A 123,967-nucleotide genomic window follows, 5' to 3' on the forward strand; every position below is an offset into this window, starting at 1 on the left:
GGCTTCTATTGTCTCAGCAATCTTATTCCATAAAAAAGCTTAATTGCTTTTTCACTTGTATCCTGAATAAAGGGCAGCTAGCATGCTCACCATCTTCAACATGGTTTCACCCAACCCCAGCAAAACAATTCCATACAGTTTTTGGATCAGATATAGTACATTATATTTTTATACAAATCTAATAACCATTTCTAACAAAGATGAGCACATCGTATAAATTTTTAACATAAGTTTGGAAATGTTTAGATCTAGAATTTTGGGTTGGCTCATTCTAGAGGTTGGATCCAACTGCAAAATTCTGGATTCAGCGCCATACCACTCATCCACAAAATTTCAGGTTGTTAAGATGTAGAATTCTGCTCAAAGCAGCTCTAATTTTTCAATTCAAGGACAGAAAAATAAATGCTATTTTAAGGCTTTGTCTAACTTTTGAATGTTCTTCCATGCTTCTAAAACTAAAAATAAGCTTTTAAACAAAAATTTTCAAGATATTAATCCATAATGATTAATGTTTTGTAGGTTTTAAAATCATAAGGTCCAGGTTATTAAAGTTGGAATATGGTCTGCTTGTACATATGCTGTATAATACTCTTATTTGTTTAATATGCATCTGAATTTCAGAACAGTTTCTATATATGGATTGACATGAAAAATCATATTGGCCTCCGAACAGCCCCTTCATGGCATACCATGTCAAAATACTCATTTGAAAGCATCTCTGTACCACCAAACACAATTTTTTAAATGCTGTCAGAAACCTTTAGTACAAAATTAACTCTGGTCTAATGCTAGCACTTCTAGGGACAATGCCAGGAGACATTATTTATTCACGTTACTACAATAATTGCTAACCTGTGAAAAGCTGTCTGTTGTACTCATTTAGATGGACGATGTCAACATACCCCAGTCCAGGGGTTCTCAGAACCAATTATTTGGTGGCCTCAGAGTGCAGCCACCAACTCTTGCTGGTGGCCGCTCTGACAATTTTTTGTGAAATTCTTAATTAACTTTGGGAAAAACAAATAAATATGCACATATACACGTCCAAAGCATTGTCATTTGTTTATTGGTGGCTAGTAAGTCTGCTGTGAAAAGTGATACTAACAAACATACAAGTATCATACACAAACATACACTTTTCACACCAGACTTACTCAGCTCTGGCAAGCCTGGGGACAAATTAAACCCTGGATGGGTTGTCAGGGGAGGTAGCAGGGGCCCGGGGGGGGGGGGGGGGTTAGAGCCCGAAGCCCCATAGCCCAAGGACAGAGCCCAAAGCCACACAGCCGGAGCCTGGGGCCTGCCGCAGTGCAGCCGGAGCCCAGGGCTGGAGCCTGAAGCCCTGCAGCCAGAGCCTGCTACCCCAGGACTGAAACCCAAAGCCTGAGTCCCACTGCCCCTGGGAAGGTACGGTTGTGCCCCAGGTGTCTCCAGAAGGGGGCAGGGCCCAACCCCTGCTGGCGGCCCCAGAAACCAACACCAAGGTGGTATATCTAGGAGCACCAGAGAAGGGGAGTGGCCACTACTTTCCCCTCCCTCCCATCACAGCTCAGGAGGCCGTGGCTGCAAGAAAAGCTCCTGATGGCCAGTCACTGTCAAACATTAAAGAGTGTTAAACAGGTTCAGGGCTTGGTTATAGACAGGCCCCAATCTGCTTAGACCAGTGGTTCCCAAACTTGTTCCGCCGCTTGTGCAGGGAAAGCCCCTGGTGGGCCGGGCCGGTTTGTTTACCTGCCACGTCCGCAGGTTCGGCCGATCGCGGCTCCCAGTGGCCGCAGTTCGCTGCTCCAGGCCAATGAGAGCTGCTGGAAGCGGGGGCCAGCACGTCCCTCGGCCTGTGCCACTTCCAGCAGCTCCCATTGGCCTGGAGCAGTGAACCACGGCCACTGGGAGCCACGATCGGCCGAACCTGCAGACATGGCAGGTAAATAAACCGGCCCGGCCCGCCAGGGGCTTTCCCTGCACAAGCAGCGGAACAAGTTTGGGAACCACTGGCTTAGACCCATTGCAAACACACCATTAAAAATCCTTTTAACCTTTTATTAAAGTGATAGCCTTTGAAATGTAAAGTATTAAGTAAACCTCTTGTTTTAACAGTCTCCCTTGTTCCCTTCCTCTTTAGCTGGACAGAGTTTTTAGAAGGAAAAAAACCCCTTGTTTGACAGCCAGCTGGTATTGTTTCTATTGTATTATCATGTTGCACTTCAGTAGGGATTTGTTCTCCTGTCTGTGCAATATACTGTAAATGCAAATGTAACAGTATCCGAGATGGTAATAACTGTCCCTGTGGGGAAAAGAGAAAAAGTTAGTTGAGATGGGGCTGGTGCTGCTATTGTCACTACTGTTGTTAAAGTCTGATCCCGTTTCATCTCAAATGCTGTTTGGGATTCCACTGGAGCTGGTAGGGTTGGTGATCTCAGCTGGATCCCTCTCTCTGGTCTGATCTGGTCAGCACATCCCATAGGATTAGGACAAAGAAGGTTTGGGGTCCCAGGAGGGCAGGAGTGCCAGCCATGATGGTGAAGCTCACTCCAGTAGCCTCCGTCTGTTCTTCTATATACTTCCCTTCCCCCGACCCCAGCATCTTTTCTTTTAAGGACCCAAAAAGGGAGTTGTGGGCGGAATAGTTCATCCCTCATTATTTTGTCTACCAAGTTGGCCAAATAGATAACACACTAATTTTGGTTCATTAATTTCTGGTTCTACATCTTCTATTTTTAACCAAGCATTATTTCAGCATAGTCCTTGAATTATATCAACATGGCCTTATTTATTTATTTATTTTGTTTGGGCTAATTTAAACTGTCTGATTCTCTTATAGCATCCATTATTAAATGCATCTTGACTTATTTTCCATCAACATTTACTATCGGTTATTGTAACATCTTATATACCTTTACGCACTTTTTACAGTTGACCTCAGCCCAATTTTGTCTCTCTAGCAAATAGAAGGGGAAATAAGGATGGACAAGTGGGATGAAACAAAAAGCACTTTAGGCCAAAATGATGAATGGTTCATTTACTGTAAGAAAGCAGCATATGAACGGGTATATAGAAATTAACAAGCATGGCCAGAAAAACCCCACGTTGTTTCCTCTCAGAATCACCAATTAATAAAGATAACATTGATAAACAAATGGAGAGTGAAGGCTAAATTTTCATAAATGGGCTGTTCCAAATCAGGCTTAACACACAAAAATAGGGTACATTGAAAACTCTACATTTTCATACAAAAAACATCCAGCCATTATTTGAACTGTTTGAAAATATACTGTCGGTTTTTTAGGCTTGCCTGTGTGCTCTTCCCGCTCCAGCATCTCCAGTGTTGCCAGCTCTAGTGATACCTGCTGTTTGCAAAGAGTTATAGATTCCAAGGCCAGAAGGGACCAATGTGAGATCATCTTCTAACCTCCTAGTCTAACACAGGCCACAGGACTTCCCCCAAAATAAATCCTAGAGCATATTTTAGAAAAACATCCAGCCTTGATTTAAAAATTGTCCATGGTGGAGAATCCATCACAATTCTTGGTAAATTGTTCCAATGGTTAATTACTCTTACCATTAAAAATTTTACACCTTATTTCCAGTATGAATTTGTCTAGCTCACGGGTAGGCAAACTTTTTGGCCTGAGGGCCACATTGCAGAATAGAAATTGTATGGCGGGCCATGAATGCTCACAAAATTGGGGTTGGGGTGAGGGAAGGGGTGCGGGTTCTGGCTGGGGGTGCGGGCTCTGTGGTGGGGCTGGGGATGAGAGATTTGGGGTGCAGGAGGGTGCTCAGTGCTGGGATTGAGGGGATCGGACAGTGGGAGCGGGATCAGGGCTGGGGAAGAGGGGTGAGGTGTGGGGAGAGGCTCAGGAGTGCAGGCTCCGAGCAGCGCTTACCTCAAGTGGCTCCTGGAAACAGTGGCATGTCCCTTCTTCAGCTCCCAGTCTGGGAACAGCCCCTGACCCTCAAGGCAGGGCCATGCCATGGTTTCCAGGAGCCACATGGTGTGACCCCCCGACCCAGCGCCCCGGCTGGAGAACCAGAGTGGGGCCAAGCTGTGTGGTGTGTCCTTGACCCGGCACCGCAGCGGAAGCTCGCAGGCTGGCATAAAACGGCTCTCAGGCCAGATCTGGCCTACAGGCCGTAGTTTGCCCACCCCTGCTCTAGCTTCAACTTTTAGTCATTGGATTCTGTTATATCTTTCCCTGCTAGATTGAAGCCCATTATTAAATATTGTTCCCCAGGTAGCTACTTATAGGCTGTAATCAAATCACCCCTTAAACTTCTCTTTGTTAAGATAAATAGAGTGAACGCTTTGAGTCTCTTGTTATACAGCATGTTTCTAATCCTTTAGTCATTTTCGTGGCTCGTCTCTGAACTCTCTCCAATTTATCAACATCCTTCTTGAATTGTGGGTACCAGAATTAGACACAGTATTCCAGCAGCAATTTCACCAGTGCTAAATAGAGGGAAAGTAACCTCTCTACCCAGGTATCTGTCAGGGAAAAAAATACAACCACCCCATGCTCCGAGTATCCCTAGCTTGACTGCCAGAAGCTAGGAGTGGATGACAGGAAATGACTCACTCAGTGATTGCCTGTTCTGCTCATTTCCTCTGAAGCACCAGTCGGAAAACAGGATACTGGGCTAGATGGATTACTAATCTGACACAGTATGGCTGTTCTTATGTTCATCATCCAAGGAGTTCCTCAGGTACAAAGAAAACAACCTTAATGATTCTAAAAGTAGAAGCTTCAGCTAGAGAAGATGTGCTGAATCTACTTCTTAGTAGATGATCCATCTTGAAAAGAGAAAAAGCAAACCAATTCATCTGGAGAAAAATAATGGAAATAGAGGTAGTTGTTGGGAAGGAGAAACCTGGAAAGTGGTAATTAGCATGAGTTTGAATGTGGTATGACACAAAGGTAATAAAACAGAACAATATGGTTGATTTTCCCACAGCCTATTACGGTATGTCTACACTGGAACAAAATTCCCGAATGGGCAAAATGAACCCAGGTCAGCTCACTTGGACTCCTGAGTCTTGGGTTTCAGGGCTAAAAATTGCAGTGTAAATGTTAAGGCTCAGGATTGAGGCAAAATAACAGTTGAGAAAGGCAATCCTTACCTGAGCTTCATTGGAGGATCAAAGGCAACTGAAAAAAGAGTAAATTTGTGGTATTGGCGAGGGGGGAGGGAGGGAATTAAAACTTTAGAAATAAATTAGTAAATTACAAACTTACAGTGACAAACAAGTGCTATACTGTACTACAAAACACAGAGATGTGATTGCTTAAGCTACTACAGTGGTTCCTAAACTTTTTACCTCACATCCCCGACTCCAGACAAGGCCAGGGTCCGGGCCATGGCTCTGGGAAGGGGGCTGAGGCCAGGGGTAAGAAAGCCGAGGCTGGGGCCACAGCTGGGGGCAGGGACAGGAGCAGAGTGGAGTGGGGTGGCGCCAGTATTCGTATTTTCCATTCGTATTTTCAGGGCTTGCTTGCTATTAAAAATGTAAATTAAATAGCACAATGACAAAACCTGCACAAACCAGGGTAAATGTTAGCGTGCACAGAACACTAGGAGAAGAATTTTTTTTTTAATGGTAAGGAAGGGAGGTCCAGTTGGCGCGAGTTACAGAAGAAAGGGAAGGCCGAGGGCGGCAAAGGAGAAGAGAAGCCAAATGGATGCCGGGCCCGTGGGTTCCCCGCCTGACGCCGGGGGAGACCGACAAGCGCGGCTGCGCGGCACGGCCACCCCGCCACCGGGTGGATCTGGGCGCTAGGCTCTAGGCGCTCGAGAGTCAAATACTTCACTGACGGAGTCCCCCTCGAGCCGCCCCCCTGCCTCAAACGTCTTGGGCCTTTAACCCCACGGCCCAGCCGGCGGGGAACACGCGCCCCGCGGCCACCCACACGCCGCCCCCTTTCCGGCAGTTTTTCTCCCTGCCGGCCCCCTCGCCCCGGGGCGCACTTCGGCCCCGGCACACGGGGAGGCCCGCCCCGGCGGAGCCCAGGCGGCCGGGAAGGGAGCGCGGTGCCGCGGCTGGCTGCTGCCTCGGACGCTGCGGCGCCTTCCTAGGGGCTGCCCGCCACCCCCTTCTTCAGGGCCGGGGGCACCAGGCTGGGGGGGCCCGGTCTCTCCCCGCACTGCAGCAGAGAAATGCCCCTTCCCCGGCCACGGGGAGTGCTGCTCCCCCAGCCGCTCTGCGCCTATAGGCGGGGCGCAACAGAGCCCCCTGCGGCATGGGGCCGGAGCTGAGGTGGCGGCGGGAAGACGAGCGGGGAGATGGCCATTCACTTCGCATTAAGCACGCAAAAGACAAAAAAAAAACATCTGCCGAAACCCGGGATCGAACCAGGGACCTTTAGATCTTCAGTCTAACGCTCTCCCAACTGAGCTATTTCGGCTCATGTTCAAATGGCTTCAGGGACTAAGTAAAAAGTCATTTCACTGTGATCCTCCTCCCCTTTTTGTTGTTTTATATTCATTGTGCATTGTTATTTGCTGAATATTAAAGTGATGTATGGGGAAAATATAGGGAAATATACATTCTCTGCCCTTCAGCAGCTCATAAACTAGTTAGTGTTTCCCATTGTGCTTGTATTAAATTATATAATGAAACATTTATGTTGGCACCCCCCTCTCCACCATCAGCGTGACACACATGCAAGACAACCTGAGGGAATACTTGTTTTGCACATGCTCATTGTTTTTGAGGTACATGTAAATAAAACAAATCAACCCTTGAAATAAAAAAGCCAGTTGCTGCTAAACACATCTATTACCTACTGCATAGAATATAGCAAAGACAGATCCCGGCAAATACATTTTGCCTACTATATATAGATAATTATGATTAATAATAAGATAAAATCCTTTCATTGTACCCCTCTATTTCCAGATGCATATAACTTTCTGGAGGGAAAAAAAATGATCTTTAGCAATAAAATTTCTTGTATTGCTCCTGAGTCCCAAAATATTTGCTTTGATTTTTGGTGCTGTTTAAAGGCTGATCAGGTCTGTATGGCCATTTTGGAGTTATCAAAACATGAATGAAGTGTGATGTTTTTTCATAGCACAACACTTTGAATGCCTTTATTTTGCTCCCTGATAACTCATAAACAGTAGCAGGTGTGGAGAGAGTTGTCCAGCTTGACAGTGCCCAGCCCTCCACCCTCTGGTCTTAGGAACATATAGAGTAGTTTTTCCCTCAACCTCTCGAAGGGTTTGTTTATCACCTAGTGCTCCAGCTACATGTTCTGTATGTGGAGCTCTGCATAAATTCCTAGGTTTATTTGAGTGTCTAACTCCACATCCTTGCAAAAACACAGCTTATTCTCAGTGTATACATTTATTTCAATATATACAATCACTTTAATAATATAAAGCTTTGGGGGTTACAGGGCTTTATGTACATGCATGTGGGAGTAGGTAGAGTTGGAGCAACTCATATTTGGCTCTCACACCTCTGTGCATTTATTTGCAACTCACAGCATTCCAGAAGGATCAGACTGGAAGAGGTTGCACTGTTTATATTTCCGTTGGGTAGAGGGGAAAGATCACCCTCTCACTCTACTCCACCTTCTGTTTGGTAGCTTAGGTTGTTAATGGGCCCATCACTTTCTTCTTTCCAGGGGTGGGTGGAACGAAAGAGGCCACTCCCAGACATGCCAGCTTGGATGGAGATTGTCCAATGACGTTGTCCACATGGAGGTGGACGCTATCACAGGAAACCCACATAAGAGACGACTAAGTACCAAGCAAGAAGAACCTGCATTGAAGATGGGATACTTCATGGATACAGGTTTGAAAAGTGGAATTGAACATGGGAGCAATTTTTTTCTACTAATCTTTAAAAAAACAAATATATTGTTCCATCAGTCTGAGCCCTAGGCAGCACTAGGAACCCAAATAATTTTGAGGGTTGTCCTGGTCTCTTCTGCCACACTCCTCCACATTGCCCTGTTACTCCCCTCATTGCATCTGCAGTTAGCCTGTAAGCTCCTTAGGGGACAGGAGATTGCTTTGATTTGTACTAGAAGACAGCACCCTAGGCTTGGTTACAGATGACTTAAGTCAGCGGTTCTCAAACTGGGGGTCAGGACCCCTCAGGGGGGCACGAGGTTATTACACGGGGGGTTGCGAGCTGTCAACCTTCACCCCAAGCCCCGCTTTGCCTCCAGCATTTATAATGGCATTAAATATATAAAAAAGTGTTTTTAATTTATAAGGGGAGTCACACTCAGAGATTTATGTGAAAGGGGTCACCAGTAAAAAAAAGTTTGAGAGCTATTGACTTAAGTTCTAGTCTTGTCTTTGCCATTAGTCTGGGCAAGTCATGTCATTTCTCTGTGGCTCAGTTTCCCTCTCTGTAAAAAAGATGATACTAACCCCTCTGTAAAGTGCTATGGGATCTACTGCTGAAAACCAGTATGAAGCACAAGGTATGAGTATTATTATTACTGGACTGTGCCAAGCACATTGTTGAGGCATCAATGACATAATAAAAAAGAATTAATATTTGTCTTACCAAGGGGGAGGGAATGTGTGCATTTAAGGATAGCTCTTGCACAGAGTGTAATTGTGCCTCAGAAAGTGCACCTACTGGTGACTAGTTATTTACTGAGATTTGAATAGAACTTGGTGAAGGTACCTGAGAGATTTCTCTCTTTCTGAGGGCTAACCCTCAAAAGCCTTACCATCATGATCCTGCTGTCTGCTGCAGGATACAGGAAGCAATGCACCACCTTGGGAGTTCTTTTGCTATCCACTGCTTTCCCTAGTATTCTGCATGTAGCAGCGCTAGACGTGACATACACTTTCAGAACTAGAAATGCTGAGGATATGATCAGTGGTTGCTCATGAAGACATCTCAAGAACAAAGCGAACAAAAGAAAAAACAGGTGGAAGATTTCAATTGCAGAGAGCGGAAAAAACCCTCATTTTGCTTAGTGGAAAGGTGCTCTAAAGCAGCAATCATTTATGACAAAATGAAAATCTTGGCATCTCATATTCTTTTCATAATTTTCCATTGCTCTGGTTATGACCAGCGTGTTCAAAAATGATGCATGTAATCAATTAGTAAGCACATCTTCCAGTGAACGAGCTCGCCTAATCTTGTAATCTTTAGAATCTTTTTAAACTCTACAGTATGTGTGACCATATTCATAAAATTTGAAACACTAGTTCCAGGAGAGTTTTCACAGCCATTACACCCAGAGCAGCAAGGGCCTTTCGACTGGCCCTGACCTCTCTAAAACGTTTGTATTTGTTCCAGTTGATGGCAGCTACATCAGCATTCTCTTTGCAGCCAACATCAGCAGTGTAGAAGTGCAGGTCAAGAAACACCAACTCCGTACGTATACCTGACACTTGCCTCCCGAAGCAAGTACTCTTCTCTCCCTTAAGTCAGGGACGAATGGCTTGCAGAGTGCAGCGAAAGTGCTTCAAAGACATACTGAAAGTACACCTTAAAAAGGGAGGCCTCAACCCAACAAACTGGCAGGACTTGGCGTGGAACAGAACACACCAACCCACAGCTCATTTTCAGGAGAACAGATGTGCTCATGAGACAGAGAAGCAACAAAGGAGGAGAGAAAGGGCACAACAGTCCAGCTGTCTATGTCTCCTCCAAGATTACATCTGTCACTTCTGTGGGAAAATCTGCAGGGCACGAATTGGGCTCCTCAGCCACCTAAAAACTCAGCAATGAACCCCCTCGGCGGACATCATCCCCGTATCAAGGGATAGCCGAAGGAGGAGGCTGCTGACTTTGGGTAGTGTGTATGCAAAACTCACTTGGAAAGGTAAACTCAGTTTATAGTATAATTGTGATGGGTACCCCAGACTGAGTACCTTGTTACCCCCAGCCTCAGTAAGAGGGAGTCTTACTTGTGCTAAACTGGGAGTCAGCTCCCTAATAACACCAACCTGTTATAGTAACCCAAGCACTCTCCTCTGGGCTATGCCAGCCCTTACTTTCCCTTGCAGATTAACAATAAGTGCATAGAAATAGAAATACAGGTCTGTCGTGCACACACCACGCTTGTAAGATTCAGCAATTTGCTTAACACTACAGCACTGAGAAACTTATTCTTGTTTTCATTAAAAACATATTAAAAACTAGAGTTTCAGAAGATAACGAGGAAGACTATTGGAAACAAATGGTTACATGTAAAACATACAATCGTAACATGCTTTCTAGAGACTAAACTAACAGGTTAAGCTTCTTTAGATGGGAGCTTCTCATATCCCAAGTCCTTTGCAGTGTTTTCAACCAAGCTTGGCTGAAATCCCATGTTCCTGAATGTAATTGCACTGTCCATTTATTGTTTAGGTGCAGGAAGAGGGGGTCTCTTCTTTCTTTCCTAAATATACAACTAATGTTCATTGTTTGTACTCAGACAGGATAACCACCCATGGCTTGTTATTCCTATGTGTTGCTTCCCTATTGATTTCACATTGCTTTGTTAACATTTGACTTCATATGTGTGTTAAGTGTTACATCCTGACAGACAGGTATGCATTTCTTACCTCTTGTCTGATGGAAAACCTGTCTTTCACCTTTGCTTGAGACTGATACCTTGATACAGACTTTAAAAAACATATTTTCAGTATAAATACACAACCCCTTACATAGCATCTGTACATATATTTTACAACAGTATTAACAACCAGCATGACCTTGGCTTTCATTTAAGACCTCACAGATATTCTCTGGGGAACCAGAATGTACACACCAGAATCAGGATATGCCAGTAAGCCAGTTGGCATTAAAATTTTCTTGGGTCACAATAATATATTTTACAGTTTATAGTGCAGGGTAATTAAGGTGGGCAAAGACATTCCTGCTACTGTTTATTTGCATTATGATAGCATGCAGAGGCCCCAGCCAAGAATAGGGTCCCCTCACACTAGGTATTGTACAAACAGAGAGAGAATCCCTACTCCCAAAGTGCATACAATCTAAATAAACAAGACAGACAAAGCATGGGAGAAAGGAAGAGTTATTATCCCCATCTTACAGATGGGAAACAGAGGTAGAGAGACACCTGGCAATGGAACCAACATCCCTCAAATCACACTCCATTTCTTTCATCACAAGGCCAGCCTTTTGCTCCATGGAGCCACCATCGATTGAACTGTTGTGCATAATTCCCTTGCTGTGTTCAATATTTATTGCTATGATTTCAACTTGTCATGTAACGTTACACTTCTCTATATCAGCAGGACACTAGAGGACCATTTATCCTCCTCCTTCCACAGTAGAAGCAGGTGTGATAAAGGTAAAAAAATATTCCTCCCGGGACATTTCCCTGACAGGGCAATCTGACCTGCTGAATCTAACCAGCAGGTGATAGGGGAAAAGAAATGGGGAAACTGCTGCTTGAGAACATTGGGTCAAGGAGAGCAGGAAGTGGTTGAAATGTGGGATTTTCAAAAGCACAACTTGGGCTAGGATTTTCAGATGTGACTAAGTGACATAGACTCACAAGTCCCACTGATCCTCAATAAGTCCTAAGTCACTTAGTCACATCTGAAAATCCTATCCAACCTCATTTCAGTAATATTACTCACATGACAGTTATACCACTGTTAGCTAAGTCAGTGGTTCTCAGGCTTTGTAGATTACTATAAACCCTTTCACGCATCTGATTGGTCTTGCATACCCCAACTTTCACCTCACTTAAAAACTACTTGCTTACAAAATCAGACATAAAAAACACAAAAGTGTCACAGCACATTATTACCGAAAAATTGCTTACTTCCTCATTTTTACCATATAATTTTCAAATATATTGATTGGAATATAAATATTGTACTTATGTTTCTGTGATACTTGAGCCTGTTTTTCACTTGTGAACCTTGTGTGAAGCCTGAACCCAGGCAGCAGGGCTGAAGCATGTAACTTAGCTCCACGGAGCACCCTATAGCGTGGAACCCTGCGCATTTATCCTGCTTGCCATCCCCTAATGCCAGCCCTGCACTTGCTACCCTCTCGAAACCCATCCCCTGAGGGCTGCAATCCCCAGGTTGAGAAACACTGTCTAGATGAGTGGAGTACCCCCTGGGGTACATGTACCACAGGGCTAGTTAATAGCTCAAGATCAAATATCTTTGTTTAGGACACCTTTCAACAGTGATAGAGATGAGTGGGATTTCTCCAACACATCCTCCCTCCTGCTGCAGTGAGAACAAATGCAGAAGAAATACAATTTTACAGGGCAGTTTACAAAAGCAGCCATTTGAAATATCTAAACTACCTAAAATATATGGCTCCTGAACAAGAAGAAGATAAAGTAATTCTTCTGCTTGTTAAAGAGACTATATCTGGGGACAGCTTGTGATTAAGTGTGTATTCAGACAATATTCAAATTCTACTTGAAATAAACCTGTTTGCTAGACTGAAATTTTAAAAAATCCTTTTTTTAAAGGATGAGATTTAAAATGATTGTTTAGTTCTATTTTTAGTCTAATGTATTTAGCCCCATCTGCCTGCAAGAACTTTATTAATTAGGTGTTCGGTTACTGGCACTGAATCCAGTGCTTCTTGTGTCCTTCCAGAATATGAGCTTAATTTCCAAAACACAAATATGGAAAAGCCATGAAATGCACAGTTAAGGTGATACTTCTCACACAGCACAGCCATGCAACTTTAAATCTACCTCCTTGAATTCCTACCCTATGGAGTCAGGGGGGTGTGGGTGGGGTGTATATTTGATTGCCAATTTTTTCAAGTTAGCTACAATGCTAGCCTGGACACTCCACAAACACTTGTACTTCATCCTAGGCTGAGCCACAATCATATGTCCTGGAACAAATGTTTGCAAAGTGACCTGACTAGCATGCACAAATACGTTTGCTTACTCCAATTAATTGGCAATTAACTCACATTAAAAGCTCCACTGTATACATACCCTCAGGGAACTTGTCTTGTAACTCGAGGTAAAATCCAAGTGAATACTAGACTTTAAGCCTACCTGCTAACTCCCATGTCTTCCCTAGGATTAAGAACACACCTTTTTCCATCGTGAAAACAATGCCATGGGAATCAGAGCATGTCATCCCTTCCTCAACCTTTCTGCACAGGCAAAGCACTGCCAACCAGCAGCAAGTACTCCCAAGATCAATGGTGTATACAAACTGAAAGGACAGTGGGAGTGCATGAAATGGCGTGCTTAAGAGGAGCTGCAGGCACAGAAAAAAACAGCAACCTACTGTTACAGTGCCAGTTCCTATTGCCAGCACCACAGGGACTCTGACTGCATTTTTGTCTGGAAAGTGTGACCATAGCTCCATATTTCCTGATTACCCACCATTTGCCTTTTGGGAATTAAATGCTCACATTTTGGAGGGGTCTACGATACCCTTGGAATAACCATAACTCCACATTAATGACACTTTTGCACGTGAATTTCCCTTGTTTGAGTAAGTGGGCATGACTCAGAGGCAATTGCAAAAGGAACAGAGCTGTGAGAAGGTTTCCTGAGCACTCCTCAGCTACCAGATGGAGGCAGTGCCAGAACGTGAGGGACTGCCTCACGGACGCCCAGACTGCATACTTTCCCATCAGGGCCCATACTCCTTTCTGCATGTTGGGAACTTCAGGAGGTTCATGTCTGTGCACCAGAGGTAGGTCATGGCTAAGCACTCCAGGAGGTCACCTGTTCACAGCTCCCCACCCCAGTCTCGGCTCTCTGGACTGGTTCCACAAAGGAATGAATGGCTAAACTTTTAGGTGCCCAGAAAATCCCTGGAACAACATTGGGATCCACAAAACCTAAGTTAGGCACCTAGGCTCCCTATACAATGAACACCTCAGAATGCAATCAACAAAGCCACCACACTAGGTAGGGAGCTGCTTAAGCATCATCATGCTAGTGTCCACCTTATAACTTTTACTCCAGGGGTTAGAACACTCATTTGTGATGTGGGAGACTCAGGTTCAATTCCTCACCCCCTCTGCCTGACAGAGAGAAAAGATTTAAACAGTGGTTTCCTACTACTCAGGAGCTTTAGAATATTATGATTTGAGCTTCCACCATCTTTCCCGTTTCACTATGGATTAAATAATTAGTCTTTGGAGCAGGTGGACTGGAGCCTAAGGATATGTCTACACTGCAGTTAGACACCCAGGGCTGGCCTATACCAGCTAACCCAGGCTCAGAGAAGAGGCTGTCTAATTGGGGTATAGATATTCGGGCTCAGGTTACAGCCTGAGCTCTGGGACCTACCTCGCTGGGTCCTAGAGCCCAGACTTCAGCCCAAGCCCAAATGTCCACACTGCAATTAAATAGCCCCTTAGTCCAAGTCAGCTGGCACAGGCCAGCTGCAGGTTTTTATCTGTAGTATAGAAATACCCTAAGTCTCCTCACCACAAGGTGGGTTTCCTAACCAGGCTAGAGTCATTCTTGCACACTCTCTTGAGCCCATCTCCCTCCCCATATAAGCATTGCGAGGTTCTAACAGAGGGGCAGGATCATGTGGTACTCCTCCTTGCCTGGGTTCAAAGATACAATCTAAAAGTGTTATGTCAAGCACAACACTGGCTGGCAGACCTGCAGCCTCCCCAGATATCTCCCATAAGTCTCCTTCTAAACCCCCATCCCCTGAAGTACCTTAACCTTAGAACACTCCACATCCCCCAAATCAACCAAAACCGTCCCCTAAACAGATTAAAAACTGGCTGACAGGTTTCACAGGGTAATTATAAGTGATCCTTGACTAAGGGACTCTAGTAGGGTCCCACAGGGACCAATTCTTGGCCCTATGCTATTTAACATTTTTATCAATGACCTGGAAACAAAAATAACTGATGAAGTTTGCACATGACAAAGACTGGGGGAGTGGTAAATAATAAGAGGACAGGTTATTGATACTGAGAAATCTAGATTGCCTGGTAAGCCTAGTGCAAGCAAACTGTGTATGCTTTAATATGGTGAAGTGTAAAGCTATATAACTAGGAACAAAGAAGGTCAGTCATACTTACAGGATGAGGGGACTCTATCCTAAGAAGCAGTAATGCTGAAAAAGACTTGGAAGTCATGGTGGATAATCACCCAAACATGAGCTGGCAGTGTCACACTGTGGTCAAAAGGGCTAATGTGATCCTTGGATGTATAAACAGGGGAACCTTGAGTAAGAGTTGAGAGGCTGTATTACATCTGTATTTGGTACTGATGCGACAACTACTGGAACACCACATCCAGTGCTGGTGTTCACAACTCAAGAAGGATGTGGATAAATTGAAGAGAGTTTGGCGAAGAGCCATGACAATGATTAAAAGACTGGAATATCCACCTTATGGTGATTGAGCTCCTTGAATCTATCTATTTAGCTTATGAAAGGGAAGCTGAAAGGGTGACTTGATTACAGTTTATAACTATGTGAGGAACAAAAATTTAAAGCTAGATAAATTCAGACCAAAAATAAGGCATAATTTTTAACAGAGAGTAATTAACCACAAACAATTTACTAACAGAGGTGGTGGATTTCCCATCACTTGCATTTTTTCAATCAAGATTGGATGTTTTTCTAAAAGAGATGCTCTAGTTCAAAGAGGAATTAACTGAAGGAAGTCCTTTGGCCCATGTTTTACAGGTCAGACTAGATCAGCAGATGAACACATTTTTGGGGTCAGAACCCATTTGTAAATCTTGTAGCCTGCTGTGATTCAGAGGCCTCCAAAAATCCAATGTCCCCCTCACCTGAAAGGGTCTGGCAGGGGACAATAGGTTTCAAAGCGAAGATTCCAGATGCAACTGGGGGAGGGGCAGTGAGCCAAGACTACCCCCCTCCCCCAAATATACACATCCCATAAGGGGCAAAGGGAAAGTGGAAGTTGGGGGCCCGGAGGGAAAGTGGAGAGAGTGGGGGTCTCAGGGTGCACTGAGGAAGGAGCTGGGGATTCTGGGGAAAGGATATGGAGACTGGTGACCAAACAGCACCCCAGAAAACAGCCCCCACATGTAAAGGGATGGGGGAAGATCTGAGAGGCTGGGGTCCAGGATGGGCAGTGTGACAGAGGGAGAGTTGCCCAGCCGCAGAGGAGGGATATATTGGTGGGCCCAGGCTGAGAGGCCAGATAGGGGTTTGGAACACAGGGTGTCATCCAGCTGCAGGGTGGTACAACAAAGGGCCAGGACTGGAGAATGGGATAGAGACTACTTTCTCCCAGCTCCTGTCCCAGAGGGGTCTGGGCTTGGCTCCCCGCTCTGGGCATTGCAGCAAGCTGGGTTCCATTGCTGCTCAGGTTTGGCCTAGCCTTCTTGACAGGAGGCTGGCCAAGCTCAATTTGTGAGAATGGTGTTGCAACCTAGTACATGGGGTTGAAGTGCCAGTCACTCAGATTTGGCCCAGTAGGCCCCCTGTCACCATTTATGCCATCTATTGCACTGGGTGCTTATGCTGTAAGCCAACCCTGAGTGACTGTAACCTTGTGCAGCGGATGGCAAGGTCTGGAGCGGAGTGCTGAGCCCAGCCTATCCCGCAACCCTTTAACACATTCTGATGACCCAATTTTGAGTCATGACCCAAAGATAGAGAAACCCTGAACTAGATGATCACAGTGGTCACATCCAGCCTTAAAAAAAATTATGACAGCCACCTCTGCCTTAAAAGAAAGGAGATTTAATCCACTCCTGTTTCCAAGACTGAACTGCTTTTTAAGGACAAATCATTTTAGAAACTCCCTCCTGGAAAAACATGGGAGCTACCTGCAACAATCCCAGAGAGGAAGACCAGAAGCCAGCTACATCAAGCTTGTAATGTTCAACATGTACCAGGCAATTTAACTGCCAAGGAAGTGTACCACAGAAAAATGGCAATGGCAATATCAAGGGAAAGGAGACTAGGCGAGCCCCTTCTCCTTGATGTTCTACCCTTCAGATAGGTGGGATGACTCCAATAACTATGTGGAAAAAAAAAAGATAAAATTATCTGATGCCCCATCACAGCCTGAAAACCAAGGTAGAACCACCAGGAAACCTTGTTTAGTAAAAGGGAGAAGCCTCCAGTGATACAAACTGATCTGCAGGGGTGAACCTCTATTTGTTCACACAAGCCCAAGTGGGTGACTGGAGATGCAGATCAACATCCAGCTGAAACTACAGGAGAATATAAAGAGAATTACAAATACCAAGCCAAATTCAATCAAGCCACAAGATCTCTACTCTTGCAAAAGTAATAGTTCTTTCACACAAAAAGTGGCCATGTACTCAGTAACATCTCCTCTGCATTACAGTACCAAGACCTGCAGCATTATGAGATCAATACTAAACCAGTGCCCCAGCAGAAGGAAGAATATCACCTACTTAATCAACATTAGGACTTTCCCTGGAGGGCTCTAGTCCAAAATCTGACCCAGGTAGATGCTGCTAAGCTTGCGAGACGTCACAGAATCACAGCACAAACTGGTAGGCCTATTTGCCAAGGCAAAAAATTTTGAATTGGATCTTGAAGTGATTAAAGAGGCAGTTAAGCTGTTTGAGGACAAGTTGATGCGATCATAAGTCTTGGTACAGATAAGTAAGTGCAGAATAGCAGCATACGACAGAGGTGAGGGATCCAGGATTTATGGAGACTACAGATTAGGGAGCTGCAGTTTTCAAGATCAGAGATAATGAACTGACATTACTATGAAAAACGAGATTGCAGTGTTGTTGTAGCAGTGTTGGTCCCTTGATATGAGAGAGACAAGGTAGGCGAGTTAATATCCTTTATTGGCCAAACTGCTGGTAGCGGAAGGGACAAGTTTTTGAGCTTCACAGAGCTCTTCCTCAGGTCTAGACATGGTAACCAAAGTGTCCAAGCTAAATGCAAGTTGAGACAGACTATTAAGCATGAGGGGTTCACACATGTTGTAGGGACCATTTAAAATGAAGTGGACAATTAATACCTCTGCAGTTTTTGCCAAACAAGGACATTCCACTCGAGAAGTAGACTGTATCATGGAATGGCCACCCAAATACCTCAGGAGAGCCTGCTTCAATACAGAGGGAAAAAACCCACTGCCTGCACATCTCTAGTAGTCACCCCTCAACTCAAAACAGAACCTATTTGGGGCAGCAAACACTTACAACCGATATTTGATGGGGACTACATCCTGAAAGAAATCTTTCCCAAACCCCCTCTTCTGGCCTTCAAACGACCCAACCTCATCACGAGAAGCAAGCTCCTTACTGACCAGGACACACCGACCAAAGCAGCACAAGACCCTGCCAGAACAGATGCAAAACCTGCAGTCAGCTCCACTACTATGACCACCAATACCCCCCGCCCCAAAACACATCTTTTAAAATCCATAGGTCCTACATACACCTGTTACAAAATAGGGTGTACCTCACCCAATATATCAAATGCCCCAACAACTATGTGGATGAAATCAGACAATCACTGTGCTCTCTAATGAACTCAGGCAGCACAATGATAAGACAAAAATATCGTATCACCCATGGGTGAACACTTCACAAAGCAATCACTCCATATCCAGCCTCAGTCCTCATCCTCAAAGGAACCTCAAAAGACAAGCCTGAGACCTTAAATTCATAACTCTGCTCGACACTACAAACCATGGACTTAGCAAATACACTGGTCTTATGGCTCATTAGAACAATCCATAACACACCCTGCTGCTTAACATTCCATCGTCCTACGACTGCAGAGCTATTCATTGCCTACTTAATTTTAAGTCGTCTCCTACAAAACGTGCAAACCCTTATGCTTAACAATATGTCCCACCTTGCATTTAGATCTGCCACTGTGGTTACCTTCTCTAGACCAGAGGAATAACTCTGCGAAGCTCAAAAGCTTGTCCCTTCCACCAACAGCAGTTGGTCAAATAAAAGATATTATCTCACTATCTTGTTCTCTACAAAAACCTTGGCTTTTTCCATTCCTTATGTGTTTAGTGTTACAAGCATGAGCTTATATTAAAATAGTTTATGAAACACAATTTCCCTGGTGACCATTTAATGCTCTCTCTACTTATTCACATCCTTGTCATCTCCAAGAGAGGGTAATGTCTTGTTCTCGACTTAGGGCTACTCTTCAAAGCCCCTGGAAGATTCAATTAATATAGAATGCCATCATTTAACTTTTTACCAAGAGAGGCACAAATTGAATCAACTCATGCATACCAGAAGATAATCAAGTTAGACAAAAAGAAAAGGAATACTTGTGGCACCTTAGAGACTGACCAATTTATTTGAGCATAAGCTTTTGTTAGCTACAGCTCACTTCATCGGATGCATTCAGTGGAAAAAGTCAGACAAGCACTTTATATTCAAAAATCAACATTGAAAAATCCATATTAGCAGCTTTTCCATAATTATAGTTTTCTACAGAATTTTGTGAAAATTCGGGATATTTCTCCCTTAAAAAAAAACAAAAAAAACATTTTACAAGGAAGTTTTACTAACAAGCAATGTTTCATTGATAAGATGATCTAAACTCTGATAATGCAAACCATCCCACAACTCAGTGAAACAAAAAACTATTTAGCTTTTATCCCTCCGGCAAAAAATATTCTTCATATCACAGGACATTATAACATTTGAAATACTGTAACAAATTTAGCATTCAAGTTTTTCCAAACATTCCAATTGTAAACATGAAGGAGAAAAATTATTTGGGGTAATACAAGAGGTAATAACTGGATAATGATCACAGTGACAAAATCCTTTGAAAATAATGGAGACAGATAATGGAATGAAAATTAAATATAAGCTTCATGAAAGATCTATTAGGGTGAGAACAATTTCCCAAGAAAGGTGATACATACTATTTAGGATATTTAAAATTAGACCAGACAATGTTCTAGAAATGTGATCTATAGAGAACAATACTGCAGTGGCAGAGAAATAGACTGTAACCATTTAGGTCTCATCTCTACCTTTTGTGATTCTGTATACCTTTGGTAGAGTATAGAACATTTGGCTCCTTAATGTTTAAACAGCTGAACAGAAAATATAATTTTGCAGCTAACATGATGGAACAAGTATAAGAAGTGATGACCTCTCTAGTACATATGATACATTTCTGAACTTAAACATACCAATAACTTATTTTCATCAAAAATACCAAGAGTTGTATTCAAAATGTTTTTTAATCAAAGTGAACAAAACAGGTTTAAAATCAAGCGTATCAATGTATAGTGTTATAAAAATCCTTCATATAGTTATTTAAAATAAATTTCGATAAAAATTTAAGGATATTGCACTGAAAACTGATGTTAACAGATTTACATCTATAAAATCAAGTATTAAAAAGCTCTGAAAATCTTTCCCATTTTGTTCCTTATATACAACTGTGAATTCATAATTGTCCATGTATCTTGAAATATGAGAAGACTTCAGCTTGGTCACTTGACTGCAAGTTTCTATAAAGAAGACATGGTCACGAGGAGAGAGGATGAATTTCCTTTATGTTCTCTCTTCCTCCCTACAGTACATCAAGCTGTGCAAATAGTTCTCTCACAGGAAAGGGTTCCAAAGCTTTCTCCACATTCTTCCAGTTGCGAAAATTGTCTCTGTACCAGTCAACTAGCATAAACGAGAAGGTTGAATTTAAGAAATAGATCAAATTAAACAGAGAAACAGATAGTTAGGTATATTTGTACCCTTTTCCAGATACCACAAGGAAGCTAACACAGCAGTAGTATAGTTATACATAAATTGCATTCTGTGAAATATATAGCTAATAATATTTAGAATCTTCAGTGAAGTCCTTAACCAAGATACTATTGTACCATATCAAAATGTCTACTTTATTTTTGCCTGTTTTTAAATGATAATAATAATGTTAAGGTGACTTAATGGGTTTCTTTTTAAAAAAATACTAATAGGAACATAAGCTACTTAAAGAGGAATCAGTTCTACTGGCTAGTTTGAAGAAGTAAGCTCGGCAGCATTCTAACTTTAGCTACTCGTAAGATAACACTAAATTTCAAAACCAAAATAGTCTCTACTTCTTTACTCCCAAATAGCCACCCCCAAGTGAGTTACAGATATTAAATGTAGCATACTTGTTTTCTTTATTCCTTCCTTCCAAGGAACTTTAGGTTTCCATCCTAAATTGTGCATTTTTTCTGAATTCATTGGATATCTTAGGTCATTGGTAGGTCTTAAAAAACAAATACAAAAATACAAGTTTAAAGAAAAATACAGTTAAAGCATGTACAATATTTTTCAAAACAATTCAGTGTATAGCACTTTGCCTAATATGAGTGCTTGAGGGCACTGCAGAGCATTCTTTAATTAAAAATGATTTCCCCATTCAAACAGATCTACTTTGTCACATTTTCAAAACATTTCTATCATGCATGTGATCATGCACAAAACTCATCATGTGCAGCTGCCCAGGGAGAAAAATGAGGAGTTCGGCCCCTACAGTAACTTAAACCCCACTGTGTTAGTGTGTTTATATTTCCACCCATCCACCCACTCTGGAGGGCTTTAGAATCCAGATGGTGCTTTCCACCAACCCATGTGGCCTTTGGAGAAAATTGCAGAGAAGCTACCAGAGACTCCAGCTGATAGCGGCAGAAGCACCCAAAGCTGAGACCTCTGGCCTTTGGGCATTCGGAGAATCTTGTACAGTTTTCACTGGACTTTCTCTGCCCGCTGCTGGTTTGCTGTTTGATCCTCCCCTTCCCCCACCCCCAAGTCTTTTCACCTTAGTTTCACTCCACATCTGTCCCTCTTACCCTCTTCTCCCCTACCTTTTCTTTCTCCCTTCACCCCGTTTCCTTCCCTTTGCGTTCCGTTTAACTTATTCCTTCCTAACTAACTGTGTGTGTCCCCCAAGTTATGGAATTAACTTGATCATGGAAATTTATGTCCAGAAGGAACCTCAAGAGGTCATCAGTACATCTGGCTGTGCTCAGACAGGACTAAATATACCTCCCAGACCATTCTTAAAGATGTTTGTCTAGCCCATTCCTAAAAAACTCCAATAACTGGGATACCACAAGCTCCCTAGGCAACCCATTCTAATGCTTATCTATCTCTCTGAACTGATTAATTCTTGTCTTACCATCAGAGAACATGAAAAACAAGTGATCACCATGCTCTTTATAACAGCCTTTTACATATTTGAAACCTTCAGCCTTTGCACCTTGAGAGTCAACAGGCCCAATTATTTCAGCTTTCCTCAGAGGTCATATTTTCCAAACAACCTCTTATTTTGTTCTCCTCTGGGCTCTCTCTAATTTATTCACTTCTTAAAGCTGAAGCCTCACCAGCGCTGGGTAGGGCAGAATAATTACTTTCCATGTTTTACATAACATGCCTGTTAAGACACTGCAGAATTATATTTGCCTTTTTCGCAACGGCACCACATTGATGACTCATTCAATTTGTAATTCACTATAACCTCCAGATCCTTTTCTGGAGGACCACTGCCTAGCCAGTTATTCCCCATTTTGCAGTTGTGCATTAGATTTTTTTTTCCTTCTTAAGTGCAATACTTTGCACTTGTCTTTATTGAATTTCATCCTGTGGATTTCAGATCAATTCTCCAATGTTTCAAGAAACCTAATTCTGTCCTCCAAAGTGCTTGCAACCTCTCCCAGGGTGGTGGTATCTGCAAATTTTACAAGCATACTACCTCACTCCATCATCCAAGTTTTTAATGAAAACAACAATAGTACTGGACCCTGAACAGACCCCTGCAAGACCTCACTGGATATGTCTTCCAAGTTTGACAGCAAACCACTGATAAATATTCTTGAGTAGTTTTTCAACAAGTTATGCACCCACCTTATAGTAATTTCATCTAAACCACATTTCCCCAGTTTGCTTACAAGAATATCATATCTGGACTTTTTACATTATCCTACATATTATGTCTATTGCTTCCCCCCCAACCACTAGACCAGTTACCTTGTGAAAGAAAGCAATTAGATTTGACATCATTTGTTCTTGCGAAATCCATGCTGGCTATTAATTATCACCTTATTTTTCTGTAGGTATGAGCAAATTGATTATTTAATAATTTATTTCAGAATCTTTACAGATATCAGGCTGAGTGGTCTATAATTCCCCAGGTCCTGTTTTTTCCTCTTTTTGAAGAGAGGTACTATGTTTACTTTTTTATAGTCCTCTGGGAGGTCATTCATCCTCCATGAATTGTTGAAGACAACAGTTAATGATTCAGAGATTGCTTCAACTAGTTCCTTAAAAATAGTAGGGTGAATTTCGTCATTGTCTGCTGTCACCACACAGTTTCTTCTGCTTAAGTGTTCTACCCTTCTAGCACTCTGTGTCTGTTTTATCTATTTATATTTTAAGCTCTTTGGGACTGGGACCATATACTACCCTTTGTACAATGCGTAGCACAGTGGGGGTCCGTTTGGAGTTGGCTCTTCGGCACAACCACACTAAACATTATTAGTAACAGATACTAATAATACACAGTTAGGAAGCTTCAAATATTCACCTTGTTTGAAGCTCTGAAGATATGGTAGTACTCTAGAAATCTAGAACAGCAACATCACTATTAGTGAGAGCTCAGTGCTGCTCAATACTTGGAACCTAAATGTACCAATATCCACTGATGGAAAGTGAATGAGGAGAATCCTACTTATGTATTTCACCTTTTATCGAAAGTGCTGCTTACTTGAGGAGAAAAGCTGCTATATCACTGCATCTAGGAGCTCAGGCACCTAGGCAGTAAGCCATAGCTACGTTCCAGGAGTTGACATAAGACACAGATGCTGCTGAACCGTTTGGGTGCCAGTGGAAATATGGATAAACTATTTTCAACACTGTTCCAGTAACTGTAGTGATTTCTGTCACATAGACACAAAAGTCTTGTCTGTTAGTCTCCTCAACCACATACCTTCCAGACATTGAATAACCGTTACTTAAATCAACTAGAATATAAAGTGTCTTGTGCTACATTTTAAGATGTTATACTACTGTCACCATAATTATTTTCCAAGATGCAGCCTGCAGAGCTAGTCTTTCCAATTTCCCTGCTTTATGTTTGTTCACAGCAAGTGAGGCAGGGTTCATATTTTATAGAAAACTTAGTTTTCATAGGACAATGTCCTATTCTTCTTCAACACTTCAGGGCTCATATGTTCCCATCTCTAAAGTTCATAAGTCTCTTGATCTTATCAAGAGTACAATGACAGCTTGTGTATTTAATGCTCTAGGAATTATTCTGGGGAAGTTCTATGGCTTGTGTTATACAGGTCACACTAGATGATCACAATGGTCCCCTCTGGCCTTGGACACATCCATCAGTCTAAATTACAGTCAAAGGGCTGCATTTGGCCCATCTGACGTATTTATGCAGCCCATGTAATTACATTCAGATTGTCCACAATCTAAGGTTTAATCTTTTTAAGTTAATAAATTTAAAGGCCTCCTAGCTGCCAAGATAACCTTCCAAATATGAACAGAATAACTGATAGTTATGGATAAGATTCTATGCCAGAGGTCACAGATTCCATGACTTTCCGGGACCTCTCTGACTTCTGGGGCAGGGCCGAAGCAGCGGCCGGCCCCTGGAAGGTCAAAGCAGCTGCCGGCTCCCTGGAGCTGGAGCAGCAGTGGTCATCAGGGCTGGAGCAGCTGCAAGCCGCAGCAGCGCTCTGACAATGTGTTGTCCTCCCCACCCCCCAGTGTATTTTAAATAAAAGTCAGAGACAGGACATGGGCAATATATCCATGACAGAATCTTAACCTGATAGTCTTTCTGAGCCTGCAGATCAACTGAAACAATGGCTCAGAGGTGTGACCCTCCTGCTCCATACTAATCTCACTGGGGTGTCAATTCTAAAGCCTGTTGATGCCATGTTAATGGTGATATTAACTATTCCATTACTGATCATTTCAGAATAGAGAATGGGGGCGCAAGTGAAGCCTGCAGAAAGGTGGGAAATTGGGAGTTGCTTCAAGGAAGGAAATGCAGATGGAGAACAGAGACGACACACAAAAACAGGAAGTTAAACAAATGACAGAAATAAGACTGGTTGTAAAGGTCAGAGTTTCTTCCATCCTGCATGATGGTGAATGTAACAAGGTACTGAACAAACAAAGTAAGACAGTTTAGTTACGACATAAAGGCCATATTTCTACACATTATCTTTGTGCAAATCTCCTACTGACAGTAGGCATTCCTCTGTGGATTAAGGGGAGGAAGTACCACTGTACACACACACCTTGGCCTATGACTAAAAATGGAATATGCCCTTCAGGGTGAGCCTGACATCACTGATCTATGCAGGAACAGACTAGTGTCACAAAAGGAGATAATCAGATTTTTTTTTTGGTTTTTTTTTGCGCAGTGGTACAAAGAAAGTACAAAACAAAAAAAGATAGAACACATCTTTAAGATAAAAAATCCCCCAACAGACTGTTAACCAATTCCTCACCTGTCTTTGACATAATCCACCCAATGTTCCATTTCAGATTCTGAATTGGTCTTTTTTATCTGTCAACCAGAAAAGAATAAATCGTTTTCTATATTACAAACCTAGTTACAATGCACAGAAATAAATCAATATTAAGGTTTGAATTTAACACTGGATTAAGAACCACCATTTCTGTATGCTTTTTGGTTTAAATTTTATGACCTGTGGCTGGTGAAATTATTGCAAGTTAACTAGTTTTGACCATTTATAGTGATTCCAATGGCCACTCTTCTCCAGATACCTTCCAATACTTGTTTAATAACTGGATTTTTGTATAATTCTAAACTATAGCAAGTTTTTACTTATGGCAATTCCACATTCCCTGACCAAAATGAAATACAGTATCAAGAAGTAGTTGTCAATTGATGACTGGTCATTAGCCTGCATGAAAAGCAGGTGGAGAGCTCTCAATGCTGCCCCCTTTAAAAAAAGCCTTGCAACAGTGAGAAACAATAATAATATCACCACCTATTTCTTATACAGCACTTTTCATCACTAGATCTCAAAATCCTTCTAAGTCTTTAAATGTATTTATCCTCACACCATCCCATTTTACAGATGAGGAATTGAAGCACTAAGAGGCTACATTACATGCCCAAGGTCACACAGGAAGTTTATGGCATAGCAGGAAATTGAACCCAGGTCTCCCAAGACCTAGGAAGATAGCATTAGTATGGAGACGGAGCTATCTTCAGACTTCTAGATAATTTCTTCCAGGTCAGGATCCCAGGAGGAATGACAAAAAAGTCTGTAGTGTGGGGTAGCTTGCACAGCTGTTTTGTGCACTATACCTGTGCTACCTGTTCTGTGGATCTATGGCACTTCTGTCTCTCTAGGGGATTGTCAAACTTCATCTTTTCTACCCTTTGAACATTAAACTCACATAAGCCCAAAGTAATTCAAATCCTCTGCAGTTCAATTGCAGATGTACCATTAAGAAGAAAAGAAACCACAAATACTCTGAACTGTCTACATTGTTTACTTACTAGATGGATTAATTCTTTAGCAAGCTGTACAATGGACATTTCAAAATTGGTTCCAATGTTATAAATTTCACCTGGCTTCCCCTTCTTTAGAACAGTAAGGAATGCTTCTACTACATCAGTGGCGTAAAGAAAATTCCTTCTTTGAAGCCCAGAACCATGAACGCAGCTAAACAGGAAAAAAGAGAGACTTGTGTGGTATAAAAAATTCTTTTAAAAACAGAAGTATCCAGTTATTCTATCAACATTTAGACGTGTGTTTTTAAGTGGATAAAACTATTAAAAATCAAATATGCTTTTTGGTTGAAAGAAGATTCTGTTGAGTTAATTTTAAAAATAGCCTTTTTTGGTTCCTGACTGCAATGTAACTAAAACGCAAGTAAGTTATGAACATACTCAGATTACTAATTACTAATGGGACTAATTTTAAAAACATTAAATTTATGAAGAACACTGTATTGATTACAATTATAACCAAAGCTTTTCCACCACATACTCCCTGCCACAAACCAAAAAAACACTGTAGAAAACAAGTTACATACCATTTCCTGTTCTGATGCAACAAAGATATAAACTTTGGAATAACCTAAACAGCAATAAAAATAAATAAATAAAGTCTTTTCATTTTAGAAAAAGCTGAAGCTCTACAAGGACTTGCAAGGTGAAATCATGGCCTCACTGAAGTAAATGGGCCCACGATTTCACCCATAAAGAAGATCTATTTAAAAACAGAGCAAAACAAAATTGAAAGTTAGATGGAAGAACTGATATAATATATCCATTTGAATTTTAAAAGCTGTTTAATAGAAAAAAGTTTAGGTTTTTTTTAAAAGCGTATTTGTGAGAATGCATGCCTTGCAACATTCATCCTAACACCCAAGCTAAAAGTTCCTTGAGCATGGAAGTTACATGCATATTTATTTTCTTGTTCAAAGTGAACATTTATATACATATCAGAAGTCTGTTCAAAGGATTTTACTCGAGACAGGAAATATGATCTCCGATTCTATGATACAAACCAGTGTAATAGTAGATAAGCAGAATGGGGAACTAGAATTCATAATCTTCTGCTCTAAAAATCACTGGAGATCACAGGATCAGTAGTTTTAAATCTTACTCTCTTTAGGGAGCCAGTGAGGTCCTGATCCTATGAATATGCTTAACTTTATGCATATGAGGAGTCCCACGGACATCAGTGGGGTTACTCAACTGCATAAAGTTAAGCACATATGAAAGCATTTGCAGGATCAAGGCAAATGGGGCTAACCACTTGAGCAAGTATGAGCCTACCTTGCAAAGAGCTGTCACACCCAAACATCCACATGTAGGCAAAAAATTACTCAAACATCTGTGAGCATGAGTTAAAATCCGGTGGTCTGGTACCTACCTGTAACAAATCAATAGCTACAAACAATGGTTACTACAGTTGCCAGCTAAACAGCACAAACATGGCACAAAGATAGAAAGACTGAGGTATTAATTTTTGAGCAAGAGTCCCAGGCTACCTGTAAGTACTTAAGTTGGCAATCATGGTATACAGCTGTGGCCAAGTATTCATCAAAAACATATAGCTTCCTACAGAACTTTAAAATGGTTGTTCCAGGAGTTATTTTTCTCTAACTATAAACAGCTATAGATTGTAGTTCATTTTGACTCTTCATTAGTCAGTCCATTAAGTCCCTAAATATTTTTTCTTTATTCTTCTATGAGTTACCTCCAATTTGTCTAAATTTTTTCAAGATGGTCAGAACTAAAAGCAGTGCAGAGAGGCACAACCTCACAAAAATAGCACAAATATGCCTTTGCAAAATGCTGCATTTCTTCATCAAAATGTGCATTAACTTTCATTGCCATTTATCCACTATCACCCACATGTATCCCATGTTGGATAGTAGCAATACAAAACACAACTCCCTCCTATTTAATATCTATTTTGAATTATTCCTTTCCACAAGATAAACCTAGACAAATGCAATCCACTTCAATTTCATTTCTGACCAGATTTCTGACTTTTTTAGGTTTATTTTTGTCTTTACTGATGCAACTCCACCTTCTTTCATATCTGAGGTATTTTTTAAAAAAACATACTGTTCACTTCACTTTCATATCATCAATGGAGTTGTTAATTAAGACTGGAATTAACCCCAATCCCTGTGGCACCCTAATATTCTCTGAAAATCTAGAAGCATTGTAAAAAATTCTGACAATGCTCAAATAGGTATTTGAGACACACTAGCAAATGCTTTATTGGAAAAATGTAGTTCCTGTTTTCCCCTACATCAACCAACATGAGTCATCTATTCTAGGTGGTTAGTTTGGTAGGTTATTAGTATCAGACTAGGCCAGATGGTGCTAATTGAGCTTGACCCATTTTGCCTGCAATACAAATTATTTTCTTTGGAAAACATTGTAAGTATATTCTGACCAAAAAAAACAAAAGAAAACCCCCCCAAAACAAAAAAAAACTAGTGGTAAAACATCTAAACCACCTTTTTACAATGGATTAGAGAGTTAAGATAGAAACAAGCATCTAACTTACTTACTTTTTCTGGATACTGATGTGGTCCATAAACATTGCTGCTTCGTGTGATAACAACTGGGAACTTTAAAATATTAAGCACATGAGTATTATCTGTCAAGGACTGTAGACCCAAACTGCCTTAGCTTCTTCACCAACCAATTAATAGTAGCAATTCACAATTTTGTAGTGCCTATCCAAATATCTGGAAGCACTTTATGAATAAATGAACCCCCAAGACACACTTGCCAGTAGACAAGTACCTCCAGTTTAGAGATGGAGACATGCAGTCAGCAACAGAAGTTTCTGATCCCCATTCTCATTTGCATTCCTGTCTAGAGGACACTACAAACATGTCTACAGTAGACTCTATAAAGAGCCTTTATGTGACATTTCTTATTCAAAAGAAATGTTTCACTGTCACTAACAGACATCTTTTCCTGAGTTTTCCCCATCCCAAGACAACAAACTTATGAAGAACCTTCAAAAGGCCTGAAAAAAATATGATGAAGAATGAAGCAAGACAGTTTACAATTGAAATGTTTAAACAAACAAGGATCTGCATAGCAATTTAAAGCTTCAAATAAAAATAAATAAGGGAAGATGGAAGGTTGCTTTCCCCATGGGAGCAGACAATGCAATTTGGTTACCGTAACTTCGCACACCCCTACTTTGGAATATATGATTTCTTTTACGTTTAGCTGTAGTTTAGAAACTAGGGCATTTAGAGTTATTTTTGATAGACTGGTAGAAGAAAGAGGAAAATTCAGAAGTTTAAAATTACAATGAAAAAAGAATCTTTGCAAGGGGCAGATGTGCCTGACTGAATGGGAGAGGCTAGGGGTCAGCCAGTCTGCATGGGGGAAGCTCCCTAACAATCCCTTTCCGCCCCCACAAATAACCTGTTCCATATTTTTCCCACCCATACCCAACACAACTCCCTCCTATTTAATATCTATCCAAGTTCACACCCAGGCTCCTTCCCAGCAATTTACTTCCCTCCCCCTCAGCTCCTCCACTACCCCTGAGTCCCCCAAGCCTTTGCACTGCTTCTGAGGGATGTGGGAAATAAGATTCTGTATTGTAGTTTAAATGAATTATTACTCAGAGTTCTGTATTAATATGCCTAGTAAGGAATATATTGGTCAAAAAACATTTCCTGAACCTTTTTTGTTGTCTGTATTGTTACAGACGTATTTGCTGACAGGCATTTTGAAATAAATGACCAAAAATAATTGAAGCTGGTGTGATTATATTGTGTTATTTTGACAAATAAAATATGCAGAATTTTAAAATATTGTGCACAGAACTTTTTATTTTTCGGCATGGAATTCCCCCAGGAGTACAATATCAATGTAAGCATATACTTCCTTATATTCTATACCCCTAGCAATGATACATTTTGGCTATTGCTTATAATTGTAACAGATTCAGGCCCAGAAGGTACCTTTCTATCATGGCATGATTCCAAAAGGGTCAATGCTTTTCTGTACCAAGAACTCCTAAAAAAAATAATGTCATTACTGGTTATTGGACCTTAATGAAAGTTAGCTGAAGCAGTTTAGGGCTACACTTTGCTCTCTTCTGGGTTTCCCTATCTTATTTTGCTGTGTTTTCCCCTAGCCACTGTACTCCACATGTCTTTCTAAACAAACTTACATAACTAATCATTTACTGCATCTAGTATCCAATCTATCATGTTTTCCTTATTTCTAGTATTCAGCCCAAATCTTAAATATTTCTAGGGTCACTATAAGTTTAACAAACAATCCCTCTTTCTCATAATCTCATTATTTTTGGTCATGTGCTTCATGCCTATTACTTATGTCAAAATCCAAACTCAATTTAAAACTATAATTCATTCAGATCTAATGCGGGCTTACATTCCTACACACAGTGTTTACACATTGTGGGACATTTTCCTTTGACATATATGGAAGGGATGCTATTGCAATGAACCTTATAGCTTCTGAAACCTGAATAAGCTTACCTGATACCTTTCCCAGTAAGACTGAACAAAGCATTCTGCAGCTGCTTTAGATGAGGCATAAGGATTTGTTGGTCGTTTGGGTGAAGCTTCATCAAATTCCTGAAATAAAAAGAATGATAACTTTCATTACATAACAGCTTTCACCCCAAAGAATCCTACAATGATTTTAAAGCCTCGTACTGAAGCTATGGACAGACCATTTCTACTAGAACTGGGGAAAAATACAGTAGTTGTTTGACAGTACTGGAAGTGAAGAATACATCATTCAGCTGAGAACAAAGGAGAAATTTAAGGCAGAGTATAAATGCCTATACTGAAAATGGGCCAGAACAGCAGGGCTAACATTCTTACACTTTCAGAAATACCTCACCCTTTGTGAAAGAGCCTCAAAGGATAAGGATCTCTGTTTTCCGTCTTGTGTAAACCAGTATCTCCAGAAAAGTGCCTTAACACCATAAACATTATTCATACCTCAACACTGGTGGGACAATTAGTTCAATTCTTATTTAGACCTCAATCCTCCAGAGTTCCACATGGGCAGATCCCATTGACATCAATGGAATCAGCCCATACAGAGTTCAGTGCAGAACAGATGCCTTGGATCAACACCACATCATGCAGCAGCTGGTTCCTCAAATGTCTCCCATCCACTTACAACACATGTCCAACTCTGCTTAGTTTAAAAGATCAGTCTGTCTCAGGTGGCACGGCTACAAGCCATAAAGATGTACGAGTTTTGTGTTTTTAATCACGGATGATGCCAAGAAAATGCTAGTTTAGACACTACCTTAAATTCACATTGAAGTCAAAATCTCCTTTTCATAAGAAATATTCTTGATGTATTTAGTGTACAAGTAATGAAAAAGGTCACATTAACTGAATGCATCCGATGAAGTGAGCTGTAGCTCATGAAAGCTTATGCTCAAATAAATTTGTTAGTCTCTAAGGTGCCACAAGTACTCCTTTTCTATTAACATACTAGAAGGCAATAAGCAAAAACCCGAACCCTACAAAACAAATGTATCTTCCCACCATACTGCAAAGGCTTACTAGGCCAACTCATCAGTATTCACTTCTCTCTAGTCAAAAATTATCTGAATCCTCTTTACCAGTCAAACAGTATTTTGAATGGACTCCCCCAGACAGTTATATCAAGCCCAGGGCAATCAGCAGCCAGCCACCTACCTCATGAGGCCAAAGCAGAAACACTGAGACCTTCACCTCATGGTGATCAGCACATCAGTGGTCAACTAATCCTTCACTATCTATGAGCTTTTCATCAAAAAGTCACCTGCTCTTTTATGCATCACAAACATTTGGCTGACACTGCAGGCCCAGTGTCGGTTCACCTCACCCCTTGAGGCTACTCTAACAACACAGGCCTAAGGAGAACAAATCCACAAGCATTGTAGCCATTCTATTCCCTTGTGGGCTCAGGTGCAAGAAGAGTTCACTCAAAATAGAATCAGAGCTAGTCCACTTAACCTACAACTGGCATTTTATTAATCTATAGACCTTCAGATGTCCAAATTTTAGGCTATGCCTACACTGCACTTTCGTCGGTAAAACTTTTGTTGGTCGGGGGTGTGAAAAAACACATCCGACGGACAAAAGTTTTACAGACGAAAACTGCTGATGTGGAGCGCTCTCCCGCGGACAAAGAGTGGCTACACTGTGTACCTTACAGTGGCACTGCTGTTGTGGCACAGCTGTGCTCCTGTAAAGTGTGCAGTGTAAACATAGCCTTAGTAAAGGAACTGACTGAGGTTCTGTCTGATATGGTGATGAAATTCACACCACTTATCTTGGGGAAACTTTAAAATCCACACGATCACTGGCACAAAACCTCCTACCCAATCTCTCTACTTTCTTGAAGGCAATCTCCAGACCCACACACAGCTATACCCCAGACTGGATGAGTTCTTTAGAGCAACATACCCCTGCGATCCCAGTGGGGTCTGCCGCAATTTAGAAGCAATTGGTACTGAAAAAGACTCTCTTATCACTAATTTGCTACGATCCGTAACCTTACAAATTGGTAGATCTGAGATGAGAACCTCTTAGTTAAATGGATATAGATCCAAAGTAGGCCATATAAAATTCTTTAGTGCAAGAACATAACAGCAGCCATACTGGGTCAGACCAAAGGTCCATCTAGCCCAGTATCCTGTCTTCCGACATTGACCAATGCCAGGTGCCCCAAGAACAGAACAGGTAATCATCAAGTGATCCATCCCGTCGCTCATTCCTAGCTTCTGGCAAACAGGGACACCATCCGTGACTATCCTGGCTAATAGCCATTGATGAACCTATCCTTCATGAACTTATCTAGTTCTTTTTTTAACCCTGTTATAGTTTTGGCCTTCACAACATCCTCTGGCAAAGAGTTCCACAGACTGACTGAGCGTTGTGTGGAAAAACTACTTCCTTTTGTTTTAAACCTGCTGCCTATTAATTTCATTTGGTGACCCCTTCGTTCTTGTGTTATGAGTAGGAGTAAATAACACTTCCTTATTTACTTTCTCTGTACCACTCATGATTGTATAGACCTCAATCATATCCCCCCTTAGTCGTCTCTTTTCCAAACTGAAAAGTCCCAGTCTTATTAATCTCGCCTCATATGGATGCCATTCAATACCCTAATCATTTTTGTTGTCCTTTTCTGTACCTTTTCCAATCCCAGTAAATCTTTTTTGAAATGGGGCAACCACATCTGCACGCAGTATTCAAGATGTGGGCGTACATGGATTTATATAGCAGCAATATGATATTTTCTTATTATCTATCTCTTTCTTAATGATTCCCAACATTCTGCTTGCTTTTTTGATTGCCTCTGCACATTGTGATGTTTTCAGAGAACTATCCATAATGACTCCAAGATCTCTTTCTTGAGTGGTAACAGCTAATTCATACCCCATCATTTTATATGTGTAGTTGGGATTATGTTTTCCAATGTGCATTACTTTGTGTTTATCAACAATGAATTTCATCTGCCATTTTGTTGTCCAGTCACCCAGTTTTGTGAGATCCTTTTGTAGCTCTTTGCAGTCTGCCTGGGACTTAAACTATCTTGTTAAGTTTTGTATCATCTGCAAATTTTTACCACTTTTATCAAAATTTTGTATCATCTGCAAATCACCTCACTATTTACCCCTTTTTCCAGATCATTTATGAGAGGACCTTCCCTCTTATCCCATGACAGCTTACTTTGCTTAGGAGCCTTTGGTGAGGGACCTTGTTAAAGGCTTTTTGAAAATCTAAGTACACTATATCCACTGGATCCCCCTTGTCCACATGCTTGTCGATCCCCTCAAAGAGTTCTAGTAGATTGGTGAGGCATGATTTCCCTTTACTAAACCATGTTGACCCTCCCCCAACAAATTATGTTTATCTATGTGTCTTAATTTTGGGATTAATCTATGAGAAATAGTATTCCTTTTCTCTTTCTTTTAATCAAAGTGGGCTTAAGTTGTACAATTCTCCCTGCTGATTAAAAAAAGAAGTTGTGAATGGGTAGTAATCAGTAAGGTTTCCCCGCAATACTGAGAAGTAGTTATCGCCATTACTTTTTGCACTGATGAAGGAATCACTGCCACAAACTGTCAAACAAGGCTATGTCTTTCCTTATTTACAAAATGCCCAAAAGTGTGTTCGGTATTTTAGGGCTTTTCTACATGGCAAGTTATTGTGCTGCAACCCAGGGTGTGAATCTACAGTGCACTAGATTGCTGCACAGTAACATCCTCTGTTGTCACTGCTACAGCTCAGTGAATGTCCAGGGGTGCAGCTTGACATACTACTACTTGAAAGTGTAGTTCGCCAAACCAGGCAGATTTACACCCGGGCTTGCCACACAGTAACTTACCATGTACACAAGCCCTTAAATATATAGCAAAACAAGTTCCTGCCACATAAAGCTTACATTCTAAGTAGACAACACACAAAGAATGGCAGAAAGAATAAAATGTTCTTTAAATAAAGACAGGCTCAAAAGCTCCCTGGGCAGAATTTGTGACAGGACGTTCTTTCCATACCACTTAAAATTTATTTCTTCAAATGCATTTTTGTTTGTTATTTTTTTTTTACTGTCTACTCATTGTTCTAGGCATTTTGCATTAACTGTAATGCACAAATGATAAAAGATGATGAATAAGAGACTGTTACTAAACTATGTTTTAGTAACCATCAGTACTTGTTTATAAGTTTCATCATCTTCAGGAACAGCACAGACAGTATACGATAGTTCATTCACAGAAGTCATGGGAAGTTATTAAAATCTTATTTTGTTCTGTTTGAAATCTTTAAAAATATGCATAAAACATATTGCAGAGGTACAAAAAATACAGCTGTGTTTTCAAGCTCACCTCATCAATGCTACCTCCATATACTTCATCTGTGCTGACATAAATGAACTTCTCCACACTGGCTTCATATGCAGCAGTGACCAGAACATGAGTGCCATAAACATTCACATAGGTGAATTCCAGGGAACGCCAAAATGAAAGATCTACAAGGAATGAGTTTATTTTAAAATTTAATCTCACTAGGGTAGAGAATGAAAAAAAGTTTAATTCAGGCACTGAAGACTTTAAAAAGATGACTTGGCATAAAGAGATTAACAGTGAACCATATCATGAGGCACTGTAGAGATGAAAGTTTTTGGTGGTGTTTTAACTTGAGTTACTTGATTATAATCATGTTAATTGGCAAAGACAAATATAGACACTCCCAATATCTGCTCCAAGACAAACATTTGTACCTGGTAACAAACCATGACCAATTCCAGGGTGAACTACAACCAGGAATAAAACGTTTGCCGAATACTTATATTTGCCTTTACAGTAGTGTTAGTTAACTACTGTATATACTCGTTCATAAGCCAAATTTTTTTTAGTAAAAAAAGGGAAGCATCAGAGAAGGGGGTCAATTTATGAACGGCTATAGAGAAGGGGAGAGGTGACACTTTTCACATCTGACCTGAGAGCAAAAAGGGCATCACCCAGTCCAAAGTCTCACAAATGACTTACAATCCAAATGTCTTGGTTTGTGAAAAGGAGTTCAGAATCCAGAAAGCCAGGTTTTCCTAATACAAGTACTACAGATGTTCAAGGTATTGTGCATGGGGGTGGGGTGGGGGAGAGGAGGGCACTGAAGTAACCTTTTAAGGCCCAGTCTCATGAACTGACAGTGCAAGAAACAAATTTGAAGGAAATTTTCTGTCTAATGGTACAAAGGTCCCATTCTAGTCAGGATGGTCCTGTGATGCTAAACTTTAAACCTATCCCTGGACCAAAAATGAACCATGCCCGGCACCTAATACCAGTATAATTTCTCGGGGGAGAGGGAGAATGGTGTGGGGGAATGGTAAGAGGGGAAAAAAAAAAAAAAAGTAAAGGAATATTTTCTCTAGCTGGTAGCTTTTAAGAAAACAGGAGCTGACTGAAACTGCTCACAGTCTGGAATGTTGGTAGCAGTACCACTGGAGATGAATTACGGTGCGGAGAGCAGATAATGGTGGTCAAAAGGCATGTGAATAGTGGACTTTACCATATTGATACCTTCTCTTGACAGTTCCATTGAATAATGTTAGTTCGTATTTAGGCACTTAAGTGTAGGGTTTTTTTAAAATCCTTTGGCGTCCTGCACTTTCCTGGATGTTTACATGACTCATTGATTATAAACCTCTGAAAATACGTTTGTAATGGAAATGCTGATAGAAAGGGCCGGATTATGACATTTTGATAAGCTATGTCAAGTGTAAGATGCCCCATACCATAAAAAAAAAAAAGTTATTTTCACAGAAAGGACACTGAATATATAAACACGAAAGCTTTATATATGCATATATACAAAAACAGAATAATAATCTAACTAAAACATATGTCTTGCAATATGCCTGTTTGCATTATAAAATAGCTTCAAATTAACATTTTCATCTATGATTTCTTAATTCGTAGATACGAAAACTTTATATCTACAACACAAAATCAGCTATACAGACCAGTTTACTTAAAGGAAGCTGTACAGCCTGCCGTATGTCTGTTTGCACATCACATTAATTTTAACACTGAAATTTAAAACATTTTCCTTTGTGATTTTTGGAGAGCAAAGTCACTGATGGTGTCCTCAAATTATAAGCTATGGAGTTTGTCACTTTCGATGCACAGAATGCTTGGGTGGATAGATGTCTGCCTAGAAAATGCTGCAAGAAAAGCTCTCTGTGTTCACTTCTCTAGCCTCGGTCTCCTCCAGGACAATTAATTAATCTCGAGTAAACACCTCGGACACACAGTGATAACAAGCTATATGCGTGAAAGAAAAAGAATTTACCAGAAAAGAGAGACTGGTAATCTCTAGACAGGCACTGAGAAAGTGAGAAAAGCTAGCCTAAATTCAAGCAAATATAATGAATATCATAGCCTATTAAAGCCTATAAATCATATATGCACATAGTTTGAAATAACTTGCTCAGCAAGTACTCAGAATATTTTGATATATAAGTATATCTTCCTTCACTTCTCTCAAAACCCTCTATCTATCCTTTTGTCAGCACTCTGATATTTACTGTGAGGGTTCTTGAAACTGACGGAGGGAAGCCAACACAAATTTATCCTCAAGAGCCACTCAACCCAAGTCCATAAGAGATCACCTGCAAATTCAATCACGTGAAGCATGAATAGTGCATAAAGCAGAAAGCGGTGTGCCCTAAAATACACAACAGTATGTATGAAAAGATCAAAAGAAGAAAAAACACACTAACTCTTAAGAAAAAAGAGGAATGAAGGCACTATATGACTGAGCGTGCTGGACCGTAAACAAAAGATGGAGGCCTTCCAGCTATTACCAGCCAAGGGGGACAGTATACGAGAAGCAGCTGGCCAACAAAATGCTGCCTTAGGAGATTGACAGCAGACTTACTCATAGAAATACTAATTTTATAAGTGCAATTATTGTTTTTCTTCCCCTCAGCCTGGCCTCCCACCTGTCAATAACAAACAATTAGTGAAGGGTAACAGAGGTCAAGGGTATTTGTATAGCCAGATGTGTATATTTGTCATATTTGAACGAAAGTGTCTATATTTAGAGAGAATTTCCTTTTTCCCCCCCATCTCCTTTATTTATCAGCCAATTTTGATAACATTTGAAATGGAGTCAGTTTTTTCTTTTTTAGAGGCCCCTCATATTGTGAGGCCCTAAGCTGTATCTTAGTTATCTTATGCCTTAATCTGGCCTTGCTGACAGACCCTGAGCCTTAACGGTGCTACTTGGTGTTGCTATAATAAATAGACAATTATCGTCCTTTAGTTTAATATGAAGTGACAGGAATGAAAACAGCATCAATATGAATAGGTTACTTATTTCAAACAAAACACCTAGAAGATTTATTACAATAACCACATGCAACAAGGCTCACCTACGTGGGTTTGTGCTGCAAAATGTAGTACTATATCAATTTTCTCAGTTTCAAAAAGTAGTTTTATAAAACGGGGTTCACAGATGTCACCCTAAAGAGAAAAACAATTAGATGAAAAACAAAGATAGCAATCCAAGTCAGCTTTTAATAATGGAGTCACGACTCTTAACTCTACCAAGTTTTATCTATAGTGTGAAAACAGCATGTAGTCTGTTTTGTTCATTTTATCCATGACTTGATGCAGGACTGCATTCCTGCTGATTACTCGTAATACTACCACGTCAGTCCCTATTTACTGAATAGCTTATTTTTAAAAAAACATAGTACACAAGAATCAAAAAGAGCTAAGCACTTACATACAAGTGGGACTACCTCAATGAGTAAATGCTCACCAGCATGAGTAAGGGCTTTACAAATTTGGCTCAGAGTTATGAAGAATGTACCCTTTGGCATTGCCGTCTATCACTGTAAAATATACTAGAAGTCTTCTCCCCCTCCAGACTCTCTGCCTGCACTGAATTAACGCTCTTAAATTATAGTTGGAAATTTTTAACTCAAAAACTTCCTTTTTCATGAGATAGAAATATGTATTTTTTCTGAAGAGGGTGAAGGGAATGGGGAGCCGTGAGATGAACAATTCCATTTCAGCTAGTACGGTTTCTCTTCCCTCACACCAAATTCTCATTTTGGATGCAAACATATTCTACTGGCAGTTGCACCAACATACTCCTAACCAACTCTTCAAATAGCAAGGCAAATAATCAGTAGTCAGTCGCCTAATTAGGTCAGCAAGGTATACAAATTGGGCAGTGTGTAATACCCTATAACACAACTGTTAATCTGTAAACATAAAATCATAGGGGAAGTACTCTGTTGATACTTACAATAAGCTATTACATAAAATAAATTACCAAATCATGTCCAAGTGTCATTCAGTTGTTCCCTCAACACATTTTATAGTTAAAGAAATAAAATACTGTGTAACCCTCATACTTGCAGTCAAACTAGCCATACTCTTAAAATAGCAGAAATGTTACTTTAAATATAAAATGACCAGTTAATTTAACCTATACTCATTAATTGAATAAAGTTCATATTAAAAAGCCACGATCTCATGAGGGGAGGGGGGAATTCAAACCAACAGCCTCCTTGTCAGAACCTGTTGGTGATGATAAAAGAAGGATATTCTTAAATTTTAGAACTAGCCACAGTCAATGTTAAAATAGTTTTTAAATTACACAGAATAAATATTAAGTGAATTAGCAATGGCAAGAGACACTACGTTTATTAGAGAAAACTGCAAAAGTTACATCTTTGAAATTATCTAATTAGTTTACTTCAGCACTTGCACATTAACTTCGGAGTGTATTTTCATGAATTGGAATGTGAACTATCACAAAAACAGCAAGTGAAAAAACTCTCCCCTAAAACAATCTTCGTGAAGCCAGAATTCATAGGCTAAGCCACAGGGTCAAAAGTTCTGTTATTTGAAAGAATAAGTCAGTTAACAGAAAATTAAAACAGCCCATAGGAAAAAAAGTAAAAAGTCTTCAAAGAGCAAGCAAAAGCACTGCTAAAAACAAAGAAAAGAATCACATATCTAATTTTTTAAAAAAGTAATTCAAAAACTATGCTTTCCTGTAGTTTATGCATTAATAGAGAACAAACTATAGCTACCTCTAAAAATGAGGAAATAGAAATGTACTTCATGCTTTTCAAGCAAGGTTCTCCAATATATTCAGAATCATATTTGATTTTTAAATCTCAGGATTAATCTATGTACATTACCCATTAAATATGAAGCTAAATTTATCACCACTAGAAATTTTATAAACATCTCCAATACTAATATTCAAGCTACTTACAAGTTTTAGCTATACTATACATAAACCATAAAGATGTTATGAATAATTAGTGAATGAACAGCGACACCTACTGGCTTTAAAAAAAACGAAGATGAACTGAACTGAAGATCATTCTAGGATCCAGTTCATAGTTTTCAGAACTGGCTGGCAATAGTTCCAATAATGTAACTATTCTGTATAACTACACAGGCAAAGGTGTTAGTTTACCTTTGATCAAAATGCTACACACCAAAACACACACTAGGGCAACATTAGGTTGACATTTTCCCATTTCTCCACCTCAAAGCTAACACACACTAGTAAATGTTCTTTAAACAGCATCAGCATTACTTAGCCTTTGCTACTGAAGGTTCACAGATTTTGACAACTCTACTGTAGGTTGCTGAGTTCCCATTTTTACGGAAACCAGTGCGTTTGCAAAAAGTCGGTGAAGGATTTAAAATAATGTGTGTTCCTTATTCTACCTCCAGAGAAATACACCCTTGAGTCATCAAAATTCCAGTAATTTTCAGTGGGGAATGCTGAACAATGCTAATACTCTTAAAATTATACACATATATTAGAACCTGCTGGCTTTTGGTTTTGGCCCTTGCAACGAATAGCACATAATACTTGGTATAACTACATACTTTGTAGTATGGTCTCATAATCTTAAAATATATCACCAGCTCAATTATTTTTTACATTAACATTCTTCCCAGTTTCAGAAGCACGTTACAAACATCAGCTAACTAATCCGCACAACACCCTTGTGAGGTGTGTAATGAAGTATTATCCCCATTTTACAAAAGAGGAAGCTGAGGCATGTAAGATTTAAGTAACTTGCAGAACAATCCCCCTCATCTGTCAGGGAAAAGAAGCTCTTTACTACACCAGTATATTGTTTTTAAAAGAAGAGGGGACACCATCTAACCTAATTTTATCTGAAGAAACAGCAGGAGAAACCCTAATGGTAGGGCTTGTCTATATATAGGAAAGTTATTAGGTATAAATTGCCTTGTGTCCACACACACTGGGTTTTTTTAACCTTATCTGGCATCTTATCCCACTTTAATTAATCCTCTTTGGAAGATACACAACTATTTTGGAGTGAGTTATACTGGAATATGGTTTGTATGGACCCTTCCCTATTCCAGATTAACCATACCACTTCTGGAAGTCCTTCCACTGCCATCCCACAGTGCACTGTTTCACATTTAGGTCAGCCTGTCTACCTGTATGCTCGCTACTGCTCTGGGATCATCTTGATTGGATGTCACCATCCTGTTTAAATACTAGCATGTTCCCAGGTACACCCCTTTGTGATTCCACCTCATGGCAAGCTCATACACATGAAGTTACATACCTATTACATCAGCAGCCATGCCACATTCACATCCTCGACTTTGGCTCCCTGACCAGTTGGAACATTTTGCAGAGGCACCGTCTCTTGCTGTTCACAATGTTAACAAAGTAGCTCCTTTCTCCTATCCAAGCCCCCAGTAAGCCGTCATAAACCAGGTAAGCTGAGTCTCCCAGAATGACAGGGGAATCACACCAACATTCACGTTCATAGTGGTCTTGGGAGCAAGTGTCCCATTTTTCCTTGCATAAAACAATGCTGAGTTTCTGAAGTTCCTAGCATCACAGATTCCCACACTATCCCATATTAACCCTGGTTGCCCTTCCATAGTGATCAGCCAGGTCTTGCAGCATCCTGGTGAAATACACTTTTCTCCGAATGAACTCGGAGGTCTGGTTTTGGGGACAAAGACTGGACACCTGGGTCCCATCAATGACCCCAATACAATTCGAAACGCCACTGTGCAAATCCACCATCAATAACTTTCTATGGTGCTTCCAGGTTCTATGATCAGCCAGCAGCACCTGCTCAACAGCAGCATAGACCTCCATGACAACAGCCCAACCACCTGATCTACCAACACCAAACTAGTTATAGCAAAAAACAGCATACCAAAGAAACTCCCCCATTCAGAAAAGCCCCTAGTCACAGAAGCTCAGGATTCAGGTCTGTGTTCTCATCTTGAATTTCCGCTTCAATACTCATAACTAATGCACATACAAGGTCATTCTGCTGTCTACACTTGCACTCATTCCCTGGAATCTATATCATGCCATCCTATAACCAGGCATTGTATCAGTCTGACTAGGGCAGCGGTATGAAATTGGGTTTAAACTGGTAACCTTTATAAAAGCTGTAAATACCACTTCTTCAGCAATGCCACATGCCTCCTTAGCCGTCATGCCTCTCAACTCATAGCATTTCACGTGTTTACACTTATGTTACTAAACTGAATATCTGAACAGTGGGAAAGAGGAAGCCAGAGGATAAACAGGCATTTAAGGCTTCTAAACGGGCAGGCTATGTTTAAACACACATTTGTGAAATCTTCCAAGCACAGTTGAGACTTTGAGTCATGGAACAGATAACATTACCAGCAGCTCAACAAGCGCACAGGAATTGACATAATAGAATATACTAGCAGCCCATATAATACAGATCACTGCCAGAGCAGAATACTGAATTTGATACTCCAAAGTACAGTTATTCATAAAGTTAGCCCAAAAGTTAGGAGAGTAAAACAAAGATCACTCCATTATGATGCAGAGGCTTGATTAAATTCTAACCTTTAGTCTATAGTTATGTCTTTCAGTTTTTGAGGGGTTACGCCATGCGTTGGTGGCATATACTTTTAGATTACAGCAACTGTATCAGAAGTATGCAGTAATATGCCATGTTCACACCCATATACACATGGCGAAAAGTGGAAGTTATATAGTGTAACCAAAAGCAGAAGCCATAGTTCCATGAGAAGAAAATGACGGAGATTCCCAAATCAGGTCTCAGTTCTGCAGAAGCCCAGATATAAAAGCCTGTCCAACCTCAGATTTTACAACCATAACTTGCTAGTTTGCTACTAAAAAGTCTGCCATACCTGGATAAACTTGTAGTTTTGCTTCTCAGAAATGGTTTCAAGATTCTTCAAGCTTGCACAATAGTCCAGCTTAAGAAAAAAACCAAAACAGAATATTACTATGAAGAGGAGTTTTCTTTAAAGATTCTATATTAGATTCTGCTTATTTACTAACTGAGCAAGTCTCTAATTAACAGTCTTGAGGAGAAGGTGCTAAACTATTGTTTAAAATAAATCTGCAGAGAGGTCAACTTCTCTGTTTAAAAGGTGTATTGTGTGTCATTATGTGGTGATTTACAATCTAGCAATAATCAATTAAATAAAATCTGAGAATCCTAGTCCCCCAGAATTGATCCATCTGCCCACACTTACTTTGTTGACAACATAACTCTCGGATATCATTTGGTAGCCAAAACAGATGATTATAAGATGGGGAAATAAAAATGAGAAACAGTTAAGTCTTCCAAAACAGAGCCATTTTCATATGAATGCTCTGTAATAGAGAGTGTGTGGAAGGAATTTATGGAAGTTGTCAGCTGTGCTTTCTCTAAATGAGATTTTTCCCTCACAATCTTTCAGACATAATCTGCTTTCAAAAAGTTGCTGAAAACTAGATTAATTCACTGAAGATTTCAAAAGACCTTGTCATTATTCCATGGATACATCATTAACAAGTCAAGTTGTGTACTCAACTCTCTGCACAATTCTTTGTGGTATAAAAACAGGTTTATAATGTAACTGCATAATATCATAACTCCAAGGCCAATTATTGTATTTTTAGGCAAAGGAGCACAGAAAGTATTGTGACCAGCCAAAACACTCAACTCTTTGTGCTTTATATAAGAACCACTTGGGTGCACTGGGACACAAAAAGGTTTAAATATTTTAAAAATGCTATTTTGTCTAGTATTTATTAATGAACTGCCCTTAAATCTTCTGGAGGGACTGCTCGATCCCCATACTCTCAGGGCACAAACCAGTGGCATTACTTAGTTACATTGGGATTTTCACATAAAGCAGGACTAAAACACTTCTGTTTTATGCTTCAATTGAAAACAGTCTAAAAGTTTAGATACAATCTCTCATGGGTCCTTTAATTTTCAATAATTTGGGGGTAAAATATTAAATTTTGGCAGAGGAAACATTTGAAAGTGATCCTCTTTTTAAAAATTCCCAGACTCTTTTTTTCACCCTGTAGAGATAACATTATAGATTCTGATTCTAAGAATACATATATGATTAAGCATTTGCTACAGTGGGATTACTCACATGAGTAAAGTTAAGCTTCTGTACCAGTATTTTCAGGATTGGGCCAGACTTTGCTAGGACACATGCTGTTGTGGTTGGTTATATTATGAAGTGCAAAAGAGTTTGTTGTAAAGGTGAAGAGTCTTTGAAACTTTTGCTCTGAGGATTACCTTACCTGGAGATTTTCAGTGATTGTGTTTTATGAGATCTGCAGTTGAGCAATCGCTACTCTAATCCAATGACTCTCAGCCTTTCCAGAATACTGTACCCCTTTCTTGAGTCTGATTTGTCTTGCATACCTCCAATTACACCTCACTTAAAAAAACACTTGCTTACAAAATAAAACATAAAAATACAAGCACACTATTACTGAAAAATTGATTACTTTCCCATTTTTACCATATAATTATAAAATAAATGAATTTCCACATAAATATTGTACTTACATTTTAGTGTATACTATATCGAGTAATTAAACAAGTCTCTAAGAAATTTTAGTTTGTACTGACTTCGCTAGTGCTTTTTATGTAGCCTGTTGTAAAACTAGGCAAACATCTAGATGAGTTGATGTACCCCTGGAAGGCCTCTGCATACCCCTGATTGAGAACCACTGTCTAACCAAATAAGTTGTCTGGAGTAGGAGTTTCAAACCCACTGTAGAAAGCATGACATGGCTGAGAAGCGGATTTGAAACTCATGGCTACTCCAAATAAAAACACTTTGTTTGTTAGAGTTAATGTATGTGAAACAAAGAACATGTTAGCAGAATTGAGGTGGGCTTTGGATCAGGCCCTAAATTAGCACATAAAACGTGCCAACTCTGAATTTTAAGAAATTCAAGGTCTAATGTAAAACTTTCCATATCAAGCAAACTTTCAACATATTGTATATTAACTGATGCATATTATTTCACATTTCTTTAGAGAGAAAAAAAAAGAACACAAAAACGTACCTTATCTAGATTTATAATCAGATAGTTTGGATAGTTTTCTACAAGAGACACAACCACATGTGATGCACTGCAGGTTTAAAAAAAGAATAATTCTGTTTTAAATTACGATTATAGAGAGAACTTTAGGATATCAGATGCCTACAGACAAAACCCTAATTGACACAAAAATACACTGATTTTTTTTTAATTTGCTAATTTTTCTTTTTTTAATCTGTTTAATAAGCATGTAATGTTAGTGAATTAAAAGCTAGAGAAATAATTTTATTCTATAATTAAAGTTCCGATTTTCTAGCCACTTCCCCTTTCCCCCCCCCAAAAATCAATAAAATCATCTCATTTGTTCAATTTCAGAGTTTTCTAACAAACTGTATAAACCACATATCAGCATATCTTTGACCTCAATTGTGCATATACTTATACATGGCTTTAAAATTTACAGGTGTGTGGTTCCACTGCACAGATAAAAAAATGACTGTTTGCAAGACTGGCATCTGTGTAACCTTAAACCAGCTCAAACATTTTTTTTTTTTTTAAGAGCTGATCCATCCTGGGCCACACCAATAGTCCCAATGATCTGTGCTTCAATACTGAGCTGTGAACCCCCACATTTGTTTTCACTTACCATGGTTCTGTTCATACATTACATTTGTTTCTACACCTAAGCATATTTCAGAATTTGTTTTTGTGCATTTCTCTCTGCACCTTAATTGACCAATTAAGGTAGAGAGAGAAATGCATCACACATGGAGCTCCATTCACCTGGTTAGCAAATCTAGGAGCTTCAGACACTTCTGGGAAGAGGGCAGAATGGAGGTGGGGGGCACAAAGAGCCCCAACATGGAGAGAAGGGGGAAATGGCAACTTGCATACCATTTCTCCCCCCAAGCTCCCTGTGGACCATCCTCACAGCCCATCTATTTCAGGGATTCTTGTCAACTCTGCCCACCCACCCCCATCAAGGGGCTCTGTATGCCACTCCCATATCCCCCTCCACCATACTATTGTCCTTCATTCTCCCTCCAAGCCAGGGGCCGTGTGTCCCTCCTTCCCCTCTGTGCTCATACTACAGTACTCCATTCTCTACCCAATCCCCTATGCCGGGGGTCCATGTGCCTCCCATGCAAGGGTCCCTCACTCTTTTTGCCATGCCCTTTCTTCTCCATGGCTCCCCAACATTCTTATTTCTTTTATTTCTGTCTTGAAAATAAGTAATTGAGGTTGTCAACACTTTTAAAATATTAGGAGGATGAACAGAGCTGAGATGGGGCATATTATGCTGGAAGGTGTTCACGGCTTTGATTAACCAGTTCTATGATCTACAGATCATATCTCTGAGGTTCTATTGTACCTAAAACTTCAGGAATGGAGGTTCTTAATAACTCTGAACAAACATCATGGTGGTTCTTTCAAAAGTTTACAACTGAACATTGACTTAATACAACTTTGAAACTTTACTATGCAAAAGAAAAAAGCTGCTTTTAACCATCTTAATTTAAATGAAACAAGCACAGAAAGTTTCCTTACCTTGTCCAATTTTTTTTAAACTTTCCTTTTTTAAAATAATTTACGTTTAACACAGTACTATACTGCATTTGCATTTTTTTTAATTTTTTTTTTTTTTTTTTGGTCTCTGCTGCTGCCTGATTGTGTAGTTCTGATTCCAAATGAGGTGTGTACGGGGCCGGTCAGTTCGTAACTCTGAACTGTAGCCACTGTACTGAAATTGCTAATTTTGCTATCCAGACACAAGGAGTGCTTACGTGTCCTCCATTTCTCCCTTCCAGTTTTCTGATTTTCACCAAAAAGCAAAGGATTCTGCCCACTGATACTTGAAACATTCCTTGAAATTTTGGAATTGATTGAATACAGCATTTAAAAGTATCACCTATGTGGCAGGCTGGAACTTACTAGCTTCTAAGAGCCCTGTGTACGAGGATTCAAAACCCAGGGTCCCTGACACTCAGTTCTTACTCATGTGTGCAAGGGAACGATGAGGAATAAACTCCATCGCCTCTCTTTTATGAGGCAAGATTAAAAAGACTGGGACTTTTCAGTTTGGAAGACACAACTAAGGAGGGGATACAACAGAGATCTATAAAATCATGAATGGTGCCAAGAAAGTGAATAAGGAAGCGTTATTTGCTCCTTCACATACACAACACATTTAAAACAAAATTAACTTCTTCACTTAATGCACAGCCTGTGGAACTCGTTGCCAGGTGTGGTTGTGATGGCCAAAACTATAACTGGGTTCAAAACAGAATTAGATAAGTTCATGGAGGATAGGTTCATCAATGGCTATTAGTCAAGATGGTCAGGGATGCAACCCATGCGCTAGATGTCCCTAAGCTTCTGAATGCTAGAAGCTGGGAGTGGATGACAGGCAATGGATCACTTGGTAACTGCCCTGTTCTGTTAATTCCCTCTGAAATACCTAGTATCAGGCACTATCAGAAGACAGTATACTGGGCTAGATGGACCATTGATTTGACCCAGTATGCCTATTCCTATACACAAACAGAAATGTCATGGAATATACCTCGCTTTGCTTGGCTAATCAACCTAGCTTAGCAGATAGAATCATAGAATATCAGGGTTGGAAGGGATCTCAGGAGGTCATCTAGTCCAACCCCCTGCTCAAACCAGGGCCTAATCCCCAACTACATCATGCCAGCCAGGGCTTTGTCAGGCCTGACTTTAAAAACCTCCAAGAAAGGAGATTCCACCACCTCCCCAGGAACCCATTCCAGTGCTTCACCACCCTCCTAGTGAAAAACTTTTTCCTAATATCCAACCTAAACTTCCCCCACTGCAACTTGAGACCATTACTCCTTGTTCTGTCATCTGTTACCACTGAGAACAGTCTAGATACATCCTCTTTGGAACCCCCTTTCAGGTAGTTGAAAGCAGCTATCAAATCCCCCCTCATTCTTCTCTTCTGCAGACTAAACAATCCCAGTTCCCTCAGCCTCTCCGCATAAGGCATGTGCTCCAGCCCCCAATCATTTTTGTTGCCCTCCGCTGGACTCTCTCCAATTTTTCCACATCCTTCTTGTGGTGTGGGGCCCAAAACTGGACACAGTACTCCAGAGGATCCTCACCAATGCCGAATAGAGGGGAATGATCACATCCCTCGATCTGCTGGCAATGCCCCTACTTATACAGCCCAAAACGTTGTTAGCCTTCTTGGCAACAAGGGCACACTGTTGACTCATATCCAGCTTCTCATCCACCGTAACCCCTAGGTCCTTTTCTGTCGGACTAGTGCCTACCCACTCAATCCCTAGTCTGTAGCAGTGCATGGGATTCTTCCATCCTAAGTGAAGGACTCTGCACTTGTCCTTGTTGAACCTCATCAGATTTCTTTTGGCCCAATCCTCCAATTTGTCTAGGTCTCTCTGTATCCTATCCCTTACCCTCCAGCGTACCTACCACTCCTCCCAGTTTAGTGTCATCTGCAAACTTGCTGAGGGTGCAATCCTCCAGATCATTAAGATATTGAACAAAACCAGCCCCAGGACTGACCCTTCGGGCACTCCACTTGATACCGGCTGCCAACTAGACATGGAGCCATTGATCACTAACCATTGAGCCCAATGATCTAGCCAGCTTTCTATCCACCTTATAGTCCATTCATCCAGCCCATACTACTTTAACTTGCTGGCAAGAATACTGTGGGAGACCATGTGACGATGTGACGCAGCAGGGAGGGGGGAGTGTTGACCTGGGAATGTGCCCTGGGGGTGGGAGACCTGAGAACCTGTCACCTGAGCCTGGAGGGGGAGGGGGAGGTAACACCTCTGCCCAGGAATGTGGACAGAGGCTGCAGAAGGGAACCTGCTGGGTGGGTTTAATTTCAGTTTGGGGCTGGGTGGAGGAACACAGGGAACCCCAGGGCTGGGGTCTAAGCTCCCTGCTCCCCCAGAAGGACTTGACTGAGGGGTCCTGGGTGTCCCCACAAGCTCTGTTTTGGACTGTGTTCCTGTTGTCCAATAAACCTTCGGTTTTACTGGCTGGCTGAGAGTCTCAGTGAATCCCAGGAAGAGGGGTGCAGGGCCTGGACTCCCCCACACTCCGTGACAGACCATATCAAAAGCTTTGCTAAAGTCAAGGAATAAGACGTCCACTGCTTTCTCCTCATCCACAGACCCAGTTATCCCATCATAGGTTAGTCAGGCATGACTTGCCCTTGGTGAATCCATGCTGACTGTTCCTGATCACTTTCTTCATTTCAAAGTACTTGAAAATTGATTCCTTGAGGACCTGCTCCATGATTTTTCCATGGACTGAGGTGAGGCTCACTGGCCTGTAGTTCCCCGGATCCTCCTTGTTCTCTTTTTTAAAGATGGGCACTATATTAGCCTTTTTCCAGTCATCTGGGACCTCGCCCGATCGCCATGAGTTTTCAAAGGTAATGGCCAATGGCTCTATCATCATATCCGCCAACTCTTTTAGCACTCTCGGATGCAGTGCACCCAGCCCCATGGACTTGTGCTCGTCCAGCTTTTCTAAATAGTCCCAAACCACTTCTTTCTCCACAGAGGGCTGGTCACCTCCTCCCCATACTGTGCTGCCCAGTGCAGTAGTCTGGGAGCTGACCCTGTTCTTGAAGACAGAGGCAAAAAAAGCACTGAGTACATTAGCTTTTTCCACATCCTCTGTCACTAGGTTGCCTCCCCCATTCAATAAGGGGCCCACGCTTTCCCTGACCCTCCTCTTGTTGCTAACATACCTGAAGAAACCCTTCTTGTTACTCTTAACATGTCTCACTAGCTGCAACTCCAAGTGTTGATTTGGCCTTCCTGATTTCACTCCTGTATGCCTGAGCAATATTTTTATTCTCCTCCCTGGTCATTTGTCCAATCTTCCACTTCTTGTAAGCTTCTTTTTTGTGTTTAAGATCAGCAAAGATTTCACTGTTAAGCCAAGCTGGTCGCCTGCCATATTTACTATTCTTTCTACACATCGGGATGGTTTGTTCCTGCAACCTCAATAAGGATTCTTTAAAAAACTGTGAGCTCTCCTGGACTCCTTTCCCCCTCATGTTATTCTCCCAGGGGCTCCTGCCCATCAGTTCCCTGAGGGAGTCAAAGTTTGCTTTTCTGAAGTCCAGGGCTAATGTTCTGCTGCTCTCCTTTCTACCTTGTGTCAGGATCCTGAACTCAACCATCTCATGATCACTGCCTTCCAGGTTCCCATCCACTTTTGCTTCCCCTCCTAGTTCTTCCCTGTTTGTGAGCAGCAGGTCGAGAAGTACAAAACACTAAGTATGCACATTCTTACATTGATTTAGCTGAAGTCAGTCCGGAAGACGTTTAAGCTCAATCAGTATAAATTAGCCTTTTGCCCTGCTTTAACTAATCAATTTTCAAACCAATTTAAGTTATCCTGATGCAATTTCTGTATTTAAGACAAGGCTATTATAATAAATAATAATAATAATAATAATAAACAAACAAATAAAAATTCCTAGAGATTTACTTTGTCTATACTAGGCTTTGCCAGTACAGCTCTACCGGCAAACCCTCCTAGTGGACACGCCACTTTCCCCAACAATATTTTTGCTAGTGTAACTGCATCTACATTAGGGCTTTTGGCACCATTGTTATGTAGTTTTGAGATGTGATTTCCCCCCTTCCCCAGTTGAAACTGACATAACTATGCCAGCAAAACTTTTAAGTGAAGACCACACCTCAGTCTTTCACAGACAACTAACTTGATGGATCATCCTCTCCGATCTCCATTATGTGATAACTTGCATGTGAGAAATATTTAATTTATAAGATAATTAATATAAACGGTTATCCCTCCAACTTGGTAAAGAAAGCAGAATGAGGTTTTTGCCATAAAGGGCCACTGAACTGAATAGATAACTACTTCTGTCTGAAATTGTTTGCTTACTGCTGCTAACTAAGGCTAAGATTATGTCATGCAGGATCACAGAAGTCACAGATTGCATGACTTCCAGACACCTCCGTAACATTTTCCATTTCACCCCCATGGCAGCAACCCCGAAACTCCAAGCCGCAGCACGGGGCAACCCCAGAGCTATGAGCCACCATGGGCAGTAGATGCCGGACAACCCTCCCCTCTCTTTCCCTCCCCAGCAGGGCTTAGGCAAGCATCCCCTTGTCAGCCCCATTGTGTCATAGTTATTTTTAGCAAAGTCAGGGACAGGTCACAGGCTTCTGTGAATTTCTGTTTATTGCTCGTGACCTGTCCCTGACTTTTACTAAACAGTGACAAAATCTTAACCTTACTGATCACATCCAGGAGCACTATAATGGGAAACTTCCGGTTTCTTTCTACCGACCAGTTACTTACTTCATTTGACATGCTCTCTCTCTATATCCCGTGTATAACCACCGCAGCCCATTTCTGAGCAGCTATCCGCCAGGGCAGAGCTGCCAGTTTCCAGGGTCAGGGCCATCACCAGCTCCCCAGCTTCAGGCGCAAGTCTTTCACAAAGCAACCAGCGAAAGGAGGGCAACGCTGAGCGTGGGAACGTGCGGGCCCGCGGAAGCTGGCGCGGGGACTCAGCGGCAGGCGCAGTCTCTGAAGCGGCTGTTCGCGTTGGGCTGGTGCGAGCTGCCCAAGCCTGCGGTCACCTGCCCCGCTGCCAACCCGCGACTCCAGCGCTCCGGGCAGGAGCAGGGCTAGGACCCCCCGGCGGTCCCGGAGGAGCAGGGGAGGCGCTCGCCCCGCCCCCGCCCGGCTCCGGACGGCCGCACAGACAGCGAGGGGGACCCCAGCCGCTGCAGGGGGATCCGGGTCGGCAGCCCGGTGCCACCGCGGCCCAGCCCCAGGAGGCGGAGCCAGGAGCCCGGACGGCAGCGGCGGGACAGCCTCGCCCCACCCCCAAGCGCCGCCGCCGCCACGGGCCCGTAGGCTGCGGGGAGAGGCAGCGCGCCCGCGCCCCCGCTACTCACATGAACCCGGCGCCGCCCGTCACCAGCAGCCGCTTGGCAAAGCCCGAAGGCCCCGCGGCAGCCCCAGGAACCCCAGCACCCGACATCATCCGCACTTTACGGCACCACCGCGGCTCGCCGTCACTTCCTGGCGTTCTGTCTCATGCCCCCCCCCGTTATCCGCCACTGCGCATGGGCGACGCGGCCCCTCTTTCCCCGCGCGTGCACAGTGAAACCCAATACTCCTGCCCTCTTCCGCCTCCGTCGGGAGCGCGGGGGTGGAGGGATGCGCCTCCAGCGGCCTGGTCCCATGCATTGGGCCGGAGCCGCCCCCCGCCAGCAGAGGGCGGACGGAAGCTCGCTCTGTGGTGTCCCGCAAAACGTGTCCACCCCCTCCGTGGCAGCCGTAAAATACGGTTTCACGACACTTGGCCGCCGTAGGGCCAAGCTAAGCAACGGACACGTCGCGGCCGGGCTCTCGCTGCAGGAGGGAGGGGGAAATAACAATGGGGGAGGCGAGGCAGGCCCTGGCTCCGCCCCGTGGCTCGTGCTCTCTTCCCATTGGTTCTCCCTCCGCCGGCTCCAGCTGTGCTCCGGGACTGTCACGTGATACAGAGGTGGCGGGGTGACCCGTGCGGCTGCCGGGGATGGGGCGGCTGCTGTGGCTGCTCTGCCTGGCCGTGGGCGGCAGCCGCTGGTGGCTGCGGGGCGCCCAGGGGAAGACGCTGCGGGGCCGCTTCTCCAGCGCGGGGGGCGGGGCGCAGCTGGCGGCGCGGTTCCAGTTCCACGGTAGGTGCCCGCCGCGGGTGGCCCCGACGTCGCTCCGGGCGCGGGTGGGAGCTGCGGGACCGATTTGCAGCGTGAAGCGCCGCCCCCGTCCCCACAGCTGGGCTGGGTGGCGAGACCTGCCTGGCGCCCCTGAGCCCGGGGCTGCCCGCGGCTGGAGCCGGGCGCACACGCCTGCCCGGAGCCTGCCGAGAGCCGGAGGGGCCCTGCCAGAGGTCTGGAAGAGCGACTAGGGCATGTCCGCTCGACAGCGGCTACAGCCCGAGCGTGAGCGCTCCCCGCAGCCCTGCAAGGGTTTTTTTCATCGCTGTAACTAACCCGCGCCGCTTTGAGAGGCAGCAGCTGCGGGATCAAAGGAAATATTCTTCCATGGACTAGACTGTGCTGACAGAGTGGGTTAAGTCGAGGTAACTATGTTGCATAGGGCTTGACATTTTTAATAGCCCTGAGCATTGTCCCTAAATCAACCTAAGTTTTAGGTATAGATCAGGCCTTGGAGGTAAACCATTCATGTCTACACTGTAATTAAACCCCCAGATCTGGCCTGTGCCCGCTGATGGGAGCTTGCGGGACTTGGGCTAAGGAACTGTTTAATTGCAGTATAGCTTAGGGATCAGCAACCTTCGGCCCGCCAGGGTAAGCCCCCTGGCGAGCTGGGTCGGTTTGTTTACCTGCCGCAGGTTTGGCTGATCCCAGCTCCCACTGGCCACGGTTCGCCACTCCAGGCCAATGGGGGCTGCTGGAAGCAGCAGCCACATCCCTCGGCCTGCACCGCTTCCCACAGCCCTCATCAGCCTGGAGCAGCGAAACACGGCCAATGGGAGCTGCAGTCGGCTGAACCTACGGACGCAGCAGGTAAACAAACCCGCCCGGTTCACCAGGGGACTTACCCTGGCGGGCCACGTGCCAAAGTTTGCCGATCCCTGGTGTAGATGTTTGAGCTTGGGCTGCAGCTGGACCTCTGGGATCCTTCCACCTCACAGGTTCCTAGAGGCAGAGTACAAATGTCTACACCACAATTAAACAGCCCCTTAGCCAGACTCCTGCAACCCTGAGTCAGATAACAAGGACTGGCCACGGGTTTTTGATGTCAATGTACACATACCTGAAAAGGCCTTTCAGCAATCCCAAGCCATCTAGTTCGCCTCTGCTAGTGTCCAAATATCATAAGTATATAGTAATGAAAGCACATTAAGAACTAGATACTGTTATCAGTCTGTCTCAATGACTTTGCACAAGAGGTCACTATCACTATCTCCATTTTACAGAAACAGTGGGGAAAGTGGGGCACGTGGAGGATTGCGACATGTCCAAGGTCACATAGCAAGCCAGTGGCAGAGCCAAGAGCTTCATGAGCTTTGGCTACAAAAGAGTTACCAAGTAATAATAATTTTTAAAGAAGTATCTTGAGGGTATTTTGCATTATGTTTGCTTAATTTTAACAATAACTCAGATTATGTGTTGAATCACTAAATAGTAACTAGAATGATACTTAATACTCTACATTCTTCAATCAGAAAGTTTCAAGGAGCCTGGTAGCTTTCTCCACTTACTATTAAAATATCAGGATGTTGCCCTTAAAATATCAGGATGTTTCCCAGAAAATGCCTCTTCTGCAAACACCTCTGTATAGAGGTATCAGTTAATAATAATAATGGTATAAAACAATTTTTGTCTTTTATTGGGACGCGTGTTTATGAAAGATCTATTTATGCAGACGCAGAATTATTAGCCTGTACCATAGACATGCATAGTGCTTTACAGATATCTAAGACATTGTCTCTGTCACCAAGTTCTTACCATCTAAGATCGCTATCCTCCAACTAGCTCTTTGTGGTGAACCCCTGCTCCTGTGTAGAGCCCCATTGAAGTCAATAGGAGTCCACTTGCTCAGAACCAGTTGCCGCATTAGTGCTTGAATTAGATACAAGTGTAAGAGATAATACACGAGAGGAAAAGAGGTGGATGTCTTTACAGTATAAAAGCCAAACAATACCGACATAAATTTGAAGACATTTATATTTTTGCTGTTTGTATTGTTTTGACTAAATCTGACTAGAATTCTCGATTCTAAGAATTTTTTCTTTTAAGAACGGGGGGGTATGTATTATATTTAATATAAAGACCACATGATGGTGTGGAATAAATGGATTTATTGGGAAGAATTTGAGGATATTTGACTTAATCACAAGTGATGAAATATTAACAGCAAGTTATCCTCAGACAAATAAAACTTTTTCACCATGCCATGTATTTGCTGTGTATATCTATACACACCCCATGTTACTGACTGACTTCTAGAAGTTCTTTTAAAAAAAAAAAATGGGTGCTGTTTTGTATTCGTCCACCTTATATTTAAATATCTTAGTTCTCATCGGTTCTACTCTACAGCAGATCATAAAATAATCATAAAAAGAAAAGGAGGACTTGTGGCACCTTAGAGACTAACAAATTTATTAGAGCATAAGCTTTCGTGAGCTACAGCTCACTTCATCGGATGCATACAGTGGAAAATATAGTGGAATCTCCCCTCTGATGAAGTGAGCTGTAGCTCACGAAAGCTTATGCTCTAATAAATTTGTTAGTCTCTAAGGCGCCACAAGTCCTCCTTTTCTTTTTACGGATACAGACAAACACAGCTGCTACTCTAAAACCTAAAATAATCATGATTTTAAAGATTAGTGTCTCAAGCCCTTCCAGTTTTAGAATCAAGTGCTATATTCCATAGGGAATATTGGAATTTATTCTTTCTAACCCATAGGATCACATAATATCGGATGTTTAACCACTCACTAGTACAAAACTGAACAGAACAATTCCTGGACCTTGGGCAGATGTAAATTGGGAGGAAAGGGGGACACAATTACCCCTGGAAGACTTTTTTTTTTAGTTGTTTAAAGTGTAACATAAACGTATGTTTATGTTACTAAGGCCAGAGTTAGGATTTCGTGCAAGTTGAGATCATGAGAATGGTGTTCAGTGGAGAGTAGTTGGCTGGGCTTGCAAAGGTTTTGTATTCAATTTGACAGCCTTTGTCTGTCTGTAATATAATAACTTTCAAACACCACATGCAATCAGTTCCAAAATTTCAGGGAATGTTCTTGGCATCAATGGCCATTAGTCCCTCCAGTTCCCCTGCCAGCTCTTTAGCACAACCACCAACTTAAACACCTCTGCAATTGTTAGTAGAACAAACAGGTTGATGGCACCCTTTAACGCCTTCCAGCATAACAGTATCCCATCTTGTCTCTGCCTATTCTCCCAGTAGAGTGTAACATGTTGACACCCTGGATAACTTATCACTCAGATAGAAAGGGGGAGGGGGAAGAGGCAGGGAGGCATGCACATAGCCCCTGGTATGGGAGGGGGAATGCGGGTTACAGAGAGCCTCTTCCTGTGAGGGGTATGGAGGGCATGGGGAAGTGGAAATCAGAGTGCACTCAGAGCTGCTGAGTGTGGGGTATGGGATAGGAGAATGGGAATCCATCTTGTATGGGAGGAGGTGAGATTGGAGGGCACACGGAGCCCCGGTCAGGAGGGAGATGTGGGGGAGTTGCAGGGTGCCACGGAAATAAAGGGGAATGGGAGGATGGCACACAGGGAGCATGTGGGAGGGGTGGAATACAGGGAAGCATTCCACTCCTGGTGTATGCATTAAGCTTGACCTACAGATGGTACAAAGCGTGCAACTCCCTGGTTTACCTCAATGACTGTATGACTAGTCAGTAGGTATGCTAAGGAGGTTGGCTGGAGCTAGAGGAAACCACTTCCTCCAGCTTGTCTGTAGGGGGCTGAAATTTAAAGGAGCTTGACAAATGTAAAATTACCAACAGCAGAACAAAGAAGCCAGGTGTTGTGGTGGGACAGACAACTTTGAGGGATTCTCAAAGCCAGTCAGGAACTTTGAGTAGGAGAGAAAGGAAGAGATGTGTGTATTTTCATAGTAGGGGGTGGTTAGCTGCAGGACCAACCAAGGTCAAATCAAGATGACGGAGAGGGAGGCTTGGTAATTGAGAAGGCAAGCTATGTCCTCCGGCCGAGGAACCCTGGACAGCACCAGAGGACTCTGATCCCAAGCCAAAGAATGATCTGAGGTGGTAAGAAAACCAAGGCAGGGAAATGCATGCAGGGTTTATTATTTTTATATAGATGTGCATATTTCTTGTGCGATTGAATAAAGAGCAATAGTGATTTAGACTCTTGTGCAAAGTCAGTCTCTGTGTTATGTGTTCTACGCATCGCATGCACTTGAAGAATTAACCTGTGGACCCCAGAACACCAGAAGTGCTGGAGTTCTGGGAGAGAAGCTACAACGGAGACTGAGGGGTCAGTATTGATCCTAAGGGCTGGTTAGTTGTACTGTGAGGTCTCAGCTCTCCAAAGAGGATGTGATATAGGAACTGCACCTCAAGAGTATGAGTAGGGATTCCAGACCAAGGGCAGTGACTGGACCATGTTTATGCTCTGGTGACCTAAAGCACACACAGCCCAATGAAGTGAGTCCCCTTATGGTAGTCTGGAGAGTGACCAAGAGTGGTCCATCTGGATCTGTGATATGCATTAAAAAGGTACTGTGATAGCTGTTTAGGTACTCTTCCAGTTTTATTTCTGTGATCCACGTAAGACGAGTAGTTGATTTTATTTTTTTAAATATCAAGGCGACCATGCTGTTCTGTATATCAGAATCAACAATGTAGCAGCAGCTGTTGGAAAAGAGGCCAGACTTCACCTTTTTCAAGCACAGGAATGGCTAAAGCTTCAGGACAGCACCCAGGATTATAGCTGTGGAGAGAAACTGTCCAAAGCTCAGCTGACAAGTGAGTTTATTCTTTTTTTTTTTTTTTTTTTCACCTTGAAGTCTGGGTTCTTTTAACTGTATGTATTTTGGATCAATTCATGGTCTAAATGAAATCAGTAAGACTTTTGTTATCAACTTAAGTGAAACAAGAACAGTCCCTTCAGTATTTTTATGTTTAATTACAAAGAGATGTAGTTGGTTTGCTTGTGTCATTTTTGGAGGATTTTTTATTTTACAAATGATGTCTTGTTAAACAGCTGGGATACTAATATTCCTTGACAAACCAATTAGTGAAACATTTTAAGATAGGTAATTTTATATCAAGGCTCATTATAACCCAATGCTTTCATTTGCTTAGAATTTTGAAAAATACTAGTATTTGGCTGGTTTCAGAGTAGCAGCTGTGTTAGTCTGTATTCGCAAAAAGAAAAGGAGTACTTGTGGCACCTTAGAGACTAACAAATTTATCTGAGCATAAGCTTTCGTGAGCTACAGCTCACTTCATCGGATGCAAGTGCAAGTGCATCCGATGAAGTGAGCTGTAGCTCACGAAAGCTTATGCTCAGATAAATTTGTTAGTCTCTAAGGTGCCACAAGTACTCCTTTTCTTTTTAGTATTTGGCTGAAATTTTCCATATGTGGGCTCCACCTGGAGATTATTCCCATATCACAGTAGTGTACGATTGTTATTGAGTGTGCAGAAAGCCTTAACAGAAGACCTTAACAAAGTGCAGTCTCCAAGCCAGTTTTCAGAATAAAATCACTATGATGTATAAATGTTTGGGGGACCTGAGGGTGAGGGCAGGAATTAGTTCTTCAGATGCACAGTTGTTGTTGTTGGTTTTTGGGGGGAGCGGTGTTGTTAGTCTCTTTGTTAGAACAGGAGAAAACAGGTTTTATAAATAAATAATTGTAGTAGATTTCACTAATTATGAATACATTTAAGAAATGTTAAGAGGTCTCAGTCATAGTAAAAAGTGCAAGTCTGTAAGGTGAGTATAATGTCTTGTCAAAGAGTAACGCTTCCCTAAGGGTAGCTTTTTATCTGAACCTCCCCCCTCCATGTTTTCTTTCACACCTCTTCATACAATAATTTTCGCATTTCTCATGTCCTTTTGTAAGTTTCATCGCTCTAAAAATTAATTCAAGACTGAATTGTGCGGTCTCATTCCACACAGTTTGTTTAATATTAATTTCCTTTTACCATTTAATTCTGCAGTTAACTATTCATCATTGAATCTCTAATTCAAGTGTTGTTAATATTTGAGCCGATTAATTATACCAGCATAGAATATGCATGCTGTGTTGTCGTCTTTTGTTTCTAGAAGAATAATTCAATTTGTTAAGAGGTTCTTTTCCCCTATCCCTGTCGAAAATGGCGTTGTTCAAAGACAGGAAAACAAAAATAAAAGGCCAGTATCACTTTTATGGAAGTGTGAATCTGTCAGCCTTTGATGTACAAAACATTGAAGACCCTCATAAAATTCAGTTTCAAAGAAGTGTTAATCAAGATAATGCCTAATTTGTGTACTGATCTAAGTAAAAAAAGTGCAAATGGTAGAACAGCCAAACAATAAAGCATTCAATTGCTCTGATTAATTATTTAATTGAAAGATACAGATACTAAAAGCATTATTTTGTGCCATTTATTGAGTATAACATTAGACATTCTAATTGAAGCAAGCATAAAGTTTCCTTTTCAAATTAAGCAGATATTAGGGACTTCATTCATCAGTATCTTACATGAATGTAGCTCTATTTTCATATATTTCCCTCAGGCAACCAAAAGACCTACCATCTGTACGGTAAATAAGTTACCTCTTTGCATGTTGTCAGAATGGAACCTTAACGCAATCTGACTGTGGTGCTGCTTCTAAGGCTACCATGTTCTGAAAACAGTTGCCTTTGTATCAGCTGTTACTATACCTATGCATGATTGATGGGACATGGGTAACACTAGAATAATACACGCTTAAAAGAGCTACGCGACACACATTGCATTTATTAAATGTGGTGGTGGTAGTTCAGTGTACAGTCCGCCAGTGGTACTCACTGCTGGTTGCTTCACCAGAACATGGAATGTGTTTCTTCCTGAATCCGACTGTTGATTCTCTTGAAGGATAAGGGAAAATAGGCCTTTAAACTTTATGCCAGGTACAGTAGTTTAATTACAGCTATTCATAGTGGGTTTCCATAAAGGGAATTAGACTCTCTAAGTTGTTTGTCTCAAATATCCTGGGGCAGTGTGTACTACATGGTTTTTTGTGTGTAATTTAAGATTATTATTTTTTAATTCGCAAGTTTGCTTGTCTTCCAACTTAGACCGCTCTCTTTGTATTTTGTGAAAGGGTAGCAAGGTACTCAAGTGTCCTCTATGCTATTAATTAGTTTATAAATTTGTCACTTCTTTCAGTTCTCCTTTCCCATCTAGTCATTGTTTTTTGAATCCATAATAGGGATTTCACCCCACATTGCTAGTTGTTTAGTCATCTTTTCATTGCTAGTTTGTCTCCAAAATCGCTTCAGAGAACAAATACTATTTGCTTTGTAGCACTGAAAGCTTGAAAAGAGATCCCACAAAAATAATGCAAGTGTAGAACAAGAACCTTGTATTTCAACAATAATCTGTAATTCTGTCAGGGACCAGGAAAACTCTCAACACAAGTGATTTTTTTTTCTCCCCCTTTGTACCCAGTCACGCTATTCTTGTCAAGGAAAAGAAATAGATGGAATAAAAACCATTACATGTACAACACAGAGAGGCTGTTTAGGAGCAGTTAATGAAAATATTGCTTCAGTGTGGCTATGATTATTAACTGAAATGTTAGCTACATAAAGTAAGTCCCTTTTAGGGGACAGAGTCAGTTTAGGCACCTGACTTTTCATTCATGACTTACACGGGTAACTCAGTAATGCTCTAGATGCCCCTATTTCCATTTTTCTCTGTTCCCTTTTAGTCTTGCTTCCCCACCCCAAACTCCAGCCCATCTACAAGTTTCATTCAACAGAATCTGCAGGAAAACCACAAAGATGAATACCAGGTATATATAACTTTTTAAGTGTAGTGCAATTTGAAAGCAGGTACATTTTTAGGGAAAATGGTCTCATTCCTCAGACCCAGTTTCACCTGCTAAGTGAAACCCACTCCTTCCTTAGCATAGGAGAAAAGGAAGGAGGTGCCAAATTAGACAGTACTGCACTAGATCTTCAGTATTTACAGCCACTGGCTGTGGATAGAGTGCTGTCCCCCAGCCAGCCCAAGATTCGAGAAGCTGAAAGATGGATGAGAGTGCGTGTTCCAAACACTTCCTAAATTGCATCAAGTTTAAACTCGGCAAAAATGAAGATTTAGCCCAGAGTCTTTCTTCATATAGTTTTATGGTATGCTTCAAAGTAGAGACTGTTCCTTTTTGGAGTTCAGTTATAGTGTATAGAAATATGATTGATGCTCTAAAATTAAATAGGTACATGACCTGGGAACTCCTTAGTGCCAAATGGCAAAGGGCACAAAAGTACATAGGATTGTACAGGGATCCACTGAATAATAGTTCCCCGAAGGTTGGCATGTAAGGTGTATACCGAGAGCCAGTTGCCCACTGGTTGTCATCGTAATTGCAAAATGGTACAGATAATATTTAAAGAGCTATGTATCTATACTGAAATTTATGTCCTTAAGGTCCTGGAGTTAAGGCAGGTCACCAGAAGATGACATCTCTCGGAAATGTTCTCTTCAGACAAGAGATAACAAATGCTTATCTCCCTATCTGGCCATTTGTATATTTGCATAGTAAGCCAGGTGCAAATTAAGAGATTGTGAAATCTGAGAAGGTGAGGGGAGAGAGAGAGAAATTAAAAAGAAACTATGTAGGAAGAAACAAACAGCAGGGGAGTGTCCTGTTCATGAGTAAAGACAAAGGATTGGTCTGATCTATCTGGGAATGCAAAGAGGCTCACTGAATCCTTCAGGTAGGAGGCAAACTGACCGTGTCCATCTCATGAAATAAGGGTAACAGCCAGTCTGTCTGACTGCAAAGCACTGCAAGGTTTTTTGGTGAGCAATACAATGCAAGATGAGAGTTTCTTGTTAATTAAATCTAGGCTCTAGAATGCGGGTTTATGATTTTTTTTATATATATAACCATTTGTCTCCAATAATAATTATTGCTATTACTTGAATTTCCAGGGTTTGTTAGATAAACGTTTATACTTAATTTCATATAAGCATAATTTTAGTGCTGTGTGTTAAGCAAAGCAGTGATTTGATGTGGAACTGGCAATCTGGGATGTATTGTTTCTTTGGAAACAGTAAATCTCTGAACACTGCGAGTGTCCAGTGAACTAGATGCTAGACACTCCAGGGAGATGCTTCTTAGACGGTTCAAGGGTTGGGATGTGAAAATCGCTAACCACATTAGGGCCTGCAAAACCTGGAGGGGACTGCCTATGTTGCCCACTGGCTCTGGAGTTGGGGAGCTGACCCTTGGTAGACATAGAGAAGGCTTCCTCATGCTAAGGGCAGGTAGTAGGAAGGTACCTCTCAACCTGGGTTCCCCTGGGAAGCATCACAGTGTATTATATCTGAGAAGATTTAATAGTTTTCAGAAGAGTTAGTTTGTAGTACATTAAATGCTTACTTCATTCTTTGTTTCTTTTTAAAGTGCCTATGAACCACACAGAGCAAAATCTGACAGTGACCCAGATTCCATATCCAGAAACGTGGTATGTGTTTTATGTAGACAAGTTTACCTGCGAGGAGAATTATGAAAATTCTGAATCCGAGGATATTCAATTTGAAATGGTGTTACTAAACCCAGATGCAGAAGGGAATCCATTAGATCACTTTAGCGCAGGGGAATCGGGTAAGATTTTTTTCTTGAAATTAGATCAATAAGATAAGGATCTGATCATCAAATAAATCAGTGCTCACTGTGTTTAAAAAAGTGTGTATTTGGATAAATGGATGGCTAAGCCTTTCACTTGTAGGACAATACTTTCTCAGAGAGTAGGCAATCCTGATGAATTTTTCTAACATGAGCCTTTCTAGATCTTTAACCTAATTATCCAACTCTGGTCTAATCAGAGAAATAGATGAATTTAAAAGGGTAACATCAAACAGTCAGCATGTCCAGTGTTTATCTTGAAATAACTGGGATCAGCTATGGCATATTGAAGTTTTATGTTGCTGCAGTACAAAGTAGTTGTATTGTAATCCAATGTGGGCCTTTTAGAAGTGGTAAGAAAAATATGATTTATTTAATGTTTATCTTCAAAGTGCTTTACATACGTGAATTCTCAACTCCCCAAAATGGGATTGGCCTTGATCAGTTATATACCTTTAAGAGAGTACTTCATTTGTTAGGTTCTCATTTGTTGCATATTCAACAGTCCTGATAATCTAATTCACCATATACTTTATTCATTTGACATGGTTAGTTCTTTAGGTGCATTTATGAGTTTTATCTCTTAGTGTCAAGGATAGAGCTGTCCTAGAATTAAGATGTTCACAATAAAGATTGAAGTTTATTGAAAATTTTGGGGAGCTTTATTGCTTGTTTGGTTTTGAACTTTTCGCCAAGAATGTAGACTGCAGGAACAAGTGAAACCTCAAGCTAGCACTAAAATCAGTAATATGTTGCATTACCTTCTATAATGGGTACCTTTAGGCTTGGACTTAAAATCATTCTATATAGATTTGTTTCATTGTACCCTATTAATATTTTCATAATACTAATATGGTATGGAATTTAGTGTATTAAATTTGTTTGGCTATCTTGTGACAAATCATCGTGGTTGACCTACTGTCAACTTAAACTTGATCTCATTTCTCCCCTTACACACACCCATCACGCAGCTCAAAACCTCATTGTCATCTTTGACTCCTCTTTTCCTCCTAATACTTCTTCCCCATATCCAGGCTGTCACCAAATCATGTCAGTTCTTCCTGTACATCGCTTCAAAAATCTATGCTATCTCTCCCTACCTCTAGAATGCTCTTGTCCAAACCTTAGTCCTCTTCTCCTCCCTGCTTCTTGTTTTAGTCATCTTCAATCTGTCCAAAGCACTGCTGCTAAAATCTGTACTTCATGGATCTCTCTATGGCACTCCCCTCTTCATATCCATTTATAGGCTTATTCTTGCCTTTCACATGAAGGCTTGTATTGTTGAAGGAGCCTGAGTGGGATTTTAGCATGGAATTCCCTTGGGCTGCTTTTGCATCTGCACAGTTATATCCCCTAAACATGTTCCCATTACCATTCTCAGTCTTTGTGTGCTTGTTAAAGCCTTATTCCTGCCTCCTGTTTTTGTATCCTTCATCCACTTTGTCTTCATGCCTTATTCCATGCCTTCCATCTTTTATGCTTGGAATTTGCTCCCTCCTTGTGCATCGTACACCTCGTCTACATGCAGTTTTTGTATTGATATAACATTTGGGTAAAAAAAATCACACCCTTAATCAAAAGAGTCATATCAATACAACCCTCCCCCGAGTGGACGCAGTTATATTGGTACAAAGAAGCTATATTTGTTAAGGCACCATTAGCATCTTAAGGGTCCACACTGTGCGGGTTGTGCCACTGAACTAGACCAATATAGTTACAGCAGTGCAATTTATATTTAGACAAGCCCATGCTATCCGCACTAAATCGCTCCTTAGAAACACTGTGACTGCTTCCAAGAATTAGACATGAGTGTGTATAGAAACTATACATATGCAAAATACCTGCATTACAGGCTGAAACTTCAGCCTTCATTGTGTATGTTTGAACTGGATTGTCTGAGTAATTTAGGCTGTAACTCACTGGAGCAGGAACGGTGTCTTCATCTGTTTGTACAGCAGTCAACTTGCTGTTGCTACCCAGTAAGAAATCAGCCCTAGGAAAACTGTTTGATCAAATCTGACACCTTTGCCAATAAAGTACCCTAGGCGTAGACTAATTCCCTTAGTCATTTATTTAGTCCTAGTCTTCGCCTTCTCTTCTTCGGCTGTCCCTCGATGCAAGGATGATGTCTGCCAAAGGGGTTCATTGGTGGATTTTTTAGGTGACTGAGGAGCCCAATTCGTGCCCTGCAGATTTTCCCACAGCAGTGACAGGTCTGATGTTGGAGGAGACAGTTGTTGGCTGGACTGTTGTGTCCTTTCTTTCCTCCATGAGCACATCTGTTCTCCTCAAAGCAAGCTGTGGGTCGGTGTATGGTGTGGCACCACTGTGTTCTGTTCCATGCCAAATCCTCCCAGTTTGTTGGGTTGATGTCTCCCTTTTTAAGGTGTACTTTCAATATGTCTTTGGAGCGCTTTCGCTGCCCTCCGCAAGCCTTTCTTCCCTGACTTAACTGAGAGAACAGTATTTGCTTTGGGAGGCAAGTGTCAAGCATATGTACGGAGTTGGTGTTTCATGACCTTCACTTCTGCACTGCTGATGTTGGCTGCAGAGAGAATGCTGATGTTAGTGCTTTGGGTCTTCCCAACCGATCCGGAGAATACATCTGATGCAGCGCTGCTGGAACCACTCCAGCCATTTGAGATGTCATCTGTAGGTTACCTAGGTCTCACACCCATAGAAAATGGTGGCGATGACAACTGCCTGGTGAACCAAGATCTTGGTGCCTGTTTGCAGATCCCTATAATTGAAGACTCATTTGAGTAGTCTTCCAAAGGATATGCTGGCAGAGCGGATCCTGCATTCGATTTGTGTGTCAATGCTGGCTGTTTGGGAGAGGTGGCTGCCAAGGTATGGGAAATGGTCCACATTTTCCAGAGGTTCTCCTCCGATGGTGAACATAAGAACGGCCATACTGGGTCAAACCAAAGGTCCGTCAAGCCCAGTATCCTGTCTTCTGACACTGACCAATCCCAGGTGCCCCAGAGAGAATGAACAGAACAGGTAATCATCAAGTGATCCATCCCCTGTCGCTCATTCCCAGTGTCTGGCAAACAGAGGCTAGGGACCCCATCCTGACTAATAGCCTTTGATGGACCTATCCTTCATTAACTTATCTAGTTCTTTTTTTAACCCTGTTGCAGGCTTGGCCTTCACAACATTCTCTGGCAAGGAGTTCCACAGGTTGACTGCGTTGTGTGAAAAAATACTTCCTTTTGTTTGTTTTAAATGTGCTGTCTATTTGTGGAGTACGAAGAGTAGTTTGTGCAGTTGAGGGCTGGTACAGTACCTTGGTTTTCCCAATGTTGAGACAGACACCCAGGCTGTGATAGGCAAAAAGATTTAGGGTGCTTTGCCTCTGTGTGTGCGAGAATGACACAGTCATCCGCATACTGAAGATCAGCTATGCCAGTTCTTGTGATCTTAGATTTTGTTTGGAGACGCTGGAGATAGAGGAGTTGGCCATCCATACGATACTCAATCCCAGTTCCATCAGGAAGGTGGTCGCAGATGAGAATCAGGATCATGGCAAGGTAAATGGAGAAGATTGTTGGAGCAATGAAGCCCTACTTGACACCATTGCGAATGATTAATGGTTTGGTCTCTGAGCCGTTGCACAGAATGGTGGCAGTCATCCCATCATGGAGTAGTGTGATGATGGAAATGAATTTCTGTGGACAGCCAAACCTACACAGTACCTTCCATAGGCATCACGATTGATAGAGTCAAAGGCCTTGGTTAGGTGGATGAATGCCATGAACATTCCTGGTGTTGCTCTTTGCACTTCTCCTGAATCAATCATGCCACAAAGATCATGTCAGTTGTGCCTTGGGATGGCCTGAAGCCACACTGTGATTTGGGGAGGAATTCCTTGGCAAGGGGGAGGAGGCAGTTTAGTAGGATCTGGGCAAGGATCTTCCCTGCAATGCAGATGAGGGGAGTACCTCTGTAATTCTTGCACAAAGATTTGTCCCATTTCTTGAATATTGTAACAATCTTGGCGTTCTTAAAATCATGTGGAATTTCTTTGCAAGTCCAGGTTTTGTCGAGGATTTGGCAAAGTTTGTGCTGAAGCATTGTTCCACCAGCTTTAAAAACCTCAGCTGGGATGCCGTTTGGGCCTGGTGCCTTGTGATTTTTTTTTTTTTTTTGGTCTGGGTGATGGCATGCTTCTGGACTTCCCCTCAGAAGATGGAGGATCAGCACGGTGTTGCATTGCTGAGCATTGTGGAATAAACTCGATGGTGTCTTCAGAGACCGTGAATTCACAGTTTAGTAGGCTCTCAAAGTGCTCCTTCCAGCATTGTTTAATGGCTGCATTGTCCTTGAAGAGGGTGGAGCCATCCTGGGAACATAAGAGGGTTGGCCTTTGGAGCTTGGCCCGTATATAGCTTTTGCTGCTTTGAAAGAAAGCTTCTCTTGTCATCCTGATCTACGAAACCCTGGATCTCAGAGGCTTTGTTTTTGACGTCATGTAGCCTCCTTTGGACTTCGGCTTTGAGAAAGTGATAGTCCTAGTAATTCTTTAAGAAATATATAAGATTTATGGTACAAATCCAGAATACACTGTGTGAACTTTCTGCCAATGAAATTTCAGTTAAGTATGTCTAAATCATCAAGGACAGAATAAAGCAAAGATTCCCCCTATAGCTAGGGCCCCAGCTTCTAAAGCCATACAATTATGGTAGTCCCATCTTTTATTGAAAAAGTACAAATTTCCAGCCTTCAGGGTTACAAAGAAAAGCTTGAAAAAGTGACCCAAGCATAACAGATGAAGGCTGATATGAACTGCTTTACATATCTCAATTAAGAGTTAACTCCAGGGCCCACTGCCTTGGGAGGCCCCACCAACACAACCCTAACAGGAGAATATGTTACAGAAAGAGTGCAGTGAGCCTGGCATGCCCTCCCACCCAAATAGATTTAGCTCAGCAGGTGAGCTAAGTACTGGTTGTCCTCTTGCTACTCCCAGAGGGGGGAGAGTGAGTGGAGGTGGGGGAAAGGGGCTCTGTGCTCCTGCCTCTGAAAGGAGGGGAACCCCTATGTCATGGTGTTTCTAGGGTTCCAGATTGCATTAATCCAACCTATAAATCAGTTTGCATGAAATTTTCAATTTCAGTGGAGCTATTTATGCAGTAAGGAACAGCCAGTGCAAGTAAAAGTGGTGGAATCTGGTACAATATACATATTTTCCCTATAAAATAAAGAACTATGAAGAAAGAAGAGAAATGGATAATCTAGATGGGAGAAACAGAAGGGTCTATTTAGAAAAGGCTTGTAATGAATATCTCCTTATTAGCTTCTTAACAGTTGAGGAGACTATAATTCCATCCACCATGTGTGTAGCCATCATTGACCACCTTCAATCTTAATCTCTAGCTGCACTGGCAAATGTTCATACTTCATCCACACAGATTCCCTTCTTTGGTTAATAGACATGGAACCACGTATGCTTGTTCTAGATTTCCTATCCCATTTAACTAGCTGGTTGGAAATTCTGTGACAGAACTGTTTTCTATCCGAGAATGCAGATTGTTGAAATCAAAATGTTCTATGGAGATGGTCCAGTTTCAACAAAAGTCTGATAGAAACCAGGTAGGTTTTCACTGGAAACATGTTGGTTTCCTGACAGCTCACCCATCAAGCTCATTGGCAGCCTGCCTGGCTTGCCAAGAGCCTGATTTCCCCCACACTGGCTCCCAAGTTTGAGGCTCCTTAGCAGCTTGGGCTCCCAGGGTCTGTGGCTCCAGGACAGTCAAACTGCCCCTGAGCCAGGGACCCCAAGTCTTTCCCTTGCAGAGAGAATTTTGAAACATTTGGTTTTCATTCCAAATTGGAACAAAACCAGATTTCAAAATATCAAAATCTTCCCCAAAACGGAATTACCTTTCTTCACACAGCTCTGCCTTTAACTTCTCCTTTGGACACAGGTGCTGTCTGGGCTAAACATACTTCATTTTATGTGGTGTAAGAGTGACACCCAGTGGTTAGACAGGCTTACCTCAAATGTGTATCTGCTGTCTCTCCTCATCTCAGATCCTGTCTTTGAAGATAAATAACAGTTAAAACTTTCACCTATTTATTGTAGATGTTCCTGACTACCCATTGAGCTAGGCTATGGTTTACTTTATAGGTAGGATTAGATTTTTATTGGTAAATACTGGTAAACCTCAACTTCACTATAGACACATATGACAAAAAAAATTCCAATGATGATGATAGAAATTTACAGATAGTCAAAGTATGAAAAAATTGGCTGAGAATTTGTTAGCATTTGATTTAAGGATATCTACTTTGTATGTTTTGGCATGTGCTGCTGACAGTTTGTGTTCTAATGGTTGTAAAGCTTTAACTTCTTGAATCTCAACGGTCATTAATAATTGTCTGACCCCCCCCAAGAATTTTGTGCAACTGTGAAAATTTAAATTGATAACTTTTAAGCCTTTTTTATGTTTAACATCAATGTTATCTGTCAAAGTTATTAAAAAAAAAATCAAATTCTGCCAAGCCTAGTTATAGGAAACTATTTACTATTTACGATTTTCCAGTAATTCTTACATATGTTTGTGGGTTTTTTTTAAAGATAAATTGTTTACAGAATGCCTCTTTATATTCAAGATAGGTATTTTTGGTGGACAAAGACTTTACAGGTCAAATAATGACCAGCCACCTTAAAGAATTAAATGACACATGAAGAGTTTTTTCTTCTATTACTGTGTGGGAAGGATAAGAGAAAGTAGTTGAATGCTAATCTGTCTTTACTATCACTTTTATGTTGCTATGTAGTAACAACTACGTAACTTAATATTGCTTGTCTTGTAGTAAGAGCATCTTAGATAGTACTTGTTATGTGCCATAATTCACTTTATTATATTAAACTGCATTTCTTCTCTTCCCAGGATTACATGAATTCTTTTTCCTACTCGTCCTAGCATACTTTGTAGCTGCTTGCATCTATGCTCAATCACTATGGCAAACTCTGAAGAAAGGTGGACCTATGCATACTGTCTTAAAGGTTCTGTCAACAGTATTAGTGTTTCAGGCTGGCTCAGCATTTGCCAACTACCTGCATTTCTCAAGGTAACTTTAATTAGTTGTCTTTCCATTTTCAAATTCCCTGAAATGAGGAAGGAGGCAGCTGTAGAGATCAGTAAGGCTAGAGGTAATGATGGTCATGACCTGTGTTCCCTCTAAACTGCGTGGTTGGGTGGTCGCCCAGGAGTGATTCAAGTGCTGTGCACTTGATTAGCAGAGCTGCGCACATCCGGCAGCATGTGTTCAGGTGCCCCTCACCCCACTGCTTTGCAACCACATTGCTCCTGCAGCTGCTCCCAGGATCCTCCTGCTGGCTGTGCAGAGGGGCGCGGGGGGGGGGGGACTGTTGATGTCAGGGTGTACCCCATCTCCACAGAACAGGGGAGAGGGGACAGCCTGGCTCAGGACTCAGAGCAGGAGAGAGCTGCTGCTGTCTGAGGTCTGAACGAGCCTTCCCTTGCCAGTGAATGAGTGCCTTAAAGAGACCGTGCATGGCATCTCTCAGAAACTTCCCCAGCAGCCAGCACACACACACTGTCTCTTTCACGCTCGCCTCCCAACACATACTTGTATTATTGTTGTTGTTACTTCTTGGTACTTTCTGCAATGCACATATATTCTCTGTAATTTTATTCTTTCAAAGTGTGTTGTTTTAGTTTTTTGACTGGTCTATGCATTTTGTCATTTTTATTTCTCCTACACTTAAATTTAATTCTTTGAGTAGTGAGTTCTAAAATGCCTAACCTGTCCTGGCTGGAGTAATTATCCCTATGGTAACTTTTAAAAATATATATATATATATATAAGTTTTTCATTTATACTGGTGGTGCACATCTGCATATATCTCGGTGCACATAATAAAATTTATTCTGCATATGGATGGAAAAAATTAGAGGGAACACTGGTCATGACAAAACTTGTAGGGTTGACTTGTTACAACTATGTACACCTCTACTCTGATATAACGCGACCCGATATAACACAAATTCGGATATAATGCAGTAAAGCAGCTTTCTGGGGGGCAGGGCTGCGCGCTCCGGTGGATAAGCGCATGCGCTCCGGTGGATCAGCTCTGAGCGACATGTTAAGGGTGCCGGGCCGGGGCTGAGGGGTTGGATAAGGGGCAGAGGGTCTCAGGGGGGCGGTCAGGGAGCAGGGGGGGTTGGATGGTTGGAGGTTCTGGGGGCGGGGCAGTCAGGGAACAGGGGCGTTGGATAGGAGTCCCGGGGGGGCGTGTCAGGGGGTGGGGGTGTGAGTAGGGGTTGGGGCAGTCAGGGGACAAGGAGCAGGGGAGCTTAGATAGAGGGTGAGGTCTTGGGAGGGTGGTTAGGGGCAGCGGGTCTCTGGAGGAGCTAGTCGGGACAAGGAGCGGGAGGGGTTGGATGGGTCAGGGGTTCTGAGAGGTCGGTCGGGGGCAGGAAGTGACTATTAATAACGGAAACTCCCAAGGCCAAAGCAAGTTCAATATAATGCGGTAAGATTTTTTGGCTCCCGAGGACCACGTTATATTGGGGTAGAGGTGTAGTTACTTAGCTGTATCTCTAAGAAGGAAGAGAAATTTAATACCGACTAACTTAGACCATTTATTATCTCCTGTTTTTTATTAGTTACGCTAAAGATGGAATAGGGGCACCTTTTATGGGAAGTCTGGCAGAATGTGAGTATGCTTAAGAAAACGTACTTTTTTCAACATGTTTATGCAGAGTAATGTAGAGAAATCAATTAAAGCATATTAACCAATGCTAACATTTAGAGTCAGATTCTGATCTCAGGTATATATCACTACTTTATTTTAAATATATGAAACGCAGCTATTTCTTTAATAGTGGTTTTTTTCTGGGTATTTTTAAGAGTTATGTAATTAAGGTGTGATTTAAGAATGCCCTAAAACCTAACCTTGCAGACATTTAAGCATATACCTTTTACTCAGCAAATATTCTCATTTAAGTCTAGGGGACTATCATATGAGTAAGGTTATGTACACGCTGAAGCATTTTGCTGGATTAAATTGTTAGTGTGTGTTTTCTTGAGTACTAATGCGTTTTAAAAATTTATATCCATTTTATAATTTATGGACCCTCCACTTCTATATATAGAATTGTTTTTAATGGAAAATGCTGTATTTTATGGCACAAGCATTTTAAGATTAGAGCTGTGCCAAAAAATTACTCTAAGACTCAGTATTAGCACAAAGCAGCTTTCTTGATTTCATCCAGCTTTGCTAAATGTCTAACTGGAACCAAAACACCCTAGAGCATCCTGTCCCAACATGCACTAGTTATGTATAATCTTGGCTGGCTTCTTCACAGGCTGCCGCTGCTTTGGTTGTTCTGAAGTTCTGGTTAGAAATATAGAGGGGTTCTTTCCAAGATAATACATTTGCCTTTCTACTTGACTGAAACTTTCCAAGAAACTGGCACTCAGGTGTAACATGCAGTGTAAGAACCTAAATAGCAAAGTATCTCCTCACAAGTTATCACAAATCCTGGCCTGCTGTTCTGGACTTCCACAGACCTCTGGCAGCTGAATTGGATGTCCTTTGGAATCTTTTTTGGGAGCTCTAGTGCAGCCCATGGTCCAGCGCTCGCTTTACTTAATGATTATTAAGTCACTTGTTTGCATGATCTTATATCTTAAAATAGAGGGCTTGACAAAATTTGTCAGACTCCTACTGGCTGGAGGAATAAACCTACCTAACCACAGGTAGATACAACAGACAAGAGAGGAACTCCACCAGTGAGGCTCAGTGGCAAAAGGTAGATGAGAGGCTCTGACCTCCCGTCTAGAACCTATTTGTTTAATATAAATCCCAGCACCTTTCCTCTTCTAGAGTGCAATCTCTGAACCTTACTGCGGGGCTCCTTAGCAGCTAGTAAGTGTCAGACATTTTTAAGCCAGTGGGACTACTTGTATCGCTGACTGATCACATGTGGGAGTAAGGATCATAATCTGGCCTTTAGGAAGGAAATCATACAAACTGTATTAATAAGTGAATGTTTGCTGAAAACTGAATAAAGGATTTTAAGTTGTGTGATGAAATGATGCAAATATAATTTTAGGCTCATGTCACCTTCATAGAATATTAACACTTACTAGTACACACCTGATAAAGTAGATCCCATAGTTTTGTTGCCAGGGGTCTGTAATCAGATTATTTTATCTGGCTATAAATGTGTTCAAGCTGAAGGTTTAGAACTTGTACAGGTTTTATACTGGATCCCACTTTCTGACCCCTTCAGTGAGCAGAAATCTGACAGCTGTTGATCAGGTTGTCATTAAGTTATGGAAATTCCCGTAGATAAAGTTCCATTTCGTTAGACAGCAGGGATTCAATTTCTATGCAAAATAAAGGAGTCTTTGATTATTGCACTACTTTGGTAAGTGTGATTGTTTTACAAATCAATGTGTATGAAAGTGTTTGTTTTTAGCTTTAAGGATGACATATTTTCTTCTCTACCAATATGATATGGCATATAATTTTGTACACTGTCTCTCATTAGCCAACAGAAACAATATCCAGAGTCCAAATACTTGCAGTTGGAATTAACAGCCTCTTGGTGGCAGCTGGCCCCACAGTAACTTACATTAATTCTTTGTTTTGGACAGTTGAACTAGTGAATCCACACTGACTGTGCATTAGCCATGTGATTAAACCCTTTCTTTGGCCTCCAGACGTGAGGTTAGATGGAATATATGAACCTACTCAGAACTTCTTTGCTGAGGCCACTGGTGTGCACTTCCTTGTATATGTTGGGTTGCTGTGTACTGTGGGTTTAGATTCTTTTCTTGGGGTAGTATTCACATTTCAGCCCCCACCAGATCTTCATATCCTCTTAATTCAAGGAGGTAGTTTCTTCTCTTTGTCCCATTATCTTTGCTTTAAGAATAGTTTGATTTAAAAGGTGTTTTGGCTCTGAGAGTTTTCCTCCCTACTCCTTTCTTTTTATGATACTAGTTTCCAGAGGAAGCAGGAGGGCAGAATGAAAGGATAGAAATATGGAAGATTTCTTACTGCCACAACCACAGCTCTGAGGGATGGATAATATCAAGTGTAGGTTACAGAAGTGCAACAATCTCTTCTAGCTGCTACTGCTCTCAACGCAGATTTTTTTTTTTTTTTTTACGTAAAGGGTGAAATCCTGATTATATTGAAATCAGTGGCAAAACTCACATTGACTTCAGTGGGGCCAGGATTTCACTCCAGATATCTGGTTCTGACACTTTCTTTCTGGTTCTATCTTTCTACAACTTCTCTTATAACCTAAGGGCCTGCTTCTACAACAGTTTAAGCATGTACCTTCACTCACATGAATAGTTCCATTGACTTCAAGCACTGTGAGAAGTCAGTAGATCCTTTTAAGTTTAGGTAGCTTCTGAATGTGAGACTGAAACTGTGATTTTTCTGGATATTGGAAAGCCTGATGAGAGAAACGAATGATGAAGAAAGCAGGTAAATTTCATACCAGCTGAGTCTGTGCATGGCTCTACACTGAACTGTGGTACTGGTGGGATAGGCATTTTGAAAATCTCATCAAACAGTAAGATAACCTTATTGGTCTCAACCAAATTACAAAAGTTATCAAAGGGGACAAAAATAATATGATTTTATCCAAGAATCCACGTACTGCATTGTGGAAAAAAGGAAACATTAAGACACATTGAGCTACCAGTGGAGTTTATTCAGCTTTCAGTCTGGTATTCCACACACACAAATGCCACAGAACATTTCACAATCTCTAACTCTGAGCTGTGATTAAAAGAGATTCTGTTTGTCCATAGCTTGTTAGTAGGGAAGAGGTTATCTTTAAGAAGGGGAGAGTAGTCACTTTTCTTATTCATCTAGATTTTCAGGCTGTTTTGTTTTCAGTCATCTCCCTGTTTTTGATTTTTCTCTGCCATGGCAGATGAATGCCATATCTACAGCCAAATACTGATGGCATAATAAAGTTGATAATGCCACTCTACAGAATAGCGGTCAGAGCTTGTTCCTGAAGCAGTTGATCTAGTACTGTAGACTTGATTTCAAATAACCAAAATAATTCATGCTGCCTCCTCACCTACAAGCCTGGGAACCCAATATTATTTTGCTCAGATAAATGTGGTTTTATGATTTTAAAGATAGAACTTAGTACATCTTTATTAAAATGGCCTGAAAATAATTTTTAAATAAGCAAAATGAGGACTCCAAATACTGGAATCGTTAAGGGTCAATAAACTACCTTTAATGCTATATAAATCTCAGGGGCAGTATCTTGGGTCTTAATTATTTAACATCCATGTTTTGCTATTATTACCAAACATCAAGGAAGTACTCTCACTGACCACCATTTACCATAAATATAATCCCTTGAGTGGGCATATAGCCCATAACATTTTGAAGACATTTTTTGTGTGTGAAAAATACTTAAATTTGTCTGTGATACAGAAATAATGCCATTATTTCTATGTTAATATTTCCGTTCAAAGTGTGTTTGTCTTGGAGTCTTCCATAACAAGTTTACTCAGTTTATTAAAACTAGAGAGCTGATTGATCTAGCAAAGCTACACCAACACTGTCAGAAACTCAATCCAAGAGCTAAAAGTCAAGCAATGTTCTTTCTGGATGGTTCATTTGGTGCTGGTGGTAATAAATGTGTGACTGGAGTATAGTTAGTAATCCATTTTCCTCTCCCCTAGCAGTAGCACCATTGGAAGGCTAATAGGAGTTAAAGGTTGTAATAAAAATTTTTTAAAAAAATTCCCTTCCCTGGAGTGAGCAGATATGACAGCACACAAACGCACACAGGGATCAGAGTTGCTGATTAAGAAGGTGCTTGTACACATAGCCGTCAGGTGGGGCCAAGCAGTGGCAAAAAAAATGGACAAGCTCCCACAGTGAAATTAGGAAAAAGAAAGTTTATTTAAATTCCAAAGTTAAACCAGTTAAGCAAGGACTAACACCCCAAATGAAGTGTTGGTCAGGGTTAGTCACAAGCTAAGTTAGGAAACCCCAGTCAGTCTTTGGTTATTCTGTAGACAACTCAGAAACAAAAACCCCTCAAGTTTTTCCTCAGGTTTTCTCTTACCTCACTGAGGCCTGGACGCATTCTTTCCCATTCACCAGCTGGTCAAGCCACTTATAAAATGAGCCATTTCACCAGCCAGTAGAAGACCTCAGTCCTTTCAAATCCAGTTTCCTCTGATTCTAGAAAGAGTGTCTTCTGTTTCATAGAGACGCCCCTTCTGAAAACGTGACTGCTCTGCCTTTGTAATCTTCTTGATTATGTACTAGAGGTGGAGCCCCTCCCCAGGGTTTGGCTGTAGTAGTAGATGCCACAGGATAGGGTTCTTTTCATTTGCAGTCTCCAGGGCCAATCACTCACCCGTTTCTGCCATGGCCCAATATGGGGTTTGTAAACTTCATCACAGTGCCATGGGACATAGTAATTTTTCCAATCATGCCTGCATTTTAAATATGAATGGTCAGAGTTTGTCCTCACTTCCACCAGTGAATTGGAATCAGTATTTAGAGAGTAGAATTTGTCCTACATGTGTTTTTCTGTTCAGGTTGATGTATTGTTCCTTAAGAAAGATACAGCTTAACTTAAAGAAATTACACTGCAGGAATCTGATCTTGGAAACAAAAGTCCTGCTGGGTAAATAAGGGAACCCATTCTGATATATTTTGTATTTGCAGGGTAAAGACATATTTAGTAATTGATATATAGACTTCAGTTTTAGTTTCCTGACCTTACAAACAGATTAATGAAGGTGGACGCTTGAGCCCGTGCTTAGTCTCTTGTCTTCAGTGAGATTCTGCATGATATAATCATCTGCTTGTATGGAGCTAATTGCAGGATTGGGACCTTAGTAAGGGAATGTTGATAATGATGTAATTCACAATCGATTAAATAAAATTTCACATAGAGAATTATCCACAGCATGAAAATCCATATAGTCACAGTCTCAAAGTCTATAGTGTTTAATAAAGAGTGAAAATTATATTGAGAAGTAATAAATTTTACAGTAACTGGTTTACCATACAGTTGCCACATTACTCTGTTTTTTCTCCTAGAGAAAGGAATTGCCATTATGTTGTTGTGACTATATTTAACTTTCTTTCTTTCCCGCTAGTGTGTGACATAGTCTGTCAGATACAAATGCTGTACCTGTTGCTGAGTTTGTGTATGGGTTGGATGATCGGCAGAATGAAGAAATCTCAAAGCAGACCCCTTCAGTGGGATTCCACTCCAGCGTCCACTGGCATTGCTGTAGTAGTTGTTGTAACCCAGGTATGTATTTGTGCTGACTTTTCTTGCTGTACTGTACACAAACTGTAGTACTGTTACCTGAGCAGCTGCTCCCAATAACTTTGGCAGAAGTGTATTGATAAGTATGACAGAACTGGGAACATCCCATTTCAATATTTTATGACTTTGGTGAACAAACGTCAGGACCTTCAATCTTTTTTAAACGCTTGAGCAGATTAAAATAACAAAAAAGCAAGAGAGTATGTAACCGGTGATAACACATCCGCTATCGTTTACTGCAGGGATCGGCAACCTTTGGCATGTGGCCCGTCAGGGAAATCCACTGACGGGCCGGGACGGTTTGTTTACCTGCAGCGTCTGCCGGTTTGGCTGATCACAGCTCCCACTGGCTGTGGTTCACTGTTCCCAGGGCCGGTGCAACCACTAGGCGAACTAGGCAGTCGCCTAGGGCACCAAGTGGTTGGGGGCGGCGGTGGAGCGGAGGTAAGCTGGGGCAGGGGGGCGCGGGGAGGGCCGCCTGCAGCAAGTAAGGGGGGGGCGGCACACAGGAGAACCGCTCCCCGCCCCAGCTCACCTCTGCTCCACCTCCTCCCCTGAGCACCGCCCCGCTCTGCTTCTCTCCCTCCCAGGCTTGCGAGCCAAACAGCTGATTGGTGCCACAAGCCTGGGAGGCAGGAGAAGCGGTGGCATGCTCAGGGAGGAGGCGGAACAGAGGTGAGCTGGGGCAGGGAGCTGCTGCACGCGGCTCCCCAGGCTGAGGGGAGAGAGGGGGCGGTGGGGAGCTGCCGCAGGGCGGGGGTGGGGCGTGCGGTGCAAGGTGGAAGTTTTGCCTAGGGCGTGAAACCTCCTTACACCGGCCGTGACCGTTCCAGGCCAATGGGGGCTGCAGGAAGCAGCGTGGGCCAAGGGATGTGCTGGCCGCCTCTTCCTGCAGCCCTCATTGGCCTGGAACGGCGAACCGCGGCCAGTGGGAGCTGCGATCGACCAAACCTGCGGACGCTGCAGGTAACCAAACCGTCCTGGCCTGCCAGCGGATTTCCCTGACAGGTCGCGTTCCAAAGGTTGCCGATCCCTGGTTTGCTGCTTAGCATTCTCAATTCAGGATCCTGAGATTAGGATATCTAGTGGTCTTTCAGATCCATCTAGGAGAATTGTTGAGCTGTTTGGATGCAGAATTGGTCCTGCAAATATAAAAATGGTCTAGGACATACACAGAAATGAGTTGAATTAATGTAATTAAATAAAGTCAATTTAGAGTAGCAAATAAATCATTAACATTATAGTAAATCTTACCTTATTGGAGTGCCTAAAAAAGTAATTAAAAATAGAGAAGAGAGAATCTGAGAAGCACGGAGAAGTGGAGGAGCAGAGAGAAACTAGAGATAGTAATGAAGGAAAGTAATGTTGCCAGCATATGGCTGCTGGTATTGGAAAGGAGCCAGAAGTGGACTGGCGCAAGATTTTTGGTCATCTTTGTGACCAGTACTGATCCCAAACAGAAATTAAATGGAGACTTGGAACTCTCTTAATAGTAGTTGGTGGTGTTCCCTGCTAAGTACGAGCCTGAACCAAAGTCCACAGAAATCAATTGGGAGTCTTCCCATTGGTTTCAATGGACTGTGGATCAGGCCCTAAGTCACAGAAGAAGGTGCTGGAGAGAGCATACTAATTCAGGTAGGAGGAGGTGTCAGTTTTTGAGAGCTAGTGCCTATGGGCCTAATTCTGCTCCTCTTGAAGTCAATTGGCAAACTCCCACTTCAGTGGAAGTAGGATTGTGGTTCTCCATCAGGTTCCTCTCAAAGGAGAAAATGGAATTTAGCTGCAGCTTTGCTGCTCTAGGTCACTACATTATTTGAAATTTTAAATGAGTGAATTTTTCAAAAAATGAGGGAAGTCAAGAATAAGACTCCTTCCCTGCTAACAGACTCATCAGTTGTACTTAATATGTTAATTGGTGGTGCCAAAGGAACAGTTCTAGCTCTGTTGCTTTTGGTAGCATGGCAGTTCCAGGCAAGAAGAGAGAACCACGGCTCTTGTGCTGATAGCTGGCACCATGGTCCTATCATAAATAGTTAGTTATGTGAAGAAATGTAACGTGTAAGTACAGTATTTACTCTAAATATACTTTGTTATTGTTTTGCAGAGTATTTTACTAATTTGGGAGCAGTTTGAAGATACTAATCATCACAGCTACCATTCACACCACAGTTTAGCAAGTGGACTTCTTATTGGTCTAAGAGTTTGTCTATCTCTGTCATTGGCCTGTGGACTCTACCAGATCATCAGAGTGGAGAGGAGTACACTCAAAAGGGAGTTCTATATCACCTTTGCCAAAGTAGGGCTCACATCTGGAAAATTAATCCCTTTCTTTTTAAATATTCTTATGGTATGCTATTGACTGGACTATGCTTTACCTCCATGGGAGAATTAATGATTAAGGATTTGATTTGATGAAATAAATTGTATTCTTTCCGTATACACTGAGTAGTTAAATTTGATGTGATAAGCATAAAGTGTGACCTAAAGCATAAAGTGTGGTTTTCATTCTGTTGCTTGATTGCAGAATGATGGAAAGATGGAAACATGTAAACGTAATTCCCCTAATTGTCATATCCATCTTCTGTACTGACACATCAGAGTAAATGATATAAAATGCCATTATTCTCTTTCAGGGCTGCATTTTGTGGTTTTTGTGCCATCCGGGTCTTGCAACCATTTCTGTGCTATTTAGAGACTATCAAAGAGAGAAGGTATGTATGGACAAGATAAAAACAATGTGGGATCTGATTAGAAATTCTACAGAAACTGCAGAGGAGCTGTTCCTTCTGTTGGGCTTTCTTTTATTAGAAAACTCATGTTCCAAGGCCTCTAACCTTTACATTCCCAAAGTAACCTATGGAGTTTTAGCCATACTCTCACTGACACAAATGGGAATCGTGTGGCTGAAACTCTGTATGCCTTATAAAATGTAAAGGTAATAGTTTGTAGGAAGAAGAAGGAGATGCTTGCTAAGGTAAAGCAAAAAATGGTTCTAGTAAAAACCAACTTTTGTGTTTTTGCCAACTTTGTTTTAAAAAAATCTCTGGGCTTTTAGGCTAATTCTTAGAAAAAAAAATCTTTAAGTGGCTAAGGAGATCAGGAAAACCACAGCTGAATTCTATTCTTTGGATAAAAAGATGTTCTCCAAATGTGTAATTCAGTTTGTAAACTCTTAATAATGAAAAACAAAGATGGATTTATTTGGCTTTCTTGTTGCTTTAATATGCTGGGAGCTAGAGTGTGGAGCCTGCCACACTCAGGTAAAGTACATCATCGTTCTCAGGTGGGTGAGTACATCATTCCAGAGCAGAGTTCTCTCATTCCTTATGGTTAATGCAGTGTATATATGAGAGTGCAAATATTTTCTGAGACTGGATCATTATGTATATAGAAAATATGCTACTAAAAATATAGAAGAAATGTAGCTTATAATTTACTTTTAGGGCTTTGATTCCTATAGCTGCATTAGTCAGGGCATTAGTTTTCTTTTGCTGGCTGAAAACCTTGATGCTGGGGGGTTTTCAGCTCTCTTGAGGTAGAATTCAGTGCAGTGCTTTGTGATATGTAGAGATCTGGTAGGACACTGTAGGAAGATTTCTGCTCTTGGGTACTGGAGAAGTTTGATCACTGTGCTTGGGCAACTACAGTTCTGAAACTATGAAGATTTAACATTGTTTGCCTTTTAATTAAAAATATAAAAAAATATGTGCTCAGTGAATGTCACATTCAGTTGAGAGAAACAAGTATTTAAAAAAGATTTATATAGAACTTCCTCAAAGTGCCTACACACGCAAGTAAACTCTCACACCCCCTTTGCGAGCTGGGTAACTATTAACATGCACGTCATCTACAGATGGAGAAAATGAGATTAAAAGGCCTTGCCTACACTAGAAAATTAGACCACTAAATCACCACCATTGCAGCTCCACAGACGGAGGGTGTACTGCAGACAGGGCTCATTTTACTGCTGTGTCATCTGAGGGCTAAATTCACAAGGGGAACTTAGGCATGGCAATGCTCAGTGTTGGTCTGTAGTTATTCAGACACTCCCTCTTTAGCCCAATGACTCTATAAGTATTTGACACAAAGTGGAACAGCTTCAGCTGAAGAGATTGAGCACTGCACCCCAGAAAACCCTCCTGTAACCAAGTGGTTAGGGATTCATCTGGGAGGTGGCAGAGCTAGGTTCAAGTCCCTGTTCTGAATCAGGCAGAGGGGGGATTTGAACCCAGGCCTCCCACATCTTGGGTGAGTTCTCTAAACAGTGGACTACAGAGTATAACGGTGGGTGGCCCTAGCAATAGTGGCATTTCCTCCAGCCATCATTGCATGTTAGGCATGCTAAGAGCACATTTATCAGACTTGGCCCTGCTGGAGAGTTGGCCCTGCCTCTTGAGAATTCTACCAAGGTTTTTATGTGAGACAGGCTCCAAGTAGTTCAGTGGTGTCAGGACTTAAGTGGCTTTGTGCATGACCACTGGCAGAATTTTAGGTGCCTCATGGACTTTATCAGTGGAAATGTAGGTACCTATGGGATTAGGCAGCAACTGAGCAGTGGTTTTGTGAATGCCAGTGGTACCTAAATGTCAGATTTAGGCACTCAAGTCCCTCTTGTGAATCTAGCCCTTAGTCGTGGTGACCTAAGACTGAGCTTTCCAAGAGCTGACGCGGGCAGAAAGGTTATGTGACTTGTCCAGGGCTACCTACTAAGCTAGTGTAGATCCAGGATTACTAGTCAAGAGTTCCTGTATCCCAGACCCATGCTCAAACCCTTTGTAACTGCTGCAGTAGCAAAAGGTGTGCCGTAAGCTTCATTGTGCTTATAAAAATAAAGTCAACTGATTTATTTTATTCTTTTTTCAAAGCATTCACTTTCTCTTTCCCCCACTCCTTTTTTGTCTTTAGGTTATTACCATAGGTGTTATCCTCTGCCAGTCCATCTGCATGTTTATCCTCTACAGACTTTTTCTATCTCATAGTCTATATTGGGAAGTGTCTTCTCTGTCATCAGTGACATTGCCACTGACCGTGGCATCTGGACATAAAAGTCGACATTACTTCTGAGATACATTTAGGAAAGAATACAGTGCAATAATGACCCAAATACAGCTATTTTCATCAGGTCAGTGTGCTACATCAGTGTCCCTGGAAAAACTGAATCATAAAATCAGAGCACATCACTGATCCTGGATCTGAACAAGTCCCCAAATTAGGTACATTGATTGATTTTTTTTTTTTTTTTTAAACTGGTGGTATGAAAATATATTTAAAATCTGAATGTTTGAATAGAGATTGTTTTTGTGGCACATGCGGTGCTGTGTTGTATGACAAAAAAGGAGGACAAACCTAACCTTTCCACAGTGTTTTCACCCTAATAACTCCATGACTTTGTATCAATATTAAGTTTGAAGGCCTAGAAGAATCCAGTCCTTTAAATGGCTCTGAGCTCAAACAAGTCTGAAATAAGCCAGTTATAAAATCGGTGTAATACAAGGAATAAAAGTTTGCTTTTCTTTTTATTCTGTAAAGAAAATGCATTTTGTGCTTTAAATGTAAAGGACTTGAAAAACAAAATTGCTCCAGAAACCAATGTAAAATGTTTACAGCTAACTGTGCAGTAAGCTTTCTTTCATTATTTGTGCAAAAGAAAAAACACTTTTTTTCCCCACCAGTGTTGGTATTAGTTCAAATTTTAACTTGAGCAGCAATGGGGTTTTATCCATAACACTTTTGAGAGAAATGTTACTAAAAACATAACATAGGTGTGATGGGCAAAATGCTATTTGAGGCTTTAAAGACGTGGCAACACTCGTAATAAAAACAGCAGGCTTGCTTTTTTTTAGGAAAGAATGTGTAATGTGGTACTAGAATTTTAATCCTCATATAATTCATTTCTCTTACATTGAGGATTCAATCATAATTAAGCCATATACACAGATTAAATTAACAGAAGCATTTCAAATAAATGGTGGTTTCAGTCATCAGCTACTCATGTATTCCTGCCCAAGGATACTTAATCAGGATTAAATTTTCTATGAATAATTGAAAAACAAAATACTCACTGGATTTGTTATAATCCATGTTGGCACTGGGTTCTAAGTAGTTGCCATCTTCCATCCATTGTAATAAAGCCATACATCTTTGTGATGCCCTAGCATTCAGAATGCCAGTGTAAATATGTACTTTATTGAAGTGCCTATTTATTGAGTGTGATTTAAATCATTTTGACAATTTTTTTTCTGTATCATGTGGACATTCCTATTAAGTCATTGTTTGAAATCTTCTTGTTTGTACTTAATTTGATATTTGTCAAATTGTCTAGACCTATTATTGTCACATTTTGTTTCTTCACGGCATTTATTTTATTTACTAGTAAGTGTATTGAATTTTTAAAAAGAAATGAAAATTCATATTTGTAATAGATTATTGTTTATATAGATTTTGTTCATGTTTGCTTCAGTTGTACACTTGTTTGAAACTATTTCCCTTTTAGTTTAAAGATAGATGAAATATTTGCCTTTGACTAAGGCAAAATGGCAACATGACAAAGTCGCTTATTTAAATCATCTCCTTGCTAGTTCTTCTCTGTAATTCAGGTCAAGAATGGCAGGTTGAGACTGGAAAAGGTGAGTTGTTATAATTTCACACGATCTGCAAAATAATTACAAAATTAATTATCACATTCATCTGATAATCACATCAAAATGATGTTGCTTATGTCTGTTTTCCACTTCCAAAGGAGAAAGCATTCTGTTTTGGTGTAAGTCTCAAATAATGGAGTAGGAATAATTCTGGGTCTCCTCATGTGCAAGACAAATGTGTATTTCACACATTCAAAATATATACTGATTTTGGAATAGAGACAGGAATTATATATTATGATCTGACATGATAAAGGTTTTAATTTATGCAGAAAAGCTATAACTCTCTTAAGGAACACTCAGTGTTTTCTTTACCCAGTGCACTCTTTTGTTATTTAATATAAATCAATCTGTGGCACTTGCCTGTTTAATATAAAGGTAAACAATTCCTTGGCATCACATTATAAACACAGTGAATACAAAATCCTAATTCAGAATTCATAGTTCATCTGAAAATAAATATGTAGTATGACATTCAGTCTTTTCAACTTCTTGAATACATCCATTGGTCATCAGATAACCTCATCCTGCTAGTTTGCATCATTCCAGATTATTTGAAAACATCAATTTAATCTGTCTTTTAGTGTAACCATAGCAGTTTAGTGTCACTCTACTGGTAGTAAGCTGGGCCACATCAAGAAGCTTTTCTCCTGTCATCCAGCATCTGACACCCTTGAGTATCAACTCATTAATGTATTTTTACATAACTGCCTGTTTGTTTTCTAGATTATTTCATAACTGCAGAGGCTAGTAGCTTTGGGAAATGATCCTTCCACACACTTTGGTTAATGCATTATGACTTGAAAACTTAGGGCCAGTTTATCTCCTGCACTAAGATCAACTTGAAACAGGAAGGGGCATCAGAGAGCAGGTTCCTCCACCCCGATTCTCAGGCTGCAGCTGCTCTGGCCCCCTCACTGTCATAAATTACAGCCGCCTATGAGCTGTCCTAATTTACCCTAAGGGACCATACACAGGCTGAGACTATTCCCCTGATACACCCAGTACCCTGGTGTAATGGTTGACACAGGAGTCAGCTCATCTAATTTTGTACAAACTGAAAGAGGAATTCTGAAGCTCAGCATCTCCCACAACTCTGATCCATATGGGCTGCTCCCCTCCTGTCTTCAGTTAGAGAAGACAGTTCAAAAGCTGTAGCACAGCCCATGCTAACCACATCCCCTTATCCAGCAGCAGTCCAAGGGCGGGTCGCTTTGTTCCCTTTTCTTTGCTGGCCTTTTATTTTATCTGGTTTTTTGGGCAGTAGCAAACAGCTTTTCTTCTTCCTCTCCTGGATCAGGCATTGAGTGGGGTGTTTTCAGCCATCCAGCGCCAGTACTGCAGCACCTTCCTGCCAGACTCCTTAGCCCCCTCTCAGACATGGCAGAGCTGTCACGTGAACAGTGAGCTGACGCCAAATGCTGCTGTATTTGTGAGGCAGCTTTCCAGGCCCTTCAGAAGGTGAATTGTGCCCTGTTTTTTCTCAATCAGCCCACCTTTTTGCTGCTAGGGCACAGGGCTCTGAGTCAGACAGGCATGTTGTGTTCCCTCCCCGCTACGTTTGCCCTGAGAAGCCATGGCTCCAACAGAGAAAAGCCTGATCTGGAGATGCAGAACAGGAAGAGACTCCAAGCACAAGGAGGACTTCATCCTGCCAGCCCCAGCGGTGAGTCTTGGGGCACAACAGGTCTGGAAAGCAAAATTCCTTGAGGGGCTCCAGGTCCCCCTGCCCAAGTCCTAAAACTGGTCTTACATTCTCTGGGGTTTGAAGCGGGGCTCATATTCAGAAGCCGTTCTCCCAGGTCGAAACCCCATCCCCCAGGCAGGGGGACCATGAAGGGGAGGACACCGAGGGTACAGTCTACACTGCATACACCTTATGATTCCACAATACATGTACTACAGGTATAAATAGTGTGGATTGTGAAGCGCTGCTTAGGCGAGTAAAGACACACCTGAACCCTGTGAGTATGTACCCTACCCAGCTTTCCACATGACTAAGCAATGCTTCCCCTGTCTACATTGCTATTTTTAGCAGGGTAGCATCCCACTGCTGGAGTCTTACCCTGTTGCCTGCTTCTGCCAGAGCCTTTCACTGACACATGTAGCTACATATGGATGCAGCCTGCTTTTTACTGTGGTATGTAGCTGCACACACCGGAGGAAGGGGACCTCTCAAATTCAGGCTCTGAGCAGCATGTGTAAAAAATGCAACAGAAGTCCCCCCCACCCCCTGAAACATGCAAAAAGGTTACAACCACAATCCAGATCCAATGTGAGCAGGTGCTAGAGGACAAACCTAAAGGCAAATACCTATCTTCTAAATCCTTGCTTGAAACAGTAATCGCACTGCTCCCATCTTTTGAGGATGTGATCAGAGAGGAATGGGGAACACCTGATAAGGGTAAATGCATAAGCAGGTGTGCACTTTTATATTACAGGGATGCAAGAGCCAAAAAAAACCCCAACCCATTACAGATATACCAAAGGTCAATGTTGAAATAGCTTCTTTAGCAAGATGTGGTAATTCTGTCTGAAAGCGATATCTTTCCCCAGGATCCTGCTAATAGAAAGGTGATAGCCCCCCTCAGGAGAGACTTTAAGACTTTGTCAGTCTCCTTTAGGGCATCTACAAGGGCTTTAGAAGGGTCACAATGTCCTGCCTGGATGAACTTAAGGCCGTGAAGGACAGACCATCCCAAGTTCTGATCTACACTTAAGAAAAGTTCCTTAGCAACAGCCTCTTTGGCAAAATCCTCAATGGATGCAATGAGCTTTTCAGCCACATCTGGCTTTGCCTCTGGAAGATTGAGGCTCACTCAAGCAAATTCTGTGCACACGTACATTCACAGGCTTTCTCCTCTCTGGTGAAAAACTAGACAAAATAATGTCAGAAAGTGCTGCCAAACCTAAACCGTCCCTTCTTCCTTTTCCCTCCCAACTCAATACTCTAAGGTGGGACTATAAACCTAGCAACAGACAACAGTGCTCCTTTCGTCCATCCTCCTCACAAAGCTATCAGACAAAAGACAACAGGTATATCAGGGAAAATCCTGGAATTGAAGATTGGGTGGAAAATCCAGAGGGGAATCTACCACCTCTAAGAGCATTCTATGGCAACAAACAAATGTACCTCTGCCCAGACCTGAATCTAGAAGGCAGAATTTCCCCCTTCTTAGAAGAATGGTCTCAACTGAACCCAGAGAAGTGGTTGAGAAAGGTAGTGAGTCATGGACACTCCCTGAAGCTCCTCATCCCAACCCTTCTTCATCCAATCCCCCATCTCAAGAAATGCCATCAAATGTGAGCTGGTGTTATACAAAATCTCACATCTCCTGGAGATAGGAGCAATAGAAAAGGTTCTCTTCAAAAAAGATTCTTAGAACTCAATTTTCTTCATTGTCCAGAAGCATACTGGTGGGTCAGAGCAGTCCTGGAGTTCAAGCAGCTCAGCACATGATAAAGAAAACATGGTGGCCCTAGCTTCACCAGGAGTATCCTTGCCTCAAGTGGACTTCCATGGATCTAAAAGATGTATAACTTTACATTCCTATATGACTGTACTACCACAGATTGCTGAGATTTGCATATGGCACAGCCCACTGCCTGTATCGAATGCTTCCATTCAGCATCTTGTTGGCCCCTGGGTCTTTACAAAGATGCTCGTGGTGATACTAGCTAGCCTCAGGCTCTTTGGAGTGCTCACCAGTAACCTTCCATCCCTAGATGACATCTTGATCTGCTCTCCGACCAAAGCAGCAAACACACAGTGCCACAATCCAGATGCTGGATCTGCTTCAAGCACACGTATTTGTGATAAACACAAGAAGAGCTCCTTGACTCCCTCCACAAAGATGGTTCACCTGGGAATGGAAACAGACGCTTCTGTGACAAAGGTCTACCCTGAACAGATTCCATAATATCCGGAACCCGATATCCATTTTGGAAAAGTCTGCAAGGCTGACCAGAGCTCAGTGTTACAGCTGCTTAGCCTCCTGGTTTCATGTGCAGGAATCACCTCCATGGGCAAGGTCCCATATCATGGGCGAGGTACCTCCAGTCCTTTCTCCTGAAAGTATGGAACCATTTATCGGAATGCATTCCACACCAGATACTGTTCTGAATCTCAACTCTCTCAGATGGTGGACAATCCCTCAGAACATCTGCAAGGGTATTCCTATGTAAGTCGACCTGTTCGCTAATCTCAAGAGCACAAAGTGGACAAAGTACTTCATCAAGAAAGCAGACCCCAAATCCCTAGGGACAGATGCTCTTTTGCACAGACAGACATAAGGCCTGCTACATGCATTCCCACCCTTTCCACTTCTAGGAAAGGTGATCCAGAAGGTAGGGCAAGAAGAAACAAAGGTGATAGTGTTAACTCAGCACTGGCAAAGGAGAAGAGAGTTCTCCAGTGTGATAGAACTGAAATCAGAACCACCATTGCCACTACCAGTGAGATCTGACCATCATTTACTAAGAACGTAACAAAAGCATATAACAAAAATCCCAAGGATTCCTAGTTATCCTGGACTTTCTTCAAGAAGGCGTACACAAAGGACTTCAGTGCAGCACCATAGCGTGCCAGGTGTCAGCTATAACTAGTGTCCTATTTATAGGATCCTCTGGTTCCTTGACAGAGAACCATCAGGTATCCAGGTTGCTCAGAGCAGTCAGATTGGCTAAACCTGCAGTTAGACCAATCTTTCCGAAGTGGTACCTACTGCAGGTTAAAAGCCCTAACCACACACCGTTTTGAACCACTGACATCAATATCTTCATTCTACCTATCCATCAACACTGTTCTCTTGTTGCCATCATGTCTTCTAGACATGTTTCTGAACTTGGCAGCTGTATCTATGCAGGATCCCCACTGGGTGTTCCATGATAAGATCATGCTAAGAATCCTAGCATCGTTCTTGCCTAAGGCAAATTCATCTTTCCATGCCTCACAGAAGATTGTCCTCCCTTCATTCACCCCCAAGCCACAGCAACCAGCAGAAAACGGTGGCTCATGTTAGAGGTTCAAAGAGCACTGAATCAACAAGAACACTGGGCTGCTTGTTTGTCTTCTTTCATCTGAAGTGCGAAGGACTCAGGATATCCAGGTCGTCACTAGCATAGATGGATCAAGCTATGCACAGTAGAGGCATAGAAGGTGTCAGGTGCTCCTATTCCAGACAGCATCAAGGCACACTCCACAAGATCTATGGTGTCTTTGTGGGTGAATAGAGCTTGTGCTTCCACTTCAGTGATCTGCAGGGCAGCAGCGTGGTCCTTGGTTAACACCTTTATTAGGCACTATAAAGTGGACTTTCACTTCTCCGCAGAGACCTCCTTTGGCAGGTGGGGCTCCAGTAATAGCATTGCTGTTTTAGGGAATTAACTCAGGAGAGCGATGTCTTCCCTATCTCATCTTGCTTTTCTTATCCCTCCCTACTTCTGTTCACTGCTTGCTACTTCCCAGACATATCAGAATCGTGGGAGATGCTGGGCTGCAGAATGGAAAATTTCTTACCAGATAGTTTCCTTTCTGCTAACATCATCTCCCATAATTCTGTCCTCCCTGTCTTCCTAGGTTGGCTTCCTAGCCCAGGGACAGTGTTTAATTTTGATAGTTATGCTAGTAGGCCATAGCCCTACTACATAGTTGATTGGTTGGCATTGAAATTGTTGTTACTAATCATATTATGAGTTTTTACACAGCTTTGGAATGAATCATCTGGCATCAGACTGGAGAAGGGGGTATGGTTAGCACAGGCTGTGCTACGGCTTTGAACCACCTCTGAAAACTGCAGACAGGAGGGGGATAGCTCATACGTAGCAGAACTGTGGGAGACACTGATATCAAAAAGGTAAATTTCTTACCTGATAAAATCCTTTCTCAGCTGGGTATCTATGGCCAGACTGTAGTCTCTTTGCGCCACTGCAGCCGTGTAAAGGAACCGAAAGAAATGGATGCAAGGTCCATGTGCATGTTACACTGCCAGCCAACAGTAGGCTGGAGGTGAATGATACCATCTTACTTGTTAGTTTTCATGCGGTGACTTACTGAATATAGACTTCTGTGTTATCTACGGGATGCCGTTACATACTCTCCTAAATTACTGTAGGTGAATAGCAATGTTCATGAAAGGTGCCAAATAGTGAAAAGGCTGGAAACTAAAGTTGCCTGGATTCTGAAGGAACCCACTTCATAGCCATGCCCAATTCTTGCCTTCTTCACTGGCATATCTGCCACCTGTTCCAATTATGATTTTTTCTGTTCATTAGGAATTAGACTGAGGTCAACAATTCACTTCACAAAGGCCCCCAACAGCCTTCACGTGGAAATAATTTTCCATTTCTGCCAACTTGGGCTGGATTTGAACCATTGGTCTAGAGGGGAACAGTTCTGTAGCCCATTACCGAACCCCTAAGCCATTCATTCCTGTTTCATACAAAAATATGTTTGTTGTACTTTTAAAAGTGTTCAGCAATGGGGTGCTATACTGACAATTACATACAATTTTGCATATTAATAGACTGGGGAAAAAATCAAAATTCCATCTAATAGAGGGTACATTCTCCTTCCCACCCACACAAATCAAATTTTTAGAGCCACTTCTAATGAGTACTCTTTCCGGTTTCTGTGCCAATGGAAGGCCATTCACCTCTTTATGTTTGTTGTTTGGATCTTAGTTCTGCACACTAAGACAGGTCAGAGAGCATTTTTATTTGATTTGATCCTGTTTATTAACTGTACTATGTTATGCAGCTAATTTTGCAGATGATACTAAACTGCTCAGGATAGTTAAGACCAAAGCAGACTGTGAAGAGCTTCAAAAAGATCTCACAAAACTAAGTGTTTGGGCAACAAAATGGCAAATGAAATTTAATGTGGATAAATGTAAACTAATGCACATTGGAAAAAATAACCCCAGTTATACATACAATATGATGGGGGCTAATTTAGCTACAACTAATCAGGAGAAAGATCTTGGAGTCATCATGGATAGTTCTCTGAAGACGTCCATGCAGTGTGCAGCAGCAGTCAAAAAAGCAAACGGGATTTAGGAATCATTACAAAGAGAATATCTTATTGCCCTTATATAAATCCACAGTACGCCCACATCTTGAATACTGCGTACAGATGTGGTCCCCTTGTCTCAAAAAAGATATACTGGTATTAGAAAAGGTTCAGAGAAGGGCAACTAAAATGATTAGGGGTTTGGAACGGGTCCCATATGAGGAGAGATTAAAGAGGCTAGGACTTTTCAGTTTGGAAAAGAGGAGACTAAGGGGGGATATGATAGAGGTATATAAAGTCATGGGTGGTGTGGAGAAAGTGAATAAGGAAAAGTTATTTACTTGTTTCCATAATATAAAAACTAGAGGCCACCAAATGAAATTAATGGGCAACAGGTTTAAAACAAATAAAAGGAAGTTCTTCACTCAGTGCACGGTCAACCTGTGGAACTCCTTGCCTGAGGAGGTTGTGAAGGCTATGACTATAACAGGGTTTAAAAGAGAACTGGATAAATTCATGGAGGTTAAGTCCATCAATGGCTATTAGCCAGGATGGGTAAGGAATGGTGTCCCTAGCCTCTGTTTGTCAGAGGGTGGAGATGGATGGCAGGAGAGAGATCACTAGATCATTACCTGTTAGGTTCACTCCCTCTGGGGCACCTGGCATTGGCCACTGTCAGTAGACAGGATACTGAGCTGGATGGACCTTTGGTCTGACCCAGTATGGCCGTTCTTATGTTCTTATATTAATTGATATTATTTAGGCATTAATTAGGGTGACTGTGTGTTCAACATGCATGGTATAATGTACAAAAGACAAATGAGTCCTAATACACTTTCAGTTTTTTTTAAAACAGGTCTGTTCTGCAAATTTAAAACGTTAAATGAAAAAAATAGATGTAATTTTTATTTATTTATGCATAGACCACCCGCTAATGCCAGTACAATTAGGTATGGCATTCTAAATATACAAGTTAAATATTATGGCAAAAAAAGTAATTTCAAAATGCAACCATCTTTACTGGATCTCTGTGTCCCATCTTCCGGGAGCCCATTACAAACACAATCTTCTTCAGAGTTCAGGGCACCATTTCTTTTCATCTCTCTCAGAACTTGTTCCCACAAGCACTGTCAGCATCCACAATCAGGCTCTTACTTTCTAGCTATTATGAGCTTTACCTTTTTCCCCCATTCTTTTTTTTTTTTTCCTCTCCCAGCTTCTTGTTTATTTTGCCTACCAACCAAGTCTTCAGTCTCCTCACCACTCCGACCCGTGTCCTCACCTGCCTTCAGCATTATCCTGGCCTTCACCACGTGCTTTTCCTGCTCCCCAGGTGCTCTGCTGCTATTTCTTATTCACAGTATTTCTATTGCATGTAAAATCCTGTGGCTGCTCTGCCATCCCCTTGTGTAGTCATTTATGTCTCTGCAAAGTGGTTTGGCAATGCTACCATTCTGAGTGGTTAGCATTTCATACCCATTTTGTATTCACCCTGCACAAGTGTCAATGACTGTGCAGGGGCCAGAGTAACAGCCATGTTAGTCTGTATTTGCAAAAAGAAAAGAGACTAACCTTAGAGACTAACCAATTTATTTGAGCATAAGCTTTTGTGAGCTAATCAAGGTCACTACAAAAGATTTTCATTCGATGCATCCAATGAAGTGAGCTGTAGCTCACGAAAGCTTATGCTCAAATAAATTGGTTAGTCTCTAAGGTGCCATAAGTACTCCTTTTCTTTGTGCAGGGGCCAAGCAGTGCAGAATCAAACTGTATATATCTTAACTTTCTTTTTCATTTTTATAGGCCACCTTAGATGTTCTCAGTGAAAGGAGGAAAGCTACTTTGCTATTTCCATGGGGCCAAATTGTTTACACAGTTATGCCTTGGCAATCCCATACATGGAACAAGGTGGTGTGCCAACTCCAGAGGAAAAGAGACAGCCCATCTCCATGCAGAATCTGCTGAGGGAAGTAAGTGTGTGTGTGTGTGTGTGTGAGAGAGAGAGAGAGAGATTTTAAACCATTGCCCCATGAATTGGAATAGTTTTCGTCAGTGAGCTCACTTAAGGCCATTTTTACACACATCAGCCACATCAAACAAAATGGTAGATGGCTTCATCAGCTTGCAAATTTGAATAGTATTTTCTCCCTTTGGGTAAAGCACTCTGAAGAGTTTGTTTAGGTTGGCTAATGAGTATTTTATTCTGCAGTAAAACAGCTCACTGGAAAAGCTGTGGGTAAACATGCAGTCTGAAAGCATCCACCGTTTTGTTTGAGGTGGTAACTAGATCTGCGTGGCAATAGCAGTAAATAGTTTTTCAAACAATTGTTGACCACGTTACCCTCTTTAAGACTATGGAATTATTAATTTTAATCCAAGGATTTAAAATGTAAGAGTTAAGGACGGATCAATATGTACATAAAACCTCTATCGACCATGAAAATTTCCTTCAAGCTAAAACTTGCTATTCAAAGTTTAGAGCATACAAGAGCAAACAGCTTTAAAATGTTTTTCCAACTTCTATGAGTACCTTAAATTGTGTTTTAAAAAGAAAAAATCATTTGGAAGTGTACCAATTTAATTTGCATTTTGGCGCTTGTGTAGCACAGAATAGATTAGATTAAAAACCAAAATTTGGCAAGTGATTAGTCAATTACTTGATTTTACTGCTTTTGGTATTCTGAAAATAAAAATTAACAGATAGGTTCTACTTTGAAAAATGGCCGAAGCACATGTGCTATAACCACTTTTCAGTAACATCCATAGAAGGCTTTCTACAGTACGTGACACATACACTAACATCCTGCACAAAGCTCAAATATGTATTTATGTGATAGACTGCAGTAGCTAACAAAGACCCAGTGGGGGGGGTCAATGATCTATTTTTAATACATACTTTAATGCACTTTTATCTGAATGTAATACAGAGGGAATGAATCTAATTTATAAAATGTAGGAAATTCAGTCACAGCTGAAAGTCAGGGCGCTGTTGTCCCTAAATAGAGTATTTCCATAGAGACGGCAGGAAACTGCAAGTCTGAACTAATAGACTTTAGGCTGGAATGTCTGTTTGGGAAGGTGGATTTGTCCCACCAAGGAGCTAGTAAGGAGTTAGGCTCCCAAACACATGTATTCCCCAATATACCAAAATGATAGGCGCTTAGAAATATCTAAGATTGCATTCCTCCATAAGCCAGGGCCATCCACATTGCACTCTTGTGCCTCTTCACAGCCATCATGGCTCGAATGCCTCCCTGTTGACTGCTACTTCTAACCCCCGAAGAAAAGAGTGTGGTAGATATATGTTCGAAATGACTAAATGTCTGTGTTTGGAATTAGTAAAAACCAAGTAACTTCTTGACCAGACTTCCCCATAGAAGAATGTTCTTTAGGATTAACACTTGAGACTGTGGAGTTTCAGCAGAATAATGATTACGCTTCAGATAATGCTACTCAGATGGAATGAAATTTCCCTTTTGCATCATGTAAATCCCACTTAAGCCCTCAAAATAGAGTTTAAGAAGGACTTAGATGGTGCATAAGCTTTGTGCTAGAACTCTGCACGGGTGAATTTCACTCTGGGTATTTATTACAGGTAACTATATTATCGCATATCTGATGGACAGCACAGAAATGTTTCTGTGAAAGAAATGTGGTACAAGGAAACATAAAGGCCAGTATGATCCACATTATGCAGAAAGATCATTCTCTTCAGAAGTGCCTGTCTTAATCCTCTTTTTCTTTGCCCCCTTGGAAACGAAAAGCACAATCCCAGGCTCCAAGTCTCCCCATTCTCATGACTTCCTCTAGAAAGTTATCAGGGAGTGGGGGAAGGTGCTCTTCTCTCACGGGGATTAGGTGTCCTGACTTCACTGTGTTCCCAGTTCCTTCCTATCTGCGCAACAAGGGATGAGCCAGGGACCGGATCCCTGACCCCCTGCGTCACAGTTTGTGACATTGCTACTAGATGAATGACCTGGTCACTGAATCTATCTGGAATCTATGTTCATGTTTCTGGGACAATGTTTCTTTCATCCAACAGCAGAGGAGATGCTAAATACATACAGGTGATCATAGTTGTACATAAATAAGGGAATTTTCAATGTAATTAACATGTCAGGAGGTAACCTGTTTGAGATGCAAGGGATTTTCTATCACTAAGCTTGTCTTATATATTGAACATTTGTTTCAATTTCTCATATCCAAGCACTGTTCTGAGCTCAAATTATCAGTCCAAACAATACTTAGTTAATAATACAATAAATATTTTCAATTCACATGTTGTATTGTGAAAAAGTTTGGAATAATGGAAGGTATGGGATCAAACTTATGAATTTCAGATGTGAAGGTGAATCCATTCATCAGTTCCATGGACACCAAATCCACCAGGGAATACTGCAATTCTACATGTCATCTGAGTTCTAGATTTTGCATCTGGATCTCCAATTTTGCTTGAAGCCGGTGATTTGGGAGGGGGGATAGCTCAGTGGTATGAGCATTGGCCTGCTAAACTCAGGGTTGTGAGTTCAATCCTTAGGGGGCCATTTGGGATCTGGGGCAAAAATTGGGGATTGGTCCTGCTTTGAGCAGGAGGTTGGACTAGATGACCTCCTGAGGTCCTTTCCAACCCTGATATTCTATGATTAAAAACATAGAAGCAGACATTTTCCCATTGGCTATGGATCTGAGAAGGCTTCAATGCTTACATTATTTCATGAAATGTCAGTTGTAATTTAAATTCCAAAATTAGATCTAAATCCTCAAGGAAAAACATATGAAGGGCAAGTAATCCTGGTCCTTTTTGGCTAAGGCACAATCCACAAACAGGAACACAGACAACAAGGAAGACCACCAGTCTCATTTAATACATGCATCAAATCCATGTCAATAGAAGCTGAGCTGGCACAGCAAGAGCAATATATGGACTTATACTTGCACCAAAGGAAAAATGGTCAATGCAGTGCACTTTTTAGGGTACGTGCTATGGAAAAGAACCCACTATTGGAAGAGTACTGCAATATCTAATCATAACTTGTGTTCAAGATAAGGAGATTCCTCCTCAACTTGATGGACAATGTGCTACAAAAGTATTATCCATATGATTTTGGGATGGACATGTGTGTGGGGGAAAAACTGTGAGGGCCTGGGGAACTTCAATTTGAGTGACATATTCTAGAGTTCTCATGCTGTCAGTACTAAAGTATCATTGGAATTTTAAATATTATAGATGACAGTTTCCTTCCTCAGAAAGTGTTGCTGTCAACACGGGGGAATTATTTATTAGACTTTGTCGTATCAGATAAAGAAGAACTGATCATAGAAGTAAAAATTAATTGTAGCTTAGGTACAAGAGATCATGACTTGATCACATTTATAATAATGATAAGCGGAATAAAGTTGAGAGAAGAAATATATGTACTTGGTGCCTTAATAGGGCCAGTTTCACAAAGCTGGAAACAATTATGAGCCAAATCAGCTGGGAGGAAGAATTTAATCAAAAAAAATTTGAATTACAATTGGGAATCATTTAACACCACGTTACTAGATGCCAAAAAAGCCACAATTGAGGAAATAGGTCTTAATGATTAAAAAACTGACCTGCTTTAGAGAGGACGTGAAGACACCTATACAAAATAAAAAAATAATATTTAACAAATGGAAGAAAGGGGAATTTGATAGTAATATATATAAATCAGTAGTTAGGAATTGTAGAAAATAGATAAGGGAGCAAAGGGACACAAGGAGAAATCTATGGCTAGCAGAGGACTTCAGTACCTCAGCCAGAGGTTATGGGTCTACTACAGGATTGGGTGAATGAAGTTCTGTGGCCTGAAAATGTGCAGGAGGCTAGACTAGATGATCGTGATGGTCCCTTCTGGCCTTAAAGTCTGTAAGTTAAGGACAATAAATAGGAATTTAAAAAATATATTAGGAACAAAAAAGAATCCTGACAATGCTATTGGTCCATTACTAGATGGAACTGGTAGAATTATCAAAGATAATGCAGAAAAGGTAGAAATGTTCAAAAATATTTCTGTTCAGTATTTGGGGGAAAAAGCAGATGACATAGTCTCATCATATGGTGATGATAACTCTTTCCATTCCACTAACTTCTCTGGAGGATGTTAAACAGAAGCTATTATAGACTGACACTTTTAAATCAGATAATTTGCACCCACGAGTTTTAAAAGAGCTGGTTGAGGAGCTCACCGGATCATTAATGTTGATTTTCAATAAATCTTGGAACATTGGGAAAGTTCCACAAAATTGGAAGAAAGCTAATGTGCCAGTTTTTAAAAATGGTAAATGGGATGATCCAGGTAACTATAGGACTGTCAGCCAGACATCGATCCCAGGCTAGTTGATGGAACAACTGACACAGTACTTGATTAATAAAGAATTAAAAGTGGTAATGCAATTAGCATGATTTTATGGAAAACAGATCCTGTGGAACTAACTTGATGTCGTTTTTTTTTTTAATGAGATTACAAGAGTGGTTAATAAAGGTAACAGTGTTGGTGTAATATACTTAGATTTCTGTAAGGCGTTTGACTTCGTACCACATGACATTTGGATTAAAAAACTAGAATGATATAAAATTAAACTGGCACACATTACATGGATCAGAAAACTGGCGAACTGATAGTCTCAAAATGTAACAATAAATGGAGAATTTTCATCAAGTGGGTATGTTTCCAGAGGGATCCTGCTGTTTTAACATTTTTATCAATGACCTGGCAGAAAACATAAAACTGTCACAGCTAAAGATTGCTAATGACACAAAAAATGGGAGAGTGGTAACTAATGACGAGGACAGGTCACTGATTTAGAGTGATCTGGATTGCTTAGTACACATACTGTTTGCTTTCATTCAGTATTTTAATACTAAATGTAAGTATATACGTCTAGGAATAAAGAATGTAGGCCATAGTTACAGAATGGAGGAGTCTACTCAGGGAAGCAGTGCCTCTGAAAAAGATTTAGGAGTCATGGTGGATAATATGGAAGTGAGGTCCCAATGTAAAGCTGTGGCTAAAAGAGCTAATGCATCTTGGAATGCATAAAGAGTCGGGGTCTTAAGTAGAAGTAGAGAGTTATTTTACCTCTGTAGAGGCACTGGTGTGCCCACTGCTGGACTACTGAGTCCTGTTCTGGTGTCCACAATTCAAGAATGATAAAAAAATTGGAGAGTGTTCAGAGAATGATGAAAGGATTAGAAAACCTGCCTTATAGTGATTGAGCTCCTTGAGTCTATCTCTTTAGTTTAACAAAGAGAAGGTTAAGAGAGGAGTTGACTACAGTGTTTAAGTACCAACATGAAGATCAAATATTTGATAATGGACTCTTCAGTCTAGCAGAGAAAGATATAACAGGATCCAATAACTGGAAGTTGAAGCTAGACAAATTCAGACTGGAAATAAAGTGTAACTTTTTGACAGTGAGCATAATTAACCTTTGGAACAATTTACCAAAGGTCATGTTGGATTCTCCATCACTGACCATTGTTAAATCAAGATTGAGTGTTTTTTTTAAAAAGATATGATTTAGGAATTATTTTGGGGAGGGTCTATGGCCTGTGTTATACAGAAGGGCAGACAGGATGATCACAATGGTCCCTTTTGACTTTATAATCTGTGAATTAGATCTGTCAATGCAATCCTGGGCTAGGAATCTACTACTGTAATTTTATTCACAAGTGACAAAGGCATGGCCAGTCAAGTCCATATAAAACTTTTATATCCCACCTCTCCATCATGTGTTTGGTACATGCCTCATACATTACAAAAATGCTATTTTAGCAATGTTTAAGGGTTTTATAGTTTTTAGGTACCTTGGCTATGGGTATAGTTGTAGGGGGCTCAGAAGGAGTCATAAAAACTACCATGAGTGACCTAAAATGTCTTTTTTTGTACCTGCAAGTATCACCATTTAGAGTCCATTAAGTTAGGTGTCCATGGCTAGATTATGTGCTCAGTGGGGCTCTGGAAATCTGTGATATTTTTACGTAAGGAAAAGGTGTGGGCTCAGGACTGAGCTGAATCTTGCTATTTCTCAGCTTTGAGCAGATGTAATTTGGGGGGAATGAGGAGGAAACATTTCTGAGGAGAGACTGATGGTGTTTGAAGCAGCTCAGGGGTCTGGAATGTTCAAATAAGTCTGAGGGGGAGAGGAGATGAATGAATGGGCAGAGTGCAGGTGAGCCTATCAAAAAGGGCATGATTAATTCATTTGTTGTGTCTCTGAAAAATGTGCTATGGGTGTCAGCCCCTCAGGTGGAGTATATACATGCATTTGTGTATCTAGGTTTGTATGTGTGTGTGTGTAACTACATAGTCCCCACATATGTTTCTCTATACTTGAAACCAGAAATGTGTGTTCTTGAACAGCAGTGGAAATACCACTAGGGGGGATTGTTAAGCTATTTTGCATGGGGAAGAAAAAAAAATATGACAACTCTTGAAAATTACTCCAAGTTTTATTATTTAAAATGGTCATTAGACAACTCTAAGCAGCAGCATCATGCTGGAACTCTAATTCAACCTTTGTAAGCAAACTCCTATCTCTCCCAAAAGCAATCCAATGCCTATACACAGGCGTTTTAATTGCAAACGGATTAATGTAGCCTTTGAAGTAATAGCTCTTCCCTCCCCGTACCTGCTTTCAGAGACAGTTGTTCTCACAATACCGTTACAGGCACAAGCTAGAAGCATTGTCCTGATCTTAACATTTAGACTCCAGCACATGGGCAGAGTTCATTCTCAGCTCTTATTTAGTCAACTTTGAAATCTTTAACCACATCCTTAAAATAAATTGGTGGGGTGGGGGGGAGATCTGAGCATTTTCTTTGCAAGGATTATTATAGTGGGGAGGAGTTGCAAGAAGAGGCCAAAGCTGTGACATGTTATTGTTCTGACAGATGCAGTTTTAGGAGTATCGGGGTTTTGTTTTTTAAAGGGAAATAGATAATACTTACTGGGCAGTTTGAATGAGCCGCTCCTAGGATGTAAAAGAATTCCTAAAACAATCTGAATAGCTCGCTTCCTACATCTCTCTCCAAACATTGGGCACTAGGGTCAGTGCAGCCCGAACATTTTGGTGGGGACCTTAGCCAGGATAAATTCACGGTTGTTTGCCATACCGACTGGCATTCTCCCTCCCCCCATACACACAATTGTTTTAATAAATCTGAACCACTATTTCAGTGGAGTTTAGGGAAATCCAGTGCCCACTTTATTTGGCATTACAGCAAATGAAATGAACGAGTGGGTAGTTTTAGGAAGAGAAGTGTAAAATAAAATGAGTAGAAAAATCCTGGATGACAGAATGTGTGTGGTGGGTTTTTTTCCTGCCAAAGCAGAATGTCAAATACTGTCCTTTTATTTTTATTTTTTTTAAGCACGCTAAAAGGAAAATTCTTCACAGAATCTTAAAGAACTTTTTGACACAACAGCTGCAAAATCTATTTTCTAAACAAAGATTTATACATATTTATATGAGCTTAATCCAGATTTTTTTTTAATAAATCATTCTCAGAACTGCAGAGGTAAACTATATGTAAATACCTCAAGTAATAGGCTTGTAGTGCAAATCACATCATTTTATCTTCAATTTTGCATTCGTTTTTCTGGCTTAAAGGTGCATCAGAGATATGCATTTTAGCATATTCAGAACACGGGGCGTGAAATTAAATGTTTGACAGAGTGAGAAAAATATACAGACTTTGGAGATGCCTTAAAAATAGTAATTTATGCAGATCTAGAGGAGTGAAATCATTTGCAATGGAGTGACCCTCTCTCCAGGAATTTTTTGCGCAGTGTTCTTCTCTAATCTCCTGCTGTATCTTCATTTTTCATTGAACTAGCCAGTTTTCTGCGAAGCAGTCTTGTAGATAAGGGAAGTGCTAAAAGAAGAAGAAAGAAGAAGCTCAGTGGGTCCGTTTCCATTGCACTTTTACCCAAGGCAATGGGCAGAATTTAACGGATTCCTTCCAACATATGTTTTTGCCAGATAAGTAAACAGTGTGTGTCGGAAATGAAAAAGCATTTGCAATTTAATGACATTACAGCTCTCAGCTTAGGCTGGCGTGCTGCGAGGCGAAAAGCAGAAAGAGAGAGGAGAGTAGAAAGAGAAAAAGAACAAAGTTCATCTTCCCTTTTGTGCATTTTTATCAAGGAAAATATTACTTCTTTCCCCCTCTTGTTCTCTTTTCTTTTTCTCTTTGCTTTTTTGTCTCACTCATTTACATTTTTTTCTTTTCTCCCCTTTTCTCTCTTCTGTTCACTTTTACCTTTTTCTTATACTGCCACTGAATCATCCCTCCTCCCCCCACCCCATTGTGTTGACTTATTCATCTATTTGGGCCATTCAGTTTTTACCTATAAGAAGCTGTTTATCCAACAATGTATCTTTTTTTCCCCCTGTGTTGTACTCCTAGTGCTATAGCTCCCAGTCAACAGGATTGTTGGGAGGATTATAACGTTTCATTTCAAAGCACTACAAATCTGCTCTCCTTCATTTGGTTCCTGCTCCTGCTTCTTCTGATACTTGTCATTTCATTTCAAATTCATTGCATTCTTTAGTTTTAGCCTCCCAAAAACCAAGCGGCCTGGCACTTAGACCCAACTAACGGTCCTCCAGCTTTGCCTTGGGTTTGAATGGCTGGGAACTTCCTTTGGTAATTGAAAGGTACCAAGTGGGCTCCATTGGTGGACCATCCACATTAAATTTTAGTTCGATCTCCAGTTTTCAAGGAGCCACTTGACATGGAACAATCCTTCCAGTGTGACAGCAACATCTGCTGCTTCTTTGTCTCTTTGATGATTGACTGTGCCTCTGTCTGTCTTTGCACATTTGCATGTGTGTCTTCTAAGCCCCTAATTCAGCCCTGCCATGGCGTTCCGATCCAAAATCCCATAAAAGATCAAGTCCGGTGCCTGTATCAACATTGGAGGACATTACAGCCCAAAACACTCGGTGTGACCTTATTTCAGATACACTTTTGTATCCCGCTTTCTATCCGATGGAACTCATTTGCATATGGAAAAGACAATGGTCAAGGTTGGACAGGTCAACAAGGGCCACTCTAGGACCCAAGGACACCATTTCCCTGAAGCGCACAGCACTGACTGGACACCTTGGATTGTCCCCTTGTCCATAGGCATGTCCAAAGATCAACAAATTAGCTCAGAATACCCAAAGCACCAAGGTTTCCTATGTTGCTTACATCCTGGTTCCCTTTTTAAAGGCTGTGCAGCTACAAATTTTAACGTGGAGCTATCCTAAAAAAAACCCTTTAATTTAATGCCACAGATTTTAACACTAATTATATTTTGAGAATGGTACACAAAAGTCACTTGCTACACCCTAAGGTTAACCTGCAGGTTGGGTGTAATTGAAAGTATCTCTAGCCAGTTGCAAGTCCTATCATAGAGGCACATATTTGAAAAGATGTTTAAAGAATATGTACTTTTCTAAAGACTTGTGCATGTTTTTTTACCATGAAATTACATCTTCCACATCTTCCAGATCCGGTACTTGGTAAGTAAAAAGGGAAATCTGTTTGGACATAAGGAGGTAAAGTAGCTAGAGGTGGTAATTTAATCAACCAAGGATATATTTCACTGTTTTTTCTGGTCTTCTAGGCATTAGCACTTTAAATTCATTATGTCTGCTTGACAGATATATGCAGCCTTAAGGATCTAAAAATGAAATCCAAGGATAGCCTGCTAGAGGACATATATTGAAGTTAAGAGATTAAAATGGTCTAACCATTGCAAACAGAATGGAACATCTCACATTTCTCATACCTTGTAAGCATGAGTATTTTTCAGATGTTAAATACAGTCTGCTCTAATTATATATTTTGTAAAAAAAAACTGCTCAAGAGCCCTAGCTTTCTAACTTTTATATTGATGAAGTGGATATTAGAAAGACAATATTAGCTGCCATGCAGTCTCAAGATGGGGAAGCTTTACATGGGGGATTTTCTCTACCAATAATTTAATAGGGAGGGTGCAGCCGAAGCAGCCTTTCTACATGCTTTAAAGACTCAAGAATCGTGCATTAATTTCCTATAAGGCAAATAACAAAAGAGCCAAATGAGAGAGCGAGTCTCTCTCTGTCTAACTGGGACATGGAGGACTCTGTGTCATTAGAGTAATTTAACAATGTTAATGATCTGTAATATTAATACATCATACTTGAGAATGGAGAAAAGTTGTCATAATTAAATGCATTAAGCTACAATTAAAAAGTCATCTAAGCAGTTGTAAAGATACCAGTGAGGATAAGGCTGTTCATTACATTCCAAACCTCTCTGACCATGTAACTTCCTCACTGGCAGGTTTGGTTACAGGCAGTCCTCCTTATTCTAGCATCAGACATGTCAAAATAGCAGCCACACACAAAGTCAGTGGCATATCCTGTACGGCCTTATCAGCCCTTTCCATCTCCAGCTACAGTTTAACACTTTCTATAGGGGAGTCTGTGCTAGGCAGCATTTTAGCATATCTACTTTAATTCCTCAGAGGGGAAAAAAAGGACAAGCTAGTGAAATACATGTGTCAGGACAGTCTCTCACGAGATTAGGGTCATTTTTTCAAATCACATTTCAAACTACATTGAAATACACCTTTTGATACTGTGTTTAAATGGAGATACTATAGTGTTTAAGCATAAACCCAAGTTATCTACCATCTGATGTCTGATAATCTCTTAATTCTCTTCCTTGCCTATTTGAATTCTCATTTTAAAATGCACAGGTCTGGAGTCAGAAACAGTGTCAGACCTGGAAGAGATAATACAGCCTATGCAGCGATGTATCAGGACTGGGATGAAAGAGGAACAATGATAAAAAATCACCCTATTCTGTGCCATACACTTTATAAACCGAGAATAACACATGTTCTCCGCCCAGAAGATTTTCCAATCTGAAATAATCGCAAGCATTGTGTTTCTCCAGCTTTACATACAGCAGAGAATCAGAGGCTCTCAAAATCAAATTAACAGTAGAAAAAAGATGGGCCTGATTCTCTACCGCCCTGCACATTGTACATACATTTACACCTGCATGAAGTGGGTCTAACAATGCTACCAAAGCAGTATTCTCCACTCACACCATTTACAGCTCTTCTTACCCAATTCGCACTCATTTTGCGGAGATAAAAGGGCTAGACACTACTCCCCTGTAAGTCAATGGGAATCTTTCCATGGACTTTAATAGGAGTTGGACTGGGCCACAAGTGACTACAGTGCAATATAGAGTCAGGGCCTGTGAAACTGACCTTTTCTCACATTGGGTGTTCTTACTTGGATGCTAATATCTGAACTGTATTATTAAATTTATTCATCTAAATTTGGGTGATTGCTGATTATGCATTATATGTATCTTATGACTTTTAATAGACAAACTGTCTATTTGTGGATAATCTAAGCACTATACCCAGATGTACAGACACTCTTTTTTTAAGCTGCATACTATATAATTTTTCAACATTAACTTTAATAAAAATTTTAAATCTGTTCTTTGACTTAAGAATGTATGGGAGAGTCCTCAAATGGTTGAGAGCCAGCATAACCACTTCCTATACCACCCTACTATAGAAGGAATAATTTAGACTTGATTTGAGAACTACTGTGCTCCAGCTAGTCTCGGCTGGTGGACTGACCGCGGGGGCTACAGCCAGCCACAGTATTTTAGATCAGCCCTGAGATTGCTCTAAAATATGCTGGGGTCAGAGCACACTACCACATCCCCTATTCCCCCAAAGTGTCCAGCAGAAAATGAGCACAGCTAAGAAATCTAGCCTTTGATTTTACATCCACAGCTCAACCACTTGGAATGCTTTATGCCCAAACAAAACGGTGTTTTGAATATTTCACAGGTGTTAGGCTGTCCTCCCATTACCAGTAGGATTGAACTGGATCTTAGGAAGCCTTGTCAACATGTCCATTCTCACTGATTCCACTTGCATAGGTGCAGTGTTCGTACAGCTAGAAAGCGCAAGTACTGTACTGACTCAATTAGTCCTCCCACCATAATCCTACGGTACTCCTGCTCTTTCTTTTAGGTGGCAACAGCTCAGATCAGTCATTCTGTCACCTGTCAAACATACCTCATGCACACATCTATAAACTTGTTCCGGGCAAGCCTGAGACCCAACACCACCATCACACACACTCACAAGTTCCATGTAGGCCGGAGAACAGATGGGGTGGTGGATGGTCATTTTTCTCTCTCCTTGATTTACCACTCCCCTCCCTGAGATCCACACAGGCCTCAGAGCAGCTGAGGTACTTAGCCATGGGCAGCGGGTATAATAGGCCAGGGAAGGCTTAGCCTTCCCTGGTGCAGGTGCCCCTGACAGACACCTGGGCTGCGGTGACCCCACCCCTTCCCCGAGGCCCCCACCCACCACCTGCTGCCACCTGCCTACCTGCATTCCACCTCCTCCCATCCCAGGTCCCCGCTGCTTGGCACATCACTTCTCCTCGGTGGCAGGGGAGTGAGGAGGGACACTGCAAGGAAGTGGTGGCCGCAGGGGTCTGGTGGGGGAATGAGGTGGCTCGTCTTGGGGGGAGCAGCTCGGCCCGGCACTGGGCCTCGGGGGGGCTGGCCAGGGAGGGCTGGGGTGGGCAAGCTGGAGCTCCTTCGGGGGGAGGGGGTCTCAGGGCTCCTCCTGTTTTGGGGGGGTGAGTTTCGGGGGCTCTGGCTTGCAGGGGGTGGGGCATCAGGTGGAAGAAGCGGGGCTGGCAGGCTAACCTCCCAAAACTGGGGGTTGACCTGCCACCTATATACTTAGCTGTTTCAGCTCTGCCTCCCCAGCATACCGACACCTAGGAGAATAATGCGGGATACAAACCTACTTACAACCAAAGTTTACTTTGAAAATATTTATAGATTTTTGGGGCACAAAAAGAATAAAACAACAATTGTTAGTAAGCAGATAGAATATACAGAAAGAGAGCAAGACAGCATTCATCAGAATAGCCTCCAGACTCTATAAGGCAACAATTTGCAAGGTTTCCATTGACCTTCTGCCATGATGTCTGCAGGGATTCGATACAGGTGTCTCTTATGACTCATGAGTGGAACCCTAGCCAGGATATCACCATTCAAAGCAGGAACTGGAAGAAAATAAAAATATGAAGCAGTACCGAGTGATTATTATTGTTACTGTTTGTTAACAATTGGCACTTATATTGCACTAGGTTCTATACAATAAAAGAAGGCATAGTCCTGTCCAAAGGCCTTAAAATGTAAGCTGTTTGGAGAAGGGTCCATGTTTTTGTTCTGTATTTGTACAGCACCTGGCACAATGGGTCGTGGTCCATGGCCTGAGCTTCTAGGCACTAAGGTAATCATTAATAATAATGTACATGATAAAAAACAGTAGGAGAAAAGTACAATAACCAAGTAATATTATCAAGGTGATGATTCACCAAATCTTAATGATACAATATTGTGATAATAAAATTTATATATATATGTATATACACATTAGGGCTGTCAAGCGATTAAAAAAAGTAATTACGTGATTAATCGTGTTGTTAAACAATAATGGAATACCATTTATTTAAATATTTTTTACATTTTCAAATATATTGATTTCAATTACAACATAGAATACAAAGTGCACAGTGCTCACTTTATATTTATTTTTAATACAAATATTTGCACTGTAAAAAAACAAAAGAAATAGTATTTTTCAATTCACCTCATACAAGTACTGTAGTGCAATCTCTTTATCATGAAAGTTGGATTTACAAATGTAGAATTATGTACAAAAAATAACTGCACTGAAAAATAAAACAATGTAAAACTTTAGAGCCTACAAGTCCCTCAGTCCTATGTCAGCCAATCACTCAGACAAACAAACTTGGTAACAATTTGCATGAGATAATGCTGCCCACTTCTTGTTTACAATGTCACCTGAAAGTGAGAACAGGTGTTCGCATGGCACTGTTGTAGCCGGCATTGCAAGATATTTACTTGCCAGATGTGCTAAAGATTCATGTGTCCCTTCATGCTTCAACCACCATTCCAGAGGACATGCATCCATGCTGATGACAGATTCTGCTAGATAATGATCCAGAGCAGAGCGGACTGATGCATGTTCATTTTCATCATCTGACTCAGATGCCACCAGCAGAAGGTTCATTTTCTTTTTTGGTGGTTCGGGTTCTGTAGTTTCCGCATCTGAGTGTTGCTCTTTTAAGACTTCTAAAAGCATGCTCCACACCTCGTCCCTCTCAGATTTTAGACAGCACTTCAGATTCTTAAATACTGGGTCAAGTGCTGTAGCTATTTTTAGAAATCTCACATTGGTACCTTCTTTGCAATTTGTCAAATCTGCTGTGAAAGTGTTCTTAAAACGAACATGTGCTGGGTCGTCATCCGAGCCTGCTATAACATGAAATATATGCAGAATGCTGGTCAAAGGACTGAGTGGACTTGTAGGCTCTCAAGTTTTTGTCATGGATATTTTTAGTAAAGGTCAGGGACAGACACAGCTATCAACTTTTCATTAATATATTTGAATAGAAGAGGTCATGATACAACAAAGAGAGATAGAGTCGCTATCTGCTTTTCATTCCTCTGTAGAGTTAGGCAGGAGGAGTTTGTTTATTTGCACAGGGATGACCCTTGAATCCTCCTGAGAGATCTTGATGAACTTCCATGGAGGTACACTGTTATGCTCTGCCAAAGGTTTTTAGGGAGGGCAGCCTTATTTCTTCCTCCATGGAAGGACACTTTCCCACATCAGTCAGCAATAACTTTGGCAGGCATCATTGCAGTAAACAGATTACTGGCATACAGGCCTGGGAGACTTCAGGACACCACCAGCTGCTGTGCTTTGTGTGCCTTTGTTACCCTTAGGCATGAGATATCAGCTAAAACCACCACTACCTGTGACACGTAAGTGCCAGTATTCAGTGCCAGTGCCCTACACGCATAGTTTCATGCAACTGATCAATTCCCGTCTTGTTTCCCTCACCCCTGGTGGGTCCTACTCACCATGGCTTGAGCTGAGAGTGGCACCACTCACAACCACTCCAAAGAAGAAGTGTCAATAAGCTTGTGTTGTTTAACACTTTGGGGGAGCAAGGGAAGGGGGCAGTACTGAATCTTAAGTTTCACCTTCCATTCCTATTATACTGACAATGGTACGTTTATGTGTTTTATCTGTAGCTGCAGCTGTTGCGGCCTTGAGGGGTGAGGAAGGCTGAGGGTTAAGGAGGAGAAAAAGGGAGGACATGGGAGGGCATGTTCTGTGCGATCCTTCAAGCCAGTGCTGCATCAGACCTTGAACAGAGGGCTTGGAGGGTCAATACTGCAGACTGTCAGGAGCAAGAAAGAATGGAGAGGAGAAAGGTACAGGAAAAGCAGAGGGAGATGCACCAGGACATAATGGGGCTTCTCCGTCAGCAAACTCAGATGCTGCAGACTCTTGTGGATCTTCAGGGTCAACAAACCTGGGCTTGTCTCCCATTGCAGTTGGTGGAGAACTGCAGCAGAGAACCTCCCTCCACCCCCCTTCCCTCAGCATTCCACCTGGCCTCAGGGCCTGCACACCTACTCCTACCACTGCACACCAGGTGAAAGCCTGGACAACCGCAGCTCCAAAGACACTGACCTGTGAGAGCCACAGCTGATGTATGTGTAGATACAATGGAGATCAATGTCCTTCCCCTTGTTTACTTTTGAGTTCTTTGGATTTTTTTTTGTAGTTGATTTTGTAAGTGAATACAACTCTTTTGTTTTGAAAGCTATTCATCTTTATTGGTTTACGGCACATGGTGCACCATGCCTGCGGGCAGTGAAAGTAGTGGTCTTGTACACCCACAACCCATAGGCTCGGTGGCAAACAGTGTAGTCATCCTAAATGTACAGCCAGCACCCTCACATTAATGGGTGCCCTGTCAGTGATATTTGTACAATCCCTAATAGGTCCCCAAACTGCAGCGCCAGGTTGAGCACAGCACACCACAGCACACATCTGTGGCTCGCTATTAAAAGGCTCTTTCAAAATGTCCCTAAGCTGTATAACTCCTCGTTGAGCTCATCCGATAGCCCTGGTGTCTGGCTGTTCAAACTCAGCAAACAGGGGCTCTGCCTCCTTCCTCCACCCCTGCAGTAAGTTTTTCCCCTTTGCTTCATTAATATTATGTGGGACACAACACAGCTATAACCATTGGGATATTTTTTGTCCTGAGATCCAATCTGGTGAGTAACCAATGTCAGCGCCCTCTCAATCTAGCAAAAGCTCATTCAATTCTCATTCTGCACTTGCTGAGCCTGCAGTTGAATCTTTCTTTGATGCTGTCAAAGTGCCTGGTGTAGATGAGACAGGGGTTAGGCTGGATCCCTCAGGATCACTGTTGGCATTTCAACATTGCCAATGGTAATCCACCAGTCGGGAAAGAAGGCCCCTGCGTGTAGCTTTCTGAACAGTCCTGTGTTCTTAAAGATGTGCGTGTCATGCACCTTCCCTGACCAGCCAACAATGATGTCAGTGAAGCATCGCCAGTGATCCACCAGCACTAGCATAACCATGGAAAAGTAGCCCTTGCTGTTGCTGTACTCTGCATCCAGGTGCTCTGGGGCCATAATAGGGATGTGTGTGCCATCTATTGCTCCACTGCAGTTCAGGAACCCCATTGCTGCAGAGCCATCCACTATGTCCTTCACATTAGCGAGAGTCACAGTCCTGCGCGGCAGGAGACAATCAATGGCCCTGCACACTTGTAAGATAATGGCCCCCCCACTGTGGATTTTCCTACTCCAAAATGACTTCACAGTGACCACAGTGGTCTGGGGTTGCAAGTTTCCATAGAGTGATCACCACTCGCTTCTGTACTGTCAGTGTAGCTCTGTTTGGTGTCCATGTGTTGGATGGCTGAGAAGAGTTTGCCATAGATATCCAGGAATGTGGCCTTGTGCATCTGAGAGGTCTGCAGCCACTGCTCAGCATCCCAAATCTTCATGGCAATATGATTCTACCATTCAGTGCTTGTTTCTCAGACCCAGAAGTGGTGCTCAACCATTTGCACCTGCTCTGTGAACGCCACCAACCGCCTTGAATTGATTCTCACTGTGTCCCACAGCAAACTGACCACAAGGAAATCGTCATGTTCCCTGCAGTTCTTCTTGCGGCTCTGCAAATACCAGAAGCTGGTGCATCCTGTGCTTGCAATATTCATGACAATAATGCAGAGCTCTGCAGACTCCATGTTTCTGTCAGAGATGGTGGACAGTGACAAGTGCCGCATGGGTTTGTGGGAAATTGAAGGTAGGTACAAAAATTACGGGCTAGAGATGATATTATGGCATTGCATTATGGGGAGTTGGCGCCCTTTCTCACAGTCACTCCTACACAAGTCATTTCTACCCCATCTTGCATTGCCAAAACAACCCAAAAGACAGTGTGCTGAACAGCGGTGGGTTGCACACTGGGACACCTACCCAGGATGCACTGCACTGAGCATCAACACAAGCACTCCTGGTGAGTACGTGCAGTGCCGACGCAAAGAGCCAAGTACGCATGCACACAAGCAATATACTAACTTCAGCAGCTATATGCTAACATAACTTGCATCAGCAAAACTACAGTGTAGTGTAGACATGGCCTAAGGTACTGACAGCTTGGAATGGTGACAAGCTGTCAGTCAGAATGATGTTGATTTACTTTGGGTATACGTGTGAAATGATTAATACCAGATTATAAAGATACAGGAGCGCATTCATTTAACTCACACTATTGGAAGATGCTTCAGCCTTTTGTAGGTGTTGATGGCACTGCTCTACAATACCAGTAGCAGAGATATTGGTATTTGTATATTCTGGAACTAAGCACTCCCCTCTAATTTGGGCTTTGTTTATATTCAGGACCTTCACACCAGTGTAACTACACTAATATTGTTTACATTGGTGCCAAGCCTTAATATAGACACGCTACACCAGATCACAGCAGCACTTACACTGGTGCATCTTAGGGCTTGCCTCAGGGCCAGCCTTATACAGCACTGGAATAAGCCCCTACACTGATGGTATCAAATGGTTCGATAAGGTGTCCTTAAGGTGAGCAAGGCCTTGGTGTTCTCCCAGCCATTCCAGGAAAGCAGGCCATTTTTTCAAAATTAAGCAAAATAAAAGTCATGCCATTTTCTTAACTTGTTTACACCATCAGTTCTGCAGTTAAGAGACAGAATTAAAACTGTGCATTTAGGTACAACAAGTATATTTTTTCTTAAACGTTTGTTTTCAAAAGAGGCCTGGCATCCTGAGAGAGTGACAAGGCCTGTCCATCAGTGGAGGACCCCAAGAGCTACTCTGTGACGACCTTCCAGATGAGAAGGAAAGCACAGGGAGAGGCCGATGGAAGAAGTATGGGATTAGGGGAGCACGTGTGGCTCAGAAGGGCACGCTGCTCCTTCAGGGGAATACTTTGAAGTTTCGAGGGGGCGCTCTTTGGTGAGGTGGCTTTGTTTCTGAAAAAGGGGGAGCTGCTCTTTGTGGGTGAAGCTTTGGTTTAAAAATGCAAGGCCTTCGTGTTTTTCATACGAAGGCTTCTCTTTTCTCAGATTAGGGGAAGCTGCCATTTATGGGAGGGTTTGGTGTCTCCTAGTCAGGGAGAGAGTCTGCTTGGGGGCTTTAACACTGCATATTGGGAGAGCTCCCCTTTGCAATGGGAGCCATGGTGGTACAAAGCAAGGAAGTTATTTTTTGCTGGTGAGACCTTCAAGCCACAAAATGGAAACTGAGAAGATTTTGTGAGAAGCTTTAATGTTTCAAAATGGGGGAAGCACTCTTGCTCGAGGAGCATTGGTGTGTCAAACTCCTACTTTTCCTGGGAGGGCGAGGGAGTCTCAGGGTCACCAATTCTGAGGAAGCTGCTTTTCTTGGCAGTGGAGCAGGCTTCCTGAAGCCTTCACATATGCTCCATTATGTCATCATCATCATCATTATAATGCAGTAGTGCCAATCAGGGTTCAATGCCCCATTGTATTAGGAACTGGACACACATGGAATAAAAAAACATTTGCCGTCCCAGAGAGTTTACAGTCCTCGTCTATGATGCAAGACAATAGGAGGATACAAAAGACAAACATGATGAGGTAAGAATAAAATCATCATGGTTATTATCATAAGGAGCAGTCAAGAAAAGCGGCCGCCTAGCCACTGTTGAGTGTTTTGTAGGTACCATGGCAGAGGTGAGTTTTAAGGAAGGATTTGAAGGAGGACAATTACAAATGAACGGCTGGCTTTACAGAGAGCTCCTGCCATGCATAAGTGACAGCACAGGAGAAAGCATGGGGGCTTGAGGGAAAACTGGTCCACGGGCACTGAAGGCTGTCATAACTGGCAGAGCAAAGGCAGAAGTTGATGTATCAATAGTACATTAGAGTTGATACATAGGATGGAGCTAAGATTGGAAGTGTCTTAAAAGCAAAGACATGTATCTTGTGTTTGATGTGGTAGAGAAAAGGGAATCAGTGATGGAATGCAAAGAAGAAGGTGACATCATAAGGGATGATCCCAGGAGGTAATTTTAGCAGCAGTGGTATGACTGGACTGGAGGAGGGAAAGATTACATTTGTCAAGGCCAGAAAGGACTTTGCAGTAATCAAAGCAATATGATAAGGGGTTTGAATAGAGTTTTGGTCAGGTGGCAAGAGAGGAAAGTCCAGATATTAGAGATGCTGAGTAGGAAGAAGCAATGAGTTATAGACACAGGCTGGAAATGTAGGTGTAGAGAAGGGGATGAATGAGAGATGACACCTAGATTACAGGCTTGAGCGACTGGCTGGGAGATAGATAGTGTTATCTACAGGGATAGTTAAAGCATGGAAAAGCTTTGTGAAAAGATTAAGAGTTCAGTTGCGGCCATGTTGATCTTAAATTGAGCTTTGGACACACACAAGGCACTATCAGAAAGATAGGCCAAGGTTTTAGTCTGGGCTAAAGGAGTCTGAAGCATGGAGATAGGGTCTGTGAGTTGTCAGCATAGAGATGATAGATGAAGCCATGTTTTTAAATATGATCACCTGGCGATAGGATGTAAAAAGAGAAAAGGGGTGGGTGGGTCTCTGTTGGACTTTATTAAAAGGGGCAAGGGAAGGCGGAGGACCCACTGAATGAGTCACTGCACGGCAAAAGGAAGAGAGCCTGGAAAGGACAGGCTCACAAAAGCCAAGGGAGAACAAGATTTCAAAAAGCATAGGTGATGGTGTCAAAGGCAGCTGAGAGGATGAGGATGGGGATGAAGTCCAGGCCCTGAGATATGGCCAGGAAGATGTAATTAGAAAATTTGCTGAGAGCAGTTTCAGTGAAGTGTAGAGGGTAGAAGCCAGACTGAAAAAGAGTCTGGGATGGACTGAAAGAAAAGAACTCCAGAGACCAGCTATAGATTGTGTGTGTAATGAATGAAGAGAACAACAGGAGTGAGATATTGGGTGGAACAGATTTTGCAGTCCAGGTGGGGGTTTTATTGTGGGGGAGACTAAAGCATACATCTGTATCATTTCTGCTTCTAGTAGGAACCGCCAGCTACTGTGACAGGTTCCCCCCGGGGTGCCACCTGGAACTAGGGTACCACTGAGCCCCATGACCCACCAGTCTGGGCTCCCTCTCACACTGTATTGCTGTGACACACTGCAAAGCCCTCCAGCCTGTACTTTCACCACCCTTCATACAGGTAGGGCCACACGCAGCTGCAGTTACATGTAGGTCTCTGACAAGCCCCTGCATAGGAGGGCTACAGTTAAGGCAACTCCCACTCCCCAGGCGCGCACCGCCTCTGGAGTATAAACCCAAAATTATACCGTCTTCTGCTGCACAGGGACCTGTACAGCATAAGCTCATAAAATTTGCCCCCTCATTCAATGTAGAGAGGAATATGCAACAGTCTTTGCCCCTGAGTTATGATTCCCACACACTTCACTCCAACTCACTGGTTTAGATGAAGCAAAAACAAGTTTATTAACTACAAAAGATAGATTTTAAGTGATAGCAAACAGATCAAAGCAGATTACATAGCAAATAAACAAAAAACTCAAACTAAGCTTAATATACTAAATAGATTGGATATGAATAGCAGATTCTCACCCTAAGAGATGATACAAGCAGGCTGAACTTTCTTAAAGAACAACCTGCACTTGCTTTATAGCTTGGAATCCCCAGCTGTGTTTCATTCACAGGCTTGAAATCCCTTTAGCCTCAGTCCAGCACTTCCCCTCTTTCAGTCTTTTTCTTCAGGTGTTTCCAGGAGTCTTCTTGTGTAGCGAGTGAAGATACCAGATGATGTCACTCCATGCCTTATGTAGTTTTTGCATATAGCAGGAACCCTTTGTTTCAAAGCTTGGGCCATGTCTACACTTGCCATTTAAAGCGGGAAAAGTCCCTTTTTTGCGCAAAAACCATGGGAGCATCTACACTTGCCAATGACTTTTTGCAGTGAAACTCAGAAGTTTCACCGCAAAATGAAAACCACCTCCACGAGAGGCATACAGCTCTTACCGGTGATGCTTTTGCAGTGATGTGCAAGTGAAGACACGTTCTTCCTGTTTACACAGCTTTTAGCTTCTGGAGGATATTCCACAATGCCTAGGTGACCACTCTAGCCGGCAGCTCTGCTGCTCTGTTGCCAGGTGAACAGATATCCACGCCTCCCCCTGTAAAGCCCTGGACACTTTGAAACTCCCCTTCCTGTTTTCTTGGCAAGTGCTCACTTATCTGGCCAGGTAACAATGGCTTCTCCAGGGAGCAAACAATCCGCTCCTTGGAGCAATGCTGAGCTAGTGGAGCTTATCAGTGCTTGGGGAGAGGAGGCTGTGCAGGGACCCAAGATGCCCCACGATCATTCCCCCCCCCTTCCCACAAGACCCATCGTCAAACTGGAGAGAGCTGCACTGTGGGATAGCTGCCCTAGAGCACTGCTCTCATCCACAATGTAAGTGCTGCTAATGTAAACACTCTCTGACGCCTGAGGAATTAAATGAGTACACAAACCAGCGCTTTATTTTCACCGGTTCCCTATCACCAGTGAAACTTACAGCGCAAAAACTCTGCAAGTGTAGACATACTCTTGGTCCCCAGACTGGTCTGCGGAAAAATACTGACATCCCAAGATGGTGTCTAGAGACACGTGGTCTTATCACATGACCTTATAGAGTCATAGCAGCCATTACTGGGAGGCTGTCTGTAGCGTTTACAGGAAGGCTCATCACCAGGTGGGAGATCAGCTTCTCCTAGGCAGTGGTCCCCAACCTTTCTTGTGGGAATAACATATTGCTATTCCCAGAAGACTGTGGCGGGCGCCAAACACCCTGCCACTGAAATGCCGCCGCAGAGAAGCGGCAGCGGGAAGAAGCATCGCTGCCGAAATGCTGCCGAGAAATGGCAATGCTTCTTGGTGGCATTTTGGCGGCGGGGTGTCCTGCGGGTGCACAAAAATGCCCCGGCGGGCGCCATGGCACCCACGGCACAGTGTTGGGGACCCCTGTCCTAAGGCCTATTGTTTTTTCCTAATGGCCCTTCCCCACCCACTATCTAGACCGAAAGCATCTTGTCTAGTGGGTGTTACCCAGGTGTTACTACATTTGAAATACAGATACATTGTCAATATTCATAACTCCAGATACAAAAATGATATATGCGTACAAATAGGATAATCATATTTAGCAAATCGTAACTTTTCCAATGACACCTTCACATGACTTATCTTGCATAAAATACATCATCATTATGCCACACATATAATAATATCACTGTGAAGAATATGGGCTGCAGTGTCACATACGGTGAGGGTTTTATTGTGGGGGAGACTAACGCATACATCTGTATCATTTCTGCTTCTAGTAGGAACCTCCAGGCCTCACAAATTTTCAGCTACTGCAGAGCTTTATATATATGTCAGCATCTCTGTATCTATGACATTTGTCAGTAGAGTGGTCTGGGTATATTCCTTTGGTAAGGCAGGATGACGTGACCTAATCTGTGTTTAGCACTTTGTAGTTGGTCATAAGTAAGTCATTTTTAATAGATGAGTTTTTTTAAAAAATAGACTGTAAGTCTACAGAAAGGCAGCCACCACCAGGAATTAAAAATAAAAATCTATTTTTAAAAAACAGTGGCCTTTTTTTCTGCTGAGGGCAAATTCATCCTCAGACAGGGATTTATTATTTGTATTGAGGCAGTGCCTACGGATCAGGGATCTAGGCACCACTGTGCTAGTCACTGGGCAAACACATAATCAGAAGATGGTCCCTGCCCCAAAAAACTCGTAACATAATACCTGGATACTTCAAAAGCAAAAGACCTGCACCAAGGGCAGATGCTGAAAGCGAAATACCTGTTTCTGCTCACTCGGGGGGTCATTGAGCATATTTTCTTCATTTTTCATACAAATGATTTTTAAAATTTAAGATCAATAAAAAAAAAGAAAAATAATGAGGAAAAGGGTGAAAAACTTTAAATATGTTTTAATCTTTGTGGTCGTGACTGTTCTAAGGCTAACATTTCCAATAAGTAAATCCATGGTCCCATAATAGCACAGAGTAGAGCCAAATGTAGTCAGTCAAGCTGACTTTTTAAAAGCTCATGCTGTATAAGTAAATACAAATATTTTTGTACTTTCCCTGCGACAGTGTGAGACCACATGGTTTTCACTTTTGTGATGATTTATCCCTGAAGGTTGCACTGGTTGACAAAAAGTGTGTAGACTACTTAATGTGTCATTTTCTCTCATCTGAAAAAGCTAATTTATTAGGCCTAAATAAATACTAATTTTTGCATCATCAAATGCTCTTTCAACCTTTTAGTTCTGTAGACAATAGAGAGCTGAATGGGTACATTTGTTTTTAAATTTCTTTCACATAACTGAGAGAGATCCAGACACAACATCAAGCATTCAGAGATATCATGTTTTCAAAAGGATTTATGACACTCCTTGTAGATTTGGAGCACATAAACTAATTAATTTATTGTAATGCTACATATAGGCAATGGGTGAAACCCTTGTCCCATTGATGTCAATAGGAGTTTAGTAATTGATTTAATGGGGCCAGGATTTCACCCAATATTTTAATCTGTGACCCATATAATCTTGTTGCAATTTCTTTGACATTAAAGTTTTAGTCTGTTTCAGAAGATAATACCATTACAATTGTTTTTTTAAATACAGTAAAGTGAATATACTAATATAAGATTTTGAATTAAAAAATAGTTATGTAACAATGGTCCTTGATTTGAGAAGATGAGCGAGAGTGAAAATTGCTTATACAAAATGTTTTGGTAAATATTGGTCAGCTATTCTATATTATCGGACTATATATTTTGGATTGCTAAACTATATGTGGCTTCTAAGAACGAAGAACAAATATTACCTAGCCACACGTTGAATATTTAGGTCATACATGGGATAGATGAGCTGTTTGTACTCTGCAATTTCAGACACATATTCTTTATTCTTCACAATATACTAATCACAGTGACTAAAATGGTCTGGTAATGAAAAGGCTATGTAATATATATTTATTACATGTGATCCTGGACTGCTTCTGTTGGAAGATATTGTGATGAATGAAGGATGAGGCTCCAAAGGTTGGAAGGTTTGGATAAAGACCACAAAGTATGTGTGTCTCAAACTTCAAACAGACCCAGTGCTGCACTTCTTGAGCACTCAAAACTTCCTTTGACTTCACTGGCTAAGAACTGCAGAATTAGGACCCCTTGAAGTCAATGGAAGGATTCCTACTCACATCAATGTGGGTTGGATCAGACCCATAGGCCCTATTTCTCAACATCTGGAAATCTCATAAGAACAGTTTTCCTTTAAATGTTTCTGAAGTTAATGGGAGCTTTATCACTGACTTCAGTGGGGGCAAGATCAAGCCCAGTTAATAAGAACCACTGAGAATTTCTCCTGAGAAAGTCAATAAAAGGTCGATAGATTTCAGGAAAATGTATGTGGACTATTTTTAAGCTCTTCAGTTTAGATAAGTAAACATACAGGCTTACTCATGTTCTTATATAGTGTACTTCGTCCCATCAATGAGGAAACAAAAGGATTAAACAAGAAATCCTAAGCAGGATTTTCTAAATGTTGTTTGATACTCATAGACTCTAAGGTCAGAAGGGACCATCATGATGACCTAGTCTGCACATTGCAGGCCACACTCACCCACTCCTGTAATAGACCCCTAACCTCTGGCTCAGTTACTGAAGTCCTCAAATCATGATTTAAAGACTTCAAGTTACATAGAATCCACCATTTACACTAATTTAAACCAGCAAGTCACCCATGCCCCTTGCTTCAGAGGAAGGCAAGGGTCTCTGCTAATTTGATTAAGAGGAAAATTCCTTCCCAACCCTAATTATGGTGATCAGTTAGACCCTGAGCACATGGTCAAGACCCACTAGCCAGATACCTGGGAAAGAATTCTCTGTAGTGAATCAGAGCCCTCCCCATCTAGTGTCCCATCACCGGCCATTGGAAATATTTCCTTCTAGCAGTGGCAGATCAGCTTTGTGCTATTGTAAGCAGTCCCATCATACCATCCCCTCAATAAACTAATCAAGTAGCTGGTCAGATCTTTGTGTAACAAGAACAATTTTACTAGCAGCTTTAAAAGAGATGACTTGTGTTACTTAGATTTTTGACTAACGAATTAAACATAACTTTAGCCTTAAAGATTAGATACAACTCTGCTTAAAATGCTCTATCCCTTGTCTATAGAATGGCTTGGATGTCTCTGCGATGTTAATTGATTTCTGTTAAAGCCAATTCTCCTTTAAAATGTGTATAGATTTGATGCTTCTTACCTGTTCATAATGTTGCATCACTACCGAGTATGTGGCAATTTGGGATATTTAAATGATTTTTATACACTGTTCATAGACACGCTTCTTGCTGGAAACTTAGGCTTTTCTCTATTCCAAAATAGCCAAATGTCCAATTTTCTAATGAAAGGAATGTCTCCTTTATGCCACCAGTATACGTGCAATCACCTTTACTGGCCACCATTTGTCAAGAATGTACACTTTGAGGTTTGAAGGAGGATTGTCCTAAACAGCACACATGTATTTCAAAGTCCAGTTATTAGGATAATTGTGTCACCCTAGACCAGTGGTTCCCAAACTGAGGTTCATGAACCCCTGGGGGTTCACGAAATGTTACAGGCGGTTCTTGGGAAAAATTCCCTAATGGCGGACAGAGCTGTCCCTGGGGACCCTGGGCACCACAGGGCCAGCAGGCCGGACCCCTGGACATCCAAGAGCTAAGCAGATCAAAGCAAGCATATCTATCACACTGAGACTTAAACTTCAAGACTCTTTCTAAGAAATGGAAAGGGAGGTGAATATTTTTTGCTGTATTTAAAATTAAATAGGCAGCTAGTATTGTTTTTAAAATTATTATGAAGAACAAGTTTAAGCTTTGTTGTAACATGCGTTGTGTGCCTGGACTGTTTAAGACCTGAATGCTTGAGTAGGAGGAACTCTTTGAGTTGGCTTCTTAAATACCTTCATGCTGTTTCACATCTGATGCTCCTTCATGAACCACAGGAGCCTTGTCTTATAACAGGCTTATTCAAAGTGATACAAGCTATGAGTGAGATCTTGGAAGAGTGTTGCCATTTTCATAACTTAATAAAAATACTGTCATGATAAATAATAATTAATAATAAATAGGGTGTAATAAGCATGTCATAAAAGCAAATTTTATATTTCCAAGATCACTGCTTTTATAATTTATGCCCAGGTAAAGGGGAAAATCCCTGGAAATATTCATTTTTAGGAGGGGGTTTGTGAGACTTGACATTTTAGTGAAAGGGGTTCACAGGTTGTTAAAGTCTGGGAACCACTGCCCTAGACAAACGTGGACAGTTGCGCCTAAACAAAGAAATAGTAGCTAATTTGACCTCTGAATCTGCTGAATAGAAAATGCCTCTTAATAGATGTACCAGAGTCAGCTTCAGCTTCTAAGTGAAAGGATAGGATTCAAATTATTACAGTTAAAAGTCCAAATGTCACTGGGATCTCTCAGAAAAAGACCAATAATTTAAGGCCAGGGTTATGATTTCACATTGTAAGTAACCTGGCTAGATAACTTGTAATTTCCTTGGCTCCATCCTTTCTCCCCCTTCTCCTTCTCTTCCCCTTTCTCGCGCTCTTCTCCCACGCACACACACACACACACCCCCAAAAAAAGAAAGAAAAAGACGAAATAGTTTGACTTGGCCCTCCCCTACTTTATATCTGATATATCTCATATTTCATTTCTGGCAGGTAAAGAAATCTTAATAAAAGGAAGGTGCAGAAGTATTTCCCGGGGGAATAATTTGATCAGGAATACTGCCGGGTTTTGGCATTAGTTCTGAAATGTGTTAAAAGTTGAACAATCCGGGCTCATATTCTTCGCGTCTCTGGGTTCTTTTCTGCGTCGATTTATTTTTCTTCTGCTGAGCATGGATAAAATTGATATGAGTGTTTAAGTGTTGTTGTTGTTGTTTCACTTAACCGAAGCTATTTGATCACATTAAACAGTCCGCTGCCATGTTACCCAATCAGCAGCCAGACACCAGCTCTGTCCCTTTTATCTTGTTATCGCTGGCGCCCAAAGCTTCTGCAAGCAGGTGGAAACCTCCACGCAAGGAAAATGGAAACAAATCGCATACCGGGGCGGGCCGCGTTTCATTGCCTCTCTCTCTCTCTCTCTTCCCCCGCCCCTTGTAGACACTGGATAAACCAGAGGGAAAAGGAAAACAGGGCGCTTCTGAAAAGAGGCTGCGGCCCCGCTTTTGAATGGGACAACAGAGGATTGGAGGAGGATTTTCCTGGTGGAGGCCCGGGAAAATCGGGGCCTGCACCAGGAGGATGGCCCGCAATGCTTTCCCTTTGTCAGGTCAAACTCCGGTGTTCCTCAAAGCAGCCCCTTCTCTGCACACTGAAAATGGATCGTTCTCAGTAGTCCGAGGTATAAACCAAACCCCGCCTTGACTCCTTCAAGGGTACTAAAAATATCTCCTCATTTGTTAGCTTCAAACGCGCTGCTCTGGTACCGGGTCCGTCCCAGCAGATGTACTGTGATCCGCAGCAGACGCTGATTCTCCTGCTTTAGAGGCGGAGCCAGAGCTGGAGAGCGACGAGAAACCCCCCAGGAACGGGAGCGGTTCCGTCAGGATTGTGATCAAAAGGGTCCCAGCCGATGGCTCTCCATCTCGGCGTGTCCGCAGGGGCATCCCGGATACACACTTGTATCTGTCCACGGAAACAATGGGGTGGATTGTTTTTGTCTCCCCCTGGGTTGTGCCACACGAGCACACGCGCTCCACGTTTCGCTCCGGGGTGAGTTGTGTCGCACAGCAGCAGGGCAGACTACCTAGCGATACAGTCTCCTCTGTAAGAGACCCGCTTTCACACAGAGGACAAGTCCCGGCCGCAGCCCCGCAGGTTGCGGATTGGGCCGGGCACAATTCTGCAAGCCTGAGCAAGAGCCGGGGAGTCCGGCACGCAGGGACAGTCCACGTGTGGACAGCGATTTTCATTCCACTGGTGAGGGCTGACCTAGCACCACGGCATGGCTGCCTTCCCCGCCCTGAGGTAGGCAGCCAAGCCTAACTTGGGGTAGAAAAGAAGTCTTCACATGGCAGCAGGGCGTGCTGCTGTAATAGGGAGGAGGCAGATTGAGAGTCAAACCCACCTACAATAGTCAAATGATCTGATCCTAATGGAAAAGCTAACTGGAAGCTTTGCAAGAGAACTACAGTAGCAGCGAGGAGAACGGACAAGAGACCAAGCCTGCTCCTGCCCAGCTTCCTGTTGCCATTGTGCCATTGCAACCTCCCCCATCAGTTGGGAAAAGAAAGGGGGTGGTTTTAGTGGCTCGAGCCCCGCTCCTTTCCCAGAGCAGGACGGGTGTCGTTCCCCGCAGTGTGAACGCTGGCTGCGCATGGCTGACCACTCCAGAACTCCCCAGCGCCCCCGACCAGGCTGGGAGGAAATCTCAGCTCCGGGCTGGGATAGCTCCAGCGACACCAGCGGGCGCTGTGTCAAAGAGCAGCTGCGTGCCTATAAACTGTCACTGCCAAGGAAGCAAGCACCCCGGCCTGCGCTCTTTCCACCGGCTTTCAAATGATACCCAATCAAAGTACACCGTCGGTCCTTGTTTGTCCTCCTGCGCTTGCAAGGGCAACCTTTGCAATGCTGCGGGGTACCAGTCCAGTGTGTGTGTGTGTGTGTGTGTTAGGAATCACCTAAAGCCTGTAAGAATCATAGGAAGTTTGAATCCTCTGTGTGTGTGTGAGTGTGTGTGAGGAAGTCTGAAGCCTGTGACTTTCCAGACTGGTCTCAGTAATATCAGCTCTGCCATTCTTAATTTGTTAGTGATTCAGCAAAATGAAGTGGAAATTCAGAGGCAAGGATGGAACTAGCCTAAGTGGACTATTCGTTTGTGCCACTCAGGGAGTAGAACTGTGTCCCTACCATACAGTATTTGGAAGACTGGACATTTTTTTTTCTGTCCCTATGAGTCACCTTTTAAGTGCCATTTCCATGAAGTTTCCTCAATTACGATGTTTTTCATTCTTTCATGAATTGATGTGCACTGAATATTATTTTAAGAAAAAAGCTTTTCTGTTCTAAAGGCTCTGAATCTGCTTGAAAGGCCTTTCCTGTTTGCCGGCATATGTGTCACAGGCGCATTCAGGATTTCAAGCCTTAGACCGTAAATGGCTAATTACTTTTTGTTGTAGTTGGGAGAAAAAGGAAAATGCTGGACTGAAATTGACATTCCAGTAATATCTCCCCGTGAGAAGAGTTTAAAGATGTCCTCTGTAATTTCCCATAAGAAATCTGGTTATACTGGTTGATTTCAATAGGAGAATTCTTTGCCTAAAGGCACAAGATGAGTAATATGCAACGTGTTCCATACTTCTCTGCTAATATGATAATAAATACATTCAAGAAAAGCAATGAGGTGTTTACAAAGACTACTTTAACTTCTCTTTGTTCCCCCAAATTTTCCTGAACTAGAAGTAGTTAGCTTAAATATATTACTCAAATAGCATAATCGCCTTTCCCCCTAGATATAAAGAATTATAAAGCCAACTCTCTCACCTTCTTTTTTTTTTTTTCAGAAAAGTATGAATAACATGCAACTAAAGCTGCACCTACGATTCTTAAAGTCTGCTTGACAGTACTTCCAAAAAGGAAAGGGGTAGAATGAGGGAAGGAGAAATTAGAAAATTGCAATCGATCTGTTTCTTATGCAGTACAATCGACTTCTCTCCTCTCAGAAGTGTCATCTTCTTTCCAAGTGGTAAAGTGTTTGCAAGAGACCTGATAACAGCCTTGAATACATAGATAGAGACACCAACAGGTCGCTGACTCGGCAAGACGGACTCTTGTAACTAATTGCTTTGATTTTATGCCTCATTGTGACATTTTTTTCTTTAAGGAATTATCGCAAATATATAACGATATGGTCTATATAAAAGTAATGTTATGCTATATTGTTTATTGAAATATGCAAAATATAAATGTTCGTGTGGTGGTGCTTTGTTTGTCAGATTTCAATGGGTTTTTTTTGTTTGTTTGTTTGTTTGTTTTTTGCTTTTCCTTTAAACTCTCCATAAAATATTGCCAGAATAAGGTGCAGCACGCAACTCCAAGTCTATATGTTTATCCTGGAACAAGCAGGTTTTGTCTGGTAGTCTGTATCGTGAGCTTTAATATAGTGGAATGCGAACGACCTGATGCCCCATAAACATACTATGCAAAAAGAAAAGGAGGACTTGTGGCACCTTAGAGGTGCCACAAGTCCTCTTTTTCTTTTTGCGAATACAGACTAACACGGCTGCTACTCTGAAATAACCATACTATGTTATTCATCATTGTGGAAGTGGTGCAATATGTAAAAGGAGTAAGTCCATCGAAAACTGTATTAAAGCATTCGCTGGAGCAATTGTTCAGCTCCCCAATAGTTTATGGTAAAATGGAGGTTCAGACTGCATCATAGACAGCTAGTGCAAGAGGAGACCCTCCCCCCCCCCTTCCCCCCGTGAGAGCATGCAGGTCAATGGCCTAATCAGTCAAGCCAAGTGAAAAGCTCTACCCCGGTACTGAATTTAGAGAGGTGAATTTGGGGGCGAGGGATTGGAGATACAGTGGTAGAAAACCTGCAACGGTAATTTTATGTCATTATAATGATGGCAAAATAAAAACAAGTCCTTTCACAGGCAGTCCGGGGATTCAAACACACAGAGAGGAAAGGAACCTAATTCTCGTCTCTGGGGTATATAAATTCATCCCACAGGTTCCCCT

General features: G+C 41.7%; 2 protein-coding genes and 1 non-coding gene across 6 annotated transcripts; 1 reads left to right on the forward strand and 2 right to left on the reverse strand.

The window, feature by feature from the left end:
- Positions 1–6,328: 6,328 nt before the first annotated feature.
- Positions 6,329–6,401, reverse strand: TRNAF-GAA (transfer RNA phenylalanine (anticodon GAA)). The gene has a single exon. It is a non-coding gene; the product is annotated as a tRNA-Phe (tRNA).
- A 12,775-nt stretch (positions 6,402–19,176) lies between these two features.
- TGDS (TDP-glucose 4,6-dehydratase) lies at positions 19,177–52,362 on the reverse strand. 2 transcript variants are annotated; one of them, XM_074962586.1, is made up of 12 exons: positions 52,229–52,362; positions 45,300–45,366; positions 43,121–43,189; positions 38,320–38,410; positions 35,270–35,412; positions 30,906–31,004; positions 28,941–29,000; positions 26,940–26,983; positions 26,401–26,566; positions 25,376–25,434; positions 21,017–21,114; positions 19,177–20,534 (listed from the first exon to the last, which is right to left on the reverse strand). In XM_074962586.1, the coding sequence occupies exons 1-12, from the start codon at positions 52,315–52,317 to the stop codon at positions 20,434–20,436; spliced, it is 1,086 nt and encodes a 361-aa protein (XP_074818687.1). In that variant the 5' UTR covers positions 52,318–52,362; the 3' UTR covers positions 19,177–20,433. The 2 variants fall into 2 exon arrangements, with proteins under 2 accessions (XP_074818687.1, XP_074818697.1); XM_074962596.1 differs by lacking the exon at positions 52,229–52,362 and adding an exon at positions 51,624–52,027.
- A 477-nt stretch (positions 52,363–52,839) lies between these two features.
- On the forward strand, positions 52,840–104,114 carry GPR180 (G protein-coupled receptor 180). 3 transcript variants are annotated; one of them, XR_012640798.1, is made up of 11 exons: positions 52,840–52,996; positions 57,652–57,810; positions 62,450–62,650; positions 69,571–69,751; positions 71,314–71,363; positions 76,820–76,977; positions 79,100–79,291; positions 79,629–79,706; positions 81,901–82,208; positions 92,449–92,615; positions 103,407–104,114. XR_012640798.1 is itself a non-coding variant. In XM_074962613.1 (9 exons), the coding sequence occupies exons 1-9, from the start codon at positions 52,855–52,857 to the stop codon at positions 82,057–82,059; spliced, it is 1,320 nt and encodes a 439-aa protein (XP_074818714.1). In that variant the 5' UTR covers positions 52,840–52,854; the 3' UTR covers positions 82,060–83,952. The 3 variants fall into 3 exon arrangements, 1 of the variants encoding a protein (XP_074818714.1); XR_012640797.1 differs by lacking the exon at positions 103,407–104,114 and adding an exon at positions 94,241–98,342; XM_074962613.1 differs by lacking the exons at positions 92,449–92,615; positions 103,407–104,114 and having other exon boundaries at positions 81,901–83,952.
- Positions 104,115–123,967: the final 19,853 nt, after the last annotated feature.

The sequence above is a fragment of the Natator depressus genome, chromosome 1 (genome assembly GCF_965152275.1).
Source record: "Natator depressus isolate rNatDep1 chromosome 1, rNatDep2.hap1, whole genome shotgun sequence".
Taxonomy (NCBI): domain Eukaryota; kingdom Metazoa; phylum Chordata; order Testudines; family Cheloniidae; genus Natator; species Natator depressus.

Excerpts from the sequence above, each read along its gene's own strand:
- TGDS (XM_074962586.1), bottom strand. The coding sequence starts at position 52,317 with ATGATGTCGGGTGCTGGGGTTCCTGGGGCTGCCGCGGGGCCTTCGGGC. Across the intron at positions 45,367-52,228 it reads ACGGGCGGCGCCGGGTTCAT|TGCATCACATGTGGTTGTGT; the intron begins GTGAGTAGCGGG and ends TTAAACCTGCAG. Across the intron at positions 35,413-38,319 it reads TGCAGCACAAACCCACGTAG|ATCTTTCATTTTGGCGTTCC; the intron begins GTGAGCCTTGTT and ends CATTCCTTGTAG.
- GPR180 (XM_074962613.1), top strand. The coding sequence starts at position 52,855 with ATGGGGCGGCTGCTGTGGCTGCTCTGCCTGGCCGTGGGCGGCAGCCGC. Across the intron at positions 52,997-57,651 it reads GGCGCGGTTCCAGTTCCACG|GCGACCATGCTGTTCTGTAT; the intron begins GTAGGTGCCCGC and ends TTAAATATCAAG. Across the intron at positions 69,752-71,313 it reads AACTACCTGCATTTCTCAAG|TTACGCTAAAGATGGAATAG; the intron begins GTAACTTTAATT and ends GTTTTTTATTAG.